Source organism: Lissotriton vulgaris, chromosome 3_1 (genome assembly GCF_964263255.1).
Source record: "Lissotriton vulgaris chromosome 3_1, aLisVul1.2, whole genome shotgun sequence".
NCBI lineage: Eukaryota > Metazoa > Chordata > Amphibia > Caudata > Salamandridae > Lissotriton > Lissotriton vulgaris.
Window position 1 is genome coordinate 1,907,195,570 of NC_141689.1, and position 144,179 is coordinate 1,907,339,748.

Sequence of the window (144,179 nt, forward strand, 5' to 3'; positions counted from 1 at the left end):
CCTTTAGTAGAAAAAATTGCAAAAGTAATTTAGACTTTGTGATTGCTTCTATATCCATCTGGCCGAATATTTTAGACCTTGAGGTAAAGGATAGGCTAGAAAGTGACCACTTTCCTTTAAGCCTCTCAATGGAAGCTTCCCTGTTTGAGGGAGCAGTTTCCTTACCCTCAGCAGACGGAAGCAATGGTGACAATATTGAGATCCATATCAGTAATAACAGGCGATCACTCAAATGGCCATTTATACTGGACCATGGTGAGATTCTCACAGAAATATATATATACTCTTCGCAAGGACCTTTGGCCCATACAAAGGTTTTATGGCAGACGAGGAAAATCTAATCCATTTTATGTCATTACACAAAAAAAATGTAATGAATTAAAAATGTTAGTTACTAAAATGCCCAAGAAGAACCAACAAAAGATACAGAATATGTCCCATTGCAAACCTTGGTATGACAGAACCTGCATTGAATCTAAAAGGGCTCTTTTATTAGCAATTAAATCCAAGCCACCATCAGACATACAAATAGCAAGGAACAACTACAAGTTAGTACAAAAGGCTTCTAAAATAGCTTGGGAGGAAGAAAAATGGGCTGACATGCTGCTGGCTGCCAAAAAACGTGATAACGCAGCTTTTTGGAGGCTAGTAGCCAATGGAAACCATGTAGGGAGAGTGGTCAAGGACGTCTATTTGGACGAGCTAACCTGGATTAACCACTTTACTAACCTCTATAAAAAGTATGATGATCCACATATGGATATGGATGTCCCATGCTACGAACTTCCCACAGACTGTCTGGACTTCACACCAGGCGAAACCGAGTTGGCAATAAGCCAAATAAAAACCGGCAAAGCCCCAGGCCTAGACAAGATTCCAGAGGATTTATATAAGCATGATCTAAAAGTATGGGCACCATATATAAACTATTTGTGCAACAAGTTATCCCTTACTTTAGATTTCCCCGAAAGCTGGAGGGGAGCTGAAATTGTTTTAATTTTTAAAAAAGGGGATAGGATGGATCCTTCCAATTACCGGCCAATCAGCCTGATGGATATCCTCCAGAAAATCTATTCACGACACATCTTAACTCGTGTCAGTGACTGGTTGGAGGAAAATGCAATTCTAACTAAATTCCAAGCTGGTTTCCGATGCAAAGTAAGTACAATAGATCAGATCTTTAGATTTTGTTGCCTTTATTGGAAATACGTACAGATTAAAAAGGGTCATTTATATGTTGCTTTTGTTGATTTAAGGGCAGCATTTGATCTAGTGCCACGCAATCTTTTATGGAAAACGTTGAGTGCAGCAGGGTTGCCAAACAGTTTATTAGTTCAGATAAAAGAGTTACACAAAGGGAACTTTGCGAAAATCCGATGGGGCCTAAGTGGGGAACTAACCCAAAAAATTCCTATCGAGCGTGGCGTTCGCCAAAGCTGCGTATTGGCCCCCACGCTCTTTTCCCTTTTCGTGAATGACATCCCGTCATATTTAGAGGTATGCAAAAACGACTCACCAAAACTGAACGGAGAAAGGGTAACATCCTTATTATTTGCTGACGACACTATTCTGATTTCCCAAACTAAAAAAGGTCTCCAGGCACTATTGAACTCTTTCAGTGAATATTGTAGCAAGAAAGGACTGGAGATAAACGGGAAAAAGACCAAATGTATGGCCCTAAATCCAACAAAAAACGATAAAGGCTGTCTAATATTGAAAGGAGTAAAACTAGAATCGGTCCCCCATTTCTCATACCTAGGGGTAACATTAGATTCCAAATTTTCCTGGAGAGCACAAATGGAAAAGAGTAAGCTGGCATTCACCCAGAATGAAAAGCCAATCCTTAGGGAACAAAGCCTGAGTACTAGCAAAGCTGTGTCCCCGGCGATTAAACTTTTTAAATTTAAGGTACAACCAGCAGTGCTACATGGTGCAGAAATTTGGGGACCAGGGTCTAAGGATACTTTTAGTGTCCTGGACAATAATCTTATGAGAAGCCTGGTAAGGGTCCCAAGAGGCACTCCTTTAGTGCCCCTTCAATTTGATCTAAACATTAAAAGAACTGATCACTACACTATAATTCGCCCACTGATGGTATGGGTAAGACTATGGCGGGTGCCTGAATTACACGATTACAGAGACGGGCTAAAAGAAATTATGGAGCTAGACAATTCAAAAGCCATTCCATGGTTTAAGCACGTTAAAAATTGGCTCAGTAAAATAGGTTTAAAACACTTTTGGGAGAACCCCGATCAACTTCCGCCTAACCCGAAACTAATTTTAAAAAGGGCCTTTTGGACCTTTATTGTTAACATGACTATACGTGCTTCAACTGCTGGGACCTTAGTAACACATTTCCTTAGTTTTAAGGATGAGCCATTATTTGTGACCTTTATGGATGAGATAGAGCCCCCCCCCTTGCCAAAACCCTATTCCTAAAACTAAGGTATGGGAATCTTTTAATAAAAACATCCTTGGCACGTTGGGCAAGGAGCTCAAATACCCCATCCCTAGTGACAGATGAAACTTGTTCCATGTGCGAATGTCACCAGATAGAAAATGAGTCTCATATTTTCTTTTTCTGTCCCGCTTATGTACTGGCCAGAAAAAGATGGATTAAACCACTATGCCTATTGTTAGGCGTGAGATCATGTACAGAGGCTTTGAGAATTCTTATAACTAACACAAACCAACCAATAATATTCAGTGTTAGTAGATTTTTACATTCAATTTTTTTCCTAAGGAAAAAAATGGGGCTACAGCTGTAAATGAAGACTATCCCTACAGACAGAAATAGTCTACCTTCTAGTATCTAGTGGGGGGTCCTTACTAGTATCCTAATGATGCTTGTGCTTAGATTGCTTCTTATTATGAAATGTATTTTAGCTGATGGTTTTAAAGTTCTATGCTGAAATGTCTTTTTAAATGTAATGTATGTGTTTTGACTCTTTTATGGCAACCAAGCCGAAATAAAGAAATTTGAATTGAATTGAACTAGGAGAACCACATACAACAGACACAATACCCCTCACCACAAGAGAAAGGAACCAGTCAGTATATTCTGGGGGTGAAATACTTAGAATTTCCACATCACTTGCCAGGAGTAGAACAACTTCCTATAACACAATTACCTGCTAGAAGGGAATTCACCCATCCTTCTACAACAAAATACTTGGCCAAGAAGAGTGCATACCTCCTGCTACAAGGAAAAAGGCGAATTGGTATTTCTGGGGTATATATATACATTAATTAGTGCATGATACATGGTATGCCAATCTGTAGCATTTCTAGTCAACAACCAACTATAAATTAGGCAATTGTTAAACACAATCAGGAAAACATATGTAGAAGTATATGTATATAATTATGGTACTTGAAAATAGAAGGGGATAGTAAGCAAGAACAGTAGGAAAATTAGAGATCAGTGGAACACCTCACCACTGTCTGTTCATCCTGTTTCCAATTTGCCGGTGGGGAGTCCGGTTCTCTGGCCAAACCAGGAGACAATGGCAACACTATACGACCCACCGCCACAGCTGCACGTCTGCCCTGTGCTGAACTTCCACAGAAAGGAACCCAGACACCTACTTTAGTACAAGTGGAAACGTAAGACAAAGCTCCTGTGAGCCTCGCCCCCTTTTTCCATCAGAGTCCGTACCACTCCACACCAAGGCCACAGCTTCAGCTGGCCAGGAGTCTGGACAGAGCAGAGCGAGCACATTCCTCTGACAAGAACCAGTTTTCTCTAGTACATTTTTGATGAAACCTTGTTTTATGTCACAGAGTCACATCCTTGAAATATAGGTTTGACAATCACTTGAGACACCTGCGAGAAGTTGGCCTGGTATATGATGCTCACTAGTTCTAGTGATCACCTTGTACCATGCCAAGCAACCCTTATGATGATTGGTTGTAAGTAAACCTTATAGACCAGCTATCCTAGTAGCGTGGAAAAAGCAGTCTTAGGCTAAACTCTGTAAAGGCATGTGAAGCAAGCTGTTTTTCCATACACCGCCATCAGCTAGAGCCTTCGTGGGACAGCTCGTGACCGACTCCTGGACGTCCTCGACCTCTTCGTGTCCACGTGGCTGAGGAGACAAGCTGCACCTCATCGCCTGTTTGCACCCGACATCGCCTGGTTCCATCCTCGTTCCACGGTAGTCACTGGTTAGTGACTTTGAACATTGTCCCCTCTGCTTTCAGGTCTTCACCACTTCAGATCCACCCTTGGATCCACCGGAACTCTCCTCGATGACCCGCCTGCAGCATCTTTATCTTCAGGCACCATCGACCTGCGTGACGAAACCCAACACTACTTTGCACCTGTGCACCCGCTTCCTGTGGGTGAGGTAACTCAGCAACGCCGGTGTTCATAAACTGGTACACACCTCTAGTGTCTAGGTCTTAAGTTTTGTCCTTCAAGGTCACTCGGAAGGTTCCTTAAACAGTAACTTTATAACTTTTATGCACCATTGACATTGCATTGGTGCATGAGTGTGCTTTAGACGCTGCACCCGAGTCGTGCAGGCCTTTCCTGACTTCTTCACTGTTAGTCCCGAACAGCTCCAGCGATTCCCCAGGCCCTAGGCCAACTTCCTTTCAGCTAGGTGGTTCTTATACCACTATTTTAGTATATGGTTTAGGTGGCCCCTATGGCTCATCCATATTGTGCAACTTTTGTGTATTTAAACTGTGTTTAGTTTTAACGCATTTGCCTTTGTGCTCATAAAGAGTATAGGGGATATTTGTAGTAAATAAATATATATATATTTTCAATATATATCTGTGTGGTGTCCTTACATTTGATATTCAAGGGGATTGTGTATGGTAAAACAGCTTGCTTCACATGCCTTTACAGAGTTTAGCCTAAGACTGCTTTGTCCACGCTACTAGGATAGCTGGTCTATAAGGCTGACTTACAACCAATCATCATAAGGGTTGCTTGGCATGGTACAAGGTGATCACTAGAACTAGTGAGCATCATATACCAGGCCAACTTCTCACATTGGTGAGCAGCGGTTGGGATTTGAGCTTGCTGTTGTTTTACCATTACAATCTTTGAGAGTATCATTTGAAAGATCATACAGGTACCTGCTAGGTACATATAAAACAAGACTAGTATACTTAAGTTCTACTGAACTTAGTTGTTGTAGAGGATAGGGAGTAGCACACCCTGACTACAACTACTAGATAGGTTTAGTAGGTAAACACCAGTGTAGGTAAATTGCAACATATCCACCCACACTAGAGCAATGTCTGGAGCAGAGGGGTCCACTGGGACTGTCCCTGTTGAGCGTGACCCTACAAGGGCACCATCAAAATTTGCTATGCTTAATTTTAAAGAACTGAGGCAGATCTGTACCTTAAGAGGTCTCAAGACGGGTCCAACCCCTACCACAGACCACCTCAGATAGCTTTGAGACCAGTCTGAAGCTCTAAAGACCTCTAAAGCAGACCCCACAGGGTATGCTGAAGGAGGCTCTCCCACTGAACATGATAATAATGACACCCCTGTCCCTGTAGTCCAGATAGATGAGGATGACCAAGTCACTGGAGATACTCAGCCTGAGGAAGAGGAGGAGGAAGAAGAGGAGACAGAAGGGGAGAGCAGTGATTCTGATGATGGCAGAAATAGTCAGGTGTCAGCCAGAGGGCTTATCATGGCTAACTTAAGCCTATTTGGGACTGAGTCAGGGATGAACCCACTCAGACCCCCAAGTGGACTTAACCAGGAGCATAGGAGGAGGAGGAATCACTCAGGTGAATCCAATACCTCCCAGGCTTCTAGAGATTCTCATGGTCACTCCAGAAGGGGGATGACTAGCCGTAGGAGAAGGGAACATGAGGCTGAAATGAGAGAGGCTGAGCTTAGGATCCAGAAGCAAGAATTAGAAGTTGCCCTGGCCCAAGAGAAACTTGCTAGAGCAAGATAGCCTAGAGAGGGTGGATTAGGATCCACTGGTGGCAGTACTATCCCTAAGGATAAAGACAGGTCCTATGACAATGGATGACTGCACTTGAGAGAGCCTGCAGAGTACAGCAGATCCCTCAGGAACTGTGGGCAGCAATCTTGTGGCTCTCCTTTGAAGGTAGAGGCCGAGACAGATTCCTCACAGTTAGCGATGGGGATTCTAGAAACGACCTGGTCCTGAAGAGTGCTCTGATAGATGGGTTAGGCTTAACCACTGAACAGTATAGGTTAATGTTCAGAGAGACCCAGAAGACACAGACATCTAAATTAATGCCAATGCACTCTAGGTGCATTTACGAATTGGAACTGGTTCACCTTATAGGCCCCTGTAACAGTGTACTCCAGGTACCCAGGGCATAGGTGTATCCAAGGCCTACCAGGGGCTGCAGCATGTATTTGGCCACCCTTGGTCTGACCTCTATATTTGACACAACTGGCTGATCACTCAGCTGGGGTAAGTTGGTGTAATCATCTCTTACTTAGATATAGTATCCCTATAGCTAACCCTAACTGGACACATGTTAACCTATAAGCCACTCCTATTGAAGGCCTCAGCAATCCTGGAGGCAGAGTGCTTGGTTTCATGTGAGATGGTGCTCCAGCATGATCTGAGCCTGTCTGCAGCTGTCAGGAACAACTCCCTTAGCTGTTCCGGGGTATTGCCATACCATATACTCTTAAGTGCATTATAATCCTCGCGGTTATATGCTAACTTTGGTTTGGCTTTATCAAAACATATCGAGTAAGGTGTCATACGATTTGGAATGCTATCCCCTCGAAAGCCCGGTCGACGGGGATAGCATTCCACCCTTCTAGAGGGAAACGACATGTACATAACCTGAACCCCGATTAAAGTTAACCCGAGCCTCAGCATCACAAAATGGATGCTGCCACCACAGACACAAGTCTGACCTCCTGCTGCTGGGAGTCCTTTCAGCGAGGGAGGCTTGGACAAAGGGTTTCCTGCCTTGGGAGGTGCGAGCACCACCCCAGACAGGATTTTGTCAGGGCTGAATAGATTGAGACATGCCTGGGGCACACAAGGTGTCCCCGTGCATAAGCCAGTCCAAACCGGTGCTGGGGCTTTCCACCCCCTGTCCTGGCACGGAGCTGGACAAAGGAAAGGGGGTGTAACCGCCCCCCTTCCTGGTCCCACCCAGCGGAGGGACCTAGCAGGTGATCCACCCCTCTCATTGGGAATAAGAGTGGGAGCAGTGCCATAGCACCTCAGATCATCCTGAAATCGACTTGAAACTAAGAAGACGCCTGGACTTCGACATTCTGCTGCACAGAAGACTGAAGAGCATCTCCCTTGTGGCCAAGGAGTAGCCACCCTGTGAACACAGGCACAATCCAGCAACTCGACATCTGCTTTGCCGCTGCCTCCTGCCGGAGCCTGAGCCCAGTGCCCAATGAGACCCAGACTCCAAGACATCTCAGAGCCCGATCCACAGTCCCTGCAAAGAAGAGACCCGTGGAGGCACTGAGAGACGTGGGACCTGACATCTCGAAAGACCCCTGAGAAGCTGACTGCGCAGCACCCGAGGCACCCTCGACGCTGTGCTTTGGGGTTTGAAAAGCCTCACCACCGAGCAGCATTTGCACCAAAGATCAGCCCCCCAGCATCTCCACAATCTGTGTGGGGCACTTTTGCACTTTGCCACTCGATGCGCCATCCTGGCCGCTTGCCACGTGGCTAGCGGCCATCTTGGCAAGGAAACCTACAATCAACACTGCGGGTCTGGTTGCTCCAGACATGCCCTCGCTCCCCTGAAAAGGAGCACCCGCTCTGACCTTGCTGGTCCGAGTGATAAGCTTTCTTCACTTCTTGCGTGGCTTGCATTAGCCAAGGCCTGTTTGCTCCAATCAAGTTGCCGACACCGCCATCAGCTAGAGCCTATGTGGGACAGCTCGTGACCGACTCCTGGACGTCCTATATCTCTTCGTTTCCACGTGGCCGAGGAGACAAGCTGCACCTCATCGCCTGTTTGCACCCGACATCGCCTGGTTCCATCCTCGTTCCACGGTAGTCATTGGCTAGTGACTTTGAACATTTTCCCCTCTGCTTTCAGGTCTTCACCACTTCAGATCCATCCTTGGATCCACCGGAACTCTCCTCGACGACCCGCCTGCAGCATCTTCATCTTCAGGCACCATCGACCTGCGTGACGAAACCCGACACTACTTTGCACCTGTGCACCCGCTTCCTGTGGGTGAGGTAACTCAGCAACGCCGGTGTTCCTACACTGGTACACACCTCTAGTGTCTAGGTCTTACGTTTTGTCCTTCTAGGTCACTCGGATGGTTCCTTAAACAGTAACTTTATAACTTTTACGCACCATTGACATTGCATTGGTGCATGCGTGTGCTTTAAGCGCTGCACCCGAGTCCTGCGTGCCTTTCCCGACTTCTTCACTGTTAGTCCCGAACAGCTCCAGCGATTCCCCAGGCCCTAGGCCTACTTCCTTTCAGCTAGGTGGTTCTTATACCACTATTTAGTATATGGTTTAGGTGGCCCCTAGGGCTCATCCATATTGTGCAACTTTTGTGTATTTAAACTGTGTTTTGTTTTAACGCATTTGCTTCTGTGCTCATAAAGAGTATAGGGGATATTTGTAGTAAATAAATATATATATATTTTCAATATATATCTGTGTGGTGTCCTTTCATTTGATATTCAAGGGGATTGTGTATGGTAAAACAGCTTGTTTCACATGCCTTTACAGAGTTTAGCCTAAGACTGCTTTGTCCACGCTACTAGGATAGCTGGTCTATAAGGTTAACTTACAACCAATCATCATAAGGGTTGCTTGGCATGGTACAAGGTTATCACTAGAACTAGTGAGCATCATATACCAGGCCAACTTCTCACAACACCATGCATTGAACTTAAAATAATGTGGTAACATTATATAAAACAACGCATTTTCATACACAATTCGGGTTATATGCCTTTTCTCTTTCAGACATCTCTTTGCCTTCGATTACTGTGATTGTGCTATTATATATTATATATCAAGTATTATTTGTTGATTTTCCACAGGAATTGTTGTTGTTTGTGAAACTGTAAATTACCTTGGTTCCATGTGAGTCAGGTGTCCCTTGTTTTTTCATACACGATTAAGTAATATTTAGGCTGATGTTCCATTATACCACTTTTAGGGGTTTGGCCGACATGATTCTGTGAGATGAGAGTGAGGTGAGGGGAGATGAGAGGAATCAGCTGTGTTTGGTTACACTAAGGACTAGAGATCATCCTAACAGCATGAGTAAAGTTCCAGGGGATGTGTATTTGGGAAAGATGGGTAATGGGGATAAAGAGTATAAGTAGGCATGGGATTGAAAAATCGACGGACAACTAGGATGTGGTGACTTTCAAAAGTATATGGAGGGTTGTTGTGGTCTGCGTGATTGGTCTATCCTGTCTTAGGGGTGTAATGGTTGGCTGTTGTTTGGTAATCTTTCCCCCTGTTGTAAAGGATTCACCTAGTGTGAGCATGGATAGGTAGGGATTACCAGAGGCAAGTTCAGAGGTTCTGCCCGCATTACTGAGGTAGGAATTATGTATGTTTTTGGTCATTGGGTCTAATCCTTTGTCACACTGTGTGCCTGTGGGGTACACAGGAGGGATCCGGTTTATTCATCTTTATGTTTCTTATGTCATAGGAATCTAGTGTTGGCTTCTTTGTGGGGTCAAAATGGGGTTACAAGGGGCGAAAAAGAGTAGGAGAGAAGGCGGAATCATAACAGCAGAACAATAATGCAGTAATGCAATATTCAATCAGCATTGGTCGAGCAACTTAATTTTCCCTGCTACAAAAGTTTTCAGACCAGCTAGTAACATAGCATGCAAAGGATATAGGTTACTAGCCTGTTAACATTCTGATTGAATGGATATAATCAGCGGAAAGTAGTGGGCTGGAAGCATGTTAAGTATATAATCATCTATTCAGATAGCAGTTTCTCGATTGGGAGGAGTTATATTGCCTTTCCATCTATATTCAAATTGTTTTTAACAGTAAATAGGAATTATCCTGGTCTTTATCCTGCATAAGCTATTCCAGAGTCTTTATTACTCTGTCTCTTTCACCTTTTCCAGAATGGTCGATCCTGTTGTCCGCCTGGTCGATGGTGTTCATGTTTGTCTCAAGCTAGAAATGTTTCCATCTTGACAGGTGGGGGGACGGTGTCCATGGTGGTGTCTTCCAATCCTTCAATAAATTCCCGCAGTTCCTCTGGATCTATAATGTTTATGGATTTTCTACATCCATTCTTGCTCCAGGAGACCATAATTAAAGAATGTTGGAAGCAAGGATAGGAAGGATTTCTGCTTCACAAACGTATATCTTGAAAAGTCTACCACTATGTTGATTGCTTGCAGGCAATTACCCACTACTCATTTTCTCCATTGTCAGATCTATAAGGTTGAATCCTTTGTCACGCAGTATTTCCAAGGGCGGAAAGAAAGTCAGGGCTAGTAGGTAAGGGAGCAGATCAATTAGATATATATTGATACGTTTTTTGGTAGTGTGTGAATGCCAATGCAGTCTTAGTGCTAATTTCTACCATACTGACTGAATATGACTCAAAGGGTAGAAATTATTTTTATATATTTTTTTATTTTATCTCCCAAAATGAAATAGAGAGAGGTATTTTAAAGAGACTTTGGTGTTGCCCAACTCAATTTTTTAAGGAGACCCACAAAATATAGCATCTATCCTCTAAATCAGTAATTTTCTGTCTAGGCTACAAAAGTTCTACATTCCAGAATGATGACATGGGTTTCAAGTGAAGATACTCATTTATCAGTATCTTTCACTTGTCTTGAAAGGCATCTATTTCAGCTGGATTGATTTTGAGTCAGATGTAAGGTCAGTAATCGTCATGTCCATAGATTCCAGTCTTTGCCCTAGACTGATGATTTCCTTTAATATTAAGTCAATTTCTGTCTCCTAGGCTCCATGGGGTGATGCTAATGTTGTATTGTTTGCACCACCTCTGTGAGGATCAATTTGTAGGATAACTTCCAGGAGGTCACATTGGGACAGAGGTGTGGTTGTCAGTGTTATGTTATTGGGCCTTCCTCTGTTGAAGGTCTTACAATAATATTCTACATGGTCTTGTTGTAAACCATTTTAGGGCACTATTGTAAATTTCCTGATTCATGCCCTTATATAGGTATAAATCACTGTGTCCTTATATAGGCATAAGAATCATAACCATATTTAGACATAGCTCATGCGCCCAAATACGGCAGGGCTACTTTCACTAGTTCCAAAAATCTACAACGATTTCATGGAAAACTCGGCTTCAGCAGCTAGGGACTTTCCCTTGCTCAAGAACTGACTTGTCCAAGAACTCATGGAGTTTTAAAAGAACCGAGAATCTTTAATTACCTTATTATGTCCACCTTTACGTCAAACTCGGCAAGTTCAAGGTATAAATATGCCCACACTTGCCTCCGCAAACACACAGTGGTTTGGACCAGTTTGACTATCTACTTGCCCGATGCATCCTGCTACAACAAGTGCCAAATTAAGCCGACCCTCCAGTAGACGCACTGAGAGAGACACTGTCTTTTCTCCTACCGAGAAATCCAGCTCCAGTGTTTCCAGGCTACTCTTGCGGGTTGCTGGGAAATTGAGTCCTGAGCCTGACCTTCTTCATTCCAAACTATGGTACGGAGCTGATTAGACCCTAAGAGAAATATTGGACAGATTCTTGGCAAAAGAATACTACATTTATGCTACACCTCACTTACTTCTTCCCTTGTACTAAGCTTAGGTTAGGTACATCAGGGTAGGCGTATTTTAGAAGCACCAGTTGAGTACTTTTAGCCTCTGTTATTTATGTATGTATTTATCTATGGTTTAGGAACCATACAATGCTTTTACAGTATCGTTTTATCCTACTCTTTATACTGTATGCATTATATTTTACAACCAGTTTTACGATTGTAGCAGCTCATTCCTTATGCTTGAGAAAGAAAACTGGTCAATAAAAACCTTTTTATTGACAACGCCCGTCTCTCTATTTCTCTGCACCTCTGGTGAAACGAAGACTGAGTGAAATATCTATCTATTGTTTCCACGACTCTGATGATCAGTTTTATCTTGGGGAAACAAAGTTGTCATGTTTATGCGGGTGTCAGAAACTAATCCCTTCTTTTGAATTCGAGAATGTTTCTAGTGACCTCTGAGCTAGCTGGCACTCACAATTAAGTCTAATGTATTCGATAGAGACTTAGTAGTCCTCTGTCCTACGTCTAAACTATATTATTCCAATGCGCAGAGCCTATTGGGAATATAGGAACTATACTACAGTACACCATCTGCTAGATCTGACTAGATTATTGGGGCCACCCAGGTGTGGCTTGGAGGGCAAGCAACATCCCGGCTTCAAGAGTGCCATAAAAAGGGAGTATAGCCTCTGCTGAATCTGCCCCCCTTGATTCAGTGCTTTGGCCTCTGTGTGAACTACTCCCTTGCATACTAAAAACTTTCTCAAGGAACAAGCACAATCCCTGTAAGGGTGGACCACAAAGGTCACAAAATTAATCTGTGCTTAACCCTCTGGTAACTTGGCACAGAAACAGTCAGGCTTAACTGAGAGGCAATGTGCAAAGTATTTATGTGGCACACAAACAGTATTAAAGTGAAAACACAACACAAGACAAATCCCACACCTGTTTTGAAACATAGAGTAAACTTTGCTGAATGCAATGAGACCAACATTACAAAAATTCAGTAATTAGAACTGGAATCATACAATTTCAGAGATTTAAGTACAATAGTGCTTAGAAGCAAGTAGCGCCATTTACGGTTATCTGGTTGTGCTGAACAAGATCACATGTTCAGGCTGACCGCGATGGAGCACAAACTTCGCACAGGATCAAGTGTGGCCCCCTGAGATAGTATCTTGTGCGCAGAGGAGTTATCAAGCATGAGCTGTGATGCAAGGTCCTGTGTTGAGATGCATCACCGTGCTGTTAAAGCCACAGATCAGGAGATGCTATGTGAATGTTAAAATGTGATGCGCTGCATTGGGTTGATGAAGCCACAGGTCCGGGGCTAAGATGAGGAGAATTGCGTTGAGATAGCACTCGCTTGGTAGCTATGCTCCCTGTAATGTGCATGCAGGTGTGCATCCTACACTCTCACTGCGCCCAGTGCCTCTGCAGGAACGCACATTGGATATTAGGGACTAAGAGAAAGACTTCCCTAATTGCTCGTTTAAAAAGTTGCAGCAGCGTGGAAGAAGCTTTCTATTAGTGCGCACATTGCAGAAGGGAATCCAGTTGAAAAGAGATTGTGCTCAAGTCTCATAAGTATTCTGATGGGGCCCCTCAGGCTGGCAGTGTGATGGGGTAGCTCTTTAATTTATATGCTAATGCACTTAACACCTTTACAAGCTCTTTTGCTCTATACATTTATTTGAAAGGACTTGAAGAGGTGTTAAGAGCATTAACATGTCAACAGATTGCAGGGGAGACACACAGGTTCACTGGTCTATAGAGCAATCAGACTGGCCTTACAAGCCGATTTTTTGCTGTTTGTGGCTTGTTCTATGGACACGTGGGAAGGTTGTTTCTATTGATTTCCCTGATATTATCACAAGCACTGCCTGCAATAAACACAAATGCATGGAGTCTCTCATACATTGTATAACACATATAAAACATTACTTACCACATTAAAAACTGCCCTAATTTGCAAATGTGGGCCACTTTTTTTTAGCTATCGCATTCACTTATGGGGGCCACTTGCTGCTCAGTCCCAACCGAAAGACGCATTTATGGCTACTATAACAAGCAATGACGAAGCCTATAGGTTTCGCCTATGTGAGATCTATTGACTTTGTTAATGTTTTATTAGATATTTTGCACTGCAGGACAGGCTTAAATTAAAGGGGAAAAAATGCCATGTATCAGAAAGCGCTGATCGTGTCGAAGGTTTTTTTTTCTGCCTGTGCTGCTGTGCAATATGTCTTAAAAAGCATTTACAGAGCCAAGTAGCTCTCGAGTAAGCAAGTGCTATTTGGCTCCAGTGGCGCCGCCTCTCCTTACATGAGCAGTTCAGCAGGAGTTCCTCAAGGCTCAATGATCTCACCCCCGCTTTTCAACATCTATATGAAATCACTACCCGAGCCACGACACCTTCCTGGGGTGTGCGTGGCTGGCCTAGTTCAACCAACATGTTTATGCCAGGCCCGGGGTAAAAGAAAAAGTTACCCTGCTGTAGCTTGGGGATTTAGCTCCCTTGCTCTGTCATTCGCAGCCATTTGCTGTCTATCAGTTTCAGGCCTCCCAAGGCCCAAGCAGCCATCTTTACCAGTTCCCTCACTTCGCACTCTTTCTCATATTGTATTAAAATAAGTAGTATTTTAAAGCAAGAAACAGTGATCAATACATCTCAGGCAACTGTCTCTGCCTGTTAGATAAATAAATCAATGTCGCATTAACTAAATTTTCCTTCATGGTAAATTGTTTCTCCAGTCCATAAGCCCCCTTAGAGAATCAAAGTTGTATATTGACTAGGATATTGGGGGCATATTTACAAGGGCTTTATCTCCGCTTTTTTTGCTTACAAAGCCAAAAAAGCAGAAATAAAACCAGCGCCCTTTTTACAAGAGGGTGTTAACATCCATAGTGGCATATTAGCACCATTTTCCCCAACGCCTCCCTTTGCATCTCCAATGAGATGCAAAGTGGGCGTTACTGGGCGTACCCCAGATGGACTACCTTGTAAATATCGCTGATGTTTACATCACAATATTTACAAGGCAGCCCACATGATTTTAGCACACATTAGATATTGGCAAAAACTGCATTTTTCGCCAAAATCTAATGTCTGCCAAAATCCTAACTTAGCTATCTCTTACATAGGGGGTGGATTATACTGATACGACCCTGTGGGTCGTATCAGCAAGGTTATCGCCCTTTTGCAGGGAACATCGCTGGAAAACCAGCGATGTTCCCTGCAAAAGGTCGATGACCTCCCTATCTCTGGAATTTTTACCGCCCTGGAGTAACCCGTTGTTAATTACGCGCTACCAGGGCGATAATAACCAGAGATGGACGGCGATAATAAAACTATTGCTCAGCATGGCCAGTGAGGATTATCGCTGGTTGTTGTTAATATGCCCCTTGGAGTTTATCAACACAATGAACAACAGAGAGTTTGCTCTTCATCAGTTAGGCTGAGCATTTAAACATAATAAACCAAGAGATATGCCAAAACTGAGATACTGATTCAACCTGGAAATTGTGTTCATAAGTTAGAAAAACACATTCCAACCTACGATGTTGCTAGTCAATAGCAATTTATTCAATTAATTTCAAAGAGAATTTTTAAACAATTTAATACATTTTATACAACACTACACCATTATTTATACAACACTCATTCAACTAGTCATCCATATCACAAACATACAAAATCAGACATCCATATATACACCGAATTTAAGAATGATCACAAAGGAAAAACAACGAAACAGAGATCAGAAAGGGAGAGACAAAGAAACAAAGGCTGCTCATACAATATTCATCTGTGATATACCATATATCTATACATATATACAAAACTGGAGATTAATCATAAACAACTTAGATGATGTCACACATTGTATATACACAGGCTCAGAGTATCGGAATTCACAATTGTTTGAATTTTCAATTTAGAGAGAGCAGCACTCTGCACGGGGCCTACGCGTTTCGAGTCCTATACAATGAGGGGACTCTCATCAGGGCCGGGGAAGTTATCTAAAAAGAGAAATGGAATGTCTTCAGTGTCAAGACCATTTCGGAAAATTGTAAGCAATTTATGGAGTTTATGGCATAGGATTTATCTATTAAGTAATTTCCTTCACACAACCCTAATCTCCTGGTCTTAAAATTAGCCTATATGTCCTCAATTGTGTAGGACATTAAGAAAAAACATTTGTCACTAATTCTGCTCCTTCACAAGTTCCAAGTCGTGTTCTCTGGCTAATTAAAAGGTGTTTCATAAAACTTTTTTTGCGTCATGCAATGAACCTCCCTCTCAAACTGCTTACAACACAAAATCTTGGCTTGCCTATTAGTCTGTCTTGTGGGACCAGATTATGTGCTATGTGCAAACATTTGTGTACTGATATGATTATAGCAAAGTTTGAAAGATTTGTATACGCTATATTTCAGAAATATAATTTTTCTTTCTAACTCAGGAGTTTGACATAGTGCTTAAAACAGCTTTTCTTCTTACAAAATTAGGCCTGCTCTTGCTTGAAATTTTCCATTACTCTTGTTAAACGAAATTATGTTATTACAGCTCGTCACATAATTGCACACTGTTCATAAAACAATGTTCCCACAAGGACTCAGGATCAACACGTATGGTCCAGAATTCTAGCAGCTTTATCTCACAGCACTTGTGCTGTTGTGTCATATTTTTAGCATGAGCATAAACCTAATTTCTGCATCTTTAAGCCCTTGTCCACCTCAACTCTTCAAAAACATTCTACTATCTACTTATGTGGCCATACCAGTCAGAATTATTCATCAACTACTCCTTAATAACAGAAGTTTTCACAGAAGGCTTAAAATAGGCATACATATGCCCGTTATTAAAAAAACATACGATTCCTGGGCAAACTTAAAGAAAGAGCAGCTTTTTTCCAGATGTCACAAATCATTGAAGACAATTATATACTTTCTGACTTCCAAACGGGATACTGTCAAGGAAGAGCACAGGATCGGCTCCTACGTTTATCAGGGATGACCTTAAAAGCATGGTAGACCAGAACGGTGTTCCTACCCTTGTTCTCTTGGACCTATCGGTGGCCTTTGACACAGTGGATCATGATACACTAATCCAAAGACCTGAGGATGCCAGAATAGAGGACAGAACTCTCTCTTGGATCACCTGCCACCTACACAATAGAACAAATATTCAGCATACTCCTTTCTCTTCTAAGCCTTACAGCAGTACAGCAGGAGTTCCTCAAGGCTCAATGATCTCACCCACGCTTTTCAACATCTATATGAAATCACTACCAGGTCAGATTATTGGATCTGACTTTACCTGCTATAACTATGCAGTTGAAATACAGCCACTTCTAAAATTGGTAAACCCTAAGGACATTGGAATATCAAAAATCTTCAGTTGCCTCTGGACCGTGTCCAATGGTGGACATTGAGCCAACTCAAATTGAATGCCTCCAAAACAGAAATACTCACCTGTGGCAACTGGATATTCTATAACCCTATGTGCGCCTGTCCTCATGATCTAGGACCACCACCAAAAATATTAAAGGGGGTAAATACCTCAGAATTACTATGGATTGCCAAGCTGTCAATGAATGCACAAATATACAAGGTAGCCGAATCAAGCCTTCTCAAAATAAAACCACTAAAGCGCATGTTCCCACACCTAGAATTCCCTCACAGGGTTGAAGCTACCATCTGACTTGTACTATCTAAACTGGAATATGCTAATAGGCTGTATCGCGGCTCACCTCTGGCAACTATGAGAAGAATACAGAGAAATCAGAGCACTGCATACAGATTCCTCCTTCTTGCAAAGCCACAAGTACGCAACTTATTTGCCTTGAGGGCCAACCACAGTTTGGCAGAAGAGCCACCTTCAAGCTGTTTTGCATCATGCACAAGGCAATTCATGGCGAAGAATCACTCTTCATGAGGAAGAAAATCAACAAATATGTATAGGAAGGGAATCTATTCTCGAGAATGGCTTCTTGACGCAACATTCCTACATACAAGAAACAAAAATGGGTGGAACATCTTTCTCTGTTTAAGCAGCACAACTATGGAATTCACTACCTACACACATAAGATCTATGGACAACCATATCAGCTTCAGAAGATTACTAAAGAGCTGGCTTTTACCTACATGACAACTATACTCACAAGCAGCACACCAGAGTACCACTTCATTATACTCAGAAATAGCCAACTATGCTTCTCATGGTATAGACTTAAAGTTGTTGTTATACATGAGTCATTTCACATTGAACTATACTTCCTGTTACAAGCAGATGCAGTTCATGTAAGAAGAAACATTTCTTTTGCACCACAAGAGACATGTGTACATCAGGCAATGTCCTAATTACAGTTTCTAGGTACAGACAAAATGTGCAGACCCCACAATAAGACAACTGTGCATATCAGACCATTGTAATTGTCACTGCTTCTGTGCACATACGGATCTTGACATAGAGAGGTTCTCTTTAGCCAATACCTTACCAAGTGTCAAGTGCATATGTATGAGTTAATTTCAGTTATTCTTTTATATACCAAAAATAAATCCTTCTTTCAGCCTTTGTCCAATCCCTCCTCTCTCTGACCCATCACAAACCTTTTGATGATTTTGAACCCTCAAACTTCCTTCTGACAGTTTCCCTCTTTTTTTTACCCATAAGACGTAACCAACAGACTACCCTCTACGTACAAAGCAACTTACTACTTCCTCTTTCAAATCCATTACCATCATTCTAATTTCTAAATCAAACAATAAATCAGTTGATTTGCAGAGGCATTCTTCTCACCCATGATGGTTTCCATGCGCCCGCACAGTCCAGTTGATTAGCTGAATAGCCAGGTCTTTACGGACGTGCAGGGTTTAACAAACTTTGGGGCAGATTTACAAGCCCCTTGCGCCTCTTTTACGTCGAAAGATGTGCCATGGTGCGGGATATTTACAACGTGATGCATCTGGGAGATGCGTCAAGTTGTAAAGCCCTGCGTCAGAAGGAGGAGTTCTGGTGCAGGGGGGGGGGGTGTTCGGGTGCAGGAACGCCTCCTAAAAGTGGCTGAGTGAACTCTACAAGATTTCACTCAGTCACTTTGGGGCCTATGCTGCGTCAAAACCCTGGGCCTGCTTGAAGCAGGCGTAAGGATTGATGCAGCATTGTAAGAATAGGCCCCCCTAGTGCATTGCTGGAGCCGCGTTGTGCTTGGATTCGTGGTTCCTGGAGGGCACCAGGGATGTTGCAGTTTGAGCAGAACCACTGCTTGTGGGAGTCCCAGTCTTTTAGATGAGTCAGGCAGGTCCTCCAGGGTTTTCAAGGTTGCTGTTCGTAGGAGACGCTGGGATTTAGCAGGAGCAGGTTCAAGGATCAACGGGCCGGTAGGGCTGGGGCAAGTCAGTTGGTGTCGTCCTCTTGTTAGCAGCTGCACGGCAGGTCTTCCTTGTTCTTGTTCTTCTTTCTTGTTTTCAAATCGAGATCTGAGGAAGGAATGTTCAGGGTGCCCCTAAATACTAACCTTAGGGCGTTACAGGTAGGGTAAGGGCCGGGACCAATGGGTCCCTGTTCTGGGGTGAGTGCACCCCCTATGCCGCTCCTATCCTGTGGGAGGGGGGCAGGAGCCTATCTCTGATTGGCCAGGTTTCCCCATCATCAAGATGGCCAGAGCCCGTAGTTATGCTTCACCTTACCTCTCCCACCTAAGGGGCGCTGTTGGCAGAGGCTGGCACACTCCCTTTCCTCACTTAGGGTTCCGTGCCTGCCTTCCCGACAGAGTGGGCGGTCAAAACCGGTGGGGGCCAGTAGCTGAGTAAAGCAATTGGCATGGGTAAGCTCACAAAAGGTGGCTTGCCTTTGAAGCTTCCCCTGCCCATCTTGGGGGAGGAGGCTTGGCACCTAGTCCCAGGATGTGCATTGTTTCAGGCCCCAGAGAGCAGCAACCTCTCGACCCAGGGGTCCAGAAACATGTCTGGTGGTGGCAGCCTCCGTAGCCACACAGTCAGGACACTGGGAGTTGGTTAGATTTCAGGGGGCATCTCTAAGATGCCCTCTGTAGTGCATTTTACATTAAATCCCACACTGGCATCAATGTGGGTTTAATGTGCTGAGAAGGTTGGTACCAAACTTCTCAGTATTCAGTGTAGCCATTATGGTGCTGTGGAGTTCGTAATGACAACCTCCCAGCACCATATACTCTTAATGGCATCACTGACTTACAGTGCCCTGGAATGGCCCAGGGTACTGTAGGGACACAGGGCTCATGAACCTGTGCCCACACCACTGGCATAGTGCACCCAGCTAGAGGGGTGACTGATGTATGCCAGGGAAGTGTGTTTGTGGGCATGGCACACAGGGATGAGTGCCATGTCGTCTCTCTGTTTAGTTCTGCACCAAGACACTCAGCCTGCAAAGGTAGTGTGTGTGTCGGGGTACAGGGCACCTAAGGGTGGCACAATACGTGCTGTAGCCCTTAGGAGTCTTTTGTGGTCACAGTGCCATGGGTACCTAGGGCACCATTTACCAGGGGCTGACCTGTGGCCAGAGATGCCAATTGGGTTTAGGTTTCAATACAGTTTTAGGAAAGGAACACAGGCCATGGGCACCTGATTGGCAGGACCTCAGGGCACACTCAGTCAAAGTACATCAGCAATTCAGCAAAAAGTGGGGGCATACCATGCAAGAAAGATGGCACTTTCTCGCAGACATCACACATAAATCTTAAATTGTCTCTGGTCGGGCATGGAAATATGTTCCAATCCTATGTTTATTTTTTAATTCTGTGACTTGTAGTTTTGCAATTTAGATTAAATAGGCAGAACTACAGATTGCTCACTGCAAGGGAAAATATTAGCAGAGATACAGATTGCAGACTTCAAGGGACAACAGAGATGCTCTGACACTTAACGGCAACAGACACTGCTTAAAATCTATGGTTTGATGACTAAAGCCAGGCTATTATCTTCACAAATATGTATTAACTCCTAATATGCCTCTATTTTGATCTGGGCCTAAATCCATTGTTTGTTTGCCCACCATGACATTCCAGTTTGGACCCAGCCATATACAAATCAGTCTTTTCCCTGCTCCCAATGGGAATAGTCCAGCCCGAACTGCCAGGCCAGGTCCTCCCTGGACTGGAAACAAGCATAATAGGACCATTTTCAGGGTTTCAGCCCTCCTCAGCTAGGATAGCTTGACTCCAGTGACATGGAGAGCACAGGACCCATGTCTAGGCATACCTGTCCCACTCGGGGTGACAAATGCAAAACTAACAATTGATGGACAGAATGCAGAACAATGGCTGGGTCTACTCTAAACTGGGGAGGCATGGTGAGCAAAAGAACAATGAATTTACCGAGATCTATTGACTGGGGGTGAATGTATGATTTATTCAGCATCCCGTCCATCATTTGTTTGCGTATCACTTTTTAAATTAAGTGGGATGGGTATGCCCAGATGTGGGTCCCTTGCTCACTGTGCCACTGGATTCAAGCTAGCCAAGCTGATGAAGGGTAATACCCAGAAATCGGTCCCAGGATGCTTGTTTCTGGTCCAGGGAGGACCTGGCTTGGCAGTTCAGTCTGGACTGTTCCCCTGAGGCACAGGGTCAAGACTGATTTGCATATGGTTTGGTCTAAACTGGGGTGGCATTGTGAGCAAAGGAACGATGGATTTAACCCAGATCCCTTGACTGGGGGTACATGAATAATTTATTCAGTATTCTGTCCATCCATCATTTGTTTGTGTAGCTCTATTTGGATTGTGATCACTCTTCATAAGGTGCTCTTCCAAATATTTAGGGCATAAATTATGTTTTCGCAAGTGCAGGCCTCTTGCCATAACACACTGGGTGTCCTGCTCGACCACAACTGTAGTACAAACACTTTATTTAGAAGAAGTGCAACTGCCTGGTTTCTGAGTGTTAAGCGTCTAGTAGCAAAACAGAATGAAAACCTTCACTCTCCTGCCATTCCACCAAGAGGCCACTGGCAAGGAACCATTAGCATGTACACAGTGTTTAATATGGCATTCAGATTTAGATTTTTTTCTCAGGTCCACTACAAAAAGAGAGGTGGACACGAGCAAGAGAAGATTCTTGCCGGTTGCCTTTTTGTATTTCAGGGACAAACATCAGGTTTGGGCAGGGGCGGCTCCTCTGTTAAGGTGAAGGAATATCACCTCACTAAAAAATGTGTCCCCTGAAAATAGAATGGAAATAGAAGTTCATTTCTTACCAATTTATTTTTCAGAACCTCGTCCTGAGATGAGTGTCGGCACAGGGGACAGGTCTTTCTGTTTTCTGCTGCCAGCCAGGCAGCAGCAGAAAGCAGCGATAAACAGGGCACTTATGTTTAAAATGCACATGTCTTTTTGGCAGGCCATCTTGGGCCAGACATGCGCATTTTAAACTTCTCTCACCGAGCTGGGTTAAAGACAGCAAAGGGCTCTAGTGTCCTCAGGAGCTGCAAGAGAGACCACTCCCTCAAATCCTGGTGCTGCTCTCATGCAGCTTGAAAACAGCCCCAGGATTGGTTACATCCATTTCCTTGAACCTGCTTGCATTTAGAAGACCCCCAGGCAATGAGGAGCATGTCACATCAGGAAGGTAAGTGTTGTTTTTAAACTTAATTTTCACTTTTATTTTTGCCCTCTCAAACTTCCCGTCCTCCTTTCATGCCGGGTGCCACTGTGTTTGGGAATGTGTTTCCAAAATACAAATAATGTTTCAGGCTGCCACGATTTGGTGGCTGACTTGCATTGCAATTTGCCAAGTGTTCTCCCACCATGATAGTAAGAGCGGGTGAGAACATCTGCATATGGTAGTGGGGAAGTATCCTCCACCACCCTGGATGATTTACCAACTGGCTGCCGAACTCTAGATGAGACAAGTGCACATAATTTAAAACGTGACTTGCAATTCAACAGTGAGAAAGAGGGATGTATGTGAAAAAATGAAAAAACAAAACCTTATAAGCAACATTAGAAAAAACCAAATGGTGGAAACCGAGTTTTAAGGAAATACAATTTTAGGGAAACACAAATAGATAGAAAATGAAAGGAAACATTTTAGATCAAATATCATATTAAAGAAAAATCAAAAATTACATTAAGTTTGGGTGAAGTTTAGGTCTAGTGAAGGTTTTTGGGGTTCAGGAACGGATAATGGTTAGGGGGTATCATAAGATTTTTGGTGTCAAAATGGGTTGAGTTTATGCATAGAAAGTTTTTTAAGGGGAAATAGCTAGTTTAGGGACAGTAAGGGGTATCAGAATAAATGGAGTTCAGGGGTGGTGAGGGATTTTTAGGGTTCGTGGATGATTAGAATTTATGGGTACAAAGTGTTTTAAGGGTTCAGGGATGGATGGAAAGTAGTACATGGATGAGTTTATGGCCGATGAGGGATTTTATGTTCAAGTGATGGTTAGAGGTGAGGGATGGTGAAGAGTTTTTAGTGTTTAGGAGTAGGTGCAGTGTTGAATGGTGAGGGATTTTAACCCTTTCGCTGCTGATGACGAGCTCAGCTCGTCATCACCCACGGGTGTCGTGTGCTGATGATGAGCTGAGCTCGTCATGGAAACAGCAAAATGGCAATTTCCAGCACACGGCAAAAATCATAGCAGCAGCCATGTGGTTAAGGATTCTTGGATGGATAGAGGTTAGAAGTAGAAGGGGTTTTAGGGGCCAGGGATGGGTAGAGTTTTGGGGTGGAGAGGGGTTTTTAGTAGGCCTGGGCGGTGAACTCCACTCTGTTTGCGGCGTTTGCACACTCCATGCTCCGCTGGGCTCACAGAGTTCCAAAACACTTCTGTTACCACTCACGCTCGCCAATGGTAAGTTGGTGAGTGCGAGCGAGGAAAATCCAATGCTAGACTGCTTTTCCGCGAGATTCCCAACAAAGGTGGTCACGGAAGGCCGCTACCGCTTGTGTTGAGAAATCTTCCATTCGCTTTGAGGAATCTGCCCCCTGTTGCACTGTGCGTGATGCCATTACAGCATGGGACAAACACCTGGGGCTAAAACTCAACATAAATGGCGCATGGTAATGCACTCGGTGAAACTCTGCATAACTTCGTGGAGTTTTTTGTCACTTCGCCGGTGTTCCTCATAGCAGAACTCCACTAACCCCTGATCATGGATGGGTGGTGTTTAAAGGTGATAAGAGTTTTTTTTAAGAGTTCATGGATGGTTGGAGTTTGGGTATGATGAGGGATGTTTTGGGGAAGGATTTATGGTGTTTAAGCATTGTGAGAGGTTAGGGATCAATGGTGTTTAGGGGCAGTGAGGGTTCAGAAAATTAATAGCATCCAAAGTGATTGTTTGACAATGTAAAAGATGTACATCTGAAACAATACCCCCTGAACTAAAGCTCTGAAATAAAGCCCTTGAAAGTAAGATCTGTAACCATTGTATTTACACATTAATAAATGAAGCATGCAAAAGACAATTTCCAACAAAAACATACCATGAATTGGTTTCAGTGAATGTGGCAAATTCCATTAATTCTGACAGTTTCAATTAAACAGTTTAGGTGAAGTTGTTTCTTAGTGCTGGTATTCTATGAAATTGTTTTTCTATAAAACTACATAAACCAGGAAAGAGGTCATTACATACCTTGTCCGTCTTCCTTGCCCCAGTCCGGTCCTAATGAACAACTCTGTGGCTCCTGCTCAGCATTCAGCCCTTTAAGTAAAAAACACACATGCCTCAACCAATGTTGCCCCCACAGGAAGTGCCCTCTAATCTGCCAAGGTGAGGCCAGATGTGTACCTTCTGTTTCTTTTTCTGTGTCACCAGCAGTACACCATTATCAGTGTTTTTCATTCAATGTAAGTGCTAACTTCTTTTTTGTTTTATATTTTATGTTTTGAGCTGTGGTCTGCTATGGCAGCGGTTTTTTGATTAGACATGATGTGTCTTATTTGTGCTGCCTCTCCACACAGTGATTAGGAGACTTCCCAGTTTAATGCCAGTCTTGTTTATTTAATGTGTCTGACTTCTGTGTTTAGCTGAGTTGCGTCAATTGTTGACAGCCTATCTGCAGTGCTCGGGGGCAAAGAGACAGCCATAATATCAAGTGCATACAGTTGCTAATCACCGCTCAACTTTGTATTTCCTTGTCAGGATCACAATGCCTGTTTTATAGCGGTGGTCTCACTTGATTTGTAATGGTAGAGTCCTGGTTGCAGGGCAATGGGAATCAGCGTGAAGAATGCTTCTACTATTTATAAGAATTGCTATTTTCCTCTGTGTCTTCTCCTTAATTCTTATCATTCTTGCAAAGCCAATAAAGACAACTCTCCTTTCACCTCTGATGCACCATTGCCCGCTCTCAACCACCACCTTTCCCCACCTCTGAACCCTATACCCCAACTCCCCTCCCGTCCTCCGACTTCCCCCAGCCTTCCACCGCCAATTGCACCCCCTCCTGTTTCCATCGAGCCACCCAACATGCCGTGCGCTGCCGTACTCTCTCTGGAAAATAAGCTAGGCTCTCTCATCATCTCCATCTCCCAACTTGAAGCTACCATTTCACTTCAAAGCTCCAAGATTTCCACTTTTCCGTACACCTCAATTCCTTTGAAAAACACTCACCCTCCCACAAGATACACTTCGCCCCCACACCCCATAATAGCCAAGCATAACCTGTTGTCTGCAAACATTGCTAACCCACACAAGCCCTTGAACATAATCCTTCTTCCACTTTCATCGCCATGTAGCCCTACTATCTACACTATTCCGACCATCTCCTCTGTCAGAACCACTCATCCACCTAAACCCTCCTGTGCACCCTCGTATAAGTAGTCAAGTCAAGTCATGAAATTTGTATAGCGCACTACATACCCAGAGGGTTTCAAGGCGCTTAGGAAAGGGGAGGAGGATTATTTGTCAAATATCCACGTTTTAAGCTGCTTTCTGAACGCTAGGTGATTCTGGGTGAGGCGAAGGTAAGCGGGGAGTGAGTTCCATGTTTTGGCAGCCAGGTATGAAAAGGATCTGCCTCCCATGGTGGTCTTGTTGATGCGAGGTACAGTGGCGAAGGCTTGGCTGGAAGAGCGAAGTTGGCGGGCGGGGGTGTAGAAGGACAGCCGAGAGTTGAGGCAATCTGGTCCGATGTCGTAGAGTGATTTGTGTGCGTGGGTAAGCAGTCGGAAAGTGATCCTCTTATTGACGGGTAGCCAGTGGAGGTCTCTAAGGTGACCAGAGATGTGTTCGTTGTGTGGGATGTCCAATATGAGCCTGGCTGATGCGTTTTGGATTCGTTGGAGTTTCTTCTGGAGTTTAGCGGTGGTGCCTGCGTAGAGGGTGTTTCCGTAGTCCAGTCGGCTCGTGACCAGAGCATGGGTGACTGTTTTCCTTGTTTCGGAGGGGATCCAGCGAAATGTTTTTCTGAGCATGCGAAGAATGTTAAAGCAGGAGGATACGGCGCTGACTTGTTTGTCCATTGAGAGTGAAGAATCTAGGATGACGCCTAGGTTACGTGCGTGGTCTGTCGGGATGGGTGCTTTTCCGAGGGCTTCCGGCCACCAGGAGTCGTCCCAAGCCGAGGGGGATGTACCTAAGATGAGGACTTCTGTTTTGTCCGAGTTCAGTTTCAGACGGCTGTGTTTCATCCATTCTGCGACTTCTTTCATTCCTTTGTGTAGGTTAGTTTTGGCGGTGCTGGGGTCCCTGGTGAGAGAAAGGATCAGTTGAGTATCATCCGCGTAGGAGATGATGTTGAGATTGTGTTGGCGAGCGATGGCCGCAAGGGGGCTCATGTATACGTTGAAGAGGGTGGGGCTGAGTGAGGATCCTTGTGGTACGCCGCAGATGATTTCAGAGGCCTCGGACTTGAATGGTGGGAGGCAGACTCTCTGGGTTCTTCCAGTGAGGAACGAGGTGATCCAATCAAGTGCTTTTCCTTGGATTCCGATGTTGTTGAGGCATTGTAGAAGGGTGCTGTGGCAGACTGTATCGAATGCTGCAGAGAGGTCGAGGAGGATGAGGGCGACTGTGTCTCCATTGTCCAGTAGAGTTCGAATGTCGTCTGTTGCTGCGATGAGGGCGGTCTCAGTGCTGTGTTTAGCTCGGAAGCCAGATTGTGAGGGGTCGAGGGATTTGTTGGCTTCGAGGAAGGCGGCGAGCTGGTTGTTGACTGCTTTCTCGATGACTTTCGCCGGGAATGGAAGAAGCGAGATGGGGCGGTAGTTTTTGAGTTTGGTGGGGTCTGCTGTTGGTTTTTTCAGAAGGGCGGTGAGTTCAGCGTGTTTCCAGTCAACCGGGAAGGTGGCGGAGTTGAAGGAGCAGTTGATGACGTCTCGGAGGTGCGGAGCTATGACGGAGTCTGCTTTGTTGAAGATGTGGTGAGGGCATGGGTCTGTGGGGGATCCAGAGTGGATGGAGTTCATCAGGCGGATGGTGTCCTCGGTGGAGATTGGGTTCCAGGCGTTAATGGTGTTAGCGGGGGGAAGATGGTCAGCAGATGGTAGGGTGGGTTGGCTCAGCAATCTTGTTGTGGAAGAAAGAGGCTAGGGAGTCGCAGAGGGTTTGAGAGGGGGTGATGTCGTTGGAGTTGGCCGAGGGGTTGGAAAATTCCTTGACGATGTTGAAAAGTTCCTTGCTGTTGTGGGCGTTGTTGTCAAGTCGATCCTTGAATGATGTTTTCTTGGCTTTTCGGATCAGTTGGTGGTGAGTACGAATGGCGCTTTTGAAGGCATCCTTGTTGCTGGTGGATGGGTCTTTTTTCCAGGCCTTTTCAAGGGAGCGGCACAGTTTCTTGGATTTCTTGAGGTCATCGTTGAACCATGAGGCCTTCTTGTTGCCAAGTTTGTGATGACGTTTTTTCAGTGGTGCTAAGGTGTCGGCGGTGTTGGATAGCCAAAGGGTGAGGTTGGAGGCGGCTTCGTTGGCATTAGAAGAGAGGGCTGGGGGGTTTAGAAGGAGCGATGAGGAGATCTGGTCGATGGTGATTTTGTTCCAGTTTCTTTGTAGAGTTGGTTGGTGGTGGTTGATGGGTTTTGGTTTGTTGTAGGTGAAGTGAACGCAGCTGTGGTCAGTCCAGAGGAGCTCCGTAGTGTGGCTGAAGGAGACATGGTTGCTGGAGGTGAAGATGGGGTCGAGTGTGTGACCTGCGATGTGGGTGGGGGAAGTGACTAGTTGTTTAAGTCCGAGGTTGGCGAGGTTGTCCAAGAGGGTGGCGGTGTTGCGGTCGTTGAGCTTTTCGAGGTGGAAGTTGAGGTCTCCCAGGAGGATGTAGTCTTTGGAGGGGAGCGCGTGTGGGGTGATGAAGTCCGTGATGTCTTCACTGAATTTTGCGCGGGGTCCTGGTGGTCTGTAGAGGAGGGTGCCTCTAAGAGTTGTCTTGGGGTCGATGTGGATCTGGAAGTGAAGGTGTTCGGAGTTAGCGAGGTTGGCGTCGGAGTTGGTGGAAATGCGGATGGATTTCTTATGGACGATAGCGATTCCACCTCCTGTATGGTCGGTGCGGTCCTTGCGTGTGATCTTATAGTCTTCAGGGATAGCGATGGCGATGTCAGGGGCGGAGGAAGCGTTCATCCATGTTTCAGTTAGGAAGGCGACGTCAGGAGAGATGGTGTCTAGTAGGTTCCAGAGGTCAATGGCGTGCCTGTGGACCGAGCGGGTGTTGAGAAGGATGCATTCTAGGTGGTTGGGGTCGGGAATCCGTGGTGTGATCGTATCGGAGATGTTGTCGGTGCCGCTGAATTTGCAGGAGTGGCATGTGAAAGGTCCATGGGTTTGTCCAGGGGCGGCTTGGACGCAGTTGGGGGCGCGACCGGGGTTAAGGGCTAGGAGGGAGGCGGCATCGTAGGTAATGCGGGAGGGCTGGGCAGCGCGAGGGGCAGGGGGACTGGCGCTGGGCGCGGACCAGGCGCGGACGGGCGTAGACGGGCTTACCTTTGGCGCACCTTTGGCGCGGATTGGGCGCGGTCGCTGCGCGTGAACGCTGCGCGCGGGAGCTACTGTCATATATGGATAGTGGAGGGGGAGGGGCGAGGGCGTATCAGCTGGGAGGCGGGGCGGGTGCACGAGGACGACGAGGACAACAAACAAAATGGAGGCGGGGGGGGAGGCACAGCGTAGCGCTACAGGTAAATGCGCTGAGAGTGTAGGGGAAGCAGTTCTAATCTTACAGAGCGCAAATGAGGCACAAAGCAAGCAAAATGTCAATAAAGCGGTACAATTTCAGAAGCCACAGAGCGCCAATGCAAAATACACTTTGAGCAGATAAACAGCGCAGATCAAGCAAAGCGCTACTTAGCTATGCAGCAGGCGAAATGGACCAAGTGAATATTTCTGGCAAGCGAGGCAAAGCAGCGCGGAGAAACCAGCTGTCTGCAGGGACAGTGGGAGCGACTCCTCAGCTCGTGGGAAAGGAGCGAGTCACGGCGCTTCCAGGGGCAGGGAGCTATTTGAGGACAGTGGGAGGGCGTATCAGCTGGGAGGCGGGGCGGGTGCACGAGGACGACGAGGACAACAAACAAAATGGAGGCGGGGGGGAGGCACAGCGTAGCGCTACAGGTAAATGCGCTGAGAGTGTCGGGGAAGCAGTTCTAATCTTACAGAGCGCAAATGAGGCACAAAGCAAGCAAAATGTCAATAAAGCGGCACAATTTCAGAAGCCACAGAGCGCCAATGCAAAATACACTTTGAGCAGATAAACAGCGCAGATCAAGCAAAGCGCTACTTAGCTATGCAGCAGGCGAAATGGACCAAGTGAATATTTCTGGCAAGCGAGGCAAAGCAGCGCGGAGAAACCAGCTGTCTGCAGGGACAGTGGGAGCGACTCCTCAGCTCGTGGGAAAGGAGCGAGTCACGGCGCTTCCAGGGGCAGGGAGCTATTTGAGGACAGTGGGAGGGCGTATCAGCTGGGAGGCGGGGCGGGTGCACGAGGACGACGAGGACAACAAACAAAATGGAGGCGGGGGGGGAGGCACAGCGTAGCGCTACAGGTAAATGCGCTGAGAGTGTAGGGGAAGCAGTTCTAATCTTACAGAGCGCAAATGAGGCACAAAGCAAGCAAAATGTCAATAAAGCGGCACAATTTCAGAAGCCACAGAGCGCCAATGCAAAATACACTTTGAGCAGATAAACAGCGCAGATCAAGCAAAGCGCTACTTAGCTATGCAGCAGGCGAAATGGACCAAGTGAATATTTCTGGCAAGCGAGGCAAAGCAGTCTCGACAGAGCTGCGCTGTCTGCTCCACAACTGCAGATCTGCAATAAAACACAAACTTGAAATCTCTGACACCATCATACTTCACAAAATTGACAAGTTCTTCCTCACAGAGACCTGGTTCAACGATACCTCTCACTCTATGTTTGATCTCCTAGTACCCACAGGCTATTCTATGTTTAGAAATGACAGAATTGATAAAGTTGGGGGAGGTGTTGCAGTCATCTTTAGAAATTCCCTTCAACTTAAGGCTTTTCATAACAGCTCCTTCCACACTTTTGAATGCCTACCCCTTGAACTATAATTGCACCACCGCTCAACCCTCTGATTCCATGCCATTTAACGCCCGCCGCGTAGCGGCCTCTTGTTTATGGAAGAACTCACTGACTTCATTAGTGACCAATTCTCGCAAAGTGACAATCAGATCTTCGTGGGTGACTTCAATCTCCACTGGCGCTCGTCTCAAGACTCTTCTGCGAATTTGCTGGCTACCTTCCTCTCTGCAAACAATCTTATACAACCTTGCACAGAAACAACAAACTCTGAGGGCTCAATCCTGGACCTTGTTATTTCAAAAACAGGCATGCTTACTATTGCTACCCTTATTCATGTAGACTGGTCTGACCACCTCCTCATCCCATTCTCTCTTCACCTATCACACTCTATAACTCTCGGCCAACCTAAGAGGGCTACCTCCTAGTTCTGTGACAAAAATATTGACCTTGGTACCCTCTGTGAATCAGCTTTGCTATCACTTCCAAGGCTAGACCCAAACCTAGATGTTAACAAACTCACCTCCCAATGCCTAACAGTCCTTGCAGTCGAAATCAATTATGTCACTCCTCTCCAAAGCAAAAAGGAAAGGCCCACTCCCTCAGCACCTTGGTTCAACAAATCCCTCTATGAAGAAATGAAGTACCTATGATTCCTGGAGAAACAATAGAGACAAGCGCCCTCCAGTGATAATTTTCCACGCTTCGTTCAGCAAGATCCGAATACCACAAGCACATCTTCCTTGGAAAAGTGATGCAATTCAGAACCCCCATCGACTCAGCCAAAAATAGACCTACAAATCTATTCGATCTCATCAAAGAATGCAAACGGCTCTTCCCCAACCTCCAAGTTGGAAGCTTCTACAAAGAAAGTAGCGGAATTCGCTATATTCTTTGACAAAAAAGTGAAATCACTTGTGGATCAGGTCAGTCATCCTACCCCTCCAGACAAGCGCAAATCTTTAGCCATTTGGCAGAACTTTGACCCAATCTCCGAAGATGCCCTCCTCAAATGAATGCATCTTCGAAACAAAGCCCTCCAACCATTCTCTTGACCCCATCCCTAGTGCCATTGCCATTGACTTTGATACCCATTATCTGTCCTATTGGACCACTTTGGTTAACCTCTCCCTCTGTCAAGGCTTCCTTCCTGTTTCCTTCAAAACTGGGCAGGTCACTCCTCTGCTTAAAAAACCCACTGCTGATGCGAACCACCTCAACAACTTCCGCCCCATCACTAACCTACCTTTTCTTGCGAAAATCACAGAAAGATGTGTAACGAAACAACTCTCTCTTCATATCAAGGACAATGATCTTCTTGACAATTTCCAGTCCGGCTTAATTCAAAACTGCAGCACTGAAACAGCCCTGCTGCAAGTGATTGATGATGCTCTGCGGATACTTGATTCTGGGGAGTCTTGTCTTCTTATTCTGCTTGACCTTTCTGCAGCCTTTGGCCGTGTCAATCACAACACTCTCCTTAACACTCTTCAACAGAGAATGGGCATGGAGGGCACTGTGCTTAAATGGTTTGCTTCCTTCCTCTCTGATAGATCCCAAATGATCAAAATAGCGAATATTCTTTCTTCTCCTTTGGCGGTAGGTCAAGGTGTTTTTCAAGGCTCTATACTTGCACCCACATTGTTCACTCTCTATTTAGAACCATAGGGAAAACTCCTAAGCAAATCCAGGATCCATTATCATCTCTATGTGGATAACACTCAAATCTACCTCAAGGTTGCCTCCACTCACAATCTCTCCATCCTAAGCTCTACTCTTGACTCCATTCAAATCTGGATGTTAACTCATCAACTAATTATGAATCCTTCTAAAACTGAATTCCTCCTCCTCTCCTCCTCACTTTCTCCTCCCCCGGTTCAATCATGGATGGATCAGATGAATTTATTTAACAATAAACCCATCATTGTCGACATCGCAAAATCCCTTGGTGTCATACTCGACACAAAACTCAATCTACTCTCCCACATAAATTCCATTGCAGTCTTTGGGGGATTTGTTGCTTATTCCTGGAGCATGACCTTAAAACCCTGGCCAAATCGCTGGTTCTCTCCAGACTGGACTACTGCAACTCTCTTCTTACTGGCCTCCCCAAATCCCACCTGTCCCCCTTTAAATCTGATCTCCATTCAGCAGCTCGTTTTATATATGGGACCAAAAGAAGCGAACACATCACACCCATTTTATCCACCCTCTGTTGGCTTCCCATCCAGGCAAGATCCATCTACAAGACTGCCTGCATCACCCACAAAGTCTTGCACTCCTCCTCTCCTCGCTACCTGGCGAATAAACTGAAACTCTCTGGAGGCTCGAGACCATCACGTAATGCGGAAAATCTATTGCTTGAACCTCCCACTTTCAAGAAGGAAAGGTCGATGGCCCAATCCTTTTCAGGCAACGCGATGAGAATCTGAAACTCACTTCTGCCTCAGCTCCGGACCACTACCTCTTCTCAGGCCTTCAAAACTGACCTCAAAGCTCTCCTTCTTCAAAGACACTTCAAATTTAATTCACGCCCTCTCTATTATCTGAAGGAAGTCCTTTCATTATAGGAAATTCTGTTCTACATGACTATAGAAGTGCCTTCCCAATGTGTTTTTGTGGTTTGAGAGTCTGCCATTTGTTGCAGTATTATACTTCTACTTGTATTGTGTACTCCTTTGTAACATGCACACGTCACTTTCCCTCTTGTAATGTTTCATTTGCTACCTCTTGTATTTTGTTTGCTCGATACATGCACAATTGTCACTATTGCCTTATGTAATGTAACGTTTGCTTTTGTAACATACTCACTTGTAATTTTTCCTCATGTTTCACTACTGTTTCTATTTTGAAGTGCTCCGACACGTTCGGATAAAGTCTGCGCTATATAAATATGCATAAAATAAAAAATAAAATACAAATGAATTAAAATAAAATAAAGAGGTCTAAGCTGAGTGAAGAGATTCTATTCGGCCTCCAATTTCTGAATAAGGGCCCTCCATAAACTTTAACAGCATTTCCACAAGTCTTCTCCATTCTCACTGGACAACTGAACTTACTTCTCCCTTTTTGATAATGAACATCAGTTATGATGGAAACTATGGGCCACATGCATCAAAGTTAGGAATTTTTAAGAAAACTCAATTTAGGAATCACAATTCCTTATGAATGTAGGAATCGCCCCAAAAAATTGTGATTCTTACAGATTCCTTATTCTGTAATCGCAAATAATGAATTGTTTCCCATTAATTCCTATGTGCCTAGAGGCCCTTAGGAATCAATGAGAATTGCATGCGCAATTTGCAACTACCAAATACGTACTTGCAAATTGCGCATGCAATTTCAACAGTGCAAGGGTGCCAAAAGGACACCCTGATGCATCCCTGAAATAGAAATTTAAAAGTATGTTGCAAACACACATGCCCCAAGTGCATGTATGTGTGCAACATAGAATTTAGAAAAATTCACTTTTGTGCATTTTTCAAAGTTCTAGCAAATCTCTTATGCATGTAGGAATCACAAAAAAATTGTGATTCCTACACATTCCTTATTTGCGACTCGCAAATTGCAAATCGCAAATAAGGAATTGTTTCCCATTTATTCCTATGGGCCTAGAGGCCCATAGGAATAAATTGGAATTGCATGCGCAATTTGCGAGTACCAAATAGGTACTAGCAAATTGTGCATACAATTTCAAGGGTGCAAGGGTGCCAAAAAGACACCCTGATGCACCCCAAAAATTGAAATCTAGAAACATGTTGCAAACACACATGCCCCAAGGGCATGTATGTGTGCAACATAGAATTTTGTAAAATGCACTTTTGTGCATTTTTCAAAGTTCTAGCAAATTACCATCAACTTTGAGTTGTTGGTAATTTGGGTTTCTTAAATGCCAAATCACAAATTTTTATTTTTGTTGCATTGCATTCAGGGAATCACAATTTGCAATTCCCTAAATACAATCACAATATAAGTAATCACAAATTTAGCGATTACTTAAGTAGTGTTGCATCATCCCAAATGCAAAAATTGCAGTTGCAGAGGGGCAGATTCGCAGAATCTGCCCCTTTGTGACAGCAATTTCCAAAGATGCATGTGCACCTATGTCCCCATCATTTATTCTTACAGGCTTAAAACTTTTATTTTGACATAATCAATCAATCAATCAGGAGAATTGTAAGCACACTACTCACCCATGAGGGTCTCAAGGCGCAGGGGGGGAGGGGTCAGCAGTTCCTATTCATTCGAAGAGTCAGGTCTTCAGAGCCTTTCTGAAGGTGTTCAGGGAGGGGGCACGTCTGATTTCAGTGGGGAGCTTGTTCCAGGTCTTGGCAACAATGCAGGAGAAGGATCTTTCCCCTGCTTTGGCTCTGCAGATGTAAGGGGTTTTGGAGAGGAGGAGATTGATGGAGCGGAAGTTTTGTTTGGGTAATTGTAGGATGATTCTGTCACTGAGGTATGGGGGTCCAGTGTTGTGTAGGCATTTGTAGGCCTAGGTGAGTATGTTGATGGTGACTCTTTTCTTGACAGGAGCCAGTGGAGCTTGCGTAGATGTGGCGTTTGTGTCTAGGGATCCCAAGGACGAGTCTCGCAGCAGTGTTCTGTATTGTCTGGAGCTTGCGGAGTAGAGACTTGTTGATGCTGACGTTGAAGACATTTCTCTAGTCCAGCCTGCTGATGATGAGTGCGTGGGTGACTCTATTCCTTGCCTGGGGGGATCCATTTGAAGGTGTTACACAGGATGCGGAGGGTGTTGAAGCAGCTGGAGGTGACGGCGTTAACCTGGCGATTCATGGAGACGGAGGAGTCTTACAAGCATTTCTGTTTCTCTTGATCAAGACTAACATTCTTCTTGATTCTGCAAATCAACTGCTCCAGATCAGACGCACTCTTCGGCTATTTAGTGATCCACCCTGGTCAAAAACTAGTGCTGGTCTTTCTATCCCTCGGTAATTCAAAGGGAGAAACCTTTGTAATAGTGTGGAGTAGTTCTGTAGAAGCACACAATATACTCCGCACAGACTTACCAACATTGTGGTTGTCACCATTAGCCCATCTGATGTACTCACCCACCACCTGATCTATTCTCTCAATGAGATCATTTGTTTATGGGTGATACAATGAGCTCATAGGGTGTCTAACACCACATGACTCAAGAAAAACTTGGAGTTGAGTGCTATTCCTCAAAAACATTTCTCTAAGAAACTCCACAAACATACCTGTCCATGGCTCCTTTACCATCTAAAAGTTCAGGACATTTTGAACAATAATCCACTAGGACCAGAACATATTTGTCACCACCTGGGTAGGGAGTAATAGGGACCCATGATGTCAAAACTTAACTTAAACCACAGAACTGATGGGTACTCATTTGGAATGATGAGAAGAGAAGATACCTTAAGGCCTTTGCCTGCAGGCTTACACACATAACACTTTTCCACCACCTCGTCAATTTCTCTTGCCACCAGAGAGACTCACAAATATGAAGTTTAATGTGAGAGACGAACTGTTAGTAATGGGATTTCAGGTTGGCTAAGGCTTGCGCCAACGCCAGGCAGAAACATCACTCTAGTCAGGGCAAGGGAGTTACACGCTGAAGATAACCCCTGCTCACCCCCTTGGTAGCTTGGTATGAGCAGTCAGGCTTATCCCAGAGGCAAAGTGTAAAGCGTTTCCCTGCAAGACCGACCCCTACGAAGATTTGGAACCAGGTGCTGGATGGCTCCATCGCGCTCTGCAACATAACTTGTTACATCCAGTGACACCTATCATAGTGTCCACCCGGAAAATTATGCATTACTGATTCAGACCTGACCATTATACTTATTAGAGGAAGATTAATCAGAAAGAAATTTTTTGCGTCAGCACCGTGTTCATGTTCAATGTATACTGGCATCCATCTCTAAATAGAAAGCGTGTGGACCTCTTCTCTTTTAGACAGCGTTAATTCGACACCAGAAAATCAGGCTTGCCCTCCGTGTGACATCACACTGAAGTCCCGTTGACATTCAAAATACTATTTTGCCCTGAGGAAGCCCAATCCGGGCGAAACGCGTTGGCTGTGATCTCTGTCAAGATTGTGTTTGAAGCCTGCAATAAAAAATTCTTTGAAGAATAATCTGAAGGACCACTACTCTTTTTTGTGAACATATATGAATACCCTTTGAAAACCGCTTGGTTTATGTACTGTACTGTATATTGTTGCCTCTCAGCACTCTATTTTGTCTGTAAAGCGTTTGCGCAACACGCACACAGCATCAACACGATAGGCACACTACAAAAGAAACTCCACACAAGGTTATATCAAAATAGCCTTTGTTTTGATCATAAACACATTAGAATCATAATCACACATCTGCCCTGTGCCAACTGGCACTAGCAATATTCACAGGGAATTATATCCAGGACGCGCAGTGAAACAGTTCGCGAACAAACTGGGGGGCAGGCCCGTGCGCCTTTTGCTTGATATTTATAAAGCAAAATGCGTATCAACCGCTATTTATGCGGCAGGAATCTGGGGGGTTGCAGATTGCCAGAAAATTCAAGCAAAGGAAAATGCCTTCCTACGCTATCTGTTAGCCGTCACCAAATCTACCTCCACTTATGTTTGTCATAAGGAACGTGCTGTAGTTTATATGGTCCACTTAATCAAAATGAGCCCTGTGCTGTTATGGCACAAGGTATGGACTTCAACTGCAACTGATTTCAATAGGGCGATCATTATGGACTGTATTAAACACGAGGGGTCTAGTAATATTCAATGGCTCTCCTATGTTAAAAAAGTTCTAATTAATATAGGTCACTCAGAATTTTATGATACGCCATCTTTACTATCCTTAATTTCTAGAAAGGCACTGAAAGAATGTTGTTTTGCCTTTCTCGAGGATCAACGTTGGTGTTTAGAGGGGAAGAAGTCGACTGTGATCCAACATCATTAACTGATTCAAGGACCGGGCTTACTGTCTTACTTGTGGCCAGAACAGTCTAGTTATACTAGAATGCTATTAGCACGTCTGAGAACTGGTAGATATTTCAGGTTGTTAACTTTTCCAACTACTAATGACTGGTCAAAAGGTTTAACCAAATTCCCATGCGATGACTCTTCTACGCAATCCACCATACATTCTATCTTATTTTGTAAATTTCATGAATGGGAAAGAAAGAGATATTTAATACCTCTGTTGAAAATCTGGGGTTTGATGCAATGTAGACCAGCTCTATTCAAGTTGCTCTTGTTACAGGATGAAATGACTATATGTGCTGTTTCCAAATTCCTAAAATTCGCCATTAGATGCAGATCTACGCTGGCTTAAGTTTCTCTTTCTTGAAGTTTAATTATGATGTCCCTAGTATGTGGTAGTCTGTTCAAGTATATTGATGTACAGAAATTATTATAATTTTATTTATAGACTACATTCCAGCATGTATTAAGATACGTGGCATGTTCTCTGATTTATTCTTACATTTTATTGTATGATGTGTTTTTATGTGCTTTTATGTTTTTTTAATCAAAATCGAATAAAGCTATCTTTGACTGACTTGAAGATTTAATGAGAGAGACAAACTGTTAGTAATGGGATTTCAGGTTGGCTAGGCTTGCGCCAAAGCCAGGCAGAAACATCCCTCTAGTCAGGGCAAGGGAGTTACACGCTGATTAAAACCCCTGCTCACGCCCTTGGTAGCTTGGTACGAGCAGTCAGGCTTATCCCAGAGGCAATGTGTAAAGCGTTTGCGCAACACACACACAGCATCAACACAGTAGGTACACTACAAAAGAAACTTCACACAAGGTTATATCAAAATAGCCTTTGTTTTGATCATAAACACATTAGAATCATAATCACACATCTGCCCTGTGCCATCTGGCACTAGCAATATTCACAGGGGATTATATCCAGGACCGGGCCAATTGTGCCGCGGTCAGAACCATCAAAGTTCAGGAAAATAAATGCAAAACACAACGAGTAACTGCTGGTACCATAATCATGAACCCAGATGTCCCTCATGATTATTACTAATGATTCCACTTGTTACTGAATGTGGAGGAATACATTTGTTGGATCCTAATAGCAATCCATCTTCCACTGAAAGTTCGCCTTCTAGGCTTCTACCTTATAGTATGACAGAATTATGCAAGACAACACTTTTTATCTTGACCATCCTCCCTTAACTAGACCTATGACTTGTTGCAAGACTTCATCCTCACTAACAGCCTTCATCCATGCGTCTTCTGAACACCCCCCGAAAAAATGAGGCAAGATAATTTCACATTACTTTCTTCATCGCCTTTATCTGGAAACTGAGAACGAAAGTCAGCCCTACTGTGCTCTCCCCCTGCAATGTGAAGAACTTCAAAATGGTACTTCAACAACTTAGTTGAGAGTCTTAAGATTCTAGGAGTACAATATTTGATTCCACCCCTACCAGGAATGGATACTAAGGACTTGGGGTCAGTTTGTAAAACAAGAACATCTTCCCCATGCATAGGAGTGACATTTCTCAATCACCCACCAACAGGCAAGTAGCTCTTTTTCTAAAACTGAGTAGTTCAGCTTCATTCAAAACTCTCAATGTAAATGCTACAGTGTGTTAAGAATTTCCTTTACTTTGAGTATAGCTCTAGCCCCACCTGACTGGCATCCACTGTGATGCAACAAAGTAACAGAGGATCAAATTATTTGAGGAATTTGTTTTGACTTAACAATGTTTTAGCTTCTATAAATACTTCAACACAATTGTCACACCACACAAACTTAGAGCCTTTCTTAAGTTACTTATGGTTCTACCTTTGTAGTAAAATTGGAAATAAAGTGAGAAGAACTCACACAACCCAAGAACAGCTTTGATATCCACTTTGTTAGAGGGAGGAGGCGCTCCCAGAATGAACTCAACTGATCCAGGTCTGGTCCTAATACCATCCCAGAAACTCTACTTCATGTCTCAAAAACTTGCAATTTTCTTATTTTAATACAACCCCATTGCTCCTAAATATTTCAAAGACTCCCTACCAATAAAAGGATCAGGGGTTCACTGCCACCTCTGCAAAAACCATAGCATCTTCCTGGAATACCAAAACCCCATCCACGTCTATCAGAAGGTTATGCATAACTCTCTGAAAGATGGATGCCGCAGACATGAGGCCAAATGGCATCCAGTGGTATTGGAAAGTCCCAATGGGTGAAACAAATGTTGTAAGATGTCCTAAATCAGGTTGACGTTCAACCTGATGGTAGGCAGAAGCAAGATCGAGCTTAGAGAACAAATTGGTTTCTGCAGTAAGTGCAAACAAATCATTTATTTTGGGTATGAATGTGATTCTACTCATATTTCTTTATTAAGTGACCCCAGATCTACATAAACATGCAATTGTCCACAATGCTTGTATGCAACCATGTAAGAAGAGAGCCACAAGGATGAATCAGCAGGATCAATAATTCCTCTTTCAAACAAGCTCTTTGGTTCTTTCTCGAGGTTTTCATTGACACTAAAGAACACTCAACTTAGCTTCTACTTTAGAGGCACCGCACCCTCCTTTATCCTGATTCCATGTATAATCCTCATATTTTGGACTTCAGGTAATGTACGACTCCATTCCAAAGCCACATCATCTCATTCAACGCCCCTGGTGAAACCACCCCAGGATGTAAAGACCCTTTTACTGCTACATAAATCTTTTCTTTTATCCTCATTCTTTTGAACTCTAACACATGTTCAATTTGCCCTAGGAGCTCAATCTTGCGCCTTCCATACAAAACAGGAGAGTGAAAAATGGCTCCACGCTGTGATGTTGTACTAAGTATATTGTCTTGCAGTACTTATTTTTTTCTTTTCTCTTTTTTTAATTGTAATTACCTTGTTTTTTATTCCTTTGGGAGAGGTGCTCTGCTTTCGTGAGCAAATCTGTAGTAGTTTTTCATGGTTTTACGTTCTCACCAGCCACCATAAGCAAATTTGGTGCAGTGGTGTAGCAGAAAAAGCACATTAAAAATCTCAATACATACCCCACACTGTGCTTGTCATGGCATCTTGATAACTTGATAAGCACCACAGGAGACATGCACCACAGAAGTACACATTGGTCCTGAAGCGGCAGCAAACATGTGATGCATTGATGCAGGATATTGAACAAATGATTCCTGAAGAGAATCTTAAATAATCGGATGATTGCAGACTGTGCTGATGCAATGACATATGTCGAACAGTGCATGACCAAACACTTTCTGGAGAAATTCCCTTAAGATGGCGGCTAACATTGTAGATCACAGACCTGATGACGGAGAGCACAGGTTTTTTCCCAGAATACACTTACGGTGGCTACACTTTTAAGCAGGGCAGTCAGAACAGTCTATTCCCTGACCATCACTTGACTCACCCAGTGCGCAGAAGGCCAAAAATACAGCTATGTTGCCAGAGATGGATGCCTTGAATAAAGTTTGGTGCTGACTCTATCAGTGATGAAAGATCGCCAAAGACAGAAGCTGGCCCATAGCCCATAATGAAGGATGGCACCGTATACATAAGGTCGAAGTCCCTAATGCAATCCAACATGAGGAACAGATCTGCACAAACATTGAAAGGTTCACACCGTGCAGCTCAAATCATCCCCAAATATATTGGATTGAAGCAGGTAAGTTTATTGTAAAGACAGTACTGCTCTGGAGCGGGGTAGAAACAAACAGGAGCTCCTCTTCAACCAGCAGTGGTTTAACTGTCAACCACATCATCATGATAGTCTTAACCCTGTCTTATCAGATTCTAAAATAAGTGTTAATATTGAAAAATATGCGGTCAATGTACACCATGATATATATAATTATTACAACGAACTTGCATCGCTGTTGTCAAATCCACCCGATATGAACTCCCCATCAACAAGAGTCAAACATATGTGGTCAGGGAGGCCCTGTGACTTAGGCCTAAAGCAACTGATTGACAGATCAAAGGTGGGGTGACACGTAACCCTTAGACAAATGTGAAAACAGGAAAACCCAGATCGATCCCACAGATAGGCAGGGACACCACACTAGTCTTAGGAGATGGGCCCCAATCAAACACATTTGGCTTGAAAGGAGCGTGTTCCAAAACACCAGGACGTTAGATGCAACGCGTATCGGTCCATTAGGATTGCGGTGAATCTGCATACTCCGGCTGGCGGAAGCCACCGCCGGCCCGGAGGATGTGGATTTACCGCTGCGGACCTCCAAAACACCACCAGCCACATTAGGATGGCGGTGTTATCAGCGGCGGACGGCAAGTCTGTCCGCAGCTGATCTGCTAGATGTTGTCTGCAATTTGGTGGCGGTGTCTGCAAGACACCGCCAGCCAAAATACGAAGGGTGAGGAAACATGCTTTTCCGCAGCGGATTTTCTGCCGTGGAAAAGCATGTGTACCTTTGCTTTTGGGGGCCTGTTGCGGGCCCCCAGGGTGTTGGGGGGGTGGGGGGTGCACATGGGGGCTACCTATGGTCCCCCCTTCATTTGCATGCACAAAGCGGCAGGCACCGCGCGGTCCCTGCTGCTTTGTGCATGCATATGCAAAGCATGCCATTTTAACCTTGCGGCGGGCGCTGCTTCAAGCAGCACCCGCCGCATGGTTAAAGATACGGGATGTGACCACCAGGGTGGCGGTCACATCCTAAGTTTGCATGGAGGGACCGCCGCTGCCTCTGCGGACGGTCCCTTCACCTCGGGGGTGGCGGACGGATGCAGGTCCGCCCGCCATCATAATCGGGCCCTAAGTTAGGAACACTCAGCCAATCAGAACCTACCATGCACACTACACGCAGTGATCGCATACTACCCATGTAAGACATCAGGATAGATACAATCTGATCCTACATTGTGTACACACAGCGTCGAGACCTACCTGTGCTTCTTTTCAAGTGACAAGATTTATGGCCATGTAACTAGGTCCCGATTTCTATTTAAAAAAAGTACAAATTACTTTATGTCACTTTTTGAAATTAATAAAAGGATTACCAAAACCAATATAGTTTGACACAATCTTCGGGCCCTGACTATGTCGTCTGGACACCAGCCACTGTGTTTAATTAAACCAACTGTTCCTGTTTCGCAAAACGCCTCGTATTTTATTTTTTCAATGTAAATTCAAATGGAATTGGCCTTTTTTGGCAGGTTCCCCCCTGAACTTTTTGCCTTAAGCTCTGACATGGTGGTAGTGATTTTAGGTCTCTGGGCACTTTAGCACTGTGACCCAGTGTAAAGTACGTGCATGCTCTGAGTGCGTGTGGTGAGATTGGCCTGCTCTCCCATAGGAATGCATTGGGGATATGTGTGGCCATGGTAATTCCTGGTATGAGAGGAGTGCAGGGGCGAGTTTAGTATGTATGAACTCATGAGAATAACTGCTGTACAATGGTGTGTGCAGATTTATTGTGACTTGTGGAGAAATGCCTCTTTTAGAAGTTGGCATTTCTGTGTACTGTGTGTCTGCCTGCCTGATGTGAATTTCATGTCTGGCTTGTGATTGACAGGAGCTCGGAGGTGTGGGTGGCTCAAGAAGACAGGGGTAGTCAGGCCAGCGGTGAATAGAGAGATCTGCATGCAGATGGGGGGAAGGAGTTGCACCTGGGACCTGAATAGGGATGGCCTTCCCTCCACAATGCCAGCTCCACCCCCTGTGGTTCATCCGACCTCTGAGCCCCCACCTGACAAAGGAGAGAGGAGCTGAGCAAAACAAAATGCTCCAAATCCCCTCTAAAACAGTCCTAACTGGTATTTCCACGTCCTGTGCTGTGACACAAAGGGAAAGGGCATATAAATATAGCGGCTGTGACCCCATGAGAGTGTTTGGTTCCTGATCCTGACGGAGGGGGGCTTGCTGCTGCTGGGGCCTAGAAGGAACCGCCATGGTGGCCTCCTCCCTGCTGAAGGGCCCTGTGTGCTGGACCCTGGGCCAGCTATGCCCCTGAAACCTTTCATGAACTTTTCCTAAAAGGACCTCTAGGACTTTGGGCTGCTCCAGCCCCTTGTGAGCGCTTTGCTTTATTTTTTAGAGCACCTGGCCCTTTTCTGCTTTGAGGAGCACAGTGCTCCTTTTCCTTTTGTTTTTCCAGAGGAGAAGCGAGCAGGCTTTGTAGCACCATGCTGCTTAAAGGGAGATCGAGGGAATCCCCAGCGTAGAGATTTCCCCGTGATGCTGTGACTGGTGCCCACCCGCTTGTGCTGATGTTTGATGGTAGGAGCCTATCCTTTCCTGTGAGTGTCCTGAATGCGGGTCTCACCCCGCAATTTTGTGTTTCTGAGCGGGAGCCCACCCCGCTTATACTTTAATTCAAACACAGGTGCCCACCACACTTTCTCTGTATTTAAAATGGAGAGGGAGCCTACCCCTCAACGCCGCAGAAAAAGGAAACTCCTGGGCCACTACTGAGCATGACCCAGAAGACTGGCACTGTTGCCTAGGTGTTGGCACGGCTTCTAAGACGGAAGGGAAGCCCTGCGAGAAAATGCAGGGCTCCCATGAGTGAGAGAGAGCCCACGGTTGCGGCCGCCAGAAGAGAGGAGTCCTGGGTCCCAGGAGGGGGCCTGGATGAAGAGCAATGCGGCTGGAGCCTCGCAGGCTCCTCAATGAAGTCCCGGGTCTCGAGAGGGGGCCCGGGTGAAGGAGGCAGACACGCCGGTCCTTCCTACCAGGGAGAGGAGACCCAGAGCAGAGCCAGAGCCCGGTGAGTGAGGGCTGGGTGAGGGACATGGCAGCATATCATTACCACTCTACAAGTGGGCATGTTTTGGTTTAAGAGCCAGTTCTCTCCAAAGTTTGGGGATATGGTCCATTTCAAGAGCTTGTGTGGCTCCAACGTGAAAGCACAGAGGTGCCTAGGCCCCATAGCCACATTCCGCCTAGCTGCCCCGCTTGCAGAGGCCGCAATTCTTTGGGGGCATGTTGTTGAGTTAGGAGTGAGATGCACTCCTTTGCCCCATACTCTCCCAGCTGCCCATCAAGTAGTGGACAGCTGCTACATTTAGGTGTGCGCAGTGGCGCACCCTTGACTTTCGCTGCATAGGCGGCAGCCCTGGCTTGGGACATATGGTATCTAAGCCCCTGAGAAATGGCCAGTTGGCTCGGGGGACGGTTAAGATTGTAGGGCGCCAGGCCCTAATGTGATTATGTGGTGCTAGGAAATGTAATGTATGTACTATGTTTTATGCACCCTATGTTGATCCCTCTAAATGTAGTTTTATGCATGAGGTTGGTTTGCATAATATCGTTTATGCTAGTGAGATTATGTTCCACTGTGATTTATGCCCCTAATGTGAGTTATGCTTTGGAGGTTAGGGTCTAATGCGTTCAGACTTATGAGAGAATTGCATAATGTGTTTATGCTATTGAGGTTGGCGCAGAATGTAATTTGCCCCTAATGTGATACAGTGCATAATGTAGTTTATGTTACAGGCTGATGCTAAGTACAGTGATTACTGGCTGTACGTTTATGATATGTTTTACTTTTACTAAGTTCACTCTGTGATGGATCTGACAATGGTCCAGTGGGCCCTGTCAGGTGTATATAATCTCTTGTAAATATGATCTAGTGCCAGATGGCACCATGTATATTATGTGCTTACTATTCTAATGTGTTATGAGAATATAAAGGCTATTTTTGATATAACCTTGTGTGGAGTTACTTTTGTAGTGTGCCTGGGATGTTGTTGCTGGCAGCGTGCACAAATGCTTTACACATGGATTCAAGGAGGAGCCTGACTGCTCGTGCCAAGCCACCAAGGGGGTGAGCAGGGGTTATCTTTGGTGTGTAACTTCCTTGCCCTGATTATAATAGTGGTCTCTGCCTGGCTTTGGCGCAAGCCTTAGCCAACCAGAGATCACATTTCTAACAGTGGCAGCCAGGATAGGACTTGTGTTTGTGCAGTACCACAGCGACAACTGGCTGCATTACAAAACTCTGCATTTTAGATAGTCACATGGAAATGGATTATTGTGTCTAAGTTTGTTTTAAGTGTCATTTCTTTGGAAATGTGTTTCTGTTGCACTATGGGTTGGGTGTCCTGCCAAGGACAGAAACCAGACAATCTGGAGGAGAGACTGCTCTTGAGCCAATGCGCTGGTTCTTGGGTTGGCCTACACTGGGGACTTAATTGGTATGGAGTAACTAGCTCTGAAGGGTAGATTATCCCCTAAGTGCAGTGTGAGTTATCTGGATTCACCAATAAGGGTGGGATCCAGTGGTGGCAGCAGAAGTGTGTCCAGTGCATGAAGTCCCAGTCCCGTTCCCAGAGTATGGTGCCTGGTGCTCAGTTAGAGGGGTGCAGGTTGAGATTCAGGGGCAGTAAATTCTGTCTCACCGGCCTGAGGGGGTGTGTCTGGATGAGTGGTGTGTTGCACTGGACAATGGGTGTGAGTTCTCTGAAATAAGGAGCTTGCATGGGGGAGTGACCCTAGAGGAATGGTGCAGGTGTCCTCCAACCCAGGGTGGTGGAAGATGTTCAGAGTTAGGTGCCTTTATAGTGAGGAGGTTGCAATACCTCACATCATGTCCTGTGAGGAAGGTGTGAGACGGGGCCGTGTTCTGTGCCTCAACTTCAGTCTCTAGTACTGGATGGTTCTTAGATGGAACACCAGGAAACAAACCTAGTCTGTCCTGTTGGACTGTTCTGTGTGGGGGATCTCCCTGTGTTAGAGGATCGGAAGAGGCATTGGGGAGTGATTCTAAAAGGAGTGGCTGAGGTGTCTCCTGCCCAGAGCGGTGGAAGAGGTTCAGAGTAGCCCAGCTAGGTCCCGGTGTAGTGGGAGGGGTGTAGAGGCTGACGTCCTGTCCCAGAGGAGAAGGACTGGGTGGGACTGTGTGTCTCCAGGTGCCCGAAACCTCGTCTAAGGCCTGGGTGGTTCTTTGAGGGAACACCAGGTAGGGAGACTAGGCTGTACTGATAGGCCATCTGAGGAGGATCTTCTTGTGTCTGGAGAACGTGGAGTGTCTGTAAGCAGACCTCCAGCAGTTCTGGTGTCTGGCTTCCTGCTCCAGTTGGGAGGCTGCAGAGGTCCAGAGTGAGGGGTGAGAGGGCGAAATAGTCCCCTGTGGGAATCAGTGGGTCAGGGGCCAGCCAAAAGGGCTGAGTCGCCAATGATTGGCCATGGTGACGCCACTTCTGTCCTGGGGGATCTGCACGCACTGTAAGTTGGACAGGAGGTCATGAGATCTGTGCGAGGCAGACGGTCGCATGACACATTAGTTATGTGTTACCCTCGTAAAGTCCTGGTTTGCTGGGCATCTGATCAAAGGGTAGCATCCCTGGGTTAGGGGGACAGGTTCTTGTGTTTGCCTGACCTAGACGGCAGGGTGGCTGTAATCAGTGTCCTGGCCTGTCAGGTATATATAATCCCTTGTAAATATGACCTAGTGTCATTTGGCACCATGTATATCATGTGTTTACTATCCTAATCTGTTATGAGAATACAAAGGCTGTTTTTGATATAACCTTGTGTGGAGTTCCTTTTGTAGTTGTTGCTGTGTGCATGTACAAATGCTTTACACATGGCCTCCGGGATAAGCCTGACTGCTTGTGCCAAGCTACCAAGGGGGTGAGCAGGGGTTATCTTTGGCGTGTAACTCCCTCGCCCAGACTAGAGTGGGGGTCTCTGCCTGGCTTTGGCGCAAGCCTTAGCCAACCAGTGATCCCATTTCTAACAATGAGTACTAATGATTCCATAACAAAAGCTAAGCAGTGTTATAACAGTTATCCTTTGCCCAGACCCTGCTTTTGTTCCTAAGGTGGCTTCAGGACTTAGTACTCCCAGCATTCTTTCCTGCTTTTTTTTTCCTAAGTAGATTTCTTGGCATACCCTTGATCTTGGCAGGGCTTTAACAATTTATTTACAGAGAACGGCTTCTATCAGGAAGGTTGATGCCTTGTTCGTTACTTATGGTCTTAGCAATAAGGGTAAACACCTTAAGGTGTCTAATCTAAGTCATTGGAATATGTGGGTCATTTTGTTTGGCTTATCAGAAATCTCACATTTTTCATTCTGCTAAAATACAGCGATTCAAAACGGCATCTCTCAAAGATATATATGCTGCTGCCACTGGGGCAGACCTTTCCCCAGTGGCACTGGGGCAATACTTTCACCTCTCATTATAGGTTGTGTATTGGAGAAATTTATTCTGCAGCTTTAAGGTCAGAGGTTCTGTCGACTGTCCAATATGTGATTTTCTGTGACTCTCTTAGTTTTTTTGTATTCTGAGCCAATGTAATTATTTGGTGTAGCCTAATACTCTCCAGTCAATTTTCTTTTCCTACTCAGCTTGGATATATGCTCACCAAGTCAGGAATGGGTCAAGGAAGATGGGTGAGATAGTTAATGACTCTGTTAGTTACTAGAATTCTTCATTACACCGAGTCATAGTCTTCTTAGCTACAGTTTTACATTCTCACCCTTCCCTTCCAAAGTATGGGGGAAAATAAATGTTGTTGGGTGTGATATTGAAGATTATTATTAATTAACCACACACTTTATAAGATCCTCTTTGGTTGTCAAAACTCACAAGATTCACTGTGTATATCGAGAACTAAAGGGACTTTGTGAGGGCTTTATACAGAGTGGATCCACACTGTTAGGGCCTATACAGTTGGAAACAAGTTATTACATTCTAAAAGCTTTGAGCTATCTAGTGCCATAAAGAACAATTACAGCTTGGTTTTAAAACAGGGTCAGGGCCAAACTGGCCGTAGCGGGCACGAAGCGTTTGCCCGGTGGGCCTCCAAAGTGGGGACCAGTTTTGGGCCCCGGGGGGCCGTAATTGTTATGAGGGTTGACAATATTGTCCCCCTGTAAAAAAAAATTGGCTGAAACCGTTCTGAGCAAACAGGCTTCGCGCATCACTCTTCCCCACAGGGGTGGCGGCAATGCAGTTTGCCGATTTCAGTTCCCAGTCCGGCCCTGAACAGGGAACTGTTAGACCTGGTACCATTGGCGTGAGTCTCTCTTCCATTTTTTGCTGTTGTCTTTTCTGTTTTCATTATGTTTTGTTGGTTGAAATGCGTTGGGCGCTGTGCCACTGCTATTCAGTGCCACAGAGCAAGTGCTCCCTATGGTATATTACTGTAATGGATTTGTGACTCCATGATTGACATATTTGATTTACTAGTCAGACCCTAGTACAGTGTACCATGTGTGCCCAGGGCCTGTAGATCAAAATCTGCTGGTGTACTTGCAGCACTGCCAATCACAGAAGCAGCTTATAAAGTGTGCCTCAGGCCTGCCATTGCAGAGCCTTTGTGCAGTCTAGCACTGCCATGTCGACTTGGTAAATGCACCCACTTACCAGTCCCTAAACCTTCCATTTTCTACATGCTAGCCACCCCTAAGGCAGGACCTAAGGCAGGGAGCATTGTATGTGAAAGGTAGGACATGCCCTTGTAGCAGGGTTTCCGTTCTCCCACAGAACTGTGCACAGAGATCTAGAACCTGGGTGAGTTAGGGTGACCCAAAACTCACCTTAGTATCAGAAATCCCCTTACCGAGATAGCTACAGTGTCTCATTGGTTCTACTAAACTCCCAATGACTTAGACAATCCAGAACACGAACTTAGGGTACCTCAGGTATCGTGGAACACATGAACACTCTTTCGTTATATAATCATTGCAAACCAAAACTGGGAGTCAAAGAACACACGTGCAAGTTTGAAATGTTTATTTTTCAATGCAAGGTTCTCAAACGCAGTATCTTATATAATACCAACATACATATTATAAAAATCAGAGTTATCAGCATAGTCACTAATCCATAGTAAGCAAAAGGTGATAGCATATTATAATGCAAAAATCTATAGAAATCTGTATCACCTATATTTTGCGCACCCTATTTAGCAAACTATATTATATCTAAGAAGGTCTCATTTGGGTTTTTAGCAGGGCGGGCCCATACCTCTAATGGTCAGTAGGAGCAGATCACATCAACAGCTACCAGCTCTCTGCATGCGAAGCATCAAGTGTGTTGATTCATTCCCTGTAACTCTATCTTAAACCCGCGTAGAGCCCAATGTTGGCAGCAACATTATTTGTGTTATGTCTAATGTGGTGCGAGGATCAGGCCTTCAGCAACCTTGTGTTAGGTTATTCTTAGAGGGTGCAGTTCTCAGTGTGCAGACAGTTGTACCAAGTGTACCAAGCACAACTGATATCAGAGCAATAACATATTATTCTCAAATAAATCACATCTTTCGTCTAGGTTGAAAGCTACAATAACATTTAGGTGTCGTGTGCAAACTGAAGCCGAAGGAAAATATGTTGTTTAAATATTTAATAAACTCATGCTAACTTAACACAATATATAGAAACGCAGTAACCATATGACACCCCCCAATGATCCGAGGACGGTCAAAAAAGGAAAAAAAAACAAGCCAATACTATAAGAAAGGCAAAACATGAAAGCAGAGTTCAACAATATTGAGCCACGCTAAATGTATGTAAATGTATATAAAAATCAATAATACAAAATATGTATGAATGCCTATAGTGGCCACACAAAAAATATAAAAAACTTGAACTTGAGGCCAACTATAAAATCATAGGCCCAGAACATATAAAAGTCGAATGTTCGTAACAGAAAAGGCACCATTCAGAATTACTAAAAATTCACATGCCATAATAGTGAAAGTCTCCAAAGCCACTTATGGGTGGATAGAATATGCAAAATAGGTAGCAACAGCCTCCAACATGAAATCACTGTCATCATCCGAAAACAGTTCAGCCATCCAATTAAGCAATGGGAAAGAACATACGTGCTCCTCCAGCACCGAATCCTCTAGCAACATCAGAGGACAACTCAGTGGGTTCTCGAGAACGCTATGTGCCAGAAAGTCATGCGCCGCTGCGGGTATGTCCCACTGACCCATTAGTCCATGCATCGCTGCCACGGCCATAACCCTTTCGCCAGAACAAACCAACTCGTGAGCAACTACGGGGCCCATCAGCTGATCAAAATCGACGTCAGGAGAAGTCGTCAAGCAGAGACACAAATCAATGGCCCAGTCGAAATCACAGCTCAGGCAATGAAACACAGGCTGGACACATGTGAAATAGGAAAATCGAAATGATAATCCCCCTGACTCTATCTAATAGCTTTGGCGGCTGGTCTATATTTCATGACAGCTAGTGTATTGTATACCATCTGATTACCATCTGACTATTTCCTGTTTGGGCGCCAGGATACCCGTAGAGTGACAGTTGCGCATTACAAATAATAAATACAATACAATACAATACAATACAATACAAAAGCTGTGCTTAAAGTCGCAAGCGGCAAGGTGCCATAGTAATCAAGCATCCGGTTGCGAAACAGTGTCAGAAGGGGCTGAGCGTTTTCCTGCGCAGGATGGGCATCCATGTTTTATAAAGCAAAATATCACCAAAACGCCTGCAGCCAAAGCCAGCAAAACAGGGAATCCGCCAAACAAACTTGCGAATATAGAATGAAAGAACGCAGGGATAATACCAAATACTTTTTCAAACGTAGTCACGATACCACTGCTAACCAATTTAAAAAAATGTGCGAGTCCAGACGTGGAGGAGGCATTAAAGATTTGATGAACCAGCTCGCAGAAATGAAACGGCAAGTCAGTATTTAAAAGTGCCTGCACCTCTGTGCGTGTGTTAGCTATGTGAAGGACATAAGTTTCACGGGCCGAGCTCAGGGCCACTTCTTTTTTAGACAAAAGGGCTCTTATTCGGCTCAAACCGTTAAACTCCGCTCTCAAGGTTGGGATGTGCGGCCAGATGGAAACATCTGAATTCCCATGCGTGGGTGGATATAACACGTTCTTGCAACACACCACACGTTCTGATACAGTAACCACATAGGCGATACCGACCATTAACCCACAACACTCCTCGTTATTTAAAAGTAAATAACTACCGTTAGTCAATAAAGTGAATGTGGGAACTATTGCAGGAACCCGTGTGCCTTTTAAAACACAGGCTAAATTAGGCCAGTCCTGATTACAAGAACCATGCAACTGGATGTGTCTGCCTATCAGTGAACGGTCAGGCGACTGTTTGCATTCTTCACCATTCAGATTCACTTCCTTCCCTTCCTTCAGACATCTGTATGTGTATGGTAAAGACCATGTCTCATGTAGGAAAGCACTGCCTAGTGGTTCATATCGCCCTATAGCAATATATCGCATACAATTTGTAAATTTTTACAGAGCAAATGGTAAAGTAATAATACCATGGATAAGCCATGTAGCAGCAGCTGCCTCAGCAACAGAAAAGGGCAAAGATTCTAATTTTTCAATGTGTAACATAGAAAATGATGCATCTCGCATGGAAAGCATGCGCTGCTTGGCAGTCAAATTAAATGGGGCAAATAGTGATGAGACGTTCATGTAACTCCAAGGCACTGGACCAGCCTTCAGAGTCTGTAGTGTCCATGCAAACTGCATAACCGAACGCAATTGATTTTGACCATGATGTAATACGGACACTTCATCATGCACAATGTCAACAACAGAAGAGACAATATTGTTTAACGTGTAAATTCGGGAAGAAAGCATGTTAATACTGTTATCCACGACTGCAAGTACTTTTTCCAAATTTGCTTGGTCAATTGCCCTTAGGCGCTTAGCAGCCTCAATTTGAGAAACTTTCCAAATTTCATTGTAAACTGCATAAATCCACCATTTAGATCTACCCTTAGCCGGGCCTTTTATAAAATCATTTAAATCCACATTTTCAGTTAACTGAGACAGATGTAGTTTAACTGCAGCTAACGTGGAATGTTGTAACCAAGTCTGACACAGTTTCCCCACAGAGTAAGTGGTGACAGTATAATCAGTTTCAAAACGGGGATCTGGTCTTACTTGTGTGAACCCTTCAGCCAACCCCAGAAAGCGACGTTGGCAAGAATCAGCACTCCTTTGCCACAACAGCCAACCCTTTGGATCCAAACTGGATACATTAAAGGACAAATTGTGTATTAGAGACTGTATCTCACGAATAGACAATTCAGAAAAATTACCCCAACCTGAATATTCTTCTAATTCGGGGATAATTGGTGTATTTAATTTTTTAGAAGTAGCCAATCCAAAGCATGTTGTTTGGGAAATAGTAGAATTTAGAAACAACATGTGATTCGGGACGAGACATGCACGGTGCAAAGCCTCAGTGCCTTGTACCTGCCAATCTTTGGTACCCCAAACCGATTTAAGGTCAATTATTCCCTTCCAGAACTCGTAGCCATCTACAGCCACTTGTCTAGAAAGGACTTCGAATACAGCAACTTTGTATCGGTAAGTCTAACTTTGGACATGGACTTTTCTGTCATTCTGAAGTAAAATGATTCAGGATTTGATTGATTAAAATCTGTAAAATAACAGTATTTTTTCAGAAATGTACTGGAGCTTCCTATTAAAGGAGCTGGGCAGTGCTCCCACTGCATGTAATTCACAGCAACCCTCCTGGAATTCGTCTTATGGAGAAAATGATTACCATAATGTTGGAAGCAAAACAAATCACCATAATTAACAGAATCTAAATATAGGTCTTCAGCATCAAAAGCCGCATAATATTTTAAATCAGAGAATAATGCTTCTACGGCCTGAATATCCCAATCATCAGAACGTATATTTTGTTTAATCACATCCCCCATGTTTACTCTAAGCACATTCGGAACATTAATCACTTCAGTGGGGCCATGTATTTGAAATCTAACCGCATCCCACACAATCCCATCAAGGACAGGCCAAGCAGTAATGTTGACTGTATTCAATTCTCGTTTCAGTCTGTGTTATGTTATGTTATGTTATGTTATCCCGGGGTTTTATATAGCGTACGGCTACTCAGAAGAGTGTCCCGACGCTTTGAATTGCACACAATCTCATAACACAACAAGGAGAGAAAATAAAAACAGAGAGAAAGAAACCTAATAAGGCCAGGAACTAAGAGGTAAAAAGCCAAGTTTTGAGCCCCTTCCTAAATGTTAACAGGTTAGGGGTGCTGAATGTGAGGAGGAAAGAGGGGCCAATGTTCCATTAAGGTACCGAATTCCTGTTCTTTCTTTGACATAATGACCATCGATCAGGCGGAAAAAATAAAACACAAAACCAATTGACATAAAAAGATAAAATGAAAATAGAATCAACCAAATGTATGTCCAAGGGGGAATTAATTTTTTTTTTTTTAAACAACGTGGCATATTTCGCAATAGTTGAGGGTTTCTTTGAAAGTTCCGAAACAGAGTCAAAAGATAATCTGGACTGTTCTGCCAAACGAGTCTGCAAATCAGGCATTGATAAATCAGCAGGATAGGTGTAGTTCAGCTCATCAATGTTAGTAACAGGAATAGTATTTAATAAAGGACTGGAAATTGCAGGCATCTCGAGGGACACCTCCGGTTCTGCACCAGAAGTAATAGCCAGCACAGAGTGCCTCACCATGGAAGGACAGGATACAGCCGGTGTCATGCTATGAAGAATCGGCCACCCTGTGTGTCTTGACATTGTAAATTGAGACAAATCTGTTTTCCTTACGACCTGGAAGTGGTGGTAAAATGACTGTTCTTGTGCCCTTCACTCCAAGAACTCGAACCGGTGCACGATATGAGGGACCAAACTCTTTCTTGTTATCGATCTTCTCTCGAACCAGTTCTCCAACTTGGGGTAGCCAGCCAACTACCGGGATCTGCAACGCATCATCCGATGTGGAGGGCAAATGTTCCTTAGCTAGACTGTCTCTGGTCTTTTGTAGATCCTGTAAAACATTGCAATGTTCATCTACGTCAAAGGCCGTGGCCTGGGCCTTGCAGTCTTGACCGTCGAGGTCAGGTACATACATCTTGATACCAAAGAGCATTTCGTACGGGGTCCGCCCACCCAGAGACCTTCTAGGGAGATTATTAAGCACACGCTGCACGCCATTGAGGTGGGCCAACCAATTTCTGCCAGTGCCTATAACTCGGGCTGTCAAAGATTTCTTTAAGTCATGGTTCATTCGTTCCACTACACTATTACCCTCGGGTCTGTACGGACTCGAAAACTTGACTTGGACCCCCAACGAAACCATAGCATCCTTATACGCCTTAGAGGCGAAAGCCGGACCCTGATCCGAATGGAAGGTACCACAGGCAAAAATCCCTATAAAGACTCGCAAATCCTTGATGACAGTCCGTGAATCAGCGCTCCGATGTGGCCATACCCACACAAAGCGTGTGCATGAATCAACTGCTACCAAGATGTACTTGTATGCAGTATCAGAAGAAAATGGACCGCAGTGATCCAAATAAACACAACCAAGCGGTTTATTAGAGATGTACAACTGTGTCTGAGGCGGACGCGCAGCAGTTGAAGGCTTAATCTGCTGGCAAATGTCACATTGAAGGACATAATCGCGCGTCTGTTTGTACAGTCCCCGCCACCAGAACCTTTGTTGTAGCCGAGTTACAGTGGCTGAGACGCCTGCATGCGCAGACGCCACACCTTCATGAGCCGCTGCAATCAAAGCAGCCCTGCGATCCGAGTTGGGAACTAGACGCTCGCCAACGTCAGGAATTTTCACATAAGGAACCTTATCGGGACTTAAGTGGTATTTGTATTTAGAAGGGAACCCCGCAGGATATATACCTCCCTTCTTAGTGGCAGCAACAGCTGCCAAGATGTCATCATCTATCTTGCTTTTGGACCTCGTGACTGCTGCAACGAAGTATTTTGATATCGCTGACTTCGCTGCTTCATCAGCAAGCGAATTACCAACAGCGTGGACCCCCACGCGCTGGTGGCCAAGAGTATGAATCAGAAACACGAGTGGCAACTTTTCTTTAAGTTCCGCCAATCTGACCCAGATCATTTTATGTTTTATTGTGCTACCTTTGGAATCACGAAATTCATTCTGAATCCAAAAGAACAAGTTTTCATTGTAAGACTGGACACAGTAGTAAGAATCACTTACGATCAAAATCGACACGCTAGGATCTGCGTACTCCAATGCAAGCATCAGAGCACGAAGCTCTGCTAAATTTGTGGGGTGAAGTCCCCAAGCGTCTGCGTGTGCACGACACTGGACTTGAACCCATCGTTCACCATGGCACCGACCACAATGGCGCATGCGGAAACGTAGGCATGGTTAGAGCCATGCGCAACCTGCGCCGAACCATCAGTGTAAATGATGCAATTGAAATCCTCCAACGGCCGCATTGCTAAAGGAGCAGGATGAACAAATTCATACTGTAAATACTCCTGCGACCGTAAAGTGGTGTCAAAAATAAACGTGACATCCTGGGATGTCAAGGATGCAGCCCACTGAATCCACCTAGGGTGCAAAGCTTTTGAATTTGGTACACTGGCTTTCGTAACTGCCTCCAAGGCAGGACACGGGGTTACAACCAACATGCGTTTTCCTTGTGACAGGGCACGTTCCTTAAGAATTGCCATCTGTACAGCCGTTAAAACTTTCTCCACAGTGGAAAAACGCAGTTCAGCCGAAGTGTACAAGTGTGACTTGTAAGCAATAGGTACTGTATCTCCTTCATTAAAAGTCAGGTACGTGAAACCCACCGCCCCAGGGATAATTCTTATCACCAGGTTGGTCTGGTTATCACGAGTCTGTAAGTATTCAGAAGCGAACAAATCAGCCTGCAAAGACTGCAGAATGGCTGAATGCTCAGGCAGCCAGCATGATTTGGAAAAAGATGGTTGTATCAAAGCATACAAAGGCTTGATACGCTGGGCATATTCCGGAATGTAAGTTCTCCCGAAATTCAAAAAGCCCAGTAAAGATTGTAATTTTTTCAGTGTTGTCGGAGAACGCAACTGTGCGCATTTCTCCAGGAAGTGAGGTGCCAACCCCTTTCCCTCGTTGTTTAGCTCGTAGCCTAGAAACAACACTGTGTACTCTGCAATGTGCGATTTTGCAAAGTTAAACTGGTAACCTATGTCTGCAAAGTTACAAATTATGCTATTAACTCGACACAGATGCTCCCAAAGATCGTCGTCTGTGAGATAAATGTCATCCACATACGAACGAGCAACTGGGTCGATACCCTTTAAAAGAGAGACTATGCGGGCGGAGAATACTCCAGGACTATTCTTATAGCCCATCGGGAGACCCCCGAAACATTTTTTGCACACTGCCGCAAGTAAAGCTGGTTCATTGGGAACTTAGACCATCTAATCTATGGGCATAAAAACCATTGGAAATGTCAAGCGTGGTTTTGAACCGTTTACGCTCAAGACTATTCACTAAAGCAGAGCCATGAGTATTCTGTACTGCGCAGTTACGGCAATGCGAGTTTAAATGCCTATAATCCAAAACCAAACAATATGAGCCGTCCGGCTTGTTTACAGTAAAAAGGGGGTTATTCATTGGTGACACACACGTTTCAATTACACCTTGATATTCCAATAGTTCAAGGATAGCCGCGACTGAAGCTTTGGCTTCACGCCGTATGGGATATTGAGGTTGAGGCTGCGGCTGAGACCGTAAAGGAATCTCGTGGCTTGGAGACAATTTATCCCAGCCACACTGATTGCGGTACACAGCCGGCGCAAGCGCCAGAGCCCACTCTTCTGCAAAATGCAGCGCTTCCACTCTCGATACAGTGTGCGCGAAACTGGGGAGGATCACCTCCTCCCCTCGCGGAGCTGCGAGAACAAAAGGTGGGGGCCAGTCAGCCTCCGAAAGCAAAATGTCATACGTAGATGAAAGATTTTCCCAAAATACCCCTTTTACAGTTCGCTGCATGTCACCTTCGATTAACAGGACAATTTCAAAAAGACGTTCAGGGGGAGCAACATGCGTATCAGCAGTTTCAATTACAACATAAGTGTCAGTCGCTGTCACCTTCAACAGTGGACGGAGGGCCTCTCTCACTATGGTAATCTCTGCCGCGCTGTCCAGCAAGGTCAGAGCCCACGTCAGATTCCAAAGCCGCGTTCTCACTATCTGGGGCATATCGATGCGCTGTCAGGGCGGCGACTTTCTTCGTAGCAAACTGTGGTCTCTTGGGCGTAGCGCCTTCCTGCTGATCTCCACCGTTACGCAGGCGGGGCTGACCACGTCCTTGCTGGCCACCCCGGCCCCTGCCGCCCCCTCCACCACCGGTTGACGGAGCCGATGAGTCCTGAAAGGAACGAGGAGAGCGTTGGTCAGAAGCCTGAAACCTTTTAGGTGATTTAATCATCGCGCGATCGCGCAAATCATAAACTCGATCCGACTGCGCAGGCAACGGAGACGCAGGAGCAGAAACCTGTGTTTGTTGTTGTTGTTGCTTACCCCGATTCTGCTTTTTAGGCCAATTCCGTTTCTTGGACTTAGGTTGACCACTAGTTTCCGTAGACTGACCCTGGGGCTGCTTTTTCTCTTTATCAGAAAAAGTCTTAAGACCCTTTGCATTGCAGCCAACCGTTTTATAAGCCGCCACAATTATCCTTGCTAACTGACGGGGTCTTTCGGCCTCAGGAATTAATGCCAAAGCGTTAGCAACCTGAAAGTTCACTGCATCCCCCTTGATATTTGCAAGGATCAGATCGCAAACTATATCAAAGGTGCCACACAGGCGCATACCCAACTCAACCGCCGACTCCGGTCTGTGATCATCTTGAACACGTTTAAGGACCGCACCCAGATTGGTCACAGACGGGGAGCCATAGCACCTCGAATAGACCGCTGCAAAAGTCTTACCCCAGGTCTCACAGTCAACAAGTTCAGGGGTCAAATATTTCAGTAAACTAAGCGGAAGAATCCGGTGTTTGTCACCAGGATTCGTATTAGGAAACACAGCTTCCAGCTGGCCAAATTTCTCTGCAAGCCAGAAAGGAAAATCATCCTTATCCTGGGGCTTCTTGCCCATTAGGGAATTCACCATCACAGGATTGATTTTCAAACCAGCCTGCTCTGCTCGAAGCTGGGCACCCCTAGGGGCTGCGTCCTGAACATTACGGCTTGTGTAATGAACAAGCCCTCTAATCACAGACACTGCGACTTCATGAAGCCGCCGCAGATCAGCCACGTTACAAGTGGCGCGATTAGGGTGAGGAGTGAATCCAGCCAAAGTGGGCCAATTAGTGCCCGGAATGGACAAAGGACCTAACCTCGGAGCGGTTAAAGCGTGTGGTAGGGCGCCACCAAACCAAACTCCATGCTGCCAAGCATCAATAGGAACCTCCAGTGCCCTGTACGGAGCATACGCAACCGGTACAGCTGAAGCAGTGTATGAATGGAACACTCCAGAATTAGCGTCCACCGCCGGAAATGTCACCCATGAATAAAACAGTTCGTACGGGTAAGCATGTTCCGCACTCACCACCAGAACCACAGCCAAGCCGTCCACAGGAACATTAAACGCCCGCAAGTGGTCACGCACCGCAATGCGACTATGCTGCGGGATGTCCACGGCTTGTGCCATGTCAGCACAGGAAAATGAAAAAACAAAGATTACTTTGTAGCACAACTGGGTAGTAATTCAAGGAAACCGTTTTTAGATAGATTCAAGCTTGAAAAGACCTATTTCAAAAATAGGTAGGTTGTCCGACACCACCGTTTTCCGGAAACGGGAATGAAGGGGTTAAGGATTGAATGATATACTACTCGAGTGTCATGATATAAGGCCAACAACGTATGGGCGCCATGTAGCAGGGTTTCCGTTCTCCCACAGAACTGTGCACAGAGATCTAGAACCTGGGTGAGTTAGGGTGACCCAAAACTCACCTTAGTATCAGAAATCCCCTTACCGAGCTAGCTACAGTGTCTCATTGGTTCTACTAAACTCCCAATGACTTAGACAATCCAGAACATGAACTTAGGGTACCTCAGGTATCATAGAACACATGAACACTCTTTCGTTATATAATCATTGCAAACCAAAACTGGGAGTCAAAGAACACACGTGCAAGTTTGAAATGTTCATTTTTCAAAGCAAGGTTCTCAAACGCAGTATCTTATATAATACCAACATACATATTATAAAAATCAGAGTTATCAGCATAGTCACTAATCCATAGTAAGCAAAAGGTGATAGCATATTATAATGCAAAAATCTATAGAAATCTGTATCACCTATATTTTGCGCACCCTATTTAGCAAACTATATTATATCTAAGAAGGTCTCATTTGGGTTTTTAGCAGGGCGGGCCCATACCTCTAATGGTCAGTAGGAGCAGATCACATCAACAGCTACCAGCTCTCTGCATGCGAAGCATCAAGTGTGTTGATTCATTCCCTGTAACTCTATCTTAAACCCGCGTAGAGCCCAATGTTGGCAGCAACATTATTTGTGTTATGTCTAATGTGGTGCGAGGATCAGGCCTTCAACAACCTTGTGTTAGGTTATTCTTAGAGGGTGCAGTTCTCAGTGTGCAGACAGTTGTACAAAGTGTACCAAGCACAACTGATATCAGAGCAATAACATATTATTCTCAAATAAATCACATCTTTCGTCTAGGTTGAAAGCTACAATAACATTTAGGTGTCGTGTGCAAACTGAAGCCGAAGGAAAATATGTTGTTTAAACATTTAATAAACTCATGCTAACTTAACACAATATATAGAAACGCAGTAACCATATGACACCCTGATGTGTGTAGCATGTCCTGATTGTGAATGACAGCCAATTTCGTTTTTCACTATTGCAAGGGTACACGCATCATCTTCATGTCATCACATCGCATCAAAGGCGCCACCTTCTCGCATCGCACCATACCACAAGATCGTTGCTTCACCTCCTCTCCAATATGGAACAGACGCATCACCTACTTTGTGCAAGCACTGAGGAACAGACTCATCGCCTCCCCTGTAGCAAGGAACTAACGCATCGTTCTCCCTGCAAACCTTTTGTTGATCTTGCATGATGCATCCAAAGGTACTTTGTAAGAAATGTGTCGCATTTACCATCTAAAGTGAACTAAGCTATTTCTACCATCTTAAAGTCATTTTCTTAATACTCTATTGTGGATTTTTGTCCTTTGGGTCTTGTGTTAAGTCTATATAAAGAATACTTATTTTTATAAAACCTTTGTTATGTCCATCTGTAGTGTTTTTACTGTATTACTGTATGTGCTCACAAATGCTTTACACACTGCCTCTGAGCTAAGCCTTCCTGCTCATGCCAAGCCACCACCGGGTTGAACAGGGGTTATTTTAGGAGTGTATCCCCCTTACTCTGACTAGAAGCATTGGTCCCTATTTGGACAAAAGTGCAAGCCATTGCCAACTAGAGACCCCCAGTTCTAACAGGTACATGTTTGCCCAGTTTACAAATCGAAACAAAAGAAACCTTCAAAAAAGGTTTGTTCATGCTCCTTCAGCAGACCTGCAACCTTCATATAGCAACACGAGAACAAGAAAAAGAGCTACGTATTTTAGATTGCTTGACTCTGGGAGCACAATGTGAGGGAATTGCATTTCATAATCCTTCCAAAACCCTCTCTCGTTTCCGCTTGCTATATATTGTGCACATTTGCTGCTCCTGCAATACATTTTCACAAGAAAAGAGAAATGAAGTGCATTCTAATTAAAGCTTTGGTGTAACTGCAGCCCCGCCACAAATCAAACTCTGACCCATCAAACCCTCGGTGCCTTATTTATGAAAAGTGACGCATCGCTGCTTGAAAACAGCTATGTGTCACTTTTCATTGCACCCTCCTTGCGACATGATGGATGCGTCATATTTACTGTATGACACATCATTTTGCAAGGAATGACAGATACGTCAGCTGATGTATCTGTCTGCGCAAAAATGATGCATTGCTGGAGTTGTGTTAGAAGCGTGACACAACTCCAGCAATTCAGGGCGAGGGCTATGGATGTGGCAAGAATTGCATCACTTTTACAAGGCTTACTGCGGTGGGAACGTCCCCCCTGAATACATTATATCTGACGCAGGTATAACATAGCGAGGGGTTTACAATGTGACAAATTTGCTTAGATGTGTCACCTTGTAAATAGGGTGCAACAGAGGGCATGTTTTTACACTGCCGATGTGTCAGAAAAAGGGATGCAACGGCAGGGCAAAACTGTCGCAAGGCCTCATAAATAAGTCCCTCCGTTTCTCAAACTTGTTTAGAGGCAGGGAATTGCAAAGTTTTCGATGGCAGACTACCAGCGGGCTCTGTAACTGAAAATCTATGGCCAGTTCGCCCATCCACCACAGAGGGATTTGTCTTGACAAAAAAGTAATATCAAGTGGTTATTTGCAAAAAGACTGCAGCCCCAGTATCACAGATTTGATGAAAGGGCTCTTGAGCTGTCGGCGGAAACGCACTTTACATTTTTACCACAGGTGTATCGTTTATTTTCCTTGATTCACTGCATTTCTGCGCACAAATGTATCCTTTTTTGTCTAAGTTAATGACACCCAAGTTAAGGTAGAAGTGTCCTTTTGAATGTTTGCGTATCAGCACGTTAGGGGTTTTCTCTGCATGGTTTTTATCCAGGATGCAGGTTGACTGTCGTTATGTTCTTCAGCAATAGTCCCATAAAAATACTTGGCACATGCCCCCACTCTCACTTTCTTCAAGTGAAACGGATAGCCCAACCCGCTCTGGCATGGGAAGTGTCTACACTCTATAGCTTTTACAACTAGCCAATAAAATATAGTCTTAAGTGCCACTACCTGACTGAAAGCGAATAGAGACCATATAGCAACTCCACACAAAGTGTTCAAGGTTTCGCTTTCGGTGATTTTTCTTCTATTACAATTTGAATGTTTAATCTCCATGTGGTGCAACACATTATTACGTCCATAGCAGTTGCATACTTCAGCACAGCTGAGTAAATTATCGGTAGAAAACGAGCAATCAAAAGTCTTGTGAACTCGGTTTGCGTCCTTTGTTGCTGTTGACTTTATTCCTACAGGCTGAGAATCATTTTCAAAAGAATGTTGTATATATTATTAGTCTCTTTTGAACTTAAAAATAGACTGCGGGGCATGGTTTCACTTGAACTATACATTTCAGACAGCATGCTTCCATTTCCATCAGCATCTAATTAAATGGGAGAAAAACCCATGAGGAGTTTCATAAATGCACTCTAATTCCGTATAATGTTTTCATTATCTCCTGCTTTGCTGTAGCATTAAAAATTTAAGAAGCAATCATTTTGGAATGCCCATGGGGAAATGGCAATTAGCGGAAAATAGGTAGAGGGAGGAACCTGCCAATCAATCTTTTCAGGGCATAATAAAAAGAAAACATCTGAATCTTGCTTAAAGTATTAGTAAATAATTTCCACTCTCACACATAATAACTTGCCGAGTGATTAACGTTGACACCCCTAAGCTCCAAGTCGTGAACTATTGATTTGATGTATTGTTTCAATTTCGAAAAAGGGTAGTACCCCTTTAAGATTCGATATTCCATGAAAATGTACATGAAAATCTGATATGCATGTTTCTCTGCTTAACTTTGTACCTTGTGCCACTCAAACTATTTCTCCGAGGTCTAAGATTCTACACCAATGCTGCCTCGCTCTTATTAAGTCACAGGCCCTGGTTAATGAGTGAGACTTTAATTCTGAACCCTGAACAAACTCTGGTTTGTAATTCCAAGTATCACAGCGGTTAACAACCCCTTCCCGTTTTCGTTTTTTAAAATTTGACTTTTCCCCAAAAACTCAAATTTAACAGGTGAGAACGCAGTTTATTCAGATACATGCAAAATTTGGTCTGAGAAGCACAAGTTTCTACTGCTGCGATTTAAAATAACCTGTATGCTTTACAATACCCCAGAAAGAATAACTAAATGGGCTTCGAATAGTATATACAGCGAACAAACTAAATGCCTTAAGTGTGCGTTGGCTGCAGCAGATCTGGTGCACATATTTTACACTTGCCCTAAATTATTGGAATTTTGGACATCTCTCCAGAACATAATGACACTGAAATTAGGGAGCACATCTCCCTTAGATTCTGCGTTAGTTATGTTAGATACTAATGTTAGGAACACTCCACAAAAACCCTTATTCACTATTATGGTAACCTGCGCTAAACTTATAATTGCTCGTGCCTGGATATCCCCTAGTCCTCCATACAGAATGGAATGGTGGTCTCTTCTTAATGAAATTTAGAGTATGGAATTGGCGCTGGCTAGGCTTAGGGGTTCTAAGTCTCTAGCTAAATGTAATAAGATTTGGGGGTCTCTCATATTCTAGTTGAAAAACTATGTTTTATCTGGATTATTACTGACCTCTGTTGTATATTTGTTACGATATATGTATATACTTTGACTGGATCCAAAAAGAATTTGCCAAATGATCTAATGTCAACTTAATGTCAATTCTGTAGACGTTTAGATTGCTTCTTTTTTTTTCTTCTCTTTTGCTTGATTCATTTTGTATACCTTTGTTTCCTGTGTTGCTAATAAAAAACATAAAACATAAAAAAGCACAAGTTTCTAGATGTAATTCCTTGCGTTCTGGAGGAAATCTCCAAATAGGAGGTATTTGCCATATCCGGTATTTATTGTGCTTGACAGCATTGGTGTTTACTGGAAGGCTTCTCCCACTTCCAGCTCAATCATTATCAGGCCCTAAGGTGGTATTATCAAACCATGCCTGTCTTGAATTCTTTGCACTGGCTCCTGATTAAAGAGAGGACACAATTTAAAACCCTAAGTCTAGTTCAGAAGGCACGCCGTGGCCACTATCATGTTGATCTGTCCAAGTATTTTATGGCAAGACATGAGGCTATCATTATGCATAACTTTTAATTCACCACTACTGAGCAGCACTTTAAAAGCTTCAAGTAGAACAGAACAAAATAAAAAAAACAATAGAACATCCAACATAATATAAGTCCTCAACATTTCAGATGCATCCTCTTTTTGTTGCTGCTTCTGAGCAGATAAGTATAATTTTCTACTGTGATTAACTGTCATGGTATGATTGAATTTAATTTGTAATTGTTAAAATTGGTAATGTAGCTAAAATGTTTGGATGAAAGGGGACTAGTTATGGAACTTTATTGTTTTGTGTATGCTTGTCCATACCCAATTTTCAGGTATTTTAGATTCATGTCATTTATTTAGAAAAAGAGGTAAACTCTTTTAGGTATTCTGGAAGGTGGTCATGTTTAAGAGAAAAGATTACTTTTTTGTAAGTTGCTATTGTGGGCCTTCCGTAGATGGTAGCAGTTGCAGAAGATGATTTTTCAAATTGTAGAGCGTGCAAGTGCACGCGTGTGATGTAGCTTCCCGATGTGCATGAAGCTCGGTTTTCCAGGGAGTGGGCGCATTGCACAGGAAGGCTGTGCTTTGAAAGGAAATAGAGCGTGTTCTGTATACATCAGTACAGACGTGTGTCTTTTTGAAGGAAGTAGAAGTTATTTTTCAGATGTAAGGATACGGGTGCCCATAGACCAAGGTTCCTAGGCAACGCGTCGCCAAAGGGCATTGGGTTTTCAGTTACAGCTGACCGAGAGAGGTTTATGTATTTGACGCTACATTGAGAATAAAAGCACATTTAAAAAAAAAGAGTTTGAACCTTTTGAGCAATTTAAAAATAATTAGATTAGAGTGGGGCGACTTCATTTTGTGACGAGCGAAATTACCGGGGGCAGCTGATAAATGGGCTGAGCACTTCCTACAGCGCTACCAGCACTTGCTACATCACAGGCTGTTGGTCCGCCCCGCCGCCTCGACTGGAGCACCACGCGCCCGCCGAGCGGGGGGACCACAGCCCCCACAACACTTTGCGGCTGACTCCGCCCTCTGCCGCCTGGTGACACGCCCAGAAGGCGCACTAAAGAACGGAGCTCCATCAGAGGAGCGGGCGACTTTATTTAGCGACCAGCGAAATTACCGGGGGCAGCTGAAAACTGGGCCGAGCACTTCCTACAGCGCTACCAGCGCTTGCTACATCACAGGCTGTTGGTCCCCCCCGCTGCCCTGACAGGAGCACCACGCGGCCGCCGAGCGGGGGGACGACAGCCCCCACAACACTTTGCGGCTGACTCCGCCCTCTGCCGCCTGGTGACACGCCCGGAAGGCGTACTAAAGAACGGAGCTCCTTCCGGGTCGCGGGACGCGCCGGACGAAGCCCGGACAAAGGGCGGGCCCTCTTAGGCCCTCAGAGGCCTGAAGAGACTGGACTGGGCCACAGACTTTCGACCTGCCGGACCAGATGTGTGCGCAAAGTGCGCTGCATGTTTCAGGACTGTATATCAGTACATAGACTGAGTGTAGTAATAAGGCAATTAGATGTCTAGAGTTAAAAGCGACAAAACCGCTTCTGGGCTAGTTACCATGGATAATTACCTGATCAAAAAGGTAAATCAGATCAATAATGATAGAAGGGCTTCTCTAGGCCGGGGGAACCCGAAAATGTTACAGGAAGAGATGTCCCTCTTAGTGGCGGATACAGCTGTGCCTAACAATCCCGATATTGGTGTAAGGAAAGTTATGACGACTGTAGCTCAGGTGCATGCTGAGAGGCATGAAGATCGGCCAGATATCGCTATTGAGGAAATTGAGCATACACCGCTAGCCCCAAGACCGGTGAGAAAATACAGAAAAGCACAAGTGAGACGTGGGGGGAAGCATTACAAACAAAGAATAGATACAGTCGAAATAAACAGGGGACTTTCTCTCAATTTAATGACTGGAAAACGATCATACTTGGGGCAAATAGGGACTGTGCTATCGCCAAACTCCACAAACCATATAGTAGAACATACTGGGTTGGTGAATACTGGAGATACGGAGGATAAAGGAGAAATGCCGGCTAATCTTAGCACTGATGTCCCTCTGCTGAGTTCGCCTACCATTCCCCACGTGTCCTTGCTTAGTTTGTATAATAGCACTGATGACGAAGGGCTATCAAACTCCCCTAGATTCTCTACTCCATCCCCATCCTCTTCTAACACGAGCCACATGTCACCACTTAAGGTCAAAACTAAAAAAAAGAGGGGGTGGTCCTTTAAAGACTCGGCAAGCCAAAATACAAAAGAAGGGCTTGACTTCAACATTGTTGAATGTGGTCGATTCGTTGACTCCAACTACGATCCCCTTAATGACAACCAACCGCCATACCGGTGAGGATGGCTTGCTGGAAAAAAATTGAAATTCTGATAAAATCATGAATGCACCCTCTTTTAGAAAGGACTAGGTTGATTAATACGCACCTAGACTTGATCGATAAAAAAGTAGAACGAAACACACTTTTATTGTCGAAGGAGTTGATTATTATAAATCCTATAGTAAAATCTCGAAAAACGATGTCAGAAACAAAACAAGTCCCACTACATTCTACCCTTTCGACAAAATCTAATCATGCTGGGAAAAAGCCATCCTATGACCCTCCCCTAAAAAGTGCAGACATCCCCCTTGCCGAAGAAGAAGCCTGTATCTATATCTCAACTCCCAAGTAAAGTGGGTGATCAAAGGGGGAATAACTTGATCTCAGAGGAAAAGGTAGAACTCCCGCAAAGTAAGGTTATTAAGGATAATGGGGCAAGGAATCTGCATAATACAGACTGGCAATCACACAGAATAGTAGATCTACCGCCAGTAGCTGCCCCTTATGTGATCGCCATGGCAGGTGTCCCTGAGCTCCCCTAAGGCACTAAGGAAGACCATCGAGCCTTAAGAAATAAAGTTACCTATTGGTTACGTAACAATAGACCTTTGCCTGCCCACATTAATGGGGAAATTTTAAATATTAGGCGTTCGACATGGGTGGGATCACGACCTAAAGACAGGAAAGGGGATGTAATCATCATAAACTTTAAAGATCATAGAGCTGTCAGGCACATCGGGGAGTGGTATGACCCAAGAAGTAGTGACTCTATTTCTACACATTACCTTAGCTACTTCTACCCATACGTATCAGGCCAATATCCTAAAAACCGTGAAGTAGAAAGGCAGTCTACAAACAGGTTCGGCTTTGACCAATATGGACATAGTCAGACTTTTTTTCCCCAACCACAGAGATCATCTAATTTCTATCCCAGGCAGAATCATCCACCAATTCCAGGCCTTAATTTCGGAAATAATCATTTGTGGGATAATAGAGGTATAGCTCTACGTGCTTATAATATACCTATCCACAATCGGTTTGATGCATTCTCGGGCCTTGGATTTGTGGATTGACAATAAAAAGGATACTTTTCTTATCAAAACATCAGGACTAGGGTAGAACAGTGATAAAATCAAGGAGAATAGAAAAGATCAGCGGTCATGGGAGGGTAATGAGAACATTACTCAAACTGTAACTGTGCCCACTGTGACTCATGGTGATAATGAAGAGGAATGCTGTAAGACATCTAGCAACCTTGATTTAAAAGAGGGGGGAAAATGTGGAAGAGCATGTTCCTCGACAGGCGGAAAGGATCTGGGTAATGCCTCTTTGGGTGATCATGTAGTAAATGAGAATAGGAAATCCTGCACACTTTTATTCTGGAACGTGGCAGGATTGAGGCAGAAAATCAGAAATCAATCCTGGGAAAGTGTTATAAATGGTTCCGATATCCTGGCCTTGCAAGAAACCTGGTCCATTGATCCAGTGTTTATAAGTGGGTATAGAAGTTTTTTCACTCCGGCTGTGGGGGGCCAATATGGGAGAGCAAAGGGAGGCCTAATTACGTTCCTCTCTAATCGACTCAATTATGAGCAGGTCTGCTTTATGTCAAAATCCAGTTATTATCAAGTGATAACGCTAAACAACGGGAAAGGAATTAATTTTGTTCTCATAAATTTTTATAATAATATCCCGAAAAACGAAATTCTTAGCACCTTAAAAAAGCTGAGGGAGGATATACAACATGAAATAGATAAAAATGACAGGGAAGTAATAATTTTATGAGGGGGGATTTTAATTGTCCACTCTGTAAAAACGGCAAACAATGCATCTGTGGCCTAATGTTAGAGCAGGACATCAATCTAACACATTTCGATCACTCCCTGATCGGGGACTCATTAAATGAAATATTGTTTATGTATGATTCGGGATATGTAAATGAAATTCCCCAAAACCAAACCCTTTTGTGCCCACATTTATTGGCAGAGGAGCATTCACTACAATTGATTTTATTATTTCCTCAAATAGCTACAGCCATAAGATTAAGAGGCTAAAGACTATGGAGTTACCATTAAGTGACCATCTGCCTCAAATAATGGAGGTTGAAAACCCATTTCTTGAGCAGCATGATGATGTGCTCCCCCTACGTACAGTTTCTGATGTGATCCTTGGGAGACAGAATGGGTATTCTCTAAAATGGGGTAAGGTGGTCCCAGAAATGTTCCTAGGAAAATTGTTGAATGTCTGTTCGGATAGCTTCGCGATTTGTCTGGGCGAGCACTCTAATAGCGAACAGATTATAGAGCATTTTAACATTATAGCTTCCACAATTAGAAACAGCCTATGGGTGGAGGCAAAGAAACGGGGAAAGGGTAATAAAAGTTGGTTTGACAATGCATGTACAAGGGCACTGATTGATTTGAAACACGCTATTCATAGGACACCCCGAGATCCTTTACAAATAAGAGGCTTCAGGAAAATATATAATGAGGTTTTAAAAAATAGGAAAAATGCAATAAAAAAGGAGGCCTTAGAAGCTTTATGTGCAGCGTCACAGTCCAAGGATGCATCTGCTTTTTGGAGGGCCGTAAATGCCCCCCTTCTCTATGACAACTGCGAGGCACACATGGAGATTGCAATCGCTGAGGAGGATTGGGTGGAACATTTTTCTAACCTCTATAGGTGCCAAGATGAAATCCCTACTACAGGTCCTATTACAATGGGCAATATAGGGCCAGGGGCCGAGAAACTGGTGATAACTCTGGAGGAAGTTATGACAGGTTTGAAAGCAACAAAGGGTGGCAAGGCCGCAGGTCCTAATGGGATCCCAGCAGACCTGTATAAAGCAAATAGCGAGATCTGGGGTCCCATGCTGCTACAACTTTTTAATGCAGCACTAGCAAGGCGATTGAACCCGTCTTGGTTTACCTCGGTCATTGTACCGATATACAAGAAGGGAGATAGGCAAAACTGCGTATGCTACAGACCAATCTCTCTCCTAGACTCTTCTATAAGAATCCTTGGCAGAATTATCCTGGCAAGACTCCAAAGTTGGGCTAAGGAGAATGAGATAATGAGTGACCTACAGTTTGGATTTCAGAAGGGCATAGGAACAATCGAAGAATGTTTAAACTTAATGATTGTTCAACAAAAATATACCAGGGTAAAAGGTGAGCGCCTGTATCTTACGTTTGTCGACCTTACGTCGGCGTTCGATTGCGTGTCACATGTGAAATTGTGGGCAATTCTAAATAGGTTGGGCGTGGAACATCCAATCATTTGCTTTCTAAGAGAATTATATGCAGGAGCCACAGCATCGGTTCGTTATGGAAGGGGGGCGAATGTACCAGAAAATTTGGTGTTGGACGTGGAGTACGCCAGGGGTGTGTCCTGGCTCCATTTTTATTTCTGGTTTATATAAAAGGACTTGAGCGACATCTGCTACAGGAGTGCAGGGATAGGCTTAGGGTTGGTAAAAGATCAATCCCTGCACTCTTGTATGCAGATGATGCAGTCCTAATGGCACGGTCTCCCCTGGCCCTACAAAATTTGATAACATCCTTTGAGAAGTTCATGTTGAGTTTAGATCTAAAAATCAATTGTAAGTAAAACCTTCTCCATGAACTGTGGCATAAGAACCGGAAAGCAGATGAGAAGAATGTTCATAAATAATGTTCCTTTGGGTAACACCTCCACTTTTCCTTACCTTGGCATTTTGTTCCATGAATCGGGGGTTTGGACAAGTGCTGTAAAGGCCAGAACTCTTTTGTTCCTAAAAACAATAATGTCCTTAAAGAATTTTATAAAAAAGTTGGGCAAGAAACCAATAAGAGAAATCCTAACTATATATAATGCCACGTGTACACCAGTAGCCTTGTATGGCTCGGGTCTTTGGGGGTATTAGAACATAAAATCAATTTAAATAGCCGAAAATAAGTTTATGAGGGATGTCTTGACAGTACCACAAAGTGTGGCAACTTATATCTGCCACACTGAACTTGGACAACCTCATATATCAGATATAATTAGAACATGACCCATCCTTTTGTGGCATAGGGTGTGGACAACGAATGAGTGTGTTGTGAATCGGGCTATGTTGCAGGATGTGTTAAAATTGGAAAATGTGGGTAGATTTGACTGGCTAGATTACGTTAAACGTTTTTTTACTGAAATTGGTTGCCAACAATATTATGATGATCCGCTCACAATGGTTAATATATCCAGGAAATTGCTGAGTAAATTGTGTATGGAATACCTCGAGGAGAAGAGAAGGCGAGATGAAATGAAGAAAAAGGCAGTTACCTCGCATCTCCTGTTAATAACTGGTGATAAAATACAGCCGTATTTAACCCTACCGATGTCTAATTATGATCGATTTCTCTTGACCCATTTTAGACTAAATATTGTTTTTAGACTCTTGTCCTTCCCAGAAATTAATTCATGGTCCCGAAATTTGCCTATGTGTTCGTGTGATGAATCTTCATCCCAATCTGATATCCATATTTTATTTTCTTGTAAATTTTATATTTTACCAAGTAGAAAATTCATTATACCAATTCTCAAAGAAATGAATTTAAGTAGATGTCGCCCAGCATTTTTAGAAATTCAGAGAATGGACACTGTTTTAACTGTCACAGTAGTTTTAGGCTTTTTTAAACATGTTTTTAAATTACGGAAAACAATTGGTGTCAATGAAATATATTAGATTTGTTCCTTTTTAAATTTCCCCTGTGTAAATCGTAAATCATGTTGTTGCTTTTATGGTTATTGTCTTTTAACCAAATAAAGTACTTTTTGACTTTAAGTGGTGGCCTTTGGGGGCAAGTTGCAGATTATATCTAGGCTTGGATAAGATGACCACTGGAAAAGTGGGATCTCCTCAGTTAAAGGACGAAGCCAACTACACAATGCTGACCATAAATCTGATCCCAGAGATGACCATAGATATACACAATCGAATATCAAAATGTCATGAATAGGGTCTATTGAATGATGAAGAGAAAAACTTCTTAACAGTAAATAATCCAGTGACACCAACAATATATTTTTTGCCTAAAGTGCATAAAACTTTACACAAACCTCCGGCACGCCCTATAATATCAAGCTGGTGTTCTCTAAATAAAAACATCACGTAATGTGGATCACTTTCTGGAACCAATTTTCCCTACCTTGAACTATTACATCAAGGATACAGGAGACTTCCTGAGGATTTTAATGGACACTGAATGTCAATCTGATTACCTTCTAGTAACGATTGATGTCATTTCGCTCTATACCTCTTTCAACCATGACATCGGTTTGAAGGCTATTATATATTTCCAAAAACAGAGACCAATTGGAAAATTGCAACACACAAATATGTTAATGGAAATGATTGAGATATGTCTGAAGAACAACGTGTTTCTGTTCAACACACAGATCTATTCCCAGAAGTGTGGCACTGATATGGGAGTTTACTTCTCTCCAAGCTATGCGAACCTCACCATGAGGTGGTAGGAGAAACATATAGCTTGGAGAGAAGAAACAACCCATACATTGCTGACGTAGCCTCATGGCTATGCTTCATTGATGATCTCTTCCTACGATGGAGGGGCTCAAAAGAGAAACTTATTGAGTACATAGCGGTACTTAATGCAAATGAAGTTGGCTTGAGATTCGCTTACAGCATACAATTAAAGGAAATCGAATTTTTGGACACAAAAGTCTATATAAAACTAATACAGTTCCCACAACAGCCTATCAGAAAAAAACAGCGCCAAATAGTCTCCTCCATGGAACAAGTTTCCATCTCCAGTCTTTGAAAAAAAGCATCCCGTATGGAGAGTTCTTAGGGATGAAAAGGAACTGTTCAGAGCCCAAAGAAATGGAGAAAAATTTTCAAGAAACAGAAACACGTTTCTCCAGACAGGGATACAAACATGGTGATATTCAAAAATGGGGAGGCGAAAGCAAGACAGAAAACAAGAACTCAAACACTTACTGACAACAAAACTAAAAACAAGGAATCTAAAGTCCAGAATGAAGATATGCCACAACTAATTCTAATGTATTCAAAAGAAAGTTTCAAAATCCAAAAAAACTCTGATGAGATATTGGAATGTAATCAAAAAAGGTCCGGACATTGGAACAAGGATATGAGATCGACCACTGATTTCTTACAGAAAAGCACCATCACTAAGTGATACATTGGTCAAGGCATGCAAAGTGGGAAAAATTTGAAAACAATCAGACATTTGAAATCAAAGAAACAATTACATGTGACTCACTACTTGTCGTACATCTAATTGAATGCTTTTGTGGTAAACGCTACATAGGAGCGACTATCTGCCCGCTGAAAAAGCTTATATTAGAACACATCCGAGCAATTCAAAATTGCGACATGAGTTATGCTATAGCCAAACATTTGCAAAGTCATAGTGGAAAAACTTGGCACAATATCAAATACTCAGGCCTAGCAAGCATACCTGAACACGAAAGAGGAGGAAACAGAACTCAAAAGTTAAGATGATTAGAGCCTAAACTAATAATTTGTTTCAAGACCAAAATTTCGCTTAGGCTGAATAGGGACAAGGAGATGTATGCACACTTATAAAGAACAGTCCCCTTTGGTCTCAAATCCAACATCAGTGTATCAGAAAATGAACTCATGTCCTTATTTTTGCCGCTTTAAAAATCACTGTAAATATGTACACACAAAACTGAAGATCAATAGGAATACGTGGAGGAAGAGTATTGCAAAGTTAACCAAGTAAAGTGAAGTTTGTCCCTTTTATTGATTGCTGGAAGACATGGTGTGGGACACCGAGAGTCATTGTGGGGTGAAACAGGCATTATATTCTTAAAGGCCACCCAGGCCAATAATCACACTTTAACCATGATACCTATGAAAAGGGCTGATGCATTCCAGCAATTAAAAAAGGGTATAGTTGCAAAAGTGATGCAAATTGTAAAATAAAACTACTAGTCCCACAATGCCCCATTATGGGCTAGTGTGGAGACGTAGTATAAAAAGGTAAAACTGACAAAGGACTCATCTGACTACCGTGACCAAGAACTGTGTTGTTCAGAACACGTAGGTAGAGAGAAGCAAGGTCAATAAATTAAGTTACTGATTCCAAGACGAGTCCGGTGTATTTTTACCAGATTTGTGTTAATAAATTCTGCTAGAGTGTCCTTATCTCGCCACCAGCACCAGCTGTTACGAGCTCCACCGCAAGGACTTTTTGCTGTTTCATAATATATATATATATATATACATGAAACCGTAAACAGTCCTTGCAGCCTACCCAGTTGCTAGGCATTTTAAGGAGATCCATGGGAGTTGCCTTGAGTTTTTGAGTTACTTTGTGGTGGACATGGTCCCACAACTGCGCTGAGGGGGTGACCGCGAGGCACAGCTTAGAAAACTTGAAACCAGGTATATCCTTGAGTTAGACACCAAAACCCCAAATGGATTGAACTCAAGTGATGATCTCTGCCTTTAATGTACCCCGACTGGTATATATATATATATATATATATTCACTGAAAAAACCATGGGTTTCACACCAGTTATAGTTAGGTGGAAATTTTACTTGCATAAAACCATTGAAATTCCCACGTTATAGTTAATTGGACTCACTATAACTTGCGCGTGCAATGCACTGCTGATTACGTCACATATTACATCACTCATGACATGGTCAGTGACATCACTCATGACATCACTGATGACATCTCAAATGACATCACTGATGACAACATCCTTGTGACAAAGTGGCAGACCTCCTATCAGCATAAAATAACCTTTGACACACACATTCAAAAATAGAAACTAACATTTTCTTAAAAAAGGAGAAACCAATACCAATTACAATAACTTATTAGGTAATTCCAACATCTACATACACATCCACTCATTCACCAACAGTTCTATATAGTCACTCATGCATGTACTTACTCATCATATGTACTCATACACCTATACATCCTGTTACACACTAATACTCATCCATATAGTTACTCACACACAAATTCACACATGAAATCAAAAAACCATTTACTTGATTATACTGCTCTATGCACACCACTACACATACTTCTACAGAAACGGAAACATATTTACTCTCTTAAAAAATCATTTATAAAAACACATACTCACTAACCCACCCATACACACAATCATCTCCCCATACAGTCTTGCACACATGCTGTCTTCAAAATACATACAAATAGTGAGTCACTCATTCGTGCTCTAAGTAATATCCCCCACCGAACCATACAGACACTGATACTGATACTCAAAAAAACAACTAATAACCCATATACACACTCATGTAGCTACTCACCAACCCATGCAGCCACTTATACACAAAGTGAGACACAGATACAGATATTTAAATATTTAAACATTACTCGCTAATATATGTATTCACTAAGATACATTTAATAAGTCAGTTAACCAATCAATTTTACACAAAAAAAACATCCATTTAGACATTTATTTACCCATTTATTCTTCCATCAACCTTTAGATATACATATATAAAAAAGATTTATTTTTCAGAAAGATACACATTCACTGGATGATGTCATCAGTGATGTCATTCGAGATGTCATCAGTGATGTCATGAGTGATGTCACTGACCATGTCATGAGTGATGTAATATGTGACGTCATCAGCAGTGCATTGCACGTGCAAGTTATAGTGAGTCCAACTAACTATAACGTGGGAATTTCAATGGTTTTATGCGAGTAAAATTTCCACCTAACTATAACTGGTGTGAAACCTATGGTTTTTTCAGTGAATTTAATAGGTTTTTTTAAATGCTAATTCCTAACTATAACTGGTGTGAAACCTATGTTTTTTTCAGTGAATTTCAAAGGTTTTTTAAATGCTAATTCCTAACTATATATCGGGCCTCAAACCTATTTTTTTTCAGTGAATTTCAAATTTCAAATCTCTATAGGTATGAAATGTAATATTTTTTATAACTAATTTTATATTTTATACTTATGTAATATATATATTTTTTTATTATTTTTTTGCCCCGGTGCGCTCCCGGGGCGCGTACCGATGCGCTCACCAGTAAGCGCAGTGCTATGGCGCGCCCCGGGGCGCGTACCGGTGAGCGTCCCGTTAGCGCTATTGCCGTGAACGAAAACAACATTGTGACGTATCGCGTAGCCGCGTGATGCGTCATATGACGCACAGCGTAAGCGCACCTGGAAGCACGCACGCGATCGCAAAATGTTCTGACACGCTTATGCTACACGCCCCGGGGGCGCGTAGCGTAAGCGCGTCGGGTCATGTGACCTGAAAATAACACTTTTCATTGGTTCACAACACTTTTGGTTTCCAAATGATGAAAGCCCTGGTCATGTGACTTGAAAATAACACTTCTCATTGGTCCAGAACAGTTTTTTTTTCCAAATGATGAAAGCCCCCTCTTTTTTTCTTTATTCTGACTTTGTCCTTTGACTGAGGAAGACCTGTTTGGAGATCTGTCTCTAATATATTCTACTTAAAAATGGCTACAGTAGCAGCAGCAGCTGGAGCATATGCCCCACCACCACCACCACCATCAAAAAGACCACCCGAAGATCACATTGGTGGTCAAAAAGAAGAGGAGGAGGAGGAGGAAGAGGAGGAAGGCTCAAGGCAGCTCCTGCAAGAAGTTCATCAGCCCTACAAACCAAAAGAGCACTTTGTATGGCAGTTCTACAAAATCCCAAGGGGTTTCAAAAAAGTCAACGCTGCGAAGGTGACTTGTTTGATTTGTGATGCTGAGCTGTCCAGGGGGAATCCTAACAAAAAATATTCCTTCGGGAATCATACCATGATTCGGCACATGATCCGTTGGCACCCAATCAACTATTCTGCTGCAGAGGTAAGGGACCTCTGCAGTAAGCTACCCCCCTCATCATCTAGACCCTCAACATCAAAAGAACCAACTCCATCGGGTTCAGAGGCAACAGAGACAATGCCTATCATACAACCCAAATTTAACGATTTTAAAATCATGTGCAAATATTGTGGTAAGATAATTTGCCATGGTGAGCAAAGTGTTAAACTTATCATCTGTGCTGGGGATAACCATAAGTGCCCGAAAAAACCCTAATTTTTTGCAGAATTATTTTTGCTCCAGTTGAGCCATTTATAATTCCCTGTTTTTTGTTTCTCCCCCAAGAAAATACAAAAAAAATATAAAACTGTTCAGAAAAGCCATAAAAAGTAGAAAATGTTCAAAAAAACAATAAAAAAAATATAAAACAACAAAAAGAAGAAAAAAACCTGTTCTTTTTAGAACTACCTCCAATTTATAAATAAAGGCTTCATTTTTAAAAAACTCTGATTCTTTTTTCCCCATGGTATCTTCCCCCGTACGCTCCCCGGTACGCATACCGGGCGCTCCCCCCGCGCAAATCGAAAAAAACATTTTTATTTTTTTGCCCCGCGGGGCCCTTTTATAGCCCCCACATGAAACCTAGGGGGTCAGGGGGGTCTACTCTGCCCCCTAATGGTCTTTTCCCCCTTTGTTTTGGCCACCTCTTGTGTCTCGATCCTACCGAGACACAAGATGGCGGCCGCTCCGGACCGTTTGGAATGTTTACCGACACCCGAGAGCCAATCAGCTTTCCGTGCGCAAGTCGCGTGGCGCGCTCTGTGCGCTCCCCGGTGCGCGTACCGAGGCGCTGCCATAGATATATATTTTTTTAACCTAAATTACTCAAAATCCACTGGAGCACATATCTTGAGACATAGCAAAGGCACATCGGGCTACCAGTCCCTACAATTTTGCCAAGTTTGGTGGAAATCAATTCAGCCGTTCGGGCTAAGAGTGAGGTCGACCGCCCTATGGAAATTAACATGGGAAAAACACGTTTTGGGACCCCCCCTTTTATCTCAGCTCCCACTTGACAAATCCCCCCCAAACTTTTAGGGAAGGACCGGGGCGCCGCGAGGCCATTTTGAGGAAATTTTCAGGCAGATTTGTCAACCGGCGCCAAAGTTATTCCAAATAGAATTTTTAGATTTAACATTGAAAAAAATCCTAACTATAGTCGCCAGTAGGTAGTATATATATATATATATATATATATATATATATATATATATATATATAATTTCTATGGCAAAATGAAACCCCTCATTTTGTTCCTTTTCAAATTACATGTATTAAGTGTTACCACTTTCTTCCAATCAAGATGACTTCAGGTGTGCCATACTTTTGTCATAAGTAAGACTGTTAGCGTTCTAGTTGTTATTTAGAACACTCTGAGACATTCTGTCATTGGGCTATAGTTGGGCTACATCTGGCTGATATTTGGGCTACATTTGGGCTCTTTTGTCTCTGGTGGCCATCTTGGGAGACTGCATATCAGAATTTTTTTACTGAAATATAAGAGGAATTGAGAAGTCACTCAAAATGTGCCCTCATTTTTTTTTCTTCAGCACTAATCCTAATTTCTATGGCAAAATGAACCCCCTCATTTTGTTCCTTTGCAAAGTAAATGTTTTAAGTGTTAACACTTTATTCCAATCAAGATGACTTCAGGTGTGCCATACTTTTGTCATAAGTAAGACTGTTAGCGCTCTAGTTGTTCTTTAGAACACTCTGGGACATTCTGTCATTGGGCTGTAGTTAGGCTACATCTGGCTGATATTTGGGCTACATTTGTTTTTTTTGTCTCTGGTGGCCATCTTTGGGCTACATTGGGCTACATTTGAGCTCTAACATATATATAGCCCAATGTAGCCCAATATATATTTTTTCAAAGTAAATTTTCGTAAAAACCACTGGAGCATATATCTTGAGACATAGCAAAGGCACATTGGGGTACCAGTCCCTACAATTTTGCCAAGTTTAGTGGAAATCCATTCAGCCGTTCGGGCTAAAAGTGAGTTTGACCGCCCTATGGAAATTAACATGGAGAAAACACGTTTTGGGACCCCCCCTTTTATCTCGGCCCCCGCTTGCCAAATCCCCCCCACATTTTCAGGGAAGGAGCGGAGCGGGCCACGAACTTTGAGAAATTCGCGAAGATTCGTCCACCGGCGCCAAAGTTATTTCCAATAGAATGTTGCGGATTTCCTATGGAAAGTAGATCCTAACTAGAACTACCTACTGGCAACCGCCAGTAGGTAACATATATGCGCATCACTGCACGCCTATTCAAAGGCCCTGAAACGCGTCAGACTCAAGTTTTTAGTGCTGGGGGAAGGCTGCACAACTGCTCGGGAGCCAAGTATCAGCCATCTGGCTGGAGAATGTGGTGGCGATCCTTTTCTGAAGCGCTGGAGCACATTGGTGTAACATGTGACAGACGGTCGGCTCGGATCGTGGAAAAGAGCTCCACTTTGAATAGGCGTGCAGTGATGCCACGCCGGCAGAGACTGGGGAGAGATGACAGCGTTTTTCCTAACAGCGCGACATTCTTAAAAATATGCAACCGTGCAGCTTATCTTCCACTTCCTACTGTAGGATTGTAATGAAGGATTAATTGTATACATCGAGGCACACAACCTACTAAATGCTTTCAAAGTTAAACTTACCTGCAAAACTACAGTAACCAGCAAGCCTGGGGACGATTTGTTGTAAACCACGCCCACTAAGGGAGGGCTTATTCAAATAAACCACGCTTGAATCAACAGATGAGAGTGGTGTGCATCTACGCAATGTCCATGATGAAGGGGCGGTTTTGGCCCCGAAATGCTTCGGACTCAAGTTTTTAGTGCTGGGGAAGGCTGCACAACTGCTCGGGAGCCAAGTATCAGCCATCCGGCTGGAGAATGTGGTGGCGAGCCTTTTCTGAAGCGCTGGAGCGTATTGCTGTAATATATATATATATATATATATATATATATATATATATATATATATACCGAGTGGGTCTTGCTCCCGTTATTAAATCCAAACAAACAGCCTCCGAGCATAGGAGCCCTGACCCTTCAGAAGCGGCCTCTGTAAATGGGCATGGAGCAGCCCATCAAACAGTCCTTTGTCGTTGTTTATTCCTGCATTGCTCCAATGAAATCACCTGTGACACAATTTAAACTTGTGTAATTTTTATGGCATTTGAAATGAGAACTGAGGAAGGCAGTGCGCCGAAATGCATATATATATATATATATATATATATATATATATATATATATATATATATATATATATATATATTTTTTTTTTTTTTTCTGGATTATACCCCGTTGGATTAGTTATTGGAATACCAAGGAGGATATATACTTAAGAACTTAAATAAGGTATGACTGTCCTTGTTTCTAGTTTATCATTGCGCCAGTTCTAGGTGTTTAATCGAAATAACACGCTATTACGCCAAGTGTTTCACATGATTCTGGAATGGCCTATTCTGGTTACTTATAGGCTTTCTACTGTGATAACAATATTTGACGTCGGACTATCATATTCTCCCGCAAAGAATTGTTTAAATTGATAATTGAAGGGAGAGACAATACTCATTCTGGTAGGAGAGCTCTCTAGCATTTTCATGTGAAATTTAGCCACTGCGCTGATACTAATGGTTGTACTTTTTAACAGTATATACGCATGTATTTAGCCCAGGATCAAGACTATATGGAATCTTTCCAAATGTTTCATTTTCAGACTAGCAATAATGGTACTCTTTCGAGCCCTTTCGACATAGGCTTTTACTCGTATATGGAACTCTTCTTTTTATAAGGAGGATTATATTGTTTGGAGATTTATTTATTCCCCTATTTTGCCACTGCGCAGATACTGATGATTGCACTTTTCCATTGCTTATACGCGTGCATTCCGCCCAGGGTCAAGACCATATGGGACCTATGCAAATGCTTTATTCTCATGTAATAATGATATTCCTCTCAACCTTCTACCAGACATAGGTTCATACTTGTATTTGGAATCCTTCATATTATATGGAGTATTATTATGTTTGGAGTCTTATCCACTTCTTAATTCCTCTTTGGGATTAATAATGAATCCTATTCATGGTGATTAGACTATGGGGTTTTAACCTATCCCCTACCGAATATGATTAGTGGTGTGTTTACTCTGTATCAACATCTGTGGCCATTGGTATTATGTCCTTTGTGATTTGTTCTATATATTTCCTCTTTTCAGTTATGCTAATTCAGACACTTTAATCAGAATAAGATTGTTGTTTGGAAGGATCCAATATACATCTGTGGAAATCACTGTACATGGTGCCCACAATCACATAAGATATGCAGAGACTCCTCTTTCCCATCTTTTTCAGTGTCTGTTTTATTATTTGCAATGTCGCTTTGTTATTCCTATAGAACCTTTTGAGCTTTAATTGTCAACTCAGGTTGTAAGAGTCCGTTGTCTTATCAACAAACATTGAGAGTTTATTATGACTAATGAAAAATTAGGTTGTAGTCCTACAAAAACGACACACACAGCAAATGTATTGTCATGTAACGTTATGGTTGTGTGTTACAAATATGCACACGTTATATGTTTTTATATGTATTTATATGGTTGTATGTATTTTTATGTGTTTTTACATTTGCTTTTATATATATCTATGTGACATTTTGTCTTTATTTATGTTTGATTATTCCAGCCCTGAAGAAGTTCTGGTGTTCAGAACGAAACGCGTTGGCTGATGATTCTTTTGACAAACTGGTATAAGAAAATAAACACAAATTGAGCAAATATCAAGACTCCTTAATTGGATGAGGATTCTGAAAAACTGGAATTGACAGTATTGTATTGGAGTGGTGCCCTAAAACTTGATGATAAATATATATATATATATATATATATATATACACATACAAACAGTCTCCGAGCATAGGAGCCCTGATCTTTCAGGGTGGCCTCTGTAAATGGGCACGGAGCAGCCCCTCAAATAACCATCTGTTACACACCACATAGAGGCCCAATACTGGAGTTTAAGGCATTTATTCAGAAGATCAGCAGCGCGTTCCATTCCCTTACGAGTTTCGACGTCAGTTGCCTTGCTCACAGGTGGGGACCATTGAATGAATAGTTCCGTGCATGCCTTTTGAATCAAATAGTCACATGGCTGGCACTTGCAAAATACAATTCCCATGGTGCATTTCACTGGTACTCAAAAGCCTGTTGCACAGATTCTTAAAATGTTTTTGCATGGTTCGATTTTTTTAAAGTTTCTTTTTTAGGGCATGCATCCGATTTTCATACTGGGTTCATTTATTTGCACAGCCAAGTGCAAGTATTTCTTGCATGTTGCTCAAACACCTTGTCATCTTGAGAAAATGCCCGGACTCCAGCACGATCAGAGTGCGAGGTTGTCCCACTCTAAATCCCTTCCTCAGCCATTAACACTTTCGCTGTAATAGCATTCCTGGTTAGGCTCGTAATGGCGAGGGGTCTTGCTCCCGCTATTAAATCCAAACAAACAGCCTCCGAGCATAGGAGACTTTCCCCTTCAGGGCGGCCTCTGTAAATGGGCACGGAGCAGCCCATTAAATAACCATCTGTTACACACCACATAGAGGCCCAATACTGGAGTTTAAGGCATTTATTCCCAAGATCAGCAGCGGGTTCCATTCCCCCTTTCCTTACGCGTTTCGGCGTCAGTTGCCTTGCTCACAGGTGGGGACCATTGAATGAATAGTCCGTGCGTGCCTTTTGAATCAAATAGTCACATGGCTGGCACTTGCAAAATACAATTCCCATGGTGCATTTCACTGGTACTCAAAAGCCTGTTGCACAGATTCTTAAAATGTTTTTGCATGGTTCGATTTTTTTTAAAGTTCCTTTTTCAGTGCATGCATCCGGATTTCATACTGGGTTCATTTATTTGCACAGCAAAGTGAAAGTATTTCTTGCATGTTGCTCAAAGACCTTGTCATCTTGAGAAAATGCCCCGAGTCCAGCACGATCAGAGTGCGAGGTTCTCCCACTCTAAATCCCTTCCGCAGCCATTAACACTTTCGTTGTAATAGCATTCCTCGTTAGGCTTGTAATGGCGAGGGGTCTTGCTCCCGCTATTAAATCCAAACATATAGCCTCCGAGCACAGAGCAGCCCATCAAATAACCATCTGTTACACACCACATAGAGGTCTAATACTGGAGTTTAAGGCATTTATTCACAAGATCAACAGCGCCTTCCATTCCCCATTTCCTAACACGTTTCGGCGTCAGTTGCCTTGCTCACAGGTGGGGACCATTGAATGAATAATTCCGTGCGTGCCTTTTGAATCAAATAGTGACATGGCTGTCACTTGCAAAATAAAATACAATGCCCATGGTGCATTTCACTGATACTCAAAAGCCTGTTGCACAGAATCTTAAAATATTTTTTAGATTGAAAACAATAATTTGCCAAAATGTATTCCATAAGTGTGCTGCGCACCCCCATGACACGTTTTTGGCCCAGAAAGCCCTTGATCACATGACGCTAGTAAGAAAAGCCCATGAATTTAAAGAGCAACAGTGCATATCACGTGACCATCGGGCCAATAGAAATAAAAAACATCTGTACGCTAGCAGCATAAAGTACTACTAAAATCAGTTCTAAAATACAGTTTTAAGTTTGGTTGAGGCATTTAAAAACTGAGAGTTGCAGTGCAAAGTTACGCAATAGTGAAAGATACTCTACATGTGGAAAAGGCTGCAAGAAATGTGCAAAATACGATGTTTCCCATAGTTGGACTCCTTGACATACATAATCGTTGCAAGCCATTATCCATGTACAAACCATTTTAGGAACTGTGAAAAATGATATAAACAGTCTGTTTTACAATCTTACATAGTGCACTGTAGTAAAGATATGGCATGTATAGCAGAGTCAAGTAAATGTGGTTACTTTCTAACCATCCAATGTGTGTGGCTAGCAGTTTAGAATACATGCTATATAGCTAATGAAACATACCCGCAAATACCTGGACTATAGATCGCACTGTCCATGTATAACAAGCCCAAATGCGCATATATCATCCATAATGTTTGGAAAAAATACAATGATCCTCGTAGTGAGGCAGCAAGAGCTATTCATGATGGATGTTAAAAAAGAGTATCGTCAACATTGCCGGGTGTTAGCCTGCTTCTCAATCCCCAGTTGATATTGCCTATGTTATGCAATCAATATTTACTTAAACTCGAGTATATCCATCAACTGACAAATACTAAATAGTGCAACAAACCCCACACTTAATCTGGTCAGTCAACTTGATGAGTGGTGTCCCTGACAGGGTTCCATGAACGGACTTTGGGTATATCTGGCCCCTGTGGGTCGTGGGGTAGAGACAGCGGCAATCCAAATGTGGCTTATAGTAAAACCAAATCACATTAGTCAAATAATGCACTTAATAGAAATTGAATTTAAAAAAATCTCCACCATTGAGATAAGTATAGTCATTCAACTTTCATCTAAAAAGGCATTTAAAACAAACCCGTAGCACCCTATGCCTTTAAACAACAATCATAAATATTTATTTACATCATAGATATCTAAAATATATCTGGAACTTAGTATGTGTACCTCAATCCCATACATGACTGTCGTACGAGCTCACTGTCTATAAAAGAAACTTTCAACAAAAGGATATAAAAAGTGTCCGTCCTGGAAGTTGCTAGATTAATAATAATACTTTCTGGTAATCTAATCATGTGGGGCCAGGATGGCCTATATGTCTAATCTGCCCTGAGAGTGGTCACAAATCTGTGTTAAATAATGATAAAAGAGGAGTGAAGTGCAAATAGGTAACAGAAACTCACCATAGTGTAAAAATATATATTATGAAAAAACTAAAAACTTCTCACGTATAGCCGAGTCATTAGATACAGAGATCAGATCTAAAACAAGCTGCTTCAAATTATGGACACTGAACTACCAGTTGGGGTACGTTAAAGGAAGGTAGAGAGATCATTACTCAAGTTCAATCCATTTGGGGTTTTGGTGTCTAACTCAAGGATATATCTGTTTTCAAGTTTTCTAAGCTGTGCCTCGTGGTCACGCCCACGGCGCAATTGTGGGACCATGTCCACCACAAAGTAACTCAAAAACTCTAGGCAACTCCCATGGATCTCCTTAAAATGCCTAGCAACTGGGTAGGCCGCATCATAGTTGCTTATGGCACACATGTGCTGGAGTATACGTTTGTGAACCTGCAATTTGGTACTCCCAACCTATTGCAGGCCACATGTACACTCCAGCACTTACACCGCAAAATCTGATTTGCAAGTCAATTTGTTGGAAATGGGCATGGGTACGTCACTGAAGGGAGTAGTATATGACGTTTTGTCTCTGCTGTGTTATTGGTATATATATATATATATATATATATATATATATATATATATATATATATATATATATATATATATATATATATATATATATATATATATATATATATATATTCAATGAAAAAAACATTGGTTATAGAACATATATAGTTAGGAATTTGCATTTACAAAACTTTATTTTACTCGCATAAAACCATTGAAATTCCATATATAGTTAGATGTGCTAACTATATATCGCGCACCCGCAATCCACTGCTGATGATGTCACATATTACATCATTCATGACATGGTTAGTGACATCACTGATGACATCACTGATGACATCTCAAATGACATCACTGATGACATCACTGATGACAACATCCAGTGACTGTATGTTTCTGTAAAGTTAAAATATGTCTTACATATTGAAGAATGAGTGGATGTATAAGTGTCTGGATGAAGGATTTAGTAGCTGCATGACTGACTGTATGATTGAGTGATTAAATGTGTCTCACTGAGTGCATGGGTTAGTGACTAAACTGTTTTAATTTGTGCATCATTATATCTGTTGTTCTACAAACTGCTGCATATGTTGATCAGTAGCTATATGAGTAACTGTATGGGTTATTCATTGGTTGTCCAAGTATTTGTATGGGAAACTGAGTGTGTGTGTATGGGTGGCTGGGAGGTGTGTGACTCTGTACATAGATGTGTGAGTAGTTGATTCACTATATGTATGGGTTCAAAAGTGTATGTGGAAACAGCTGTATGGGCGGTTGACTGTGCATGAGTGTATTAGTGAGTGAATGGATATCTCAGTGCTACATGTCAAAGTAAGTACATATGTAAAACACAGTACATGTGAGAGTTGACATCTATAAATAACTGTGCATAAGAGCCAGTGAATGTGTGAGTGGCTGTATGGATCATTGTGAACATGTATCAGGGATTGTATAAGAGAGTAAAGTAAATATGTGTTAGTATATGTTTGAATAAGTAAGGTGTGTATAACTGTATAGTTGAGAAAATGGAGGTGTGATTGATTTTTGGCATAACTGACTAGGTGTGTGAGTAACTCCATGGATGAGTGACAGTCTGGGACTGTCTGTTTACACTGATTGTATCTAAGGTTATATTAGAGTCTGAAGAGGTTCATGGTATTATCACATGAACGATATCATCAGTGATGTGATCAGTCATGTCAAATGAGATGTTATCAGTGATTTTATCAGTGATGTCATTTGAGATGTCATCAGTGATGTCATCAGTGATGTCACTAACCATGTCATGAATGATGTAATATGTGACATCATCAGCAGTGGATTGCGGGTGCGCGATATATAGTTAGCACATCTAACTATATATGGAATTTCAATGGTTTTATGCGAGTAAAATAAGGTTTTGTAAATGCAAATTCCTAACTATATATGGTCTATAACCTATGGTTTTTTTTCTGTGAATTTCATTGGTTTTTTAAAAGCTAACATCTGTAGCTGTAAAATGTATTCTTCTTTAAAACCCAAAATATATTTTAGATGTTTATTGATAATTTTTTTAAAAATATTTTTTTTCTTCGTTTTCGGTAAGCGAACCGGGAAGCTTTCCGTTAGCTCATCTTGATGCCGCGATCTAGTACGCGAACCGGTAAACGTTTCGTTAGCGGAACTGTGACGCGTCGCGGAAGCGCGACGTATCACGTTGACGCGTAATGCGTCTTATGACGCGCCGCGTTAGCGCTCCAGAAAGTGCTCCGGACCGCGAACCGGAAACGATGCGGGACGCGGCGCGCACTGCGTAACGTAAGCGGAACAGGTCATGTGACTTGTTTATGAAACTTTTCATTGGTTCATTTCACTTTTGGTTTCCAAATGATGTATGACTAGGTCATGTGACCTAAAAATAACACTTTTCATTGGTTCAGAACTTTTGCTTTTTCCAAATGATGAAAACCCCTCCTTCTTTCCTCACTCTGACTTTCATCTTGGTGAGAGAAAGACCAATTAACTATAATTGAGCAATGGCTTCTGTACTTGCTTCAGCTGGTGCACCCCCACCACCACCTTCACCTCCTCATGAGAAGAGAGGACCATCATCTCGGTTCATTGCCAACACAGAGGAGGAGGAAGAGGATGAACTTGAAGAAGAGGAGAGAGAAGAACAAGAGTTCATACAGGAGTTGCCCCGTGTTTCCCGTCGGAAAACTAGTTTTATCTGGCAGTTTTTTTCAATCCCTCGAGGGGAGAAGAAAGTCAACGCAAAATATGCCACCTGTCTTATCTGTAAAAAAAGGCTATCAAGAGGCACTGAAAAAAAATATAGCATGGGAAACTATACCATGCATCGCCATATGACCAGGTGGCATCCTCTCAACTACAGCCGTGCAGAGTTGCGTGACCTGCAGGATAATCCCTCAACAACTCCTGTGGCCAGGTCAACCTTGCATATCTCTCTGACTGGAGGAGAGGCACAGGAAACCGTGCCAAATATTCAAAAGAACTTCAAACACATGAAGCTAACCTGCTTGTATTGTGGGGCATTGCTTTCATGTGGGAACATGAGCGTAAACTTAATGAACATTGCTTACGAGAATCACAATTGCCCTAACCCACCCAAACAGTAATTTTTTTTTTGCTCCTGTTGGGCTTTTTTCAATGCCTGTTTTTTGTTGTTTCCCCTCCATCAAAAACAAAAAAAAATATAAAACTGTGCAAAAAAACAAAAAAAACAAAAAATGTTCAGAAAAACAAAAAAAAAATAAAACAACAAAAACATAAAAAAAAGTTCTTTTCAGAACTACCTCCCCTTTCAAATAAAATTGCTAGAATGTTTAGCACTCTGGCAAGCTCTATTTCTTTTGGTTCGCTTTCCAGTTCGCTGCCCGGTTCGCGAACTTGAAGCGAACCAAAAAAATATTTTTTTAAAAAAAAGAAGAGTTAGTATAAGGGAAGTAAACAGAGAGTAATGTAAAAAGAAAGACAGCTATAGGGAGTAAACCAGAGATACTGTTTAATAGATCTATTTATTAATTCAGGATGACGATAAGGTGTGATGTCTCCTGAGGTTTGTTTAAGGTGAGACCTACTCAGGGTTACAGATCAATTTTACACTTGTTGAAGAATACAGAGCAGATAAAGCATGTGAAGGCCTACCAATGAAGTAAGTCATGTCCTCTTATTACATCATTCATGACATGGTCAGTGACATCATCAGCAGTGCATTGCGGGTAAAAAGAGTAGAAAACATTTACCTTATAATTCTTGTTACCTTTTTTAAATATTTTTTCATACTTTCAATCTGTAAAAGAGAGAACAAACATTTCCAAAAATATTACAACATGTATTTAAAAATTAGAAAAGAAAAGGGAAAAGGTTCAAGAAGAAACAGTTTTGCAACAACTTTGACATTTACAGAAGCCTCTGCTTCTCTACGTCCCCTACACAATCCTAAAGATATATATTTTAAACAAACAGTATCTTCATGCTGATGAACTGAGACCTATTTTGGAACATGGTACTACTTTTGCACTGCTGATGTCTCACAATAGTGATGCAATAGCAGCGCAAAAAAGATGTAAAGCCATCATAAAATTGTGTCTAATATTTTAAATGAGTGTTTCAGGATGCAAATAAGATGTGTGCTTTCAAGAGCTTTCTTTGAGGTGAGGCCTATTCATTTTTTTAAAAAAATACAGTACCCAGAAGTACAGCACTGTTAGCATTAAAATTGACACTTACAGAAGACTCAGTTTCTCCATATCTACCTCATATTTCTAAATGTATATCATAAGTACAAAAAGCAGAACATTAATTATACATGTTAAATGGTTTATTTTTGCTGTTCTCAGAATGTATCAAATTTCACTTAAATCAGTGACTTGAAGGTATTCATCATGTAACAGCGGGGAAAAAAAAACACAATCAAAATGATTGTGTTTAAAAAACCCATACAACCTAAGAAATCTGAATTCAAAACTCCTTAAAATTAACTTACTTTCAATGACGTCGAAGGATCTCCTATGAACAGCGTCCACTCTGTTGTGCTATAAATATTTTCAGCCCGCCACTTTCTGAAAGAAAACCTCCATCGATTCGAAAAATATGTTACATACAAGAAAAGACTTCTCTCATTCTATCACATGTTTCCACTAGGCCAAATCATGTTGCCGCGATTCGCAACTCTTGTAATTCTTCCAATCAAATCCCGACATTTTCTATTTTCGCAACTTTCAAAAAGAATACATTTAAGATTATTTTCACAATCCTGGACTACTAATATCTTACCCTTCTTTGTCACTCATGTTCTCCTTTTCCTATGACACTGATACTGCTTACTATGAAGCAGACTTACTTGCATCAGGTTTATATAGTTGGATTTTTAAAATGACATTATAATTAAAAGTTTTGGACCAATAATCTAGACAGCATTGCAGACTTACATTCCCTCTACTTCATGAACCTTTTGCAATTCTTCACAGGAAATCCCGAGATTCTTTCATTAAAATTTTGGTTTTAAAAACACCAGGTAAGAATTTTTAAGGTCAAACGGCAATTTTTTTTTTAAAGTTACAACGGAATCATTGCAGAATGACCAGCCGTTTCGAGACTTTAAATAAGCTGTATAATGTCCTGATGTTGTTGAAGGACCATCGTGATAGATAATTGCTACAGTTACAAAAGTCCTTCCTGATATTGAAAGCTGAGAAGCCACAACATTTTTTATTAAAGTTGACAATTTTGATCCATCAGGCCTACATCGTTGGATCATTAAAATGACATACTGTCCATATCTACGTATAAGTAATGTTGACATCATTTCAGATTTACATTGGCTACACTCCATGTTGTGATCCGCTGCATTTACTAGCTTATTAAAGGAGACTGATTTACTGTCTGGCAAAGTTAAATATATAAATCTTTCTGAGTCTACACTAGTAGTACTTGATACACTACAATTCTCGCAGTCATGCTGCCATTGATAAGAAAGCCCAAACAGGTGATCTACATCTACACCCTCATCTTGCAATACATCAAGCATATACATTAAAAACTCCTGACAATCTTGCTGATTATTTTCAGAGAAGTCTGTTTGACCTGAACATTCATCTAACAGATAACGAACTTCAGACACACTTTCTACTTTTGTTCGATCAGTGCTACATTTCTCGAAAACAGAATTCAACAAACAGCATAAAATTTGTTCTGAATTCAACAGAATCTGTTCTTTTAAACTCTCTAGTGAAAAGAGAACATTAACCACTACATTTGTATAGCAGTTGACACCAGAACTGTTTTCAAATTGAAAACCGACAACATCTTCAACAGAATCCACTTTCTTTCTGCTAACAATTTTCGGTTCATTGACTTTTAGTCTTTTTGCAACAACCTCCCTACTATTACTGATATTTCTACGTTTCCGGCCTACCACACGTTTCTCAAACAAAGGATATTGAGGCAAATGTGGCGCATACTCTCTTCTTAACCTATTGTATTCCTTAACACAATCTAGATCCGCACAAATGTTTGTGACATCACAGTCAATCAAGTACAATCCTGATAAAGTTCTAACTCGTGACAATGCCACATATGCCATACCCTCCTTGAACACAGAACTGCCAATATTCACCAATGCACTATCTACACTTAAACCTTGCGATTTATTGATTGTTACCGCATATGCCAAGCAAACAGGAAACTGTTTACGGCGAACATATAAGTCTTTAACAAGCAAAAACCTAGCAGAACAACGACCAATTAGCTGTACTTCCTCAATGCCATCAAATTTAATTTTTAAAAATTCTATTCCATCTCTATTTCTGTACTTCTCAAAATCAACAACATTACCCATTGATCCATTTACCAGACCTCTTTCAACATGTAAATTCCTTCTCAAAATGATTCGGCAATTTAAACACACATTCAAATTCTTTTCAAAACCCGCTGTTTTAGATATAGTCTTCTCTAATGAATCCAATTTTGATTTCAAATTCTCAGACAAAATAATTGTTGATCCCATATGCTCTATTTTGTCAATAGCTTCAAGTTTCACAATCTCTTGCTTTTCTAAATTCAACATTTTGTTGTTGAAGATGGCACATTCTGCAAGAGTTGGCATCAAACATATTCCGGATTTCTTCTCAGTAATTTTCTGAAAATTATTCTCAGCCACAATCTCTTGTTCGGGATATAAATTTGAAAGTAATCGTGCATTTAAAGCTTCTTTTCCATGCTCGGTCACTTTTCCAATTCTAATATCTTGTAGAATATTCTTGTAATCTTCATCTTTTGCCTAACGCATATTTTCATGCAGTTCAGCATAATTGAAGTTTAACCATATATTGACGTTGCCAATGCTCCCTAGGCACTTCCTGGTATCTTCATGCGTGAGTATTTTGAACACAGGTTGTCCTTTTACTGGTGTCAGCTGCAGAAGATCTCCGAAAACAATGATGTGTTTGCCACCAAATAACACATCATATTCAGTTTTAAGTACTTCTTGCATTCTCAAATGCACAAAGGCAAGCATGACATTGGAAACCATGCTTACTTCGTCAATGATAAGTAGTTTCATTTTCCTCAAGACTCTTGAAACTTCACAGCAAGCATCCCCAGATAACTTGTGGTATTGTAATTTGTTGTCATGCTCCACCGGCAGCATCAGTAGACGATGCAAAGTAATACCTTTAATGTTATGTGCTGCAAGTCCAGTAGGAGCGGTGACAACACAAGACAGCGATGACTCAGTCCTTTCCTGCAGATAGCATGAAATTGCTTTAATGAGGAAACTTTTTCCAGTTCCCGCTTCTCCACTCACATACAGTCGGACAGGCTTCAACGATGTACATGAGCACTCTTTCTTCTCATGACTTAATCCATGCTCAATTTGCTTGGTAACTTCATCAAATATTTTCCTCTGCTCAACGTTGAGTTGTTTTTCCAAGTCTTCTAAGTTAACTGAATCCTCATGAGCATGTGCCATGGCTCTTTCCACTTCATTCATAGCAGTGGCAGCTTCATTTTCGATAATAGGTCCTCCAAGTGGATCTTGACTCAATGAAACAGAACTCTGACTGTCCTGAGAACTGTCTCTGGCAATCTCGGCTGCAATCGTTGCTTCCTGCTCAATTTCCAAAGTTAGCATTTCTTGATATTTGGGAAAAGCAGGACATTCTATGGTCTCCTTAGCAGCAGTGAAAGAGTCTTCATAACAGAGGAAATCTCCAAGCAGTTCCTCTTCTGCACGCCAAGGCTTGAAAAGTTGCAAAAGTGCTAAATAGAAAAACTCTTTTTTTTCTGGAGATTCGCCACTCAATTTTCGATGGTTTACTAATTGGCATTTTCTTTGCTTGACCAGGCATCCCTCACTTCCAATTACAGCATACACTCCTTTCTCAATATCTTCTTTGATGTTCCTCTTGAATATATAATTTTGTAGAACCTCATATAGACAAACATTCTCAAGGTGACTGCTTCGATTTGGATAATATGTATCCAACATGTTGGTCTTCAAAATGTCGGTACTGTTTGGTTCCTTTTCTGCCAAATATTCAATTTCCCGGACAGGTTTTAGAACCCGATTTCGCGTTGCAGCAAGACCAAGACTCGCCCAAACAATACTCCTGGATTTGGCATAGAGACTTGCTGAAGACAATCGATCTGAACATTCGTAAGCTCCGATTTCTCGATGCGACAACATCTTCAGACTGAAACTGTACAACTTCTTGCTGAGGCTCTTTTCATGGGAAATGTCCTCCCACATATCCTTCAGTTCTGTCTTTTCTTTTTTGGTGATGTAAGATGTCACATACCGAGCCACAGCCATACAGTTGTCACCCACAAACTGTATATCCATGTTAGCATTCCACATGGACAAAATCACTGGGTTGTAGTCGTTGATGTACTTGGACTCTTCGTTCCTTTTCAAATTGTATGTATTTTTGGGTGATTTCCTTGTCACATTATGTCGCAGTGAAGACATCAAACTTTTCACTTTTCCTTTAGAAATCACCGGTCGTGGAAAGTTGAAACGACATTTGGTGTAGAACTTGTCCTTGTTTCTGAATTTACGACGACAGTACTTTCCACAACGATGGCTTTGGAAACGTAGAACTTGTTCTCTTAGGCTTTTCTTCTCCGTTGCGTTTGGAACAGCACACGTAGAATACTGTTCTATGAAATTCATCACTGAGTCATCCGGATCTGTTCCAAATTTAGGTGCATCCTTGATCCACAACAACATATGTATATGAGGAGCACCTCTTGCTTGGTACTCCTTTCTCCAGAAGAAATCCAACACCTCTCCAAGAGGTGGATTCTTCTTATTTGTGATGAAAGACATCATAGCTTCAAATCTATGTTTTCAATATTTCCATTTGCCTCTCGTAGAAATTCAAGTAAGTCTTCGCAGCCATACTCGGCACAGCTCAGAGTGAGGAACCATGTCGGAGTTCCTAAGTTCCTCAGCATACATTTTAAATCACCATGTCGACGGTACCAGTACTCATTAGTACCACGCTGACACGCCATGAGATTAATTAAGTGAGAATCCAAAATACTGTCTTGGACATTGACTTTATGCATAAAGTCCCTTGCCGAGATATTTCGCATCTGTATACCACTTTTTAAGATGTGGTTCACTGCATATGACAGTCCAGACAGATCGCTTTCAAACAGGAGATGAAACAAATAGGGAATGCATTGTCGAAACCTAGCATCTTCTGCATACAATCGTAAAGTCCGGTATTCTGAAGCAGGAATTTGAACAGGTCGCTCATCATATCGTCCTCCTCGACCTGTGGGAAAATAGCTGTGGGAAACACCGAGCTTCCAAACTTTCCTCCCAAACACTAATGGGACTCCCTTTGGCTTGTTTCATCTGAAACACCTCAATAGCATTCCCCATGACTTCCTTGGAATGCAAAGGATGAACACTATAATGTTCATATATTTCTTCACTTTTAGAGGCCTCTACTTTCTCAATTTGGCCAGCACACAAATCGCTGTCCTCTTCTTCACTTACTTCCTCTTCTGCAACATATACATTCTTATAGTACTTATTATTTTTCTTCAAATACACTGTTGCCTTTTTGACTTTCCTAAATCCACTAAATCTTGCCATATTTTCTTATTCTTTGTCGGAACACCATTAACCAAGATAACCAGAGGTTCCTCTTCCACTTTTTCTACTCCAATTGTGTTAATGTTTTTGTTCAAATCTAGAGGCAAATAAACAACTCTTCCCTTTAATCCTCTCTGTAAATCTGCTGGAGGCAACTTCCCTGTCTTTGGCTCCATTCTTACAATAGCCTGAAAGGGATGGATACTTTGAATCAAAATAGATTCATAAGTATTTAAATCCTTCAATTCAGAAGGAATCTCAACCAATTCCAGATTATTATGAACTGCCCTAGCAGGCATCTGGTTTTGGTTTAATTTATTACAACAATAAGTACACACACGTTGATCCGATCCCAAATCAAAATAATTTTCTACCATCAAGTATGTGGCAAAATCCTTCCATTCACTATTATTTTCCCTTTCACTTTTTGCATATAAATCCACTACCTTAGTCTGATTCTTATAATAAGTGCGTCGACAACATACACAAGTGAAATTAGGCCTCTCACTTGATTTGATCTGAAACGTGGCAATTTCCTTCTGAAAATTATCTGTACTGGAAACCTGTACATTATCTTCAACATTACCCTCTACTTCAGGGTCAATTTGAACATTCTCATCTTTACTACTAAAGTAACAAAACTCAATTTCTTCACAAATATTCTTCACATCTATTTCAGAACCATGCAAAAGAGCAGCACATAATTGTTTAAGCATAATTGCTGGACTCTTAGCAAAATACAACATCCTCACTAATTTTCTCACTTTATTATGATGCACTGCTAGCATCCTGAAATGATGAAAAACACTCTGGCATACTCTCCTGGAAAGACAAGCCAGTGAATGACCACGCAAACCTGTCATTTGTCTCACTCTGCAAGGATCTAAATCTTGCAACAACTTCATTTTCTGCTTCAAACTTTTCTTATTAAATGTCCGTATAAAATCACAAAGCAAATTGATGGAAACCTGTCGCACACTGCAAATAGAACTACACTTCCAAATGTACACAGGACCCTTAGGACGTCTTCCTAAAACCTCATCACTTACCGCCTCTTCTGTCTCTGTTGTCACAAGTTTTTCTTTTTCAACTGGACAACCATCCTTCACTTCATAAGCTCGACCACTGGTGTCAACTGCAAACACCAAATCATTATCCTGAAAATAACTCTCCTCATTAAAAAATGCCTCACAACTTGAACTATGCATCCATTCTCCGGAAAAAACTTCACAAAAGTTACTACGATTTACTACTCTCTTCCATCTACTGTTTGTTTTGAAATCAGAAATGACCTTGCTTAGTTTCCTAATTCTATTGATTACCAAAATAAACAACTTTCGCTTAATTTCAAAAGCATGATCAATAATTTTCTCTACATTTTTCTTCTTCTTATAAAATGCCACTTTCTGTTTGCATTTCTTAATATTTTTTAATAAATTAACTATTATCCTGTTACGGAACATTCGTTTTCGAATGTCCCTAAACTGTTCTTTCCTTCTACTATCATGCACAGAGTAATCTCTTCCTCTACCAGTAACATTTTTGATGGGTCTTTCCTTTCCATTTAAATTACTCTTCTTTTTCTGAACTGAAACATTTTTGCGATAAATACTTTTTTTACTAAAAATATTTTTTAAGAATGATTTTGTGCTCTTACCCGGAGCTTTCTTGGTGTTTTGATAAGTATTTGGGGAAGAGGACTGCTGCAATGAAACATCATCCTGCTGTCTTTGACGTTTTCTAGCCTTTCTAATTCTATTTTTCGTAGGCATTTTTCAAAATAGGAAAAAATCTGCAGTTGAATCTGTGGAAAAATATAATAAAAAATGTTAATAACCACTATTACCAAACAGTAAATGAATAACAGTCATCAAAAACTTAATGCCCTACTTATTATTTAACATAGCAAATCTTTTGCACCAGCATTGCATCACAAAAATGACACACAGTGCTACAAAACATGCATAAAACAATCATAAATCTCTCCCTAATATTTTAAATGATTAATTCAGGATGACGATAAGGTGTGGCCTATCTAAAGGTTTGTTTAGGCCCAGATCTTTGGACTGGGGTGAATGTGTCATTGATCCTCATTCAGTCCATCGCCTGTTTTGTTTATTTAAGGTGAGGCCAACACATGGTTGCAGATAAGATTTTCACTTAACAAAACAAAGGAGATAATACATGTGAAGGCCTACCAATGAAGTAAGTCATTATTTGAAATCAATTACATTTCTGGATATGTACTGCTAAAGCTTCTTAGGTTGTTTTGGGTCATATTTATAAGGCATATGAGTGTGTATGATGTTATTTTTCCTTTTTAAATGGAAAGGGTTCTTCATGGTGCAAGTTTCTTGTAAATACGCTCCCACCTGCGAAACGGAACTTTACGATGCGAAGCTGATTGGCTCCCCGGTGTCTGTCAACATTGTAAACAGTCCGGAGCGGCCGCCATCTTATCTCTCGGTAGGATCGAGAGAGAAGAAGAGGTGAAAAACGAAGGGGGAATTTAATGGAAGGGGGCAAGGTATACCCCTGTTGACCCCCTAGGAATGTTGTTGGGGTTTTTAAAGGGTCCCGTGGGGAAAATAAAAAAAATATATTTTTCACGGTAGAAGCGCTTCCCAAACACCGAACTGGGCCGCAAACTGCTGGCGAAACGGGAATTCGCCATTTTGTGCTTCGTTTTAATTAAATTACTAGGTATAAGCGGGTGCGGGAGACGTATCCTAATCCCTTATATTTTCTGAGGGTGGCTGAGGAGGCTCATATATGTTGATACATGTGTTCCAGCGGCTGTGCGTGAGCTTTTTTTTTTTTTGCTGCGTGACGTCTGTTAACGTTCGATTCGAAGGAAATCAGGAAGTGTTGACCACCAATTTGTCAGTGCGATAAAATATTTTGTTATAAATGAATCCTTATTGATAAACATTGTCTGCGCCATCTTGCCTTTTTTACAATGCCACAATTTTGTTGTGCACGGCAGCCATTTTACATGCCAGGCCGGTCCCAGGCTATCACCTAGCCCTGCGGATGTAGTTTATGGCCCCAGCTGTAGAGAATCCAGACATGCCAACCCACCCGATTCAGGCGTGAGACTACTGATTTCAGTGCTACTCTCCCGCCTCCCGATTCCTGCAAACAAAAACCCGGGGGCATATTACCAACAACTAGCGATAACTTGTTTAGAGACAAAAATTATCGCCGCACATCGGCGATTTTTATCGCAGATAAACCTTGCTATTAGCAAGGTTTATCGCAAATGCGATAAAAAACGGCCGCAATGCATGAATATCGCTGAAAAGTCAGCGATATTCATGCATTATCCAGCAAATGCTCTTAGCCATGTTATCCACCTCCCATTGGATAACATGGCTAAGAACTGCTCAGGGCCCCATGAGGAACGCTTTCCATTTAAAAAGGAAAAAATAACATCATAGAAAAGAATCGTTTTTAAACACAACATATACATCAATTGTATACCTGCATTCAAGAGGAAATGACTGAAAATGTCCTTGAGACACATGAAAGCGTTTTCTGGAATGCCCTAGCAACATTTTTTGGACATTATTAACATGGCTATGTAACTCCCATAATCAAAATCTAAATTTGCCAAGCGCAGGTGGGAGCGTATTTACAAGACACTTGCCCCATGAGGAACGCTTTCCATTTAAAAAGGAAAAAATAACATCAAAGACACTCAAATGCCTTATAAATATGACCCAAAACAACCTATGAAGCTCTACCAGTACATATCCAGAAATGTAATTGATTTCAAAAATGGTTTTTAAAAACAACATATCTGTTTCAGCTTACATAAGAGACCATGGAATGGGCTTCATATACAACAATAACTTGTGTTACTGCATGCCAGAATGCTACACCGAATATGCAATTACAATTTTTCAAAGTAACAAAATCTATTTCTATATCACTACAGACAAAGCCACAGTTTAAAAACACAGCTTTCTTCATCATTTTCTCCTTAGCAAGGTTTATCGCAAATGCCATAAAAAACGGCCGCAATGCATGAATATCACCAGGGCCGGACTGGCTACCGGGCAGTTTGGAATGCTGCTGAGCTGGGGACTGATTTCGCTGATGGGGGCCTGCGTGTACTAAACAAAATTCGTTTTGCTTTCATTATTTCGAAAGCACACGCAAGTTTCCATGAACGAAATCAGCCCCCACCGCTGTGAAATGAGCCCCCAGCTCGGCAGCATTCCAAACTGCCCGGTAGTCAGTCCGGCCCTGAATATCGCTGAAAAGTCAGCGATATTCATGCATTATCCAGCAAATGCTCTTAGCCATATTATCCACCTCCCATTGGATAACATGGCTAAGAACTGCTCGCAAATGCGAAAAAAAACGGCCGCAATGCATGAATATCGCTGAAAAGTCAGCGATATTCATGCATTATCCTGCAAATGCTCTTAGCCATGTTATCCACCTCCCATTAAATAACATGACTAAGAAGTGCTCAGGGCCCCATGAGGAACGCTTTCCATTTAAAAAGGAAAAAAGAACATCATAGAAAAGAATCGTTTTTAAACACAGCATATAAATCAATTGTATACCTGCATTCAAGAGGAAATGACTGAAAATGTCCTTGAGACACATGAAAGCGTTTTCTGGAATGCCCTAGCACCATTTTTTCGACATTATTAACATGGCTATGTAACTCCCATAATCAAAATCTAAATTTGCCAAGCGCAGGTGGGAGCGTATTTACAAGACACTTGCCCCATGAGGAATGCTTTCCATTTAAAAAGGAAAAAATAACATCAAAGACACTCAAATGCCTTATAAATATGACCCAAAACAACCTATGAAGCTCTAGCAGTACATATCCAGAAATGTAATTGATTTCAAAAATGGTTTTTAAAAACAACATATCTGTTTCAGCTTACATAAAAGACCATGGAATGGGCTTCATATACAACAATAACTTGTATTACTGTATTCCAGAATGCTACACCGAATATGCAATTACAATTTCTCAAAGTAACAAAATCTATTTCTATATCACTACAGACAAAGCCACAGTTTAAAAACACAGCTTTCTACATCATTTTCTCCTTAATTCATACTATTCTCTATCTAAAATAAATAAATCTTTTCTCACCTTAGCAAATACTTTTTGAGTTTTGAAAACAGTCTCAGAAATACACCAAATTGTCTTCAGCAGAAGAAAAAGGATGCACTCCAGAGGCTGCAGCTATTGAAAGCACAGAAATACAGATATTCATTTCACATATCTCTCATATTAGCCAATCATAACTCTTCCCTCACTTTTTTCAAATGAAAACCCTTCCCCCCTCTGCCCTCTCTGCCTTTTTTCCATAGCAACGACCTCCTGGAAGACCTCTCATGTTTGCAAATTCACACAACAATGTTTCAATTGAACTCTGAACTCTCAGTGCACCTGCGTATCCAGTGCAATCTTTCATTAAAAGTTTCTTCCTTGACCATTCAAATTACATCTTTCGAAGAACACATCCATGCACCCTAACTTTCTGTTTTCAGAAATGGAAATGCACCAATCACTGCTAATGAATCATTAGCATTGGAAATCCACAGTTTTTTTTCTTTACAAACTCCTACTGTTTCAACTGCCCTTTCATTACCACACTTCATCTGACTGCAGCCCAACCTTCTCCCACCATGTTTAACGTCTGGATTGTTGGACATAGTTACATCCACTGGGCTCAAAGGTATGCTGAGAACAGAAATTTACACAACCTCAATTTACAAGATGTGGAAATTAAGTGGTTGGGCCAAAGAGGATTAAAATGTCACCAATTGATACCAATGGTGAAAACCTTTATGCATTTGCCAAAACCTGACCTGTTAATAGTGCACTGTGGAGGTAATGATTTGGGCACTTTGACAGGGGTAGGTCTGGAAATGCTTTTAAAGGACACCTTTGAGCAATTAATGGCACTTTTTCCTCAAACTGCCTTGGTATATTCCAATATATGCCAAAGACAGAAATGGAGGTGGTCCAACCAATTTTCTCCACAAATTGAGAAAGCGAGGAAGCATGTAAACAAATCTGTTTCAGCTTTCATGAGAGACCATGGAATGGGCTCCCTATACAACAATAACTTGCGTTACTACATGCAAGATATCTACAGAGGAGATGGAGTTCACTTCTCAGATGAGGGCAACAGAATTTTCATTCTGAATTTAAGACTGTGCATTGGTACCTACTTATAAGTACCTAAATGTACCATAAACCCAAAAGCTCTTCTCAGAGCTACCCTTCATCTGATCACTCACAATTATTATTTTTTTCTAACTTTTTTCACTAATTTTCGACAAATTACGCTCCCCGGAGCGCTACCCGGTTCGCTAACCGAAAGCTAACCTCGCGGAATTTTTTAAAAAAATGTTTTTTTTCCGCACATATAAGCCTCCTCAGCCACCCTCGGAAAACCTAGGGGGTCAAGATAAGTCTACCATGACCCCTTCTACCCATTCTAAACATTATTTGCCCTCCATCTTGTATCTTAAACCGACCGAAACACAAAATGGTGGACTCCCATGACGCTTAAGGTTCGCTAACCGGGCCGCTTTCCAGAAAGCGGTCCTAAAAAAAGGTGGGAAAGTAATTTACAGAAAAACGACTAGAGACACTCTCACCAAATATAGATTAGCTCATACTACATAACAATCCCTTTCATTCTCACAAATTTGATTGAAATTTCATTTAGCCATTTAGCCTGTAGACCTATCTAAATACCCTGAGGTAAATTACTTCACAAAACACATCTAAAGTATTGGAATTGACAACCAATGAAAATTTTACTTTCATTTTCAATTTTTATTACCTGACATTTGATTGGTTATATACCTGAATATATATAAAGGAAGAGAAGGAAACACAGCCATTTTCACTGCTACTTCCTGAACTACATTTCAAGAGCCTTTTCACCTCCCTGTAAAGTAAATTGATAATTTGTAAGTGGCACTTTAAATTAATTTGTAAAAACGTTTTTTGATAATTATTTACTGTCCCCCTGCTATAGTTATAGATACAGATAAGCTCCTCTGTTATATTTATAGATTGACTTACACTTCTCTACTATAATTATGAATTTACTTACTTTAACTTCACTGTTAAAAAAACAGAACTACATGTCTGAACCTAAACCCAACAGTGCCCTAACTCTTCTAATATAATTATTTTTTTATGCAATTTACAGCAAAAAAATGGAAGGGGAGCACGAAAAAATCAATGTTTCCTTCGACATTACAACAGAAGAGATTTTACCTGAAGAAAATATGGATGAAGATTTTATGGATGAATCTTTTGATGAACAATTTATTGAAAGCTTACAAGACATAGAAACATGCATGTTTGAGGAGATTCCAGATGATGTAATGCTGGAAGTTTTAATGAACTATGAAAATTCTGACCCATACATTTTTTTATAATCAAAAAAAATAAATAAATAAAAAAAACAGAACAAAAACAACATATAATTAACATACAGTATTAGAAAAGTCTATCATTCTTTTATCCTTATAGTACGCTGCCCAGAACGCTTTCCGGTTTGCGAACTTGGCGCATATCACGCAAAAAAAAAAAAAAAATTTTTTTTGACCCTCCTGGGCCCTTTTAAAACCTCCACATAAAACCTAGAGGGTCAACGAGGATCTACTATGCCCCCTTATGGTAATTTCCCCCTTTGTTTTGGCCTCCTCTTGTCTCTCGATCCTACCGAGAGACAAGATGGCGGCCGCTCCGGACTGTTTAGAATGTTGACAGACACCGGAGGGCCAATCAGCTTCGCATCGCAAAGTTCCGATACGCGAAAAGTTCGCTAACCGGATCGCTGCCCGGAGCACTGTTACAGATATATATCTTGATTTAAACGTTAATTTCTCAAAATCCACTAAAGCACATATATTGAGACCTAGCAAAGGCACATCAGGCTAACAGTCCCTACAATTTTGCCAAGTTTTGTGGAAATCCATTCAGCCGTTCGGGCTAAAAGTGAGTCCAACCGCCCTATGGAAATTAACATGGGAAAAATGCGTTTTGGGACCCCCGTTTTTTCTCGGCCCCCCCTTGACGACCCCCCCCAAATTTCCAGGAGCTGCTCAGAAACAAAATGTGCCATTTTCCTGAAAATTTCAGCCGATTCCGTCCACAAACGCCAAAGTTATTAGACATAGAATTTTCAGAAATCCCATAGGGAAAAAATCCTAACTATATATACCTACTGGCTATCGCCAGTAGGTAATATATATATATAGATATATATATATATATATATATATGTCTATATATACATATATATATATATATATATATATATATAGATAGATAGTTATAGTTACAACCGAGTTTCCATAGGAAAAGCATTTTTGATTTGCTAATAACTTTGCCATTGTTTGCTGAATCTTTAAGAAATTCTTTCAAAAGAAAGTCTATCCAGCTCAGCACCTATCCTGAAAGTTTGGGGGTGATAGACACAATTTGCAATGCCCATATTTAAGCATAGAAATCTTACCCTTATTTAGGGATTATCCATGCTAACCAAATACAGGCATGGCAACCTCCATCCGTCCATCCACGTCATAACGAGTTCTTAGAAAAGGAGACTCTTAAGCCTTTAGGACTTCCCTTTGCTTGGATTATTGATTTCTCCAAGAACTCATTTATTGTGCATGAACATCTATTCCTTAGGGACTCATTCATGACGATCCTCTGCCCGGCTTCTACATCAATACTGGCATTCCTAAACACTTTCAAGGTATAAATATACCTTCACTTGCTATGGCAAACCACAGTTCGACTGCATATTTGCATGAAACTGCTGGCCACGGCAAGTTCGGAAGGAAATTGAGTCTCCGCCTGACGCACTGACCAGACGCTGTCATCCTCCCCGCAGAGAATCCAGCTCCATTGTTTCTGACTCCCCTTGCGGGGTGTTAGAGATCGAGACCCGGAAAGAGATTCCAACTTCTCTCATTCTAAGGTATGGAGCGGACTAGAACCTAGAGGGACTTTTGGCAAATCTTGGCAAACACCAATCTAAACTATAGCCAAACTAGACTATAGACAAACAGCATCTACTTCTTACCTCGTACTTCACTTAGGTTAGGTACACTGGGGTAGAACTAGCTAGAAGCACCAGATGAGTATTCACATTTTAGCCTGTGTTATTTATGTATGTATTTTTATGAATATATGTCATAGCTACAAACCATGCTATTGCAGTATTATTTTATCTTACTGCTAACACTGCACGTATTATACTTTGCATTCTGTCTTACAATTGTAGCAGTTCATATCTCTTGCACGAGAAATAAGACTGTTCAATAAACCCTTTTTATTGAAACGCCTGTCTATCTATTTCTAACTCTGTTGAAACAAAGCATTCACGATTAACTGAGTGAAACTGTTATCTATTGTTTCCACGATTCTGAAACTGTTCTGATTCTAAGGGAAACAAAGTTTTCATGTTTATGTGGTTGGCAGTAACTACTCCCTTCTTGTTTATTCAAGAAGTTTCTAGTGATCTCTGAGTTAGCTGGCATACACCAGTAATTAAGATTAATGTACTCGATGGAGACATACTAACCACAGTTCTATGTCAAAACTAGAGTGTATATTATTCCAATGTGCAGAACCTATCAGGGATATAGGAACTACACTACATGGCGTCCAACGGTTTGGTAAGACATTATTTAATGCTAGCTACTGAAGTAACTCAGTCGTGCTTTTCTCAAAGACCCCTACTCATAATACTCCATGAGATGTCTGAGTGGGTAGGGATAATATCCGCCATAGCTGAGTAGGAGTTTTTTTGGTTTGTTCAACGTTCAACGTTGAAGGAGACAGTGTTCCAAAATATTGTGCACCTTATCTTTGTTCCCTTGAAACTTGTTCTGCATTTTTCATTAAACAATGTCAGACAACGAGACTAACACCATGACTGGTGGAGCTGTACCTGGCCATGTCACAGCAGCTTTTGATTATACAGGTTTAAATGAAACCGATGAAAATGCGATAATCATCGCTCCAAATTTAAGGAGAGCCATCACTCTAAAACTTATAAAACATGGCCTAACACCAAAATATGGTAAAGCAGTTTTTGTGATAGAGGCACATAAATCTCACCAGACAGAGGTATTCTACTCATGGATAATATTCCCTGAATCAGATCCAGTAACTAAAACGTTTTACTTCTACAAAGAAGATGAACTACCTGAGGAATATATTCCTTTGAAGAATATTAAAATTTCACTCACATACCAGGAGCATGATCTCTGGCTTAAAGGCGCCCAAAAACATTACAATCACATTACCAGGCTCTGTCCACTAGGTAGACCAAAAGCTACGTGGCTGATTTTAGCCGGCTCACCTCATCCTGACATTGAAGAATTGACAGATGTAGAATTACTTGTTCAACTCAAAGAGTTAATCAAAATATATAGACAGTTGGTTCAATATGTCATGCGGACCTTCACAGTCCAACCAACAATAGCTTTTCAAAGACAAACCTCTCACCAGGGGAATGTGCTAAAAATCAGTCCATAGACTTTACACGCAATCATGGGTAAGATGCCCACATAACATGAACAAATGCCATTCTGGATAGCTCAAAAAAATACTCAAATCGAAACGATATTTACTTAAACTAGCCCTTATGAGAAAAATAGTATTCTAGCAATCTGTTTACCAATTGGCATAACAACACATCTGGAAGACTGCACCACTTGGGGCACAGTCTTTGCTGCTATCTACACTAAAAGACATGGTGTTCCATCTATGGCGGTTATACCTGATGTCCTGAAACAAAATCAAAATGAATACGGGGCAGAACCTGCTCTGAATTTAGGTATGAAGTTACTGAAATATTTCGACCAGGTCTCAACAATAATATTATCTAATATTGAAGGAGAAGCAGCATCAGTGGCAATCCACCAGAAATTAAGGGAATTTGATGTAACAAAACAACCACAAGAATTAGCCACAATAATTGAAAAATCCTACGAAGAATTAGGCAGAGACATTTTAGGTGGGAAACCAGTCAAACCAGAACTGTCTGGAAGTCCTTAGAAGGACTCCAATAAACACAATCATACCTCTTCTAAAAAAGAAGTGGGAAAATAACAAACAACATTAAAAATAGAAATGTTCTCAATCACCAGGTAGGTCTCCACAAAAGGAGCCCTTTGAAAGGAGGTATAACCTCAGGAATAGGGATTAGAAAACCTGACAGGTATCAAGATACTGATACACGTTCCTCTCGTACCATTCTCATATTGTCACAGACATCTGAAAGAAGAGGACGTGTGAAGTCCAAAGACGATCAACACGTTCAGAAAAACAAACCAAAACCTCAATTCTCCAAGAAGAAGGTAGCAGGTCTGAAGATCCGACATGCAGAGGATTCTGAGACCACAACTCAAGAACAGAGACTGGGCTCTGACAATGTTGCATAGTGCAGCAGAAGTAACAATAGCTTGCCAGAACCTGAAGGGGCTTCTGGAGACAGTGGACTTTAATGAAGACATTCAAGTTGAAACTGCAGACAGCAGTGTTAGTTCTCCACATAGGTTATATGAAATAACACTCCGGATGGGGGGAGACATACTAAGAAAAGTGAAAACAATTGTTTGGGAGCGACTTTCCAAGGGTTAAGATATGCTTCTAGCAGAACTGGACTGGACTGGGAGTGCCCACATGGCGAAGATATCATTTTGCCAGCCTTCTCCAACCATGTTCCAGTACATTTAAAATATACTTATGCCAGGAAATGGGCAGTTGCTCAAGCCTCAGCATTATACAAATATCATGTAGGATGGGATGAGGATTCACCTCAACATAAAATCCAGTTAAAAAATCAACCAACAGCGCAAAGGGAGTATCCAATTAAGCAAGAAGCTAAAAAACAGGTCAGGGATCAACTTGAATACCAAGGGATAATTGAAATATGCACCTCATCAATGAACAATCATTTGTTTCCTGTTTCCAAACTAGACAATACTTATCATCTAGTTTTGGATTACAGACACCTAAACTCTTGTTGTAAAACATTTGCAGTACATAATGCACACAGTACAGCATTATTGAATAACATTGTACGTAAAAAATATAAGACCACATTAGATATTTCTAACGTTTTTTTGTCAAAACATTGCACCTGAAAGCAGGTATTTAACAGCTTTCTTCAAAATGGGGACCCAGAGTCACTTTTGTCGACTCCCACAAGGGTTCAAGAACAGCCAGGGGTTATTCCCAGCAAGGGTGACAAAGTTACTACAAATTTATGTTTCGGTGATATCTATCTGACAGACGATGACTTGGACAGGCACTTGAACAGGGTGAACACCATGATACTGGGCTTTGCCTCTGAGAGGTATGAATTAAATAAAAAAAATCAAGAATTGCATATCTCAACTTCCTCTTCCTAGAATATGAACTATCAAGTGAAGGCAAAAGCCTGGCAGCCAACTTTTTAGAAAAGTGTGCGCTGCTCCAACTTCCAAAAAAGCAGAAAAATTTACAGTCGATTCTAGATTTCCTGAATTTTGGAAGAACATACATTCTAAACTTTGCAGAGAGGGTTAAATCTCTACGAATTAATCAAACTTGATTTTAAAATCACACATTGGAAACAGGAACACACAGATATCCTGCGTTCTCTTCAAGCTGACATGTTATTAACAAAACACTTACAAACACGCATAAATGTACGCAACATAGTGATCCGAATCATTCCGGGTCAATGCGGATTCACCTACTGAACTTTTAATGAAGGTGAAAAAGTACCAACTGCATACAAAGCACATTTGTATACACAAGCAGAAATAAAATGTACATCAACAAAAAAAAATTCTGACAGCAGTTCACACCGCTGTAGCAAAGGAAAGAGCCATAGCATAGGGGAAACGCATTAAGGTCGTAACTCCTGTACCAGCCTTAGAGGCATTTACAAAAGGTAGCATTCGGAATGCTAAAGCTTTACATCCAAGATGGATACAATGGGTTAATTCACTTGCTGCAACTGGTGTTGAATATATTTTTGATCCTTATTTGAAAAGACAGGCATTCCTGCAATACGAACATGAATGACCTCTCCCTACTGAAATTCTCCCTCTTGATAAGTACGAATTTATACATACGGATCTGCACAACCCGCTACAGAGGGTAAACAACCTTATTGTGCAGCATGCGCAATCGTTAAAGGTCGTATGCGCAATGGCAAATTCAGACCAATGGTCACAAAAAACAATCTCTAGGAGATTGTACAGCTCAGCAAACTGAACTACAAGCATTCATAATGGCACTTGAAAATACGGATCACGAATTCCCCACACTCATAGTGTGCGATTCTTTTCACTTTGTTCAATCATATAATGAATATTTACAGATTTGGCTTCAAAATGGGTTCGAAGATGCAAAAGGTGCCACAATTAAGCACAAAATTATTTGGGAACAAGTAGTTCAGTTGCAAAACGGACTACAAAACACTCACATGATACACATGCTGAGTCATCAATGTGATGGCATTCACGTTGAAGGGAATTCATTAGCTGATGAAGCCACGAAGGGTGCTGTGCAAACATCTTCCATAGCTGCAATCCCTCTGTTGTGTAGCAATTTAGAATCCAAACGTAATTTACCAATTCATGCCCTTTTATATGTATAATTCTCATTGCCCTTATATAGACATAGAAATTATACCCATATTTAGACATAACACATCCAGTTCAAATACAGGCATGGCTACTTACACTTGTTCCAAAAAGCCACAATGATTTCTTGGAAAACTCAGCTTCAGCAGTCAGGGACATCCCCTTGCTTGAATATTGATTTGTCCTAGAAATCATGTAGTTTTCAAAGAACTACCATTCCATTGGCGTTCTTTGATGACGTTATTATGTCCGACTTTACGTCAAACTAGGCACCTTCAAGGGTTAAATATGCTTACCCTTGCCCTAGCAACACACAGTGGTTCGGAGCAGCTCGACTATCTACTTGCCCAACGCAGCTTGCTACAGCAAGTGCTGAAGGAAGCCGACTCTCCAGCTGATGCGTTGATCAAGAAGCTGTCCTTTCTCTCACTGAGAATCCAGCTCCAGTGTTTCCAAGCTCCCCTCGCGGGGTGTTGGGAAATCGAATCCCGAGACAGAGATACCAGACTTCCTTCATTCTAAAATCAAGGTACGGAGCTGATTAGAACCTAAGAGAAATCTGGTTAGATTCTCGGCAAAGAAAAACTAAACCTATGCTACACCTCACTTACTTCTTCCCTCGTACAAGACTTAGGTTAGGTACAATGGGGTAGGCGTACTTATAGCCTTTGTTATTTATGTATGTATTTATCTATGGTTTAGAAACCATACAATGCTTCTACAGTATTATTTTATAATACTCTTCTTACTGTACGTATTATACTTTGCAACCAGTATTACAATTGTAGCAGTTCACTTTACCTGCATGAGAAAGAAGACTGTTCAATAAACCCTTTTATTGAAAACTCCTGTCTGTCTATTTCTCTGCACCTCTGATGAAACAAAAAATGCACGATTGACTGAGTAAAATATCTGTCTATTGCTTCCACAACTCTAAAGATCAGTTTTATTCTTGTTGAAACAAAGTTGTCATGTTTATGCGGTTGTCAGAAACGAATCCCTTCTTGTGTTTTCGAGAAAGTTTCTAGTGACCTCTGAGCTAGCTGGCACTCACAATTAAGTCTAATATATCCGATGAGACCTAGTCGACCTAAGTCCTACGTCAAATCTATAGGATTTATTATTCCAATGCGCAGAGCCTATTGGGAATATAGGAACTACACTACATGGCGCCCAACGTTTGGTAAGGCACTAATTTAATGCTAGAAACTAGAGTAACTCGGTCGTGCTTTTCTCAGACACCCCTTTTTCTGTAAACTACTCCAATAGACGTCTGGAGTGGGTAAAAGGAAAAAATATCCGCAATTACTGAGTAGGACGAAAATCCTATGTATTAGTTTTTGGTTTGATTCAACATTGAAGGATAAAGTTTTCCAAAATATTGTGACCTTATCTTTGTCTCCTTAAAAATCGCTCTGCAAAACTTTCAGTCAACAAAATGGCCGACGAGGATAATCCCGGGGCCAGTGGAACTGCAGGGTCTACAACCCGACCGGGTTTAGACGTTACAGGTCTCCAACAAAATGACGCAGGTGCTATAATCATCCCATAAAACCTAAGGAAAACCATCACGATAATGCTTATAACAAATGGCCTATCACCAAGAGGTGGTAGGGTAATTATTGTAATAGAGGTACACAAATATAGGCAGACATATGTCTCTATTCATGGATAGTCTTCTCTGAAGCAAATGCAGTATTGCAAGTGTTACACTTCTACAAAGTAGAGGATCATCCACCGCAATATGTTCCTTTTGAGGACATTGAAATTGCACTAACTTACCTAGAGCATCAGCTCTGGTTTAAAGGCGCCCTACAACATCAAAATAACATTACCCGGCTCGGTCCACTAGGTAGACCAGGAGCAACATGGCCAGTACTAGCCAGCTATACACCACATCCTGACATTGAAAGAAATGTCAAGTGAAGAACTATTAGTTCAACTGAAACTAACCTCCTATAAGATTCCATAACAAACCCCTCACCAGGGGAAAACAAATAAAATCACACCACAGGCGATACAATCAGTCATTGGTAAATTACCTGCAAAAAGGGAACACATTCCATTGTGGATAGCTCAGAAAATTACTCAAATCAAGGAAGTATTTCCTGACAGTACACCTCATGAGAAACACAGAATTTTAACAATCTGTTTACCAATGTGGATCGCACCACACTTGGAGGACTGGGACACTTAGGGTACAGTCTTTGCTGCAATTTAGACAAAAACACATGGTGTTGTGTTATGGCGATGATACCAGACGTCCTGAAACAGATTCAAAATCAATATGGGGCAGAGCCTGCTTTAAATCTGGGTATGAAATTACTGAAAGATTTTTAACAGGTCTCAGCTATAATATTAGCTAATATTAAATGTGAAGCATCATCTGTGGTGATCCGCCCAAAAATAAGAGATATTGATATAACTGAGCAACCGTATGAAATGGGCAGAATAATTGAAAAATCCTACGAAGAACTAGGTAGAGATAGTTTGGGTGGGAAACCAGTAAAACCCCAACTAACTGAAAATCCTGAAAAGGTCTTTATTAAAAACACTCTCACTACTCATAAAAAAAAGTGGGAAAATACTAAACAAACTTCTAATGCGAAGCATTCTCAGTCCCGAGGAAAGTCTCCTAAAAAGGAGCCCTCTGAAAAGAGGTATAACCTCAGGAACAGGGATAATTTGAGAAAACCTGATCGATATCAAGATAATGATACACGTTCCTCTCGTACCTTTCAGACTTCTTCACAGAAATCGGAAGGAAGAAGACAGTCCGAATACAAGGAAGAACGTGTGAAGTCCAAAGATGATCAACACATTCCATAAAATAAGAAAACACAATTCACCAAAAAGAAGGTAGCAAGTCTAAAGATCAGACATGCAGAGGATCTTGAGGACACAACTCAAGAACAGGGAGTGGGCCCAGACAATGCTGGACAGCGCAGCAGAAGTCACCATAGCTATCAGGATCTTGAAGGATCATCTGGAGACAGTGGACTTGAATGAGTACATTCAAGTGGAAACAGCTGATACCAGGGTTAGTGTACCCCATAAGTTATATGAAGTAACGCTCCGGATGGAGGGGGCATAACTAGAAAAATAAGAGTACTCTTTTGGGGGAAGCTCTCTAAGGGTTATGACATTCTTCTAGCTGAAAAATACTGGCCACCAAAATTTGTCAGGGAGTGCCCACATGACGAAGACATCATTATGCCAGCCTTCTCCAATCATATTCCAATTCACTTAAAATACACCTATGCCAGAAAATGGGCTGTAGCCCAGGCTCCAGCATTATATAAGAATCATGTAGGGTAGAATGAGGATTCTCCTCACCACAAAACCCAGTTAAAAACTCAACCAACTGCACAGAGGCAGTATCCAGATAAGCAAGAAGCTAAAAAACAGGTCAAGGAGATATTAGATTAACTTGAATACCAAGGGGTGATTGAAACATGCACCTCGTCCATGAACAATCCTTTGTTTCCTGTCTCCAAACCAGACAATACATATCGTCTAGTTCTGGACTACAGACATTTATACTCCTGTTGCAAACCCTTTGCAGTGCAAAATGCACACAGTGCAGCACTAATGAATACCATTGTGCGTAAAAAATATAAAACCACATTAGATATTTCTAACGGTTTCTTCTGTCAAAACATTGCACCTAAAAGCAGGAACTTGACCGCTTTCTCAATAATGACACCCAGAGTCACTTTGTCGACTCCCACAAGGGTTCAAGAACAGCCTGGGGTTATTCTCAGCAAGGGTAACAGAGTAACCACAAATTTATGATGACGAGGTATTGTCATATTTTGGTGATATCTATCTGACAGATGATGACCTGGACACGCACTTGAACAGCGTGAACACCATGATACTGGGCTTCGCCTCTGAGGGTTATAAATTCAATTTAAAAAATCAAGAATTGCCCATCCCAACGTCCTTTTCCTAGGATATGAACTATCAAGTGAAGGCAAAAGCCTGGCAGCCAACTGTTTAGAAAAGTGTGCGCTGCTCCAACCTCCAAAAACGCTGAAAAACTTACAGTCAATTCTAGGTTTCTTGAATTTCGGAAGAACATACATTCTAAACTACGCAGAAAGGGTTAAACCTCTCTACAAATTAATCAAACCTGATTTTAAAACTACTAATTGGACTAAAAAACACACATGCGTTCAGTGCTAACAGACATGTTAGAAACATCACATTTACAGACACTCATAAACGTACGCAACCTTGTAATCAGAATAATCCCAGGAAGATGCGGATTTGCGTACTTAACCTTTAATGAAGGTGAAAAAATACGATTGATTATAAATCACACTTGTACACACAAGCTGAAATGAAATTCACTTCAACAGACAGAATTCTGACAGCGGTTCAAACTGCAGTAGCAAAAGAGAGAGCTCTCGCATCGGGTAAACGCTTAAAGGTCATTACTCCTGTACCTGCCTTAGAGAGAGTGACAAAAGCAAGCATTCAGAATGTAAAGGCTTTACATCCAAGATGGATACAATGGGTTAACTCTCTTACTACAACAGACGTTGAATATGTTTTTGACCCCTATTTGAAAACTCAAGAATTTCTACAATACGAACAAGAATGTCCTCTGCCCACTGAGATTCTACCTCTAGAACAGTACGAATGTATAATATATACAGACGGATCAGCACAGCCCGCAATTGGGGGTAAACAAGCTTATAGTGCTGTGTGAGGGATTGTTAAAGGTCGCTAGCGCAATGGTAAATTCTGACCTATGGTCACAAAAACACAATCTCTCAGAGACTGTACAGCTCAGCGAGCTGAACTACAGGCTTTCAAGATGGCGCTTGAAAATACCAATTGCAAATTCCCCATACTTATAGTGTGCGATTCGTATTACTGCGTTCAATCTTAAAATGAATACTTGCAGAACTGGGTTCAAAATGGTTTCAAAGATGCTAAAGGTGGCACAATCAAGCATAAGTTGCTTTGGGAACAAGTGGTTCAACTACGTAAAGAACTACAAAAGACTCACTTGATACATACACTGAGTCATCAGCATGATGGCGTTCACGTTGCAGGGAATTCATTGGCTGATGAAGCCACAAGGCAGCTGTGCAAACAGCTTCTGTAGCTAAAATCACTCTATCGAAAACAAAAATAGACGGCGAAACAATGCTAGCTGTCAATGCCACAAGCAAAGGCAGCGGTGCGTCGTTACCTCTAAACTATCCAAGTAGCATCTGATTATACTAATATGACAAAGGATCCGGTAGCCCCAGTGATCCAATTACCACTGAAGGAGAACCACCCGTCCCAGCAAGGCCTGTCTGTATTCCAAAGATTGGGGACCTAGTCAGAGAAAAAATTGCGGATAAGAAGGAATTTGGGCCTTCTTACAGAAAACCAGTACCTGGCTAGCAATCCACGGATCAAGAACAGTGTTACTGCCGCCCCTTGCTTGAAGAAATGAGACCAGGTTTGTGTCAAACCACATCATGTGGCCGATAATAAGTAGTAGGCCCAGTGGACTCCAAAGATGTAGCAGAGGACCAAATCTTTCTACTATCCAAGAGGTTCAGTCTGAGAGACTGATAACATTTGAAGACTCTGCATCACAAAACAAAGGACTAAGCAATCAAGCTACGGAACTTGTGCCTCTTGAGACCCAAATAACAGTTCATCAAGACACTCCTCTCTACAATGATGTAGCATCTGAGTATACTAATATGTCAAAGGATCCAGTAGCCCCAGTGATTTCATAAGATCCTGATGCAATACCTACAATTGACAGAACTGCATCTGGCTATTTCATTAACTTTGGTTCGTTTTCCGAGGATCCCAGTGAGCCTGAAACAACGCCAGCAAATAAAACTTTTGAGGATCAAGTAACAGAACGTTTTTGACAACTTGAAAAAACGTACCTAGTTTCACTATGGGTTGAATTTTGAATTGTTCTAGGCGTACTTTTTCTCCTATTTTGGCTAATCCTGGTATTAAGTTTGGGAAGGCTGATAAATGGAAAATATAGTAAAACGGACACAGCAAGTAAGAACATCAACTTGCTCCTGAAGCCACACAAATCATCTCATCGTGAACAAAGAGACTTGACATCAGTGAACATCACAGCCGTTCCTATACCTGGTGGTATAGCATGGGATAGAACTAATTATGACATCTTTGACCCTGCAGAGCTGTTGAAGATTCACATCAATTCAAGGTTTCCTTGAGTGACTTTGTTTCACCCAGCACATGTTCTGATGATTGGGACTTTGAGACTGTTAATAATATGATGTCAGACTTAGAGATGTCTGCAAAATTTACAAAACATGAATACTTGGAAGGTTCATCAGATTACGAACAAATGTATTGTTATAATCATTATGGCCATCATTACTTGCACAAATCTGCAAACCCTAGAAATATTTATACTTTCAATCAATGGGAACATTGTCCAACGCCACCGAAGGGTAGTTCAAAAACATTCTATAAAAAATGTCCATACTTCTCAGGTTTTAATATCTTAAGTCCAAAAACCTTTTTCTTTAATAATGTTAATAAGACAGGAATGAAAAGTATATTGACTAATACTAAGCACATTTATTCTGCAGCCTTTTATGCCCAGCTGTCCTCATTAGGTTTCAACTTTTGCAGTGACAATTTAGAAATGAAAACTGTCTAGGGCTCAAAAGACTGGCAGGTACAGGGAATAGAAGCTTTATTTCGAGCCTGCATTATCGCTGAACAAAGAATGTTTTTGAACGACACTGTGTAACAGACATCCTGCCTTGGCCTGGCCAAGATAAAAGATTTGAACAAACCGTCCATACATACAACTACACCTGGTAGTAAAAACACTTCAGAAGGAGGGGTCGACGTAAAAACTATTTTACTTACAAACAGAACTGATCCTTATTGGAAAAAAATGTTAATCTGGCCCACAGACACAAATCACTGTCAAGATAGATTCCTGAACAAGACACAAGGATTTGCAGTAACTTGGCCCGATCCATGATATGTCCAGAGACAACTTCCAGGGATAGTAACAACATACAGGGACTGATTCCGATTCGGTAAAATCCCCTACGATTCACCGCATGAAGCATTTTTCCCGTACGATTCTGATGAAATCAATTAACCTTCTTAGGGGTCCCACTGATACTTGGTCCTTTTAAACCAACGCGGAAGGTTTTGGCACAGAAGCTGAAATATAAAAGAGCATCTTCATTTACCTCAAATGAGTGAGACTACGTCACACAGAAGCCTTAGCAACTGAATGAGGCAGTCTAAGGAGTACAGAAAACTGGGGCCTTATATATGCTTAGTGTTACATAGTAAGCATAAAACCAAGGGGCAGTCCTGGCTCATGTAAGCATGCAAAATGACTAAGATGGGCATATAAGATCTGCTTGCTCAACCAAGTGGGAGGAGAGTTACTTCTCCATACAGCAGCAAAAATAGCCTGACAGTTATACTAGAGAATCAGGTGCATTCTACTGGCTAGGCCCTTCTGGGCATGTGCGAAGGTGGAAGATGCTAAATATAGTTTGTCTCTAGGCAGATTTCAAGAGCAGTTAACAGAAAGGTAGGACAGAGCACATGGTGAGCACATGGCAAACAAAATGGCTGTCAGAAATACAAAATGGCTTTCAAAAAGCGGATAAGATAACTTCTAAATACCGGATGGCTTCTGCTAATGCTAACCCATTGCTGGCAATTTACAACAATTCGTACACCAACAACGTCCTCGTATGTACGATCCTAACCCAAAGCATATCTACGTACGAATCGTACCAAACACCATACGATGAAAAAATACATACAATTCATATCTGGATCACGCAGTACGCGCTGTCAGTACGTAAACAGGCAGCAGTTTCGAGCCCAGCAAGTACGATCCGTGTCGACGACACTCCATACGACCTTATTGCTACGGGAGTAGAAAACCTCCGTAAAAGCAGAGTCCGGCTCGAACTGCACCCCAGTAATCAACAGACACGCCATGAACCCCATCGGCCCTGTCATCCCAGTCCAGTACGCCTCCGACCTGGTGCATAGAAACCGGAGACGGCGCATACAGTGAGAACAACATACCGCACCAACGGAAGTGTACTTGTACGGTACGTCACACACTCGCGTATGGCACCATTGCAATAGTTCTACGAGCCACCCGCACGCCATTAATGTTGGGGTGCGGTGCGTCACACGCTCGCTTATGGCACCATTGCAATAGTGCTACGAGCCACACACAGGATATTAAAGTTGGGGTACGATGCGTCATCCGCTCGCGTATATCACCATTGCAATAGTGCTACGAGCCGCACACACGCTATTAATGTTGGGGTACGGTGCGTGACATCTGAGTGGTGGGTGGATATGACTCCCAGCAGTGCCCGGACATAGGAGGGGTGGTGCACCGGACTCCCTGCATTTCCCAGATATCTGAGTGGTGGGTGGATATGACTCCCAGCAGTGCCCAGACATAGGAAGAGTGGGTGGATATGACTCCCAGCATTGCCCAGACATAAGAGGGGTGGGTGGATAGGACTCCAAGCAGTGGCCAGACACAGGAGGGGTGGGTGCAGAGGACTCCCAGCAGTGCCCAGACATATAAGGGGTGGGTGGATATGACTCCCAGCAGTGCCCAAACAAGGGAGAGGTGGGTGGATATGACTCCCAGGAGTGCCCAGACCTAAGAGGGGTGGGTGAACAGGACTCCCAGCAGTACCCAGACATATGAGGGGTAGGTGGATATGACTCCCAGCAGTGCCCAGACAAATGAGGGGTGGGTGCAGAGGACTCCTAGCAGTGCCCAGACATATGAGGGGTGGGTGGATATGGCTCCCAGCAGTGCCCGGACATAGGAGGGGTGGGTGGATATGACTCCCAGCAGTGCCCAGACATAGGAGGGGTGGGTGGATCTGACTCCCAGCAGTGTCCAGACATATGATGGGTGGGTGCATAGGACTCCCAGCAGTGCCCAGACATAGGAGGGGTGGGTGGATATGACTCCAATCAGGGCCTAGACATATGAGGGGTAGGTGCAGAGGACTCCCAGCAGTGCCCAGATATAAGAGGGATGGGTGCACAGGACTACCTGCATTGCCCAGACATAAAAGGGGTGGGTGCATAGGACACCCAGCAGTGCCCAGACATAGGAGGGGTGGGTGGATATGACTCCAAGCAGTGCCCAGACATAGGAGGGGAGGGTGGATATGACTCCCAGCAGTGCCCACACATATGAGGGGTGGGTGCAGAGGACTCCCAGCAGTGCCAAGACATAAGAAAGGTGGGTGCACAGGACTCCCTGCAGTGCCGAGACATAGGAGGGGTGGGTGGATATGACTCACAGCAGTGCCCAGATATAGGAGGGGTGGGTGCAGAGGACTCCCAGCAGTGCCCAGACATAGGAGGGGTAGGTGGATATGACTCCCAGTAGTGCCCAGACATAAGAGGGGTGAGTGCAGAGGTCTCCCTGCAGTGCCCAGACATATGAGGGGTGGGTGCAGAGGACTGACTCCAAGCAGTGCCCAGACATATGAGGGATGGGTGGATATGACTCCCAGCAGTGTCCAGATATAGGAGGGGTGGGTGGATATGACTCCCAGCAGTGCCCAGACATAGGAGGGGTGGGTGGACATGACTCCCAGCAGTGCCTACACATATGAGGGGTGGGTGCAGAGGACTCCCAGCAGTGCCCAGACATATGAGGGGTGGGTGCATATGACTCCCAGCAGTGCCCAGACATAAGAGGGATGGGTGCACAGGACTACCTGCAGTGCCCAGAAATATGATGGGTGGGTGCATAGGACTCCCAGCAGTGCCCAGACATAGGAAGGGTGGGTGGATATGACTCCAAGCAGTGCCCAGACATAGGCGGGGAGGGTGCAGAGGACTCCCAGCAGTGCCCAGACATTAGAAAGGTGGGTGCACAGGACTCCCTGCAGTGCTGAGATATAGGAGGGGTGGGTGGATATGACTCACAGCAGTGCCCATATATAGGAGGGGTGGGTGCAGAGGACTCCCAGCAGTGCCCAGACATAGGAGGGGTAGGTGGATATGACTCCCAGCAGTGCCCAGACATAAGAGGGGTGAGTGCAGAGGCCTCCCTGCAGTGCCCAGACATATGAGGGGTGGGTGCATAGGACTCCCAGCAGTGCCCAGACATAAGACGGTGGGTGGATACGACTCCCAGCAGTGCCCAGACATAGGAGGGGTGGGTCGATATGACTCCCAGCAGTGCCCAGACATAGGAGGGCTGGGTGCAGAGGACTCCCAGCAGTGCCCATTATAAGAGGGGTGAGTGCAGAGGACTCCCTGCAGTGCCAAGACGTATGAGGGGTGGGTGCATAGGACTCCCAGCAGTGCCCAGACATAGGAGGGGCGGGTGGATATGACTCCCAGCAGTGCCCAGACATAGGAGGGATGGGTGCACAGGACTACCTGCAGTGCCCAGACATAGGAGGGGTGGGTGGATATGACTCTGAGCAGTGCCCAGACATAGGAGGGGTGGGTGGATATGACTCCCAGCAGTGCCCAGACATAAGAGGGGTGGGTGCACAGGACTCCCTGTAGTGCCCAGACATAGGAGGGGTGGGTGGATATGACTCCCAGCAGTGCCCAGACATAGGAGGGTGGGTGCAGTGGACTCCCAGCAGTGCCCAGACAAAGGAGGGGTGGGTGCAGAGGACTCCCAGTAGTGCCCAGCTATAAGAGGGGTGGGTGCATAGGACTCCCAGCAGTGCCCAGCCACAGGAGGGGTGGGTGGATATGACTCCCAGCAGTGCCCAAACATAGGAGGGTGGGTGGATATGACTCCCAGTAGTGCCCAGACATAGGAGGGCTGGGTGCAGAGGTATCCCAGCAGTGCCCAGACATAGGAGGGGTGGGTGGATAGAACTCACAGCAGTGCCCAGACATACGAGGGGTGGGTGGATATGACTCCCAGCAGTGCCCAGACATAGGAGGGGTGGTTGGGTATGACCCCCAGCAGTGCCCAGACATAGGAGGGGTAGGTAGATATGACTCCCAGCAGTGCCCAGACATATGAGGGGTGGGTGGATATGACTCCCAGCAGTGCCCAGACATAAGAGGGGTGTGTGCTCAGGACTCCCAGCAGTGCCCAGACATAAGAGGGGTGGGTGGATATGACTTCCAGCAGTGCCCAGACATAGGAGGGGTGGGTGCAGTGGACTCCCAGCAGTGCCCTGACGTTTGAGGGGTGGGTGCAGCGGACTCCCAGCAGTGCCCAGACATAGGGGGGGTGGGTGGATATGACTCCCAGCAGTGCCCAGACTTAGGAGGGCTGGGTGCAGAGGACTCCCAGCAGTGCCCAGACATAAGAGGGTTGAGTGCAGAGGACTCCCTGCAGTGCCCAGACGTATGAGGGGTGGGTGCATCGGACTCTCAGCAGTGCCCAGACATAGGAGGGGTGGGTGGATATGGCTCCCAGCAGTGCCCAGACATAGGAGGGAAGGGTGCACAGGACTACCTGCAGTGCCCAGACATAGGAGGGGTGGGTGGATATGACTCCCAGCAGTGCCCAGCCATAGGAGGGGTGGGTGGATATGACTCCCAGCAGTGCCCAGACATAAGAGGGGTGGGTGCACAGGACTCCCTGCGTGCCCAGACATAGGAGGGGTGGGTGGATATGACTCCCAGCAGTGCCCAGACATAAGAGGGTGGGTGCAGTGGACTCCCAGCAGTGCCCAGACATAGGAGGGGTGGGTGCAGAGGACTCCTAGCAGTGCCAAGCCATAAGAGGGGTGGGTGAATAGGACTCCCAGCAGTGCCCAGCCACAGGAGGGGTGGGTGGATATGACTCCCAGCAGTGCCCAAACATAGGAAGGGTAGGTGGATATGACTCCCAGTAGTGCCCAGACATAGGAGGGCTGGGTGCAGAGAACTCCCAGCAGTGCCCAGGCATAGGAGGGGTGGGTGGATAGAACTCCCAGCAGTGCCCAGACATACGAGGGGTGGGTGGATATGACTCCCAGCAGTGCCCAGACATAGGAGGGATGGGTGGATATGACTCCCAGCAGTGCCTCGACATATAAGGGGTTGGTGCAGAGGACTCCCAGCAGTGCCCAGACAATGTGAGGGGTGGGTGCATATGACTCCCAGCAGTGCCCAGACATAAGAGGGATGGGTGCACAGGACTACCTGCAGTGCCCAGACATATGAGGGGTGGGTGCATAGGACTCCCAGCAGTGCCCAGACATCGGAGGGGTGGGTGGATATGACTCCAAGCAGTGCCCAGACATAGTAGGGGAGGGTGAATAGGACTCCCAGCAGTGCCCACACATATGAGGGGTGGGTGCAGAGGACTCCCAGCAGTGCCCAGATATTAGAAAGGTGGGTGCACAAGACTCCCTGCAGTGCCGAGACATAGGAGGGGTGGGTGGATATGACTCACAGCAGTGCCCAGATATAGGAGTGGTGGGTGCAGAGGACTCCCAGCAGTGCCCAGACATAGGAGAGGTAGGTGGATATGACTCCCAGCAGTGCCCAGACATAAGAGGGGTGAGTGCAGAGGTCTCCCTGCAGTGCCCAGACATATGAGGGGTGGGTGCATAGGACTCCCAGCAGTGCCCAGACATAAGACGGTGGGTGGATACGACTCCCAGCAATGCCCAAACATAGGAGGGGTGGATGGATATGACTCCCAGCAGTGCCCAGACATAGGATGGCTGGGTGCAGAGGACTCCCAGCAGTGCCCAGTCATAAGAGGGGTGAGTGCAGAGGACTCCCTGCAGTGCCAAGACGTATGAGGGGTGGGTGCATAGAACTCCCAGCAGTGCCCAGACATAGGAGGGGTGGGTGGATATGACTCCCAGCAGTGCCCAGACATAGGAGGGATGGGTGCACAGGACTAACTGCAGTGCCCAGACATAGGAGGGGCGGGTGGATATGACCCCGTGCAGTGCCCAGACATAGGAGGGGTGGGTGGATATGACTCCCAGTGGTGCCCAGACATAGGAGGGCTGGGTGCAGAGGACTCCCAGCAGTGCCCAGACATAGGAGGGGTGGGTGGATAGAACTCCCAGCAGTGCCCAGACATATGAGGGGTGGGTGGATATGACTCTCAGCAGTGCCCAGACATAGGAGGGGTGGTTGGATATGACTCCCAGCAGTGCCCAGACATAGGAAGGGTGGGTGGATATGACTCCCAGCAGTGCCCAGACATATGAGGGGTGGGTGGATATGACTCCCAGCAGTGCCCAGACATAAGAGGGGTGGGTGCATAGGACTCCCAGCAGTGCCCAGACATAGGAGGGGTGGGTGGATATGACTTCCAGCAGTGCCCAGACATAGGAGGGGTGGGTGCAGTGGACTCCCAGCAGTGCCCAGACGTATGAGGGGTGGGTGCAGAGGACTCCCAGCAGTGCCCAGACATAGGAGGGGTGGGTGGATATGACTCCCAGCAGTGCCCAGACATAGGAGGGCTGGGTGCAGAGGACTCCCAGCAGTGCCCAGACATAAGAGGGGTGAGTGCAGAGGACTCCCTGCAGTGCCCAGACGTATGAGGGGTGGGTGCATAGGACTCCCAGCAGTGCCCAGACATAGGAGGGGTGGGTGGATATGACTCCCAGCAGTGCCCAGACATAGGAGGAAGGTGCACTGGACTACCTGCAGTGCCCAGACGTAGGAGGGGTGGGTGGATATGACTCCCAGCAGTGCCCAGACATAAGAGGGGGGGTGCAAAGGACTCCCTGCAGTGCCCAGACATAGGAGGGGGGGTGGGTATGACTCCCAGCAGTGCCCAGACATAGGAGGGGTGGGTGGATATGACTCCCAGCAGTGCCCAGACATAAGAGGGGTGGGTGCATAGGACTCCCTGCAGTGCCCAGACATAGGAGGGGTGGGTGGATATGACTCCCAGCAGTGCCCAGACATAGGAGGGTGGGTGCAGTGGACTCCCAGCAGTGCCCAGACATAGGAGGGGTGGGTGCAGAGGACTCCCAGCAGTGCCCAGCCATAAGAGGGGTGGGTGCATAGGACTCCCAGCAGTGCCCAGCCACAGGAGGAGTGGGTGGATATGACTCCCAGCAGTGCCCAAACATAGGAGGGGTGGGTGGATATGACTCCCAGTAGTGCCCAAGACATAGGAGGGCTGGGTGCAGAGGACTCCCAGCAGTGCCCAGACATAGGAGGGGTGGGTGGATAGAACTCCCAGCAGTGCCCAGACATATGAGGGGTGGGTGGATATGACTCTCAGCAGTGCCCAGACATAGGAGGGGTGGTTGGATATGACTCCCAGCAGTGCCCAGACTTAGGAGGGGTGGGTGGATATGACTCCCAGCAGTGCCCAGACATATGAGGGATGGGTGGATATGACTCCCAGCAGTGCCCAGACATAAGAGGGGTGGGTGCATAGGACTCCCAGCAGTGCCCAGACATAGGAGGGGTTGGTGGATAGGACTTCCAGCAGTGCCCAGACATAGGAGGGGTGGGTGCAGTGGACTCCCAGCAGTGCCCAGACGTATGAGGGGTGGGTGCAGAGGACTCCCAGCAGTGCCCATAGGAGGGGTGAATGGATATGACTCCCAGCAGTGTCCAGACATGGGAGGGGTGGATGGATAGGACTCCCAGCAGTGCCCAGACATAGGAGGGGTGGGTACAGGGGACTCCCAGCAGTTCCCAGACATAAGAGGGGTGCGTGCACAGGACTCCCAGCAGTGCTCAGTTATGGGGGGGGGGGAATATCATCAGCATACCACTAATAATGGGGGTATGTTTACATCCCTAACCTGCGAGAGTCCTGATAGTGCTGTAGCAACACATCAATCACAGCAGTGTCCCACTACTCGGAGGAAGGATTTCTGTCACACACTGCGTGACACACCACATGTGGGTGTGATGTCAGATCCCTCATGCATACCCACCAATGGAGGTTGCATGAAAACCTACACACCCTACCATCATGACACAAAAGTGTATAGTCATGTAACAGGCCATCAAACAAATAGAGCAAAAGATAACACACACACGGTCATTTACATCCCTGGCCTGATATGAATGTCCAGGTGGTGGTCAGACCGCCAATATGTAGTCTCTCATGGAAGGAATAGGGTTGAAACCCCTTAGATACAAAGCACAAAATTGTGAGTCATGTGCACAAATACCCTGCATAACAAATACAAACATAAGGGTAAGGCTGTGAATATACATCTGCATAGTTGGGAAAAGGGTGCATGTGTCCAAGAAGGCATTTCTACATACTAAAAACACAAGTACAGTGAGTAGCATGGATGGCACAGACTAATGAGCTGTAGTCATCTATGAGCAGGCATGGCCATTGCTGAAGGGAACGTTCAACAAAATAGGAAATCTGCACACATGTCAGCACAACAATTGTGCAACTGTCTGTAGTGAAGATCTCATGTGTCCCTGAGGAAGGGACACTCTTTGGGACAATGTCTGTATGCATAGTGAACACACACAAACAAAGAGTAATTGCTGCAACATTGTGATGGCACATAAATACCATGGGCAAACTCATCACCATCATAAAATAGACATCTTTCACAATCCCAAAACATTACAATGACCCCAACTCCTAGGCACACAGCACCTAAAGCAAGTACCTGAAATGCAATAGTTCTGAATGAAAAATAAAATGCTTTATTCAGCTCCAAAGGAAAAGGATTTGAAAAATGAATCCCCGCTCAAACAAGGCCAATGGCCAGTCCACATAAAAGTCTGATTGGGGGACGTTGGTGAGGTTCTTGACCCCAAACTCGCCTGCACATGATGGAGTTAAAGGGTTGGTTGACCGGTGGGGGGCATCATCTGGGTCAGCGACCGGCACAACAGGGATAGTAGAGGGAAGGGTAGGTGTTGTGGGTTCAGGGGGGGAGGAATCCTCCTCAGTGGTTTGTGCAGCGCCAAAGCTGGAAATATATTCAGCGCTGCACACTGCTGCCAGTTCAGCCAGACCACCACCTGCACCCTGGGACACAATGGGAGTGGAGGTGGAGGTAAAGGGCTCTGAGTCTTGTGGACTTTGTTTGTGTCTGCGTGCTTGCCGTCTGACCCCAGACCCTGTGGGTGTGCCGGCATCCCCCTGAGATTGCCTGCCAGGAGATCTGCGCTTAAACTTCCGTGGTGAGTTGCTGGTTGTGTCTGATGGTGTGCGTGATCTTGTGTGTCTGGGTGTGCTCTGGACAGGTATGGGAGAGGGGGTGTGGATGAGTCTGAAGGAGGGGGGACGGACCGCTGCAGGAGGGCAAGTGCTGCCATCAGTGAGGAGTCCATGGACAATAGAATCTCACGTTGATCAGACATCGTAGCTGACATGCCCTCCATGAATGACAACAACTGTCTCAGGATTGTAGTGTGGCCAGGGAGGACAGTCAGCATTGATGTCTGCCCAACATGAATCTGCCGGAGTAGGTCCACAGACTCGGCACTGAGGGCAGCAAGGGAGACAGGGCAGGGGCTGCGGTGCCAGGGACGAAGGAGACATGGGGGCAGCACGGACAGAAGGGACTCTAGCAACTGGGAGGGTGGAGGTGGGTCTGGAGGAGGCGGGGACAGATACAGTGATGGAAGATGGTGTCGCCGCATATTCCCCCCCCTCCTGGGCGTCAGAAGCCAAGCCGTCCGCATGGTACGAAGTGTCGCCTTCCAAAGGTCCGGCCGCCTGACTCCCCTCACGCTCCGTGCCACTGGCTCCCTCCGACTCCTTAGCGCTGGTGGCATTGCGGCTGGGTCCATCTTCCTGGTCCGTGCTCATGTCTCCTCCTGTGTTGGTTGATGATGCTGTGGGCAAGGAGAATAAACAAAAATGCATCAGTCACCTGTACACATCTGACACATGATCACAAAATCAGTTGGTCACACTGCAAATCATGGCAGACATCATGAGTAACTGCCAGGTAGGTCAGCACATATCTGAGACTTGTACTACCCAGTTGGTATAGACACAATGCTACTTGGACACAAGGATCCAAAGGACCGACCAGGCCACAATTTGAATAAGAGTCACACTGAGTAGCTTCTGTTTGTTTACTGGAGAGCCAATCTATACAATGAAGTGATGCCACCTCAAGTTAACAAAGAAATAAACAGTTGTGTTGGCCCTCAGGGCAAAGTAACACACCTCACTCCCCAAGGTTACACCACACTCAGAGCCCTTTAAGTACATTTTTGTGAAAACTAATGTCACAAATTGTTTTCATCTTGGGACTCACCATACTCACACCTTCAACATGTATTGAATGTATAAACTAGCCATCTTGTGAGGATAACACGTATGTGCCTGCATGAAACATCTCTCACAAGGAAATGCACACAAAAAACATAGACACATTCATTGAAACAGCTGGCACACTTTAAGATGGAACACTGTTAGAAACAAATGGCGTGGACCATGTACCATATACATGGTCCAACGGAGGTCTTGATGGCTTGAGACACATTAGTTTGTACAATTGAAAACAAAGGAGTCTCAAGCACTCAAGACTACTGTGGGTACATGTATATGGAGATCAAGGCACTACAATAATCACTAACACTGGCCTCCTTCAAAGCTGCCTGCTTCTTCCAGAACATTCCAAATGTTGTTTTGTGTGCACTACCTTGTGAGAAAACTATAATGCAGGCACATAAGTGGAACATATACATGTTGTCATATGAACACATTCAAAACATAAACAACTCTTAACAAGTGCCAAGGTACATTCATCAATGTGAGACAACTTCAAATGTGTCAGTCCTCACAGGGGCATCTATTACCTGACCATACAGTTGCTAGCACATAAGACCCACTGGCTGTAATGTGAAGTGGCCCAAATTTCCCAAATCAGGACAATGCTCAAGCTAATGAGTCTGCAATAGTGAATACCCAAATATTTTCAGCATTGTGGACACCCCATGATCCCCATGCAAAATGTCAACACAGAAGTATGCACATTAACACAAAACAGCATTGCACCAGAAATACATACATGTTGCAAAAATGAAATAGGCACAATCTTGTCTGGGAAATTACATAGGCTGCCAAGCCCTAAATGAAAGCACTATCCACCATCGCAGGGGAAGTGCATGGTGAAACATGGTCCAGCCAATTCTCACACACAGGTCACAACTGCCAAGGCCAAATCAGGCAGGCCCATTGGACCTCTCCTGCACAACACCCCATCCCTCAGTCAATGTGATAGATACAGCTCAATAAATGAGAACTCTGAATCGGGGTAACAAAAACTGTGCAGCAACATTGTAAAAGGTAACCCAAGCTCACCTTGTGGGGCTGCCAATACATATTATTCACAAACAACCAACAACAGACTGTTGTGAATAGGCGCACAGGCACTGCCGAGTGTGAGTATGCACAAGCCAAATTTTGTATCCATGTCCAGTGGGAACATGTAGCAGACACAGGATAAATACAAACTATGCCAGGGACCAATGCCACTGAGGCAGACCCATGCTGAAACCACATAGAATGGGCATAGTGTTGGATGAAACACATGATTAGGATGCCAGGGTGTGTCAGGGGACTGTGGTGGGCACACTGATCCGTGGGTCTGGAATGAGCTGACTGTAACATTAAAAACCGTAATGGCACTATGCATATCTTCAAAATAATGTACATCATGTCTGACAACACAAAATGGGTCATGCATGCATGCTACAAGGGTGTGCAGTTGAAACCTCACACTCCTATGTTGAGACTCATCATCAGTGCAAACAAATGTGAAGCCCTAACACAGTGCACAGGTCATGGCACAGGCAAGGTCAAAACACATGTCACAGACCACCCTCCCACATGATGCGCTAATCAATGTGCAGTATGAATAACTTTCACCCTAGATGAGCATGTGCATATTTGAATACACACAGACCAGGGGACACATGTGAAGGAGGGGAAGGGATAAAAAAGAGCACCTGCTGATTATGGTGAATTAAAATACACTGCACATATAACCTGTCTGACCAGACACCCTAACTGTGGGATTGTCTCCAGGCTTCTGAGCACCTCAAGAAGCAGGTGACACACAACACAACAATCAGGCATGTACCTACCCCCTCCTTGCTGCTGTCTCTCCTGCAACTGCCTATTGAGGTCGGGAAAGACCACAGCCAGGACCCGGAGCATGTGGGGGGTGAGGTGACGGCTGCCGGCATGCCGGCATGGCGCCGGGTCCAGCACCCGATGTCCTGCCACCTCTTCTGAATGTTGTGCAGCTTCCTGCGATGGCCGCCGCAGTCCTGACAGCCCTGACGATCTCCAGCCATATCTCTCCCTTCTCGTAGGCAGATACCTGTCAGGAAGACAAAGTGAAACAACAAGACTACACCTGCTCTATCTCCCAGAGACACACACTTGCACACCATTGATAAAGTGAACAGGGCATAGGATGCTGACAGGACTTGCATCATTGTCCATGTGAATTAGGCCTATGTTCAAACCCCAATGCACTACATGGCATTGAAAGGCAACAGATGGCGTAGCAGATGCAACACACACACTCATCATAGCACAGACTGGAGAACACATGCAACAGCAGGGTGTGGGACAGCACGTAGCAAGCAGTCACATGTCTAACTCCACTTAACAACCCTCAGCAGACCAGAAAGACACGCCCGGGCACAGATCACTCACCCGTCACTGACAACAGTGGAAACAACCCTCAATTTGCACATGTGCCACTTCACAAGGAGGTGTAACAGGTGTCGTGCTAACTTTGCAAATGTGGCACACACCACTGCTTACTAGTCACATCAGATGGCTATAGCTGCTGCAAACGTCATGCATCTGTGGTGCAACACTTCACATACACACTCACCCAGATGACAAGGAACATTCACACACTGCAATGTCCATGAGATTAAACACATAATTTGTACAATATCACCACAGGTCCCCACAAGTCATACATAGCTGTGAGTACAGTCAGCTGTCAAGTCTTACAGCAGTGACATGCAGACATGGACCAAAAACGGTTACAAAGATGACACAGGTGCCACAATAAAGCATAAAACGCTTTGGGAACAAGTAGTTCTTTTAAAAAAAAGAACTACAAAAGACTCACGTGATACACGCACTGAGTCATCAACGTGATGGCGTTCACGTTGCAGGGAATTCATTGGCTAACACAGCCACAGCGGAAGCTGTTCAACCGCCTTCCGAAGCCACTGAAAAGAGTTCAGAAAAACACATAGATGGGGAAACCATGCTGGCGGTAAAAGCCTCATTAAAAAGCAATTATGCAGCATTAGCTCTCAACTCTCCACTCAGTAATACATATATAATTGATGCAAACTCCATTTTGTTTGCTCAAATCCCTGGAGTGGGGGATACAGTAATTCCAAACACGAACCAGAGAGTTTTCTTGATTGAAAGCGCACACATGGGACTTGGTCCGAGGCACCAACAGATCTTGAAATGTTTAATAGAATTACAATCAGAGTACTGGTGGCCGGGAATGAGCATGCAAATTTACAAATTTGCAATGGATTGTTCAGACTGCAACAGATATCGCAGCTGTGAACCGGACCAGACTACTGCCCGGACATCTTTGTTAGAAAGCTTCAGGCTATCTATGATACAGAATTTCAACGCGAGAAATGCGTCCCAATAATTATTAAGACAAATTAACTTGAATATGTAGACCAGCAGCATTCAGCTGACGTCAAAACTGTTATAAAAAGATTTGCGAGTTTTTATTGGCATATACGCAAATGGCATGCTACATTCTGATCAGGGTCCTGCGTTTAGCTCTCGAGGTTACATAGAGGCCATGAACAGCATGGGAATTGCATTGCGGTACTCTTCTCCCTTCCATCCTGAGGGAAAATGCGGTAGTGGAAAGAAAAAAATGGGACATAAAGCAATCTATAAGGGCGAGGGTATTAGGTTCGGGTGATGGGTGGGTCAAACATTTAACAAGTGTCAAACGTAGTCTTAATAATCTGCCAAGAAATTCTCTAAAAGGTCTCACGCCATACGAACTATTGTTCAGTACTAGAATGCTAATTCAGGATCTTTACTGTCACACTTCAGTGGTAGAAGAAAAATGCTTTGATATCAAAGACCGTTTGGCTGTCTTACAGGATCTAATTGAAACAAGAAAAAGCAAGAGTAACATAAAATTGAAACAACAGCCGACAACCACTGAAGAAAAACCACCTGTCCCAGCAAGACCTGTCTGGATTCCAAAGATTGGGGATCTGGTCAGAGAGAAGATCGCGGTGAAGAAGGAATTTGGGCCTTCTTACAGAAAAGCTATACCTGTCTTAGCCATCAGCGGAACGATATCAGTGGTACTACCGCCCCTTGCTGGTAAAAAGGAGAACCGAGTTGTATCTATCGACCTTGTAAAACCACAATCATGTGGCCAATAATAAGTAGTAGGCCCAGTGGACTCCCAAGAAATAGAAGAATACCTAAATTTGCTACAATCCAAGAGGCTCATGCTGAGAGACTAATCAAATTTAATAAACCTGCAGTGAATATAAAAGGACTATGCAATAATGCCATGGAACTTGTGCATCTTGAAACCCAAATTGCAACAGATCATCAGGAAACACCAATCTACAATGATGTAGCCTCTGATTATTCTAATGAAAGAAAGAAAAATGCAAAAGCAAATGAAAATCTGGAAAAAATCCCAACAATTGACAGAACTGCATCTGGCTACTATATCAACTTCGACGACTTCTCAGGAGATCCAAATGAGCACGAAGAAACACCTGTAACAAAAACTTTCAAAGACAAAATAATTGAACTTTCTCTCCAACTGAAAGAAACATATCTGATTTCATGATGGATTGAATTTTAGGTTGTGTAAGGGGTACTTACTCTCCTGCTTTGGCTCATCATTGTTCTATGTTTTGGAAAATTCATTGATGGAAAATATAGTACAATGGACACAGCAAGTCAGAACATCAACTTGGTCCTAAAGCCTCACACATCCTCCCACATCGAGAAAAGAGAACTGTCACTAGTAAACATCTCAGCCAAACCAATACCCAGCGGGGTAGCATGGACAGAACTGATTATGACATTTTTGGCCCGGCTGAGCTCTTGAAGTATCCACATCAGTTCAAGGTTTCATTAAGTGACTTTGTGACACCAAGTACTTTCTCTGATGATTGGGACTTTGAAAACATTAATAATATGATGTCAGATTTAGTAATTTCCGCAAAATTTACTGAACATGATTACTTACAGGGTTCATCTAATTATGAAGAGTTATACTCTTATAACCACTTTGGTGATCACTATTTGCATAAAACTGCACAGCCTAGAAAGGTTTTTTCTTATAACCAATGGGAACACTGTCCAACACCGCCAAAAGGCAGCTTGAAAACATTTTAGGAGAAATTCCAGTACTTCTCAGGGTTTAACAGCAGTGATCCGAAAACGTTTTATTTTAAAATTTTAAATAGGACAGGAATGAAAACAATGTTGACAAATACTAAATTGATTTTTTCCGAAAAATTTCATGACAAAATGTCTACATTTTGTTTCGAATTTTAGAAAAACAACATTGAAATAAAAACAATCTGGGGTACCAAAGATTGGCAAGTACAGGGCCTAGAACAATTTAACAAACTACTTGTCTTGGCTTAGCTAAGATAAAAGATACACCGTCTTTTCCAAAACCCATAACTGATAGTGATAGCACTACAGATGTGGAGATAGACATATCCCATATTTTTCACCAAAACAGAACACATCCTGATTGGAAAAAGTGGTTGATCTGGCCAACAGACACGAATAAATGTCAAGATAGATTCCTGAACAAAACACAGGGGTTAAAAATGACCAGGCAAGACCCAAGATACTCCCAGAGACAACATCCAGGGATAGTTACAACATACAGTGTAGGGAAGCTATGCCTTGAGTGGCTAAAGAAATCCACACTGGCTGAAATTAGGCAACACTTAACTTTACTTAAAGACGGTGCTGATTTGCGTGATTTCATAATGGGACCACGTAAACAGCGTCAAAAACGTTTCATAGCGGCCGGTATATACGCTGCGTACAATGAAGCTTGGAGAGTAATGCAAATTGAAACAGTAGAAAAAATACGAGAAATTGATCATATTAATTTGGAGAAATCAATTTCTGTAGTGGACAATGGGTTAACGACTCTGTCCTCCAGAATATATTCATTGGACTGCATTGTATCATCTGCTATTGATATAAAAGAGCAGGACTTACTAATGTTACAACATGGACAGTCTCAATTACGTTCTATTGTACAGCTTGGTTGGAGGTTGCAAAATCTGCGTTCAGACTACGTACCATGGCGTTTAATCAACACAACGTCATTATTCGGTATCTTTAACCTTACTGATAAACAAATCAGTTTGGCACAAAAAGGAGCAGATTATACGATTCTGAGCATTGAAAAACTTGAAAGATTACCATTGACAATGTCAGAGAGACCTGTCATTGAATGGATAATACACGGAACAATTTCAATTCCGATAACAACTTTCCAGTTTAAATACTGCCAAGGCCAGTATGAAAAGTTGGGTAAAGAATACATCAAATCAACATGGGATTTACCCAATACACACAGATGTTATAGTGAAGGGAAAAGGGATGTATTCCTTAGTGGTAACAAATGTAAAAAATCACTAAGCTGTACACTTCTGTGTCAAGGTATTAACTTGCATGGAGCCTGCGAAGGGTCTTCAAATAACCTTTCATGTCACCTGCATGGCACTCCTGCAAAACAGATAGAGCCATTTTTCAAACAGCTTAGTAACGGGAGTTACATTTTAATAAGTGACCACAGCTGTTGTGGGATGGTGCCATGGAAAGCTTATCTCGTGACCGTAACTTCCAGGGTCGTTTGCTGTATGCAAGTATTGTATCCACACAGCAATCCAGATACGGGGGCTGGGTTATGGCCTTCGTTGAATATCTCTTCTATTCGAATTGATACTTTAAGCAGAATGAAGTTTATTCTTTTACAGACAACTGTGCCTCTAAAGTCATCCAAAGAAACGTATGATCTGCAAATGACAAGGACATCGGCAGAGATACATTCTCCTTCATCGACAAATTGCCCCGCGCATTTCGCAGAAATGTTAAGTCAAATCTTAAACATGTCTGATACCAGTGGCATCGCACATGTATTTAAGACAGTTTTTTCGGGACTGTTAGCATCCTTTGAAACAGTTCTGCGCATCTTCCCGAATTTTGTCCATTCTGTCTTTGGCGGCCTACCATTAATCTTGGGACTCATGGCAGGAATTTTATTTTTGTTCCTTCTGCTCCGATATGGCAAGCCAATCCACAGACAAGACGCTAGCAACGATGAAAGAAACGATCCTAGCAATACGATACCGGGACCGTATCACTAAGGTCCTCGGATTGGCCCGGCTAAGAGATCTAACTACAACCTGGTTTCTTTCATTCAGACCAATCTGGCAGGATTGCATCTTACCTGTGCTTCGATGTCTGCTGTGCGGAGAAGAATGCGTGTTAGACATCTGTTTTACACTAACATCATCAGTACCAAAGGATATCGATACTTTGCTAGGTCTGGTAACGACTCATGCATCGTGTTGTCCCCAGTGGCTACCTATTCTGATGACGGCATTCGTTGAGACTTCACCACTACGAGTAGGTGGCGGTGAGGTACGAGAGGAAAGCAGCACCATACAGGTACAAGCTTCTGTGAGCATTGCTGATCCAAACATCGATGATAGCAATCACGGTCCAAACTGCACAGTCGCAGCATTTTCGAACTTGGTCGAACTTTCACCTGATGTTGTAGACCACCTTTTTGCGAATCTGATATGATGTTCTCTCCAGTCAACGAGAATAATTCTTAAAAAAAAATGATCACACAGCGTTCCCTGAACTCTGAATTCGGCCTTCCGTTTTGATAAACAGAGCAACTGAAAAAATTTGGAACTATTTTTTCCCCTGAAAACAAAATTATTTTTTCCATTTCCAAAATATTTACTTTTTTTGGCACAAGTTACTCTGCTTATTCTTAGAGAACAGAGCTTCTATTTTTAGGATACTAGAGACAATATTTTACCTCAGCCTCTAGCACATAAAGCATTTTGTATAAATATGTGATGAAATGGTCTCAACCTTCTTTTCTGTATTCAGAGCCATTTCATGTGTAATTTCCGCAAATCATTCAGCTAATATATATATATACATTTTAATGAATGATGACACTGCTTGAAAAGCGTACAGTACCAATACTTATTTTTCATGTATTTACCAAATACCACTTCAAATGCGAAATATGTATTTTGGGGTGGGTTGGAAAACACACACGCATTGTTACATGTTTATTATTGCTTAGTTTTTTAGTAATTATGGACATTATTCCATGGAGTGGGTGTTGTATTTCTATCTAGGACCCTAATTCGATATTCCCGATTCATGCCCTTGTGCGGTTATAATCAATAATATCCTTACAAACACATAAGAATCATATCCATATTCAGTAATATCCCATGCAGCCCAAAGCACAGCACGGCTACTCCCATCGACTCCTAGAAAGCACAACGCGTTCTTTAAACAAATAAAGCCTCCAGCAGCCCGGGTAATTCCCCCCTGATTTTGCTTTGATTTGAACAAGAACTCCTGGAGTCCAGAAAGAACTGCTAGTTCTTAGTGACGTCTTATGTCCAACCTTACGTCAAACCCGGCACCTTTCAGGTATAAAATTCCAACAGTTGCCTTAAGCAAACACACGGTGGTTTGGAGCAGAGCGGCTATCTACTTGCCCGAGAGTCCAGCTGATGCGAGATCCCACGGAAGCCGCCCCTCCCCTTTGACGCGCTGGAAAAGCTACTTTTTCCCTCGCCGAGAAAATCCAGCTCCGGTGTTCCTGAGTCACCCTTGCGGGTTGCTGGGAGATCGAGTCCTGAAGAAAGAGATACCAGACCTCCCACATTCTATTACTAAGGTACGGAGCTGACTAAACCCTTAAAGAGAATTCTTGAATCAGATCCTTGGCAAAAACAATCTTAACCAACTTAACTTAAACTGCTACTTACTTACTCCTTCACAAGTATTAGGCTTAGGTCAGGTACATCGGGGTAGGCGTAGTTAGAAGCACCAGTTTTGTTTGTTAGTCAATGGTTTTATGTATGTATATATATTTTATCTATTTTAAAGTATCATATGGCTAAGAAACCATATCTATGCTTTTACAGTATTATTTCATATTACTACTTTTACTGTACGCACTTTACTTCATAATAAGTATTGCAATTGTGGCAATTCATTTCTCTTGCATGAGAAAGAAGACTGCTCCAAAAAATAACACCTTTTTATTGAAAACGCCTGTCTCTCTATTTCTCTGCACTCTGGTGAAACTAAGTAAGCACGATTGACTGAGTGAAATAGGTGTCTATTGTTTTCACACGACTCTAGAGATACACTCCATTCTGAGGGAGCAAAGTCGTCATGTTTGTACGGTTGTCAGAAGCTAATCCCTTCTTGTCTAATCCGGAGACTTAACTCTTTCCTGAACATTCGAGAAAGTTTCTAGTGACCTCTGAGCTAGCTGGCAAAACTAATTAAGTCTAATATAGTCAGTAGAGACCTAGTCCACCCATGTCCTACGTCTACACTGCTGTTTATATTATTCCAATGCGCAGAGCCTATTGGGAATATAGGAACTACACGAGAGTAGCACACACTCAAATCTCAGTATCCCTGACAACCAGCCTGAATTCTGGGCCTACTACTCGTCCCCTAGGTGTCCCCTATGTATTTTTTGGGATCCACACACGTGTACGGTGCGTTTCACGTCGCATATGGCACCTTTTTAATAGTGAGACGCTGCACACACACGCACGCAATGTTGGGGTACGGTTCGCTCGCGTATGGCATGATTACAATTGTGAAACCCTGCACACACACGCGCACAATGTCGGGGTACGGTTCGTTCGTGTATGGCACGATTACAATTGTGAAACGCTGCGCACACACGCACGCAATGTCGGGGTATGGTTCGCTCGCTTATGGCACGATTACAATTGTGACACTCATGCACACAATGCAGGGGTACAGTGCGTTTTACACGGTGCGTTTCACACGCTGTAGTGAATGCAGGGGTACGGTGCGTTTTACACGGTGCCTTTCACATGCCCACGTATGGCACCATTACAATAGTGATACGAGGCGCACACATGGCAGGGACGTAGGGGTACGGTTAAAACAATGATGTCTATCAAGTTTCTGTCATTGCATACTTACAGGAGCAGGCCCTAGGTGTGTCAGGGAGTGATGAAGCACAGGGCATCTGATCTGGTTGCGCAATCGATGTGTGATGACTTGTTGACCCATGTCATGTGTGAAGGTGCACTATGTGGTACACATCACCTTTACACTTGTCCTATATGTATCATCATGCACATGTTGTCATGCACATCAACACTGGGATGTCACAGTCATCACTACGGGCACCTGTCTCATTATGCCAGTGACCGGGGCACTTTCTCACTTCACAATTTTACGCTCAGCATGACCCTATGTGACAATGTCATGTGTGTGTCATGTTAAAGATTGAGTTTTCTGTTTGTGTTCTATTAACTGCATCTACTGTTAGTGCATGCATAATGGGTCTGTGGTGTGATTGAAATGGTTTAACATGTACGCAAACCATTCCACATGTGCATTTCCACGTTTTTGTGTCTGTGGCATCATACATCATTTATCCCCAGGCATACATGTCTGCATCGTGACAACGGCTGTGGTGTTGTGTTGTCAGATGCACAGCTTATTAGCAATTTGTCTGATATGTACATTACATATACCATGTGACCTGGGCATGCGCCTTGCAGTCAGCTGTCTGGATGGGATGACAACCTTCTAATGCAGGTCTGGTGACGCGTGTCACTCCAGAGATATCTTGGTCTGTTCATTCAGACCAGCCCAGCAGCTCTTTTGTGTGCATGTAATGTTCATTTCACAAAAGACAGGTGTATCTGGTTTTTTTGGAGTGCCAGCAAGCTGGCATATGTATCCTGGATGGATTACACATGCCAGACCCCATAGTGACTTGATGTGTAGTTGCAGTGTTGCATGTGCTATGTACGTTGGTATTGTATTTGGCTAACAGTTGCTCTCCATTCTTCCCAATTATGTTCTGCAGGGCACCGCCTCTACCAACGCCTTTTCCAGACTTGGAGACCATGAGGGAACGTGATTGCATCCGACGTTACAGATTCACTCAAGAGTTGATTCAGGACTTAACGGACAGGCTGGAACCACATCTCCTACCGGGACACAGGTATCCGACTGCGCTGACACCAAAGCTGAAGGTGATGGCAGCCTATATTTTTTTGCAACAGGTACGTTTCAATTTACCATTGCTGATGTGGGGGGTATGTCACAAACCATGTTCAGCCGTGTACTACGTGATATTTTAGCTGCAATGTTGGAGCACATTGATGAATTAATCAAATTCCCTACTCCTGAAGAGTTGACAGATGTCAAGTGTGAATTCTATGCCCTGGGAGGGATGCCACATGTCATTGGGTCTATTGATGGAACACATGTGGCTTTGGTGCCACCAGAGGCTCAGGAGCAGGCCTACCACAACAGGAAACATTACCACTCAATAAATGCCCTGGTGGTGTGTATTGCTAACATGCTGATTTCACATGTGTGTGCACGTTTTCCACGATCGTGCCATGATGCATTCATCATGAGGCGTAGCAGGGTACCACAGATGACGCTGCAACTGTGCAACGATCGTGCATGTCTTGTTGGTGGGTAAACTCTGTTTGTCCTGTATGTCTTGTTTTTTTTTTGCTCTGACGGCATCGCATTACGCACTTATTTACATGATGAATATTTGTAGGAGACGCAGGATATCCCAACATGCTGTGACTCATGACACCGCTCTGCAACCCAAGAACAGCTGCAGACCAGCGGTACAATAATGCACACGGACAGACCAGGCGAGGGATAGAGCGGACGTTTGGACTCCTGAAGAGCCGATTCCGGTGCCTCGCTAGGACTCGCGGATCCCTCCCATACGCCCTGGTCAAGGTGTGTCACATCTTCATCGTGTGCTGCATGCTGCACAACATGGCAGTTGTGAAGGCCGTGCTACTCATCCTGGATCCTGAGGAGCTGGAACATCTACCCATTGATGAAGAAGAGCTTGGCCACAATGAAAGTGATGAGGAGGATGATATCCGGAGCCAGCTCATACACAATTTCTTCTCTTAATGGTGAGTCACTGGGAATTAGTATGCAAGCTTGTGGCATAGAGTGGCATGTGGTGCATACTGTGTGTCAAGCTGACTGTATGCGAAGTCACTTTGATGTTTGTTGTGCTGTGTCACACAAGTGATGATGTCATGCCACACACATATGCGCAATGATTGATCTTGAAATGTACATGTGTACTACATTGTTAGTATTTTTTACATGACCATATCTGTATGGAAATAATTTGAACGGGACCCCTTGTGTGCCTGTCGTTCCCAGGTTGCTCTGCCTGTTGTCTGTTCATGTCATCTTCATCCTCCAGCTATTCCTCATGATGATTGCAACGTGTGCCGATTAAGCGTTCCATGCATGGACATGTGGAAATGGTAGTTCGGGTAAGAAATACAAACAGGCTGTTATGGGTTGGTATGGTTTGGGAATGTGTGGGAACTGTTTCTGTGCATGTTGTACAACAATACATACATGTCTCGTGATCATGGATCAAATTGCATGTAGCACCACTCCCATGACAGGTCAGTCACCCTTCTCGACAGCCATCTGTTGTTGAATTTTGACTCAGGTGAATGCATCAATGTGTGTAAACCTTGACCCTGACACATTTCTTAAAACACCGGTTGACATTGTGTGGGACATCACAACCACAGGCTCTGTGTGGAATTGCAACCTCACTGTGTGCAGCAGGATGTCAGGCTCACCCCCTTAGTCTTGTGGGCCAGTACAGTTGGACTTCCAAACAACCATGTTGTGAAGTTGTGGGCCAGTGTATGTCCCACATGTTCAGTCAACTGTCCTGTGAGTCCGTTCAATTCAATTCAAAGATGCTTTATTCCGTTTGTAAAGAAAATACAACCATATAGCAACAGACATAAAAGTTTACACAATACTAAAGCAGGCTACCCAAAAAAAACAATGTAACAAGATAGCGCTCAAAAAATAAAGACATTTAGCAGCATTAATAGTACAAAATCATTAGGCTATTCGAAAAATGCATTTAACTGTAATATTGACAATTATACGACCTTTAATTCGTGCAAATATGCAGTTAAAGTGCTAAGTATCGTCTCTATATTAGTATATGTGAAAATTGGCAATTCCAAAGAAGGAATCGGCAGCATCCTTTCTAAAGTGCAATATGCAGTTAGCAGCACCTAATCTGGCTATTCACAAGGAATGATGATAAGTGTAACAAAGTGCAAGTGCTAGGCCATTCCAACGATGGATATTAGACAATAGCAGCAATTTAATCCAACAAACATATGTGTGCAAATTAGCATAATAATACATAATAATACATAATGTCAACAGCATCTTGTTTTAAAGTGCATAGTACATTTAGCAGCTGGGAAAATTCATGTAATAATTGATTTTCTTGCAAAAATACATTTTAAAATATAAGTGGCCACATAAAAGCATACATCTGGGGACTCTAGATTAAACACTAGTTTCATTGCTGTTTGTAAATGATGCGTATTATATTTTAAAAAGATGGGTTTCAAATAATATTTCCTAAAAGAGGTATAAAAAGTGCAAGATAACATAAAGTGACACGTGCTCTGTTTTGATTTACCATCACATGGGCACAGGCAAGTTCCAGGTTTTTTAGGCACAGGGAAGGCCACAAGGTGATGCACAATTCCTAGGCGGAGACGGGTTAACACAAATTGATGGGAAGGAATACTAACTATTACAAGGTAAAATTGGAATCCTGCGTTGATGTTATATTGTTGATAGAGATTGAATGTACTCTGTTTATTATATTTTTCCATCCTAGTCTCTTTTGTATATTTCAAAAACGAGACCTTCAACTCCCGCTTTGATAATATAGGATCCATTATAAGATCATTAAAAATGTACAGACCATACAATGTTTTATACCAATGATGTATGTTGTTCAGCCAAGGAATATTCGATCGGCGATCAAGTTTAATACAATCAGTTATTACGTCCTGTGTAAACTTTGTCTCCTCCTTTGCCCATATTGAACGCCAGAAGGACAAGGGACGGAGGGCAATTAGATCATTAACATAATACAAATCTAGTTCCTTATGTATTAACTCAGTTGAAGCCGTAGCTGGGGCACTGATTAATCTTTTTAAAAACACATTTTCCTTCCCCTAGACAATTTTGGCACTCTGTGCATCGTACCCCCATACTCCGGCCCCATATATAGCTGAAGAAATGCATCTGGCGTTAAAAAGGGTTAGCATTTCATGAATTCTGCGATCCCCTAATTTTGCAGCTAATCTAAAAATACAGTTTGTATTCCTGGCCATTTTAAAAAGAAAACTTTTTTGTTCATTTATCCATTTCCCATCTCCTGAAAAGGTAATACCTAAATAAAAGAAACTGTTAACAGATTCTAATCTCTCACCTTCTAAAAAAAAGGGCTTGGGTTTTCTTGGTTTCTTACCACACACCATGGTAACTGTCTTCCCTTTATTAATTTTCAATTTCCTGTTTTCAATAAATACGTGGAATTGATTCATTAAATGTTGCAGTCCATTATGGGTCCTAGAGAGGAGGACTTCGTCGTCCGCGTATAAAAGGACTGGGATAGGGTTACCATTTATAGTTGATGCATCTGCATTAATCATTCTTAAAGTTGTATCAACATGATTAATGAAAAGGGAGAATAGTAGGGGGGCGAGTACGCACCCTTGACGGATGCCTCTCTTAACTTCAAAGAAAGGGGTGCACTCACCATCTGTTCCAAACCTTACTTTGCTTGTTAGATTATTATACAAGCGGGCAAGCAGATGGATAATTTCAGTAGGGGCGCCCATTGCCAGTAATGTGGGCCAGATTAGTGCTTGTTCCACCAGATCGAACGCGGAACTCAAGTCGGCAAAGCATAGGTAAAGATTACCAGGTTTAGCTTTGGTATACTTGCCAACTATTAGTTCCAGGTTCACGCACTGCTCCATTGTTCCTATTCCCCTATGGAACCCATACTGCACAGTGGACAGGATGTTATTCTCCTCGGCCCAAGCTTCCAGTCTCACTAATAGGGCTCGACTTAGGATGTTAACTGTCGGGTCCAGAAGTGAAATTGGACGATAATTCCTTGCCTCTGACCTGGATCCTTTTTTGTAGAGGGGTATAATGATTGATTGGCCCCATGTCAGTGGTAAATTATCTTCCACCGCTGCATTAAAATAACGAGTTAAGATTGGGGCCCATAATAATATTTCATGTATATAAAAGTCCATGGGTACCTCATCGGGCCCAGGTGCTTTACTCCCCTTACTGTTTTTAATTGCCTCTGTCACTTCATTTGAAGTTAAAAACAACTGCATTTTCTTCCATTTAAAACATAAAGTAGACCCATCTGGATTAAAATCAGATTTAAAAATCTCAGAGAAATGTGCAATCCATGCAAGACAGCTGACTTGGGAACTGACCTCAGGAATATTTTCATTCTTTAAGAATGGGCCATTTATAGTTTCCCAAAAGAGTTTATGGTTTTTAGTTGCAACGGCCATATCAAGTTTATTCCAGGCATCATTCTGTAACTCCCTTTTCCTAGTTGACAGGGCCAATTGATAATTAATACGTTCTTCTCTAACTCTTTCTTTATCTCTGGGTTTAACATCAAGTACACTTTTCAACCTTTTCAGAGTCTTGGCACAATGTTTGTCAAACCACACAGTTTTATTTCTTTTAATCCTTCTGTTTCTTTTTAACAAGGAGTTTTCAACTGTGCATGTAATTTTCGTAAAATTAGAGAGAACGGCTGACGCTATCACATTAGGTGCAAGGCAGTATTTAACCTCTCTGGTACATTTACAAATAATATCCTTCATTAATTTGTTAGGGTCAATTTTAATCCATTTAATTCTTGTGCCATTTGGTCTCACAGCAGAAATCCCATGGACAGATCTACCGTGCACAACGGTTTTTGGGCCCCAGCCCATTAACTCCACTGAAATGCTGTTGTGATCACTTACAGGTTGCTCTATTACCTAAACATTGGAGAAAACTGAACCATTAGACACCAAAATATGGTCAATATTAGAATTGGCATCTCTCCCCCTAAATGTTGGGCATATTTCATTATTTTTGTTTTTTGTACATTCAAGCAATTCCAGATTAAATTTGGCTATTAAGTTATTCAATGTGCTGCCATAATTACTGTGCGGGAAATGATTAATGTAAACGCTGTCACCCCCTGCATGATCCTCGTGGTGACCACAAATCCCCTTCCGAGCATACCTACAGGCTTGAATGTTAAAGTCGCCTGTCCACAATATTGCAAAATTGTTCTGGGAGAGAACAATTTCAGCTTCAATAGCACATTCAACGTCGGGGACAATCTTGTCTCGTTTAGGGCCCACAATATTATTATAAAAGTTTACAATAATTAAGTCCCTGCCATGACTGTGTGTTAGTCGCAATACAGACGCATGCTGACAAACTACAGTGTGTCCCCCCACATTAAATTCCGTGAATTTAGTTGAAACCAAAGTCAGTAGGCCGCCCTTAGCTCTACCAGCTTTGGAAGCTACTGCTGCCACACTGTAGGAGGTATAACCTTCAACTTCTATTTGTTCTGTATGCCATGTCTCTTGTAAACATATAATATCATAACCACATTTGATGAAATTATCCCAAAACGGGGTGCATAATTTCGATGCAATTCCCGCTATATTCCAGGTACCAATTATAAGTGAGTCAGCATAACTGGTTACTGTACTTTCAGGGTGGTTAGACAAAAGTGAGGCTTTTAAACTTACATTCGGAATAACGTTAACATTAACATTTGTTGCAGTTATATTATTATCTATATCATTATCTGTAACATTGCCTGTACATAGCACATTATTTGGCAACAATAAATGTGGCTCAGTTATAGTTTTTACGCAACTTTCATCACCCAACTCTTTTTCCACATTTAATGTATCACCTATTTCAATGCTTTCAGAATGCGGGGTCAAGGGTAAATCATTCAGTCAATCATTCTCCTCAAGTGAATTAAGCAACTGGTATCTATTAGAAGTTGGGACCAAAAAGTTGTCATATAGATTAGGGAGTAAAGGGGGACAGATGGGTACAACATTAGGATACTTAATAACCCTCGCATGTGCCTACTCAGCGGGTCAACCGTCTATACTTACTTGCCGGTCGGCATCTGCATACATCCTCCCTCTCCTTCAACACTCCTAGCAAATAATGTCAGCCAACAATCTCAGTTCTTGGTGATGGTCATTGTTGTCCGCAGATTTATTAATATCAATAATGATTATTGATAACAATATTAATAACATATTAATAACATACTGGTTGTACAATCTTCATTTGCGAACTTTAACCATAAATTATGCACATCACATTACAGTTTATGACACCTTCCCCTGGTACAGGTGTCTGTCTCTCGTGCACCCATCAGTTCGTAAATGGCACTTGTGTACAACCAGTTCTTAATCAGTTTCTTGGTGTTCCGGTAGTTGGTTGGCCACACCCCTTTTTTGGGTGTCGTGGAGGGGAGCTTCTTTGCCTGGAGTTAGGTCCCCAGCTCGCTACCATTTGCGCCCTGCCGTCCGGCCGGGTCTGGGCCGCGAGTGCCGTCTCCGTCTTTTCCTCCCCTCCTTTGTGCGGCCACGTCACCCTGCCGTGCGGCATTGAAAAGTGAGTGGCCCTCCTCCTACACACCGCCCACCGGTGTGTTTGGTTAGCCAACGATTGTAGGATTTCCGCCAACGCTTTCCCCACTGTCCAGCACTGCGACTCTGCTGTTCCTCAGGTGTGGGTGGGTGGGCTTCAAACGATGTCGTTGTCGCGCCGCTCTCCCAGCTCCTTCGAAGACGTTGTGCTTCTGGTTGGGGAGCGGCGGTGTTTAAATCCCCTTGAGCCCCCTACGGGCTTCAGGTGAACCCCCTTTGATTGGGGGGTTCAAAGGTAGCAAGGTTGGCCATTGGTCGCCCCCCATGGGCGCCAAGGTCACAAGGTCACTTCCTGTCGGGGTGGCTGGTGCGCACCCCGCTTCCGCTGGTCCTGGCCGCTTCGGGGCGCCCAGGACCAGTTCCATCTCCCCCTGTTGGCACCGCGTGGGTTATGGCGCCGGCCCTTGAGCCTCCCCCACCCTGCGGGTGGGTGCGGCGGCCTCTGCAATAACCCTCGCATGTGCCTACTCAGCGGGTCAACCGTCTATACTTACTTGCCGTCGGCATCTGCATACATCCTCCCTCTCCTTCAACACTCCTAGCAAATAATGTCAGCCAACAATCTCAGTTCTTGGTGATGGTCATTGTTGTCCGCAGATTTATTAATATCAATAATGATTATTGATAACAATATTAATAACATATTAATAACATACTGGTTGTACAATCTTCATTTGCGAACTTTAACCATAAATTATGCACATCACATTACAGTTTATGACACCTTCCCCTGGTACAGGTGTCTGTCTCTCGTGCACCCATCAGTTCGTAAATGGCACTTGTGTACAACCAGTTCTTAATCAGTTTCTTGGTGTTCCGGTAGTTGGTTGGCCACACCCCTTTTTTGGGTGTCGTGGAGGGGAGCTTCTTTGCCTGGAGTTAGGTCCCCAGCTCGCTACCATTTGCGCCCTGCCGTCCGGCCGGGTCTGGGCCGCGAGTGCCGTCTCCGTCTTTTCCTCCCCTCCTTTGTGCGGCCACGTCACCCTGCCGTGCGGCATTGAAAAGTGAGTGGCCCTCCTCCTACACACCGCCCACCGGTGTGTTTGGTTAGCCAACGATTGTAGGATTTCCGCCACGCCGCAGGGAGGCTCACGTCTTTCTGCGGCTCCCCCCTCTGCCCCTTGGTTCGTGGCCACCTACCTTCCCCCTTCTCTTGCTCCTTTTTTAACGACAACCCGCGAGCGTCATTGCGCCCCACAAGTTGCCCCAGAACACCTCCATTCCTTCGTCGGACAGATGCACCCCATCTTGTCCATATAGCTCTGGGCGGCCTGGGTGGATGAGGCCGTGCCGGATTGATTCCAGGCCGTTGGTTGAGCAAAACTTGTGCATGGCGATATTTAACTTGCGCCTCGCGTTATCAACCGCTTTGTTGGAGTCGGCACCCCTCCAGTGCCTCCTGCTGATCATCTCCGACCACACCACTGTCGTGGTCCCCAGCCATGCCGCCGCTTTGGCAATGTCCTTCTGGATGGCTTGGCCCACCGCTTTGCGGCCCAACCGCGTTAGGTCGTTCCCTCCTAGATGGATGATCAGTACGTCCGGCAACCACGCTGAGTCTGCCATGAGGCCGTCCAGGGTCGGTAGCAACTGCTCCCATCTCATGCCGGGCCGTCCGATCCAGCGGATGTATGTCGCCTTGGGTCTGCTTTCCTGGTGCCCGACTCGCCTCCACCAGGACTCCATTCTGGATACGAATGAGTGTCCTACGACCCATACCAGTTGTGGGCGTCTTCCTGCCGAGAGAAAATGCTCGATTAAGGTGGCTTTCTTATATGAGATGCGGGCGTATGTAAGACTTGTAGGCCCTGGACCGCCATCTGCCCACGGCCTGGATCCTGTCCTCTGGCATGCCATACTGCGATGCCGAGGTCGCCGCCCCGATCCTGAAGGAGTACGGGGCAAATGATGTTGCGTGGAGCCCCGCCTTACTGAGGCCCTGGCGCAATACGGCCGTGAACTGGAACCTGCTCAAGTTCCTTCCATCCTGGTGTACAAAGAGGGGGCCATCCCCCGCCGGGCGAACCGCCATGTATTGAAACAGCCAGCACACTGCACAGCGCCCCACCTCTGGAATACAATGTAGGCGTATCGTCGCCCCTTTTCGGGCCCTATCCGTTTTGGATTGCCTAAGCGTGAGCTCCACAGCTTTTACCATCGGCTTGATGTCCCTTGCCTGCAGGCAGCGCTGCGCCGGGCCTGACCTGTTGGGGGCC